At 36.0% G+C, this 144179-nt stretch overlaps 10 protein-coding genes, 1 long non-coding RNA gene and 2 pseudogenes across 18 annotated transcripts; 5 read left to right on the forward strand and 8 right to left on the reverse strand.

The window, feature by feature from the left end:
* Positions 1-8190: 8190 nt before the first annotated feature.
* Positions 8191-29360, reverse strand: LOC148931642 (uncharacterized; annotated as a pseudogene).
* A 10764-nt stretch (positions 29361-40124) lies between these two features.
* LOC125216325 (BTB/POZ and TAZ domain-containing protein 4-like) lies at positions 40125-42537 on the forward strand. The gene is made up of 6 exons (XM_048118021.2): positions 40125-40381; positions 40708-40936; positions 41049-41185; positions 41485-41791; positions 41885-42198; positions 42296-42537. The coding sequence occupies exons 2-6, from the start codon at positions 40715-40717 to the stop codon at positions 42417-42419; spliced, it is 1104 nt and encodes a 367-aa protein (XP_047973978.1). The 5' UTR covers positions 40125-40381; positions 40708-40714; the 3' UTR covers positions 42420-42537.
* Positions 42538-43078: 541 nt separating this feature from the next.
* Positions 43079-47525, reverse strand: LOC125202099 (formin-like protein 6). The gene is made up of 4 exons (XM_048100436.2): positions 45981-47525; positions 45727-45917; positions 44320-44561; positions 43079-44161 (listed from the first exon to the last, which is right to left on the reverse strand). Exons 1-4 carry the CDS (start codon positions 47357-47359, stop codon positions 43382-43384), a joined length of 2592 nt encoding a protein of 863 aa, XP_047956393.1. The 5' UTR covers positions 47360-47525; the 3' UTR covers positions 43079-43381.
* Positions 47526-56578: 9053 nt separating this feature from the next.
* Positions 56579-59816, reverse strand: LOC125191719 (uncharacterized). The gene is made up of 6 exons (XR_016135871.1): positions 59735-59816; positions 59334-59404; positions 59165-59233; positions 58991-59045; positions 58199-58741; positions 56579-58094 (listed from the first exon to the last, which is right to left on the reverse strand). It is a non-coding gene; the product is annotated as an uncharacterized LOC125191719 (long non-coding RNA).
* Positions 56925-58385, forward strand: LOC148931643 (O-Glycosyl hydrolases family 17 protein). The gene is made up of 3 exons (XM_089065843.1): positions 56925-57063; positions 57129-58079; positions 58171-58385. The coding sequence occupies exons 1-3, from the start codon at positions 56925-56927 to the stop codon at positions 58200-58202; spliced, it is 1122 nt and encodes a 373-aa protein (XP_088921969.1). The 3' UTR covers positions 58203-58385.
* A 2887-nt stretch (positions 59817-62703) lies between the features above and the next one.
* Positions 62704-65567, forward strand: LOC125191707 (wall-associated receptor kinase 2-like). Its single transcript, XM_048089118.2, has 3 exons — positions 62704-63643; positions 63941-64120; positions 64202-65567. Exons 1-3 carry the CDS (start codon positions 62719-62721, stop codon positions 65407-65409), a joined length of 2313 nt encoding a protein of 770 aa, XP_047945075.1. The 5' UTR covers positions 62704-62718; the 3' UTR covers positions 65410-65567.
* A 173-nt stretch (positions 65568-65740) lies between these two features.
* On the reverse strand, positions 65741-68127 carry LOC125201740 (uncharacterized). 4 transcript variants are annotated; one of them, XR_016135380.1, is made up of 6 exons: positions 67984-68126; positions 67223-67393; positions 67054-67126; positions 66791-66847; positions 66241-66412; positions 65741-66019 (listed from the first exon to the last, which is right to left on the reverse strand). XR_016135380.1 is itself a non-coding variant. In XM_089064457.1 (5 exons), the coding sequence occupies exons 2-5, from the start codon at positions 67252-67254 to the stop codon at positions 65930-65932; spliced, it is 252 nt and encodes an 83-aa protein (XP_088920583.1). In that variant the 5' UTR covers positions 67255-67283; positions 67984-68127; the 3' UTR covers positions 65741-65929. The 4 variants fall into 4 exon arrangements, 3 of the variants coding, with proteins under 3 accessions (XP_088920583.1, XP_088920582.1, XP_047955936.1); XM_089064457.1 differs by lacking the exon at positions 66241-66412 and having other exon boundaries at positions 67223-67283; positions 67984-68127; XM_089064456.1 differs by lacking the exon at positions 66241-66412 and having other exon boundaries at positions 67984-68120.
* Positions 68128-70059: 1932 nt separating this feature from the next.
* On the forward strand, positions 70060-72154 carry LOC125187631 (uncharacterized). The gene is made up of 4 exons (XM_048084255.2): positions 70060-70319; positions 70408-70824; positions 70968-71332; positions 71424-72154. The coding sequence occupies exons 1-4, from the start codon at positions 70060-70062 to the stop codon at positions 72152-72154; spliced, it is 1773 nt and encodes a 590-aa protein (XP_047940212.2).
* A 10515-nt stretch (positions 72155-82669) lies between these two features.
* Positions 82670-86056, forward strand: LOC125201942 (phototropic-responsive NPH3 family protein NPY4-like). 5 transcript variants are annotated; one of them, XM_048100260.2, is made up of 5 exons: positions 82670-82804; positions 83587-83669; positions 84072-84141; positions 84262-85392; positions 85473-86056. In XM_048100260.2, the coding sequence occupies exons 2-5, from the start codon at positions 83608-83610 to the stop codon at positions 85932-85934; spliced, it is 1725 nt and encodes a 574-aa protein (XP_047956217.1). In that variant the 5' UTR covers positions 82670-82804; positions 83587-83607; the 3' UTR covers positions 85935-86056. The 5 variants fall into 5 exon arrangements, with proteins under 5 accessions (XP_047956217.1, XP_088919765.1, XP_047956199.1 ...); XM_089063639.1 differs by having other exon boundaries at positions 82692-82804; positions 83590-83669; XM_048100242.2 differs by lacking the exon at positions 82670-82804 and adding an exon at positions 82838-82966.
* A 9479-nt stretch (positions 86057-95535) lies between these two features.
* LOC125213945 (putative N-acetyltransferase HLS1) lies at positions 95536-97603 on the reverse strand. The gene is made up of 3 exons (XM_048114757.2): positions 97156-97603; positions 96761-96948; positions 95536-96635 (listed from the first exon to the last, which is right to left on the reverse strand). The coding sequence occupies exons 1-3, from the start codon at positions 97342-97344 to the stop codon at positions 95777-95779; spliced, it is 1236 nt and encodes a 411-aa protein (XP_047970714.1). The 5' UTR covers positions 97345-97603; the 3' UTR covers positions 95536-95776.
* A 6325-nt stretch (positions 97604-103928) lies between these two features.
* Positions 103929-105177, reverse strand: LOC148931644 (uncharacterized; annotated as a pseudogene).
* Positions 105178-128232: 23055 nt separating this feature from the next.
* On the reverse strand, positions 128233-128904 carry LOC148931645 (protein FAR1-RELATED SEQUENCE 9-like). The gene has a single exon (XM_089064849.1). It carries the CDS (start codon positions 128902-128904, stop codon positions 128233-128235), a length of 672 nt encoding a protein of 223 aa, XP_088920975.1.
* Positions 128905-128932: 28 nt separating this feature from the next.
* On the reverse strand, positions 128933-131209 carry LOC148931646 (protein FAR1-RELATED SEQUENCE 5-like). The gene is made up of 4 exons (XM_089064850.1): positions 131137-131209; positions 129989-130174; positions 129442-129772; positions 128933-129311 (listed from the first exon to the last, which is right to left on the reverse strand). The coding sequence occupies exons 1-4, from the start codon at positions 131207-131209 to the stop codon at positions 128933-128935; spliced, it is 969 nt and encodes a 322-aa protein (XP_088920976.1).
* Positions 131210-144179: the final 12970 nt, after the last annotated feature.

A 144179-nucleotide genomic window follows, 5' to 3' on the forward strand; every position in this document is an offset into this window, starting at 1 on the left:
TAAATTTGAAAGATATGGATATAATGACTTGGAATTTTTAAATAGATTTAATATACTGCACATGCACACCTAGGGGTGTGAACAATTGTTAACTTTCTTAAATTGCTAACTTGCTAATTCCTTAATGCGATACATTAAAAATGTCAACACGATGACATTAAAATATCAACCCATACTTTTGTTGAACTTCAATATAATGTGTTGATATTATGTGTTGACATTTTGATGTCATCGTGTTAACATTTTTAATACACTGTATATGTATTGATGAGTTAGCAGAGTTAAGCAACTTAAATAGTTAGCAATATAACGCATCCCCTACACACCTATACATGTATAACTTCACCGACAGTCGATTATTGTTTTGCTAAACTTCTAACTTATTTATTTTAAAAAATAATTACAACTCGAATTTATTCAATCATCTAAACTAATTCAATTTTCTAATTCTATTAGCATATTATGCATGTAGCTCCAACTAACTGAATACGTCCAAGGTAAAGTTTATTTAAAAAAAAAAAGTTTATCTCTCCATAATTCCATTAATAAACTGGTTTGAGGGTAAAATAAACAATAAATAACAAAGGCCACCTAAAAAATTATAATTTGCATTGAGGTATATGCTGAATTAATAGATGGATTACGCTCAAATTAAAATTAAAAATTCACACGGTGCTAACTGCATCACAGGAAAATGAGCGAACCTGTAATAAATATAGTCCATTCATTTTTAGTTGACCAGTTAATCCTACTTAAGAAGCTGAGTTACTCGATTTAGCCAAATAGTTTATGTATTGTCTTATTGATATCCAATGACCAGTCGCTATTTATCCTTCCTTGATAGTACTAATTAATTCACATTCCTTAAAATTACAAAACTTTCTGGAAAGATTATTTTCCAAAAAAAATTAAAGGCTAAAATTGTTACTGAACATATAACCATTTTATGTTTTTGGTCCTAAACATTATCTTTTGGATTTTGTGGTCCTGAACATATGGAAATTTGATCATTTTGGTCCTCCGTCAACATTTCCGTTAAAAACTAACGATCAACGGGTTTAATCCTGATTTTGACCAAATTAAACTTTTAATTTTAAATTTTTACTCCCTAATTAATTTCCTAATTAGTTTTACACTTCAATTTCATCTTCTTCCTTCCTCTCATCTTTATCTTCTTCTTTCCTCTTCCTCTCCCTCAAGACTCACTCTCTTCCTCCAGCAGATACTACCTCCTCCTCTTTCTCCCCCGCCTTAATCCCCTTCTCCCCTCTCCCCTCAATCCGCACCCCCAAATTCCCCCTTCTCTCCACACTCCTAGCTTCTCAAACGCCCCAATTCCGCCTCCACGCCTCAATGATCGAGAAGGAGATCCCCGTCGCCGAGCGCCCCGCCACTTTCCTCCGTGGAATCGAGTCAGGCGCCTCCAATTCCCCCGATTCCGTCCGCGGCAGGTTCGAGAGGATGATCAGGAGGCGCAGGACAGCGTGTGTGCCGTGATCGAGGCTGCGGACGGCGGCGACAGATTCAAGGAGGACGTCTGGTCGAGGCCCGGCGGTGGCGGCGGGATCAGCAGGGTTTTGCAGGACGACGCGGTGTGAGAGAAGGCTGGGGTAAATGTGTCGGTTGTTTACGGGGTTATGCCGCCCGAGGCGTACAGAGCGGTGAATCCTTTGTAGAATGGGGATGTTAATGTTGGGGCTACCGCAACGGAAGACACGGAAAACAAACAGGTCCTTAACGGATCTATTTAGGTGATTATGCATTCGATTCCAATTTCATGCAACAAACATAGATCTATAGAACACACATCAAATATTCACATAAACATGCATATTAGACGTGAATTAAATGTTACCTCATAATCTGACATCGGATTGACGTTGCTTGCTGCACCTCCGGGCGATCCCTAGTTTACCGACCATGTATCTTCCGTACTATTCCCTTGTCCTTGATCATCCATCCGTGTGGGCGGATCTTGAATAATCAACAAATAGCTTTGAAGAGATCTAGGAGAAACACTACACCAAACTATCTATCTCGATTCAATTCTATGGATTAGAATGAACAAGACAAGATCAAACCAAAAACCCTAGCTCCCCTTTTTCTTGGAGGCTCGAAAATCGAGCCAAATGAGGGAGAGAGAGAGCCCACGCTAGTGGCGGCTAGGGTTAGGGTTGAGAGGTGCAACTTTTGGTGTTCTTGGGTTTCCCATACTCCTCACTATTTATAATAGACTTAATGGGCTAGTAAGGGGATCCATGGAATGATTTATGTGTTGGACTCACCCATTAGATAATTAACTAATTAAATCAAATGACCCATGATTTAATATATTATCAATGAAATATTATTTTGTTCCACTAAAGAATAATATTGCACTCCCACCTAAATCACCAAATTACAAATAACTTGGGTCCATTTTATTTTATAATATTTTCCGCGTTTATGATTATCTTGATCCATCAATTTAATTCTTTTGTCTGCTATGTGACTAGAATTAAATTAATTCTCCAAAGAGTTCTTCTAGTTTGAAACTTTATTTATTATTCGTGGAATAAATTCCAACTGTGCAGTTTTCTGATTAATAAATTCCTTTTTCAAACACCTCTTGGGGATCACCCCTTAGGGATTTAATCATACCACACTGGGCACATGAATTCTATGAAATAACATTCCAATACCTTCATGTTATTCAATTACTACCACCCAAGATATCATGCACTTGAGTTAAATACAAACTCTCACATATTGATAAGTAGGGTTGGGGAAAAATACCGAAAAAATGATATATCGCTCATATCGTATTGAAAAATATAGAAAAATTATCGAATTTTCGATATATCGTAATTTTCGATACGATACGATATCGTATCGTAAGTTTTTGATACGATAACGATATGAATTTCCTTATATCGCGATATATCGTTTTATATCGAAAATATGATATATATCGAAAATTTTCGATATATCGATATTTTCGATATATATCGATATATATAGAAAATTTCGATATATATCGATATTTAACGATATATCGAATGTCGACCACAATTATAGATTAAACCCCCTCCCGAGGTGAGAAACCTGTAGATTAAGTGCTAGGATTGAAGTCCCCTTCTAATCCTAAAGCCCCTAACTCCCAAAAGCTCGATTAGGTCAAAGACCTCACTCAAAACCTCAACTCTCCCGAGTTTAATTGCATTAAGGTGTGAACTATTCCTATTTCCAGATTAATTATTTCATCTCCCGATTAATCTAATTAATCCTACACAATCAAGTGGTGATCAAGCAATTGAAAGGAATAAACCCAAGAATAATCAAATAACTACAAGAGCAATGTAAGAACAAAATCAATTGGATAAAAATTATGAAATTAATGCATCTTCACCAAGAATTCTACAAAAGGTGTTTAGCTACTCATGTTCATGGAGAAAACTAAGTTTAACACAAAGAATCCGAACAAAAACATGAAAGATAGATACTAAGAACTCCTGTGGAACGAATCTATGGAGTGAAGTCTTCAATCTTCCGATTTGGAGTCTTCAATCTTCAATTCTCTCTCTAGAAGTGTTCTTGGGGGTGTGTGTGAGTGTTGGAGGCGGTAAGGTAGAATGAATCTCGTCCAATCCAACCCTAGCCTTTTCTTCTCGTTTTTCCACTTTAAAAATCGCGTTTTCAGCTTTCAGACGCGTCAAATTGACGTACCCGGCCAGGTAGAATTTATGAACTGTAAATCCACCCGGTCGGGTGACCATTTCAGACCCCTTTCTGGACTCGTGACGCTGTCTTCAGGATACCCCGTCGGGTGGAATATTTGTGCTGTAAATGCACCCGGCCGGGTGTCGTTTTCCGGCTCCTTCTGGTCCTCAAGTCCTACCCGGCCGGGTAGAATTTATAAGAGTAAAACTCACCCGGCCGGGTGTAGCCATTAAAGGCCTTGCTGCCTCCTATCCCCAATCGGCCGAATTTTTGCCTCTTTTTTATCTACTTATCCTAGAACACTCAACAAACACATGAAACTCCAAAAGATAGGTTAATTGGCTGGAAATAGACAATTCAAGCATCAAAACTCAACATTAAGCACCTCAACATACCAATTAAACCGACTAAAACATGAGTTTATCAACTCCCCCAAACTTGAAACCTTATTTGTCCTCAAATAAGAAGAAGAAGATCACAACAATAAACTCATACAAGAGGTGAAATTAGGCTTTGCTTCAGATATAAATTTAAAAGACATCGGCATGGAAATATGCAAAGATCAATCAAGCATTACCTTGAGTTACTGTCTCGTGTATCACTTGGTTTCAATGCCCTAACAAGTTCATGAAGTGTAAATTTTTTTATGCTTCTCTCACTCTCAAATGTATAGAGGCTCAATATTAATCACTCAAATCAATATACAAGAAGTGTTTACCATAGGCTTGCTCAAAATCAAACATCTCCTCTACTAGAGTATGAAAGTGAATCTAAAATCAGAAAGGACTTTATTAAGGTTGTAATGTGGCTCTTTGGACGGTAGGGAAATTTTAAGCTAAGTGGCTGAAAAGAATACGAAGCACAAGTACCACATATTGAATCTCCCAACAAAAGACCATTTCTCAATACAATTCTCAGATAAGTACGACTTTGTCAAACTTCTTCCTCCCATCCAATTCCCACTTATTTAGAAACTCAACCAAAAACTCCTCTAGACTTCGTCTAGCTTATACCTCCACAATTTATATGCTTTTTTTTTTTTTTTTTTAACTCTAGACTTCGTCTAGCTTATACCTCCATTATTTTTTTACAACGGCCGATATGTGCTTCTAAGTTTTGTAGGCTTGTCACTTTTGAGAGTGATTTAACAATGAATCAACAATCGACACTCTTTTTATAGGCTAGGAGGGTTGACTAAGGATTACGACAATTTACACACTTAAATGATTATGAGCAAGTTCTAGAAACAACAACAAACTTGATAGAATCACACCGAAACAAATGTTAGGCTCAAATCTCACTGGGAATTGGCATTGAATCAAGCAAACAAGCAATTCACTCAAAAGCAATCGTAACCAATTAAGCATATTCCCGCCATTTTCGCAAAGCATTATTTTAGACAACAAAAGAAATCATCATAAGCGCCCAAAAATAAACACCTCACAGTATAGATAATTATACGATCATTACATCCCCATATTCAAGTCCCACAGGAGGGACATACACAAATCAAATAGAAACAAAATAAAGAGAAACAAAACAGTTCACAAAACATCGACCAATCAAGAAGTTCATCATCACCAAAGATAGTGGGGGGAGCATCACCAATCCACGTCAGACCCCCCAAACTTATTCAATACGAAGGATAGAATAAGTTTGAAGAGGAGTGGATGGTGTGGTTACCTCTACTCAGATGGAGGTTGAAACCTCGCATAATAAGCTTGGTAGAAGGCTTGTGCCTCAATCCATCGTGCATCCCCTTGAGCTTGAAGGTGCTCAATCCACGTCTCACAAGCCTCAAGACGGGATTCTTGACGAGCCATCATCAACTGGTTCTTCTGGCGCCATTGTCGCATAAATTCCCATTGGTTGTCTTGGATCATCTGCAGTTGCTGGATCCCTGAAGTAATGTCTGTCATTCGCCTTTCCCTAGAAGGGCGGCCTACTGGGTGACTTCTCTTCGGTCGGCTGCTCCCTTCTGGCTCATGCTCTGTAGCCTCCTCTTCTTCATCTTCGTCCATTTCTTCTTCAGCTCGGGTAGGCAAGGGTTCATCGGGGATCTCTGGGCGTTGGAGTAAATGGGCGCCCACACGCATAGGTCGCTGACCTTCGCCCTGGGGAGGATCACTCTCTATCTTTGCCAAATGGGCATCCGAGTTCATCTTCCAATTATCCTTAAGTCCACCCCCGACAGCAGTAAGTATAGGGTCGGGGAATCGGAAAAATGTCTTCGGGCCTAGGATTAAGTACCCGACGCCCCTACTGTCTACCGTGATCATACCTGACTTCTTCAAAAACTCACAATCAATGGACATTGGCCCCGAATCGGGATCCCGATCCTCCACATCGACCTGAAAATGGAGGGCCAGACGAGTGACCACACCCCCCACAACATAGTTTCCCACTCTTCTTCTTTGCTTGTCTCTCCAGGTGTTTAATCATGTAATATCCGATATTGATCCGCCGGTGGGCTAAGATGCCCCATAGAATGAATAGTACACCAGAAGAGATGTTGCCCAGTTCCTTGTGAGCGAATGAGAAGCAGACTAAGGTCTTGGCCATGTACCTCAGTACCGGATTCCGGATGGAGTTTATCTTTGCGCGGGAGGGAGCATAAATAGGGCCCTGGCTGGACGTGATCTCATCCAGTGTGATGCGGGCCCAGAAATCATTCATGTTATAGTCCTGAGGCTCTTCAATGTAGCCTTTCTTATTGTCGTCGAGCAAATGGAAGATGGAGTTGAACTCCGCCAACGTGAGTGTGTGCTTGACATTGTCCAAGCGGAAGGTGATGGAGGCCAAGGCGCTATTGTTGTAGTTCAATTGGAGCGTGGACATGAACTCCAAAGTTAGGACCTTGTATGATCCATAACGATGTGCAAACAGGAAGTTTAGGTGTCCCGCTTCCAAGAGAGATTCCCATGATGTTTGAATGCCCATGTCCGTGATCAAGTGGTTAACAGGGTACCGGTTAGGCATACTATCCAACGGTACAAGAGCTGCCCATCTGGTCTTCTCTTCCTTGCCCCTTAAGGTGACATTCACGTTCCGGGGATTAGCGATGTTGACCATATTAGATGTACCTGAGATAAACCACAACAAACAACCAACCCCAAACTTTAGTCCATAATCAAAGATTTATGATTGTAGGCAAGATAAGATAAAATTAGGAAGATAGACTCAATTCCTAAAATCAGAAGCACTAACACCAAGCGAGACATATAGGGCAGGCAAGCAAGCAGGATTTTTAGAAAGATAGACTCAATTTCTAAAACCTAGAACCCATAATTCAAATAAATCAGGGAGATAGACTCAATCCCTATGCCCATTCTTCGCACATTAATCAAAAGGGAGATAGACTCAATCCCTATGGCTCACAAAACTATCACATTCCCCCCCCCCCCCCCATTATGTAGCACATACTCAAACAACAATACCACAAGATATTGAATTTCACCCAAAAACATGAATTTCACACCCAATATCAAACATCAACTCAATTTCAAGAACAATGTCACACCAAAATTCATCAATTCATAGTCAAAGCTTCACCTCAAGCAAAAATTCATGAATTAACACCATAACTCTTCACAATTCAACTCATAAGTGCAAATAATTATACCCACTACAAAATTTCACAATACATCCATGGAGAATGAAGATTAGAGGAGGAAATCATACCTTTGGTGTTTAGTAGTAGTGAAATTTTGAAAATTTTCTTCCTCTTTGGATTTTCAAGTAAAATCCCCAAAATAATCGGTGAAACTCTTCTAAATCACAAGTAATAGTGATGGGTGGGGTGGATTTGAGGTGGGTTTTAGTGATTGTGTGTGAATTGGGGGAGGAATTTTGAAATGGGGGGGAGGCGCCGCCAGTCGAGAGGAAAAATGAAGAATTTCGAAAATTTCATACCTTTTATAGTCCTAGGGCTCGCGACACTGGACCCGGCCGGGTAGAATTTATGAACTAATAATCCACCCGGCCGGGTGGCACTTTTAGACCCCCTTCTGGACTCCGAATGCAGCGGTGAAGTGACCCGGCCGAGTATAAATTTTGTGCTGTAAATTCACCCGGCCGGGTGCCATGTTTTGGCCCCTTTCTGAACTTCGGAAGCCATTCTGATCGACCCCGGCCGGGTAGAATTTACACATAGTAAATACACCCGGCCGGGTGGCCTTTTCTGGGCGGTTTCTGTTCATTTTTTTTTTCCTCAATGCCTCTTCCTTGTAGAATTCGAATTTCCTATACAAAAAAATCAACACCATACCCAACATAATACCAATTCTAGCTACTCAAGGAGAGAACTATTCTTAAAAAAAAAATAAAAACTAAGGAGAAACACAATAAAGAAAAACACACAAGCACCAAGAAAGAAGAAAACACGCCAAAAACAAAAATAAAAACCACACAAAAGCAATAAAATTACCTACTAGGGGTTGCCTCCCCTATAGCGCAATTTTTTACCGTCGTATGCTCGACGCTTCAATAAGCTCATTCGGTGCGTTCCAAGGTGAGCACAAACACCTCCTCCTTCTGCTCATAGCTATGGAATTTCTTCATATTTTGGCCATTAGCCGTGAAAGTCCTTCCATCATCTCCTTGAAGCTCTATGGCTCCATTCTTCATCACCGTCTTCACCTTGAACGGCCCTGACCACTTAGATTTTAACTTTCCGGGGAAAAGCTTCATTCGTGCATTAAAGAGTAGCACGGAATCTCCTGGGGCAAACTCCCTCTTCTCTATCATCTTATCATGATAAGTCTTGAGACGCTCCTTGTAGATGGAAGAGTTCTCAAAGGCTTCATTTCTGAATTCATCGAGAAGGTTGAGATGAAGTTGTCTCTCCTTCCCCGCTTTGTAGTAGTCCGCATTGAATTGCTTCACCGCCCAATAGGATTTTATGCTCTAACTCCACCGGAAGATGGCAAGATTTGCCAAACACCAATTGATATGGTGACATGCCAATCGGCGTCTTGTACGCCGTCCTATATGCCCAAAGAGCATCATCAAGCTTCATCGACCAATCCTTCCTATTAGCATTCACCGTCTTCTCAAGTATCCCCTTAATTTCTCTATTAGCCAACTCCGTTTGGCCATTTGCTTGAGGATGATAGGGAGTAGTGATTCGGTGCTTGACACCGAATTTTTGCAACACGAGCTCGAGCCACCTATTCTTGAAATGGGACCCCCCATCACTAATCAGCGCTCTTGGAGCCCCAAACCTTGTGAAGATATTTTTCTGAACGAAGCTAATCACAACCTTGGAGGAGTTGGCGTGAGTGGGGATAGACTCTACCCACCTCGAGACGTAGTCGATCACCAAGAGTATGTATTGATGCCCGGATGAAGGTGGAAAAGGACCCATGTAATCGATCCCCCATACATCAAAAAGCTCCACCTCCACAATAGTAGTCATGGGCATTTCCTTCTTCTTCGAAACTCCCCCGGTCCTTTGGCACTCATTGCAATGGAGTACAATGGTTTGACAATATCCATAGATACTCGGCCAATAAAGGCCGCATTGGAGCACCTTCATCGCCGTTCGGTTGGCTCCAAAATGTCCTCCACTAGGACTTGAGTGGCACTTCCTCATCACATGTTCCCATTCATCAATGGGAACGCATCTTCGTATCACCATGTCGGCACATCGCCTAAACAGGAACGGCTCATTCTAAAAGTAGAACTTGACGTCGTGGAAGAACTTCTTCTGATATGACATGTAATCCTCCGGAATGATCTTTACCACCAAGAAATTCACAATATCTGCAAACCATGGAGATGAGCCTTGAGCATAGAAGAGATGCTCGTCGGGTAATTCTTCATTGATGAGAACCTTCAAATTCTTCCCTTCAAAACAGTGCTCCAATCTCGACAAGTGGTCAGCTACCACGTTCTCACATCCCTTCCTGTCTCGAATCTCTAAATCAAATTCCTGTAGAAACAAGACCCACCATATCAGTCTCGGCTTGGCATCCACCATGGCGAAAAGATGGCGGATGGCGACATGGTCTGTGAACACAATAGTTCTCGCCCCAATGAGATAGGGACGGAACTTGTCGAACGAATACACCACCGCCAACATCTCTTTCTCGGTAGTAGTATAATTTGCCTGCGCCACATCTAGGGTCCGACTTGCATAGTAGATCACCCTGAAAATCTTGTCTCTTTTCTGGCCCAAAGCAGATCCCACGGCCACATCACTGGCATCACACATGATCTCAAACGGCTGTGACCAATCCGGTGAGATGAGCACGGGTGCACTCACAAGCGCCTTCTTCAATGTCTTGAAGGCCTGCAAACATTCAAGAGAGAAATCAAACTTAACATCCTTAGCAAGTAAATGACATAAAGGCCTAGCAATTTTAGAAAAATCCTTAATAAACCGCCTATAGAACCCAGCGTGACCAAGGAAACTCCTCACAGCCTTCTCATTGGATGGTGGTGGCAACTGCTCAATCGCCACTATCTTAGCCCTGTCCACCTCAAGTCCTCCTGCAGATATTTTGTGCCCGAGCACAATGCCATCTCTCACCATAAAATGGCACTTCTCCAAGTTGAACACCAAGTGTGTCTCTTCACATCTCTATAAAACACGAGTTAGATTCCGTAAACAATTATCAAAAGAGCTACCAAAGACGGAGAAGTCATCCATGAAGACTTCCATTATATCTTCCATCATGTCGTGAAAGATGGACCTCATACACCTCTGAAAGGTGGCTGGGGCATTGCAAAGGCCAAATGACATCCTCCTGAAAGCATACACACCATAAGGACAAATAAAAGCATATTTATATTGATCATCTGGGGAAATTAAGATCTGATTATATCCGGAGTAGCCATCTAAAAAGCAATAGTACTCATACCCTGCCAACCTATCTAGCATCTGGTCAATGAATGGAAGGGGAAAATGATCATTCCTGGTTGCAGCATTAAGAGCTCTGTAGTCTATACATACTCTCCATCCGGTTACCAACCTAGTGGCTATCATCTCATCATCTCCCCCTTTTACTACCGTCATCCCACCCTTCTTAGCTACCACTTGGGTGGGACTTACCCAATCACTATCCGAAATAGCATAGACAATCCCGACATCTAACCACTTAAGCACCTCCTTCCTCACCACGTCTTGCATTATCGGGTTAAGTCTCCTTTGGTTTTGAGCTTTGGGTTTAGACCCCTATTCTAGAAGAATTCTATGCATGCAAACCGTAGGACTTATCCCCTTAAGGTCCGAGATGGACCACCCAATTGCACCCCTATGCTTCCTAAGCACTCTAAGCAATTTATCAAGTTCATTAGTAGTGAGTGAAGATGATACAATTACCGGGTAAGTAGCATTCTCCCCGAGAAATGCGTACTTAAGGTGTGACGGCAACGGCTTCAACTCCTCTTTCTTTTTCTCCTTCTTCTCCTCTTCATTCGGATCCCTCAACGGTAAGAATTTATGTCGAAACCTAGGGATCTCCTCTGCTGAATTAAGAGCACCTACAAAATTTAACAAATCAGTATTAGGCTCATTAATATCATTATAATAAGGAGAGAAGATAGATTGCGATAAGCATCGCTCCAATTGGTCCTGTGGTGAGATGGCTTGGGCCACCTCCTTTACACAATCATCGACCACTTCAACCATGTTGCAGTGCTCTACTTGTTGGGACTACCGCAGCGGAAGACACGGAAACCAAACAGGTCCTAGAACGGATCTATTTAGGTGATTATGCATTCAACTCCAATTTCATGCAATATTCATAGATCTATAGATATAACATCAAATAAACACATAATCATGCAATTTGATGTAGATTCGATTGTTACCTCATAATCCATCATTGGATTGATGTGCTAGCTGCACCACCCGGAGATCCTTGGTTTATCGACCACGAATCTTCCGTACTATTCCCTCGTCCTTGGTTCTCCATCCGTGTGGGCGGATCTTAGAAAACCAATTAAATAACTTTGAATGGATCTAGGGAAAACCAATACAAACACCAAATTGTCTAGATCTAATCCTATGAATTAGGATAGATCAAGAACAATAATCAAAACCCTAATTCTCCCACGTGCTAGGCACGAAAATCGAGACCAAGTGAGAGAGAGAGGAGGCGCCAATTTTGGCGGCTAGGGTTAGGGTTTAGTGTGTCTAGGATTGTGTGCTAGGGTTTCCCTTTCATTCATTATTTATAGTGGACCTTATTGGGCTAGTAAGGGGATCCATGGAATGACTTAAGTGTTGGGCTCACCCATTAGATAAATTACTAATTAAATCAAATGACCCATGATTTAATATATTATCAATGGAATATTATTTTATTCCACTAAAGAATAATATTGCACTCCCACTTAAATCACCAAATTACAAATAACTTGGGTCCATTTTATTTTATAATATTTCCCGCGTTTAAGATTATCTTGATCCGTCAATTTAATTCTTTTGTCTGCTATGTGACTAGAATTAAATTAATTCTCCAAAGAGTTTTTCTAGTTTGAAACTTTATTTATTATTCGTGGAATAAATTCCAACTGCGCAGTTTTCTGAATAATAAATTCCTCTTTCAAACACCTCTTGGGGATCACCCCTTAGGGATTTAATCATACCACACTGGGCACGCGAATTCTATGAAATAATATTCCAATACCTTCATGTTATTCAATTACTACCACCCAAGATATCATGAACTTGAGTTACGTACAAACTCTCACATATTGATAAGTCAAAGTGGCGTTTGATTGAATAAACAATATTGATATTAATATCATAGACTAGAAAATACTAAACTTTCTTGAAATATATTCTTTCAGTAGATAGCAATAAAGAATACATTTCGAATTAGATCCTTTCAGTGCTTTACCACACCGGTGTTACTAATCTCATCTTAGGTAAGAGAGAATTATCACAAACACCGCAACCGTTCCAATAGGTAGCCAAAGCCTATCTAGGTTGTGAATACGTTTTTCTTCTTACTAGATCTGGCCAAGTCCCCTACTGGAAAACTCATGAGGAGATTCATCGAATTTCCCTACTTGACCTTCTTAGTAAAAAGCCTTAGACTTGTTTATCATATTTCAATAATAAACCATTTATATTATATTATTTATTCTCATAAATAGGTAAACAAGTGGATGTGGCGTTTCTCGTATACATGCACAAGCTGACTGTACAAAGGCATGTACGCTCGAAGCATCTTTTAGAATACAAACCCCAACAATCTCCCACTTATACTCAAAGGATGCTTTCGAGTATACCAACCGCTTTATTGGCCTTGTGCTACACATTCACAACACATTTTCTCCCACTTATACTCAAAGCAGGCTTTGGCCACTATGTACTCAAAACTATAATTCTTTAAAAGAATCTACCAACATAGTTTTCTAGAGTACATAAAACGAATATATACTTGTAATTTATAACCTTAATTCTTGCTAAGGAGCACGATTATTTGATCAAAATATTTCTAGGCCCTTTGATCCAGTGGAATAATTTTATGTGCCTTTCTCAAGTGCACTTATACATATTCCTCTATCAAAATCCACTATTTTGATCCTTCTGAATTTCTACTAATTAAAGTAGAATACTTATAGCAAATATAAAGTTTTAATCATGTCGAATATGATTCCCAAAACTTTAATTATATAATACCAACTTAACTTGGTATTAACCTTGCTATATAATTTGTGATGTAAATTTATGCATGAACATAATTACCTCATCACAATGACTAATTGGAAATTAGTCCTTATGACAAAATAAAACCGAATGATTGCATTCTTTGTTTTATAGTTATAAATTCCAAGAGTTCATTTATTTAACCATTTGTTGTGATCTTTAGAAATACTTTCTTTGGAAATCCAAAAGTAATTCTAATTTTAATAGCTAACTTGGAAATGTCTTTTAATGTTATTAGAGTCTTAGAAAGTGTGCAATTCATCACTTCTTTCATTCTAGGGTGTGAACCCTTTTAACTCTATCAAACATTACCTTAATTCCATTTATGAATATTCTATGAGACAAAATTTAGCACCCACTTTTAAAAGTACAAAAATACTAGTCTCAATATTCTTTAAGGCTATTAAAACAATTTAAATAGTGCTTGGAGTTAAATTCATCCTAGTTTAATAAAACGAGCTATGAAGCTCTTATTAAACACTTAGAATTTAATCATTCATTAAGAAAAGCTCCCACTATTTTAATTATCACTTTCACAACAAAATAAATAAAACAATAACTAATCAAATAGTCAACTCTAGGCTTGGAACATTAAAATAAATTTAATGTGCACACTATATTTACTATACAAGAATTTCTAGTATTTATAATAAATACTTATCTTGTTTCTAGTCGAATTTATTTTACTTGTCTTGTAATCAATTATTGTGATTATTTTTCTCACACCTTTATTTGAACAAACGCGATCATAAGATCATTTTATTTTGTATTGAATCCATGTCGAACATTAATGTTCTATTGACTCTTCAACAAAATAATGGTTCAAAAGACTTAAGGATTAAAGAAACTTAATAATCAATATTTCTAGAAGAAAAAACTTCATAATAATTGAATCAACAAATTTAATCACAAGTAAACATTTTGATATTAACCATGTTACATTTGATGTCATAAATAATTGGATAATCAAAACTTCATTTATCTAATAATGCAAGCATTATAAAATGACATCGATAATCCAAAAACACAATTGATAAACTAGGAATAAAATTCCATATCAATAATCCATATGATATCAAAAACAAACAATATAAAAAACTCTTAAAATTCAACAATGTAAATAAAGCAAAATAAACTCTTCTGACTTGAACATGATCATCTCAAAAGTTCACCCCTTCTTTTCATCTCCGTTTGAGCACTCACAAGCTTGTTATAAAGCTCCAGAATTGAAAACGTTTTGTCGCTAAACAAAATTTCATCTCTGACTTCATTAAAGCTATCTGGAAGCCCATCAAGGATCATTATCTTCTGGGTTTCTGGGTCAACTTTCCCCCCGATAATAGAAGTTCATGGAAATAGCCATGCATGACTAGGACGTATTTGCCCACATCATGGCCCTCTTCCAATACCTCACTCCTTAAATGCTCCACAGCGCGACCAGCTCTTACTTTAGAGGACTTTTCTTCAAACCACTTGGGCTTGTTGACCAACGGCCTTTTGGGTTTGTCAAACCTCTCAAGGGCATTGCCAACACCGGCTAAAAGGAAGCCCTTGAGATGACATTCCGCGGTATGCCACTGATAACGAAACTCCTTGTCCTCTCCTTGTAGATGGTATGTGGGCGGACGATTCTTGCTGAGAATCAACCTCAAGTCATTGATCAAACGATCAACGTTAAGCTTACTTTTCCATTCCTTAAACAATTCAGAGTCACGCTTCCTTGAACTAAGTATGGCATAGTAAATATCCCAAGTATCAATCATCTTTCGTTCAAGCTGAGAATAAATACCAATAATATAAACATGTAAAATTTCAAGGAATTGCAAATAACCACAAAACAATTCATCAATTTTACATCCACAAAAATCAAGCACAAACGTTCTTCTACGAGGAAGCCGTGTCATATTTATGCAAGAAATCCATTATTTTTACTGTCCACAATGTCGACAGATAGTCCAGAGCCCATAAGAATGGCATGGCTGACTAACAATGCTAAAGCGTATAACCATAAAATTAAGCACTAAGGATTCTTTACTTGTGCGTGAACTCCTCTAAAGAAAGGTCGAACCGGACAAGCACTTCCTCCTATAGCTCCCTCTAAGCATTATTAAAATACAATCCTTATAATTTCGCAGCAATATTGCTCCGGTAAAGACCAGTCGCGATATTACTGAAAAACTAATTTTACGATTTTAATAACCTTTATCTAGAGAAGTCCAAACTTACGAACTGGTAATGTTCCTCCCGTAAAGACAGGCCGGTCACTAATTCGCACTAAGACCAATTTTATGGAGGCCATATACAAACGTGTTGTAATTATCGCTTCATATTTTCTTGTTGGTGGTTTTAATAGTTTAATTATTACTTAAGCAGATAAGGCAGATATCCACATTCAAAGAATAATTAAACATGTACTAGCTATGCATGCAAGGCAATAAGTACATAGGCGATGCACGAGTTAAACTAGATTTTAACAAATAAAATCATAACTCAAATTAAATATCCATCATTCATCAATAAAACATGTAAACACATTAAATAAGGTTCACATAAACATAATGACGAAACTTGATCATTTAATTAAGCATCTAAAATAAATAGATGGAATTAAAATTCCATCTTCACATAAACAAGATTATCTAGACATTAAGTCCAATCTTAAACAATCATACATTATTAGTTAAAATAACGTATCTTGATTATTATAATTACCTTTTAATACTATTAGGATTTACTTAGATAGAATTAATCCATCATTATCCTAAAATTAATGTCTAGGTGTATATCATAAAAGATTAGCTAAGTCTCAATTTAAAATGCCCACTTGGATATATAAATCCGCATTTATCCAATTAAGACTAAATCCATTTAAAACACACCAATTAAATTCGAGAATTAAAATTTCTCTTAGCTTTCATAAAATCACATGACAAGAAGAATCTTATTACACCTTTAATTCAAAGTGATGTTTTCTAGATGAAATAAAATTCACCTTCATCTAAATTAAAGACAAAATTCAACTTAATAAATAATTAAGCATTTTAATAGCAAAATTAATGCTCTATGAATTTTCATACCTTTAAATCACATTTGATGTTATCTAGATGAAACAAATTCACCTTCATCAAAATTAAAGATAAAATTCAAATTAAACTAGGAATTGAATTCCAATTAAAATCCAATTAATCGTTTAACACTTTAATAATTTAGGATTTAAGTAGCATGTTAATGCCAAATGAATTTTTCACTTCTTTAATTAAGCCGATGTTATCTAGATGAAATAAAATTCACCTACATCATATTAAAGACAAAATTCAAACTAGGAATAGGATTCCAAATAAAATCCATCCAATTATTATATATATGTAATTTTCGAAAATTTTAAGGCTTTAAACAATTGAAAAACTTATGTCTTTTCCTTAGGTATATATCTAGGAAATAATTCCATAACACACCAATAAAAATATAGACAATTTTCAATTAAACTATAAAATTAAAACATGAAAGCATATTAGGAGAATATTCTTTAAAATTCCATCCAATTAAGGAAAAGCCAAAAAAATAGATCAATCAAATATTGAATTTTCTTATGTTAATTACCATGATAATATCTAGACGGAAAGAATCCATCAAAATCAACTAATTAACAAATTAAATCAACTTATTTGACCTAATTAATCAATTGGCAATATTTTAAAGAAAGTAATTATTCTCATTTAAATTAGAATCTTGACTTAATGGCAAAATCATTCTAATTCCTACAAGATATTTTAATTATTCTAGGTTTAGGATTTTAAACCACAATTATAAATAGCTTGCGTCTTAAGAAACGAAAATATGAAAAACGAAGAACGAGACGACGCAACCCAAAACCCTAATTAGGGTTTGGGCCGCCACGGGCCTTGTGGCAGCCGCTGCTGCCGCGCCCGACCTCCGCCGCCTCTCGCGACCACCGCCGCTGCTCCCACTGCAGCGGCGCTGCCTCTGCCGCTCCCACTGGAGCAGCCGCCGCCCGCTGACCGCCGCCGTCTCTGCTGCTCCGTTGGCTAGAACACCGCGGCTGCTGCCCTAACCGAAGTCAGGGCCGCCGCTGTCCTTCGAAGCTGCTGTTCGCCGACGATGCAACTGCCTGCTGCTGCCCGAAGACGGCGCCGCTGTTGCTGCTGCGAGCGTCGCCACTGCCCGGAGCAAGGGCTTTTGTCATTGCAGCGTTTCCGCCGCCCTCTGACTGCCTCCCGCCACCGCCCGAAGACGACGACGCCGCTGCTGCTGCCCGCCGTCGCCCGAAGACGACGACGCTGCTGCTGCTGCGTTCTGGAGCTGATTGCCGCTGCCGACACACGGCTGTGCAGCCGCTGCCCGGAGCTGCTGTCCGAAGACGATGCAGCGGCTGCCGGAGCTGCTGCCCGCCGCCGTCGCTGACTCCTCCGACCAGCCGTAGCCACCGCCGTCTTTTCTCACCAGATCTGGATCGGTGATCCCCGATGAAGGCAGCCCGGTTTTTGAACACATCTAGGGTTTAAACCCTTGCATTCATTTATTCGTTTTCAACTTTAATTAACTTGATTTATCGCGGTCGCTTCGCTTGACCGCGATCTTAAATCTTAATTAATCGTTTCTTAATTTGTAACAATTCTTTTATGTTCATCACATATGCATATTTAAACATCTAGCATTTAAGCAATTTAAATTATTCTTGCATATTGAGAACATAAAAACTATAGATCTATGAATACTTGCTAGATCTAGAATATTCTTGTGAAAAACTTGAATAAAATCCAAGATTCATAATATTCTTTCATCGATCCAAGTATTCAATCATGGACCACTTTATTTCTTGATTCAAAAACATATATTCACTTAAACACATACATATATGTAATCAACAAACATATAATCTAGTATATATTACTTAGAATATATAGATCTAATGATGTTCATCATAGATCTAGAATATTTTTGTGAAAAACTTGAATAAAATTCAAGATCCATAATATTCTTTCATCGATCTAGAACATCATATCATAGATCCAAAAGTAAAATCAAGAAAAACATAGATCCAACACATATTGCATTATTTTCGAAAATCCCAAGTTTTAACACTATAATTTTCGAAAAATTCCATTAATCAAATACATAATCAGAGCCTAAAAATTGGCTCTGATACCAGTAGTTGGGACTACCGCAGCGGAGACACGGAAACCAAACAGGTCCTAGAACGGATCTATTTAGGTGATTATGCATTCAACTCCAATTTCATGCAATATTCATAGATCCATAGATATAACATCAAATAAACACATAATCATGCAATTTGATGTAGATTCGATTGTTACCTCATAATCCATCATTGGATTGATGTTGCTAGCTGCACCACCCGGAGATCCTTGGTTTATCGACCACGAATCTTCCGTACTATTCCCTCGTCCTTGGTTCTCCATCCGTGTGGGCGGATCTTAGAAAACCAATTAAATAACTTTGAATGGATCTAGGGAAAACCAATACAAACACCAAATTGTCTAGATCTAATCCTATGAATTAGGATAGATCAAGAACAATAATCAAAACCCTAATTCTCCCACGTGCTAGGCACGAAAATCGAGACCAAGTGAGATAGAGGAGGCGCCAATTTTGGCGGCTAGGGTTAGGGTTTAGTGTGTCTAGGATTGTGTGCTAGGGTTTCCCTTTCATTCATTATTTATAGTGGACCTTATTGGGCTAGTAAGGGGATCCATGGAATGACTTAAGTGTTGGGCTCACCCATTAGATAAATTACTAATTAAATCAAATGACCCATGATTTAATATATTATCAATGGAATATTATTTTATTCCACTAAAGAATAATATTGCACTCCCACTTAAATCACCAAATTACAAATAACTTGGGTCCATTTTATTTTATAATATTTCCCGCGTTTAAGATTATCTTGATCCGTCAATTTAATTCTTTTGTCTGCTATGTGACTAGAATTAAATTAATTCTCCAAAGAGTTTTTCTAGTTTGAAACTTTATTTATTATTCGTGGAATAAATTCCAACTGCGCAGTTTTCTGAATAATAAATTCCTCTTTCAAACACCTCTTGGGGATCACCCCTTAGGGATTTAATCATACCACACTGGGCACGCGAATTCTATGAAATAATATTCCAATACCTTCATGTTATTCAATTATTACCACCCAAGATATCATGAACTTGAGTTACGTACAAACTCTCACATATTGATAAGTCAAAGTGGCGTTTGATTGAATAAACAATATTGATATTAATATCATAGACTAGAAAATACTAAACTTTCTTGAAATATATTCTTTCAGTAGATAGCAATAAAGAATACATTTCGAATTAGATCCTTTCAGTGCTTTACCACACCGGTGTTACTAATCTCATCTTAGGTAAGAGAGAATTATCACAAACACCGCAACCGTTCCAATAGGTAGCCAAAGCCTATCTAGGTTGTGAATACGTTTTTCTTCTTACTAGATCTGGCCAAGTCCCCTACTGGAAAACTCATGAGGAGATTCATCGAATTTCCCTACTTGACCTTCTTAGTAAAAAGCCTTAGACTTGTTTATCATATTTCAATAATAAACCATTTATATTATATTATTTATTCTCATAAATAGGTAAACAAGTGGATGTGGCGTTTCTCGTATACATGCACAAGCTGACTGTACAAAGGCATGTACGCTCGAAGCATCTTTTAGAATACAAACCCCAACAATCTCCCACTTATACTCAAAGGATGCTTTCGAGTATACCAACCGCTTTATTGGCCTTGTGCTACACATTCACAACACATTTTCTCCCACTTATACTCAAAGCAGGCTTTGGCCACTATGTACTCAAAACTATAATTCTTTAAAAGAATCTACCAACATAGTTTTCTAGAGTACATAAAACGAATATATACTTGTAATTTATAACCTTAATTCTTGCTAAGGAGCACGATTATTTGATCAAAATATTTCTAGGCCCTTTGATCCAGTGGAATAATTTTATGTGCCTTTCTCAAGTGCACTTATACATATTCCTCTATCAAAATCCACTATTTTGATCCTTCTGAATTTCTACTAATTAAAGTAGAATACTTATAGCAAATATAAAGTTTTAATCATGTCGAATATGATTCCCAAAACTTTAATTATATAATACCAACTTAACTTGGTATTAACCTTGCTATATAATTTGTGATGTAAATTTATGCATGAACATAATTACCTCATCACAATGACTAATTGGAAATTAGTCCTTATGACAAAATAAAACCGAATGATTGCATTCTTTGTTTTATAGTCATAAATTCCAAGAGTTCATTTATTTAACCATTTGTTGTGATCTTTAGAAATACTTTCTTTGGAAATCCAAAAGTAATTCTAATTTTAATAGCTAACTTGGAAATGTCTTTTAATGTTATTAGAGTCTTAGAAAGTGTGCAATTCATCACTTCTTTCATTCTAGGGTGTGAACCCTTTTAACTCTATCAAACATTACCTTAATTCCATTTATGAATATTCTATGAGACAAAATTTAGCACCCACTTTTAAAAGTACAAAAATACTAGTCTCAATATTCTTTAAGGCTATTAAAACAATTTAAATAGTGCTTGGAGTTAAATTCATCCTAGTTTAATAAAACGAGCTATGAAGCTCTTATTAAACACTTAGAATTTAATCATTCATTAAGAAAAGCTCCCACTATTTTAATTATCACTTTCACAACAAAATAAATAAAACAATAACTAATCAAATAGTCAACTCTAGGCTTGGAACATTAAAATAAATTTAATGTGCACACTATATTTACTATACAAGAATTTCTAGTATTTATAATAAATACTTATCTTGTTTCTAGTCGAATTTATTTTACTTGTCTTGTAATCAATTATTGTGATTATTTTTCTCACACCTTTATTTGAACAAACGCGATCATAAGATCATTTTATTTTGTATTGAATCCATGTCGAACATTAATGTTCTATTGACTCTTCAACAAAATAATGGTTCAAAAGACTTAAGGATTAAAGAAACTTAATAATCAATATTTCTAGAAGAAAAAACTTCATAATAATTGAATCAACAAATTTAATCACAAGTAAACATTTTGATATTAACCATGTTACATTTGATGTCATAAATAATTGGATAATCAAAACTTCATTTATCTAATAATGCAAGCATTATAAAATGACATCGATAATCCAAAAACACAATTGATAAACTAGGAATAAAATTCCATATCAATAATCCATATGATATCAAAAACAAACAATATAAAAAACTCTTAAAATTCAACAATGTAAATAAAGCAAAATAAACTCTTCTGACTTGAACATGATCATCTCAAAAGTTCACCCCTTCTTTTCATCTCCGTTTGAGCACTCACAAGCTTGTTATAAAGCTCCAGAATTGAAAACGTTTTGTCGCTAAACAAAATTTCATCTCTGACTTCATTAAAGCTATCTGGAAGCCCATCAAGGATCATTATCTTCTGGGTTTCTGGGTCAACTTTCCCCCCGATAATAGAAGTTCATGGAAATAGCCATGCATGACTAGGACGTATTTGCCCACATCATGGCCCTCTTCCAATACCTCACTCCTTAAATGCTCCACAGCGCGACCAGCTCTTACTTTAGAGGACTTTTCTTCAAACCACTTGGGCTTGTTGACCAACGGCCTTTTGGGTTTGTCAAACCTCTCAAGGGCATTGCCAACACCGGCTAAAAGGAAGCCCTTGAGATGACATTCCGCGGTATGCCACTGATAACGAAACTCCTTGTCCTCTCCTTGTAGATGGTATGTGGGCGGACGATTCTTGCTGAGAATCAACCTCAAGTCATTGATCAAACGATCAACGTTAAGCTTACTTTTCCATTCCTTAAACAATTCAGAGTCACGCTTCCTTGAACTAAGTATGGCATAGTAAATATCCCAAGTATCAATCATCTTTCGTTCAAGCTGAGAATAAATACCAATAATATAAACATGTAAAATTTCAAGGAATTGCAAATAACCACAAAACAATTCATCAATTTTACATCCACAAAAATCAAGCACAAACGTTCTTCTACGAGGAAGCCGTGTCATATTTATGCAAGAAATCCATTATTTTTACTGTCCACAATGTCGACAGATAGTCCAGAGCCCATAAGAATGGCATGGCTGACTAACAATGCTAAAGCGTATAACCATAAAATTAAGCACTAAGGATTCTTTACTTGTGCGTGAACTCCTCTAAAGAAAGGTCGAACCGGACAAGCACTTCCTCCTATAGCTCCCTCTAAGCATTATTAAAATACAATCCTTATAATTTCGCAGCAATATTGCTCCGGTAAAGACCAGTCGCGATATTACTGAAAAACTAATTTTACGATTTTAATAACCTTTATCTAGAGAAGTCCAAACTTACGAACTGGTAATGTTCCTCCCGTAAAGACAGGCCGGTCACTAATTCGCACTAAGACCAATTTTATGGAGGCCATATACAAACGTGTTGTAATTATCGCTTCATATTTTCTTGTTGGTGGTTTTAATAGTTTAATTATTACTTAAGCAGATAAGGCAGATATCCACATTCAAAGAATAATTAAACATGTACTAGCTATGCATGCAAGGCAATAAGTACATAGGCGATGCACGAGTTAAACTAGATTTTAACAAATAAAATCATAACTCAAATTAAATATCCATCATTCATCAATAAAACATGTAAACACATTAAATAAGGTTCACATAAACATAATGACGAAACTTGATCATTTAATTAAGCATCTAAAATAAATAGATGGAATTAAAATTCCATCTTCACATAAACAAGATTATCTAGACATTAAGTCCAATCTTAAACAATCATACATTATTAGTTAAAATAACGTATCTTGATTATTATAATTACCTTTTAATACTATTAGGATTTACTTAGATAGAATTAATCCATCATTATCCTAAAATTAATGTCTAGGTGTATATCATAAAAGATTAGCTAAGTCTCAATTTAAAATGCCCACTTGGATATATAAATCCGCATTTATCCAATTAAGACTAAATCCATTTAAAACACACCAATTAAATTCGAGAATTAAAATTTCTCTTAGCTTTCATAAAATCACATGACAAGAAGAATCTTATTACACCTTTAATTCAAAGTGATGTTTTCTAGATGAAATAAAATTCACCTTCATCTAAATTAAAGACAAAATTCAACTTAATAAATAATTAAGCATTTTAATAGCAAAATTAATGCTCTATGAATTTTCATACCTTTAAATCACATTTGATGTTATCTAGATGAAACAAATTCACCTTCATCAAAATTAAAGATAAAATTCAAATTAAACTAGGAATTGAATTCCAATTAAAATCCAATTAATCGTTTAACACTTTAATAATTTAGGATTTAAGTAGCATGTTAATGCCAAATGAATTTTTCACTTCTTTAATTAAGCCGATGTTATCTAGATGAAATAAAATTCACCTACATCATATTAAAGACAAAATTCAAACTAGGAATAGGATTCCAAATAAAATCCATCCAATTATTATATATATGTAATTTTCGAAAATTTTAAGGCTTTAAACAATTGAAAAACTTATGTCTTTTCCTTAGGTATATATCTAGGAAATAATTCCATAACACACCAATAAAAATATAGACAATTTTCAATTAAACTATAAAATTAAAACATGAAAGCATATTAGGAGAATATTCTTTAAAATTCCATCCAATTAAGGAAAAGCCAAAAAAATAGATCAATCAAATATTGAATTTTCTTATGTTAATTACCATGATAATATCTAGACGGAAAGAATCCATCAAAATCAACTAATTAACAAATTAAATCAACTTATTTGACCTAATTAATCAATTGGCAATATTTTAAAGAAAGTAATTATTCTCATTTAAATTAGAATCTTGACTTAATGGCAAAATCATTCTAATTCCTACAAGATATTTTAATTATTCTAGGTTTAGGATTTTAAACCACAATTATAAATAGCTTGCGTCTTAAGAAACGAAAATATGAAAAACGAAGAACGAGACGACGCAACCCAAAACCCTAATTAGGGTTTGGGCCGCCACGGGCCTTGTGGCAGCCGCTGCTGCCGCGCCCGACCTCCGCCGCCTCTCGCGACCACCGCCGCTGCTCCCACTGCAGCGGCGCTGCCTCTGCCGCTCCCACTGGAGCAGCCGCCGCCCGCTGACCGCCGCCGTCTCTGCTGCTCCGTTGGCTAGAACACCGCGGCTGCTGCCCTAACCGAAGTCAGGGCCGCCGCTGTCCTTCGAAGCTGCTGTTCGCCGACGATGCAACTGCCTGCTGCTGCCCGAAGACGGCGCCGCTGTTGCTGCTGCGAGCGTCGCCACTGCCCGGAGCAAGGGCTTTTGTCATTGCAGCGTTTCCGCCGCCCTCTGACTGCCTCCCGCCACCGCCCGAAGACGACGACGCCGCTGCTGCTGCCCGCCGTCGCCCGAAGACGACGACGCTGCTGCTGCTGCGTTCTGGAGCTGATTGCCGCTGCCGACACACGGCTGTGCAGCCGCTGCCCGGAGCTGCTGTCCGAAGACGATGCAGCGGCTGCCGGAGCTGCTGCCCGCCGCCGTCGCTGACTCCTCCGACCAGCCGTAGCCACCGCCGTCTTTTCTCACCAGATCTGGATCGGTGATCCCCGATGAAGGCAGCCCGGTTTTTGAACACATCTAGGGTTTAAACCCTTGCATTCATTTATTCGTTTTCAACTTTAATTAACTTGATTTATCGCGGTCGCTTCGCTTGACCGCGATCTTAAATCTTAATTAATCGTTTCTTAATTTGTAACAATTCTTTTATGTTCATCACATATGCATATTTAAACATCTAGCATTTAAGCAATTTAAATTATTCTTGCATATTGAGAACATAAAAACTATAGATCTATGAATACTTGCTAGATCTAGAATATTCTTGTGAAAAACTTGAATAAAATCCAAGATTCATAATATTCTTTCATCGATCCAAGTATTCAATCATGGACCACTTTATTTCTTGATTCAAAAACATATATTCACTTAAACACATACATATATGTAATCAACAAACATATAATCTAGTATATATTACTTAGAATATATAGATCTAATGATGTTCATCATAGATCTAGAATATTTTTGTGAAAAACTTGAATAAAATTCAAGATCCATAATATTCTTTCATCGATCTAGAACATCATATCATAGATCCAAAAGTAAAATCAAGAAAAACATAGATCCAACACATATTGCATTATTTTCGAAAATCCCAAGTTTTAACACTATAATTTTCGAAAAATTCCATTAATCAAATACATAATCAGAGCCTAAAAATTGGCTCTGATACCAGTTGTTGGGACTACCGCAGCGGAGACACGGAAACCAAACAGGTCCTAGAACGGATCTATTTAGGTGATTATGCATTCAACTCCAATTTCATGCAATATTCATAGATCCATAGATATAACATCAAATAAACACATAATCATGCAATTTGATGTAGATTCGATTGTTACCTCATAATCCATCATTGGATTGATGTTGCTAGCTGCACCACCCGGAGATCCTTGGTTTATCGACCACGAATCTTCCGTACTATTCCCTCGTCCTTGGTTCTCCATCCGTGTGGGCGGATCTTAGAAAACCAATTAAATAACTTTGAATGGATCTAGGGAAAACCAATACAAACACCAAATTGTCTAGATCTAATCCTATGAATTAGGATAGATCAAGAACAATAATCAAAACCCTAATTCTCCCACGTGCTAGGCACGAAAATCGAGACCAAGTGAGAGAGAGAGGAGGCGCCGATTTTGGCGGCTAGGGTTAGGGTTTAGTGTGTCTAGGATTGTGTGCTAGGGTTTCCCTTTCATTCATTATTTATAGTGTACCTTATTGGGCTAGTAAGGGGATCCATGGAATGACTTAAGTGTTGGGCTCACCCATTAGATAAATTACTAATTAAATCAAATGACCCATGATTTAATATATTATCAATGGAATATTATTTTATTCCACTAAAGAATAATATTGCACTCCCACTTAAATCACCAAATTACAAATAACTTGGGTCCATTTTATTTTATAATATTTCCCGCGTTTAAGATTATCTTGATCCGTCAATTTAATTCTTTTGTCTGCTATGTGACTAGAATTAAATTAATTCTCCAAAGAGTTTTTCTAGTTTGAAACTTTATTTATTATTCGTGGAATAAATTCCAACTGCGCAGTTTTCTGAATAATAAATTCCTCTTTCAAACACCTCTTGGGGATCACCCCTTAGGGATTTAATCATACCACACTGGGCACGCGAATTCTATGAAATAATATTCCAATACCTTCATGTTATTCAATTACTACCACCCAAGATATCATGAACTTGAGTTACGTACAAACTCTCACATATTGATAAGTCAAAGTGGCGTTTGATTGAATAAACAATATTGATATTAATATCATAGACTAGAAAATACTAAACTTTCTTGAAATATATTCTTTCAGTAGATAGCAATAAAGAATACATTTCGGATTAGATCCTTTCAGTGCTTTACCACACCGATGTTACTAATCTCATCTTAGGTAAGAGAGAATTATCACAAACACCGCAACCGTTCCAATAGGTAGCCAAAGCCTATCTAGGTTGTGAATACGTTTTTCTTCTTACTAGATCTGGCCAAGTCCCCTACTGGAAAACTCATGAGGAGATTCATCGAATTTCCCTACTTGACCTTCTTAGTAAAAAGTCTTAGACTTGTTTATCATATTTCAATAATAAACCATTTATATTATATTATTTATTCTCATAAATAGGTAGACAAGTGGATGTGGCGTTTCTCGTATACATGCACAAGCTGACTGTACAAAGGCATGTACGCTCGAAGCATCTTTTAGTTTACAAACCCCAACACTACTCTCCTTGCATCTTCATCATCGTGCCTCTGCATTGCATTGTAGATAGAAAATGTGACGCTCTCATAATTAAGTCGGAGTGTGAGCTCTCCCTTCTGCACGTCGATCATTGTCTTCCCTGTAGCTAGGAAATGTCTTCCCAGTATAAGAGGAACATTCCGGTCTTCCTCCATATCAAGCACCACAAAATCCACAGGGAAGATGGAAGTCATTGACTTTGACGAGTATATCTTCAACAATCCCCCTTGGATACGACACAGATCGGTCGGCCATCTGGAGTGTGATGGTGGTGGGCCTCAGTGTCCCAATCTTCAGCTTCTTAAAGAATGAGAACGGCATAAGATTATTGCTCGCTCCCAAGTCACACAGTGCCTTTCCAACTTGGCTATCCCCCACTATGCACGATATAGTGAAGCTTCCAGGATCTTTCATCTTAGCGGGAGTTTCTTCTGGATAATGGCACTACAACTCTCCGTCAAGTTGACGGTCTCGTGCTCCACCCATCTCCTCTTCTTGGAGATAACATCTTTAAGAAATTTGGCGTAGCTAGGCATTTGCTGCAACGCCTCTACCAACGGAATGTTGATGTGTACCTTTCTGAAAATGTCAAGAAATCTAGAGAACTGATCATCTAGCTTCTTCTTCTGCACCCGCTGTGGGAATGAAATTTTAACTTCGACTGGGGGTGCATGTATCACAGTGTTTGCCTTGGGAGGCGGTGCTTCCTCCACTAGCTCTTCCTCTTCTTCCACTACATCTTCTACAACCACCTCTTCTTGTGAGATCTTCTCCTTCTCTGCAGGCATGGTTGGACCTTCATAGCTTTTGTCATTCCTCAGATTGATGGCTTTGCAATCCTTGCAGTCCTTGGGATTGACAATGGTATGTGAGGGAAACTGGCCCGGCTGATGTTGAATACCCACAACCTGTGAAATCTGGCTCATCTGAGTATCGATGCTCTTCATGTGAATGCCCAGGCTCTGCACGTCTGTCTCTACCTGCTTCAGTCTCTTATCAGAATTAGCCATTATTTCCCCTGTCTGCTTCATAAACGTCATCAAGACGTCTCCAAGCTCATTCTTCTTTGGCTCAATGACTTGTCCGTTCGACACTTGAAACCCCATAGGTGGCTGCAGGGCGTTGTGAGGATTCCCGTAAGACAAATTGGGATGTGCCTTATTCCCAAAGCTGTTGAAGTTACCACCCCCTTGATTGTGGCGGTAGTTGTTGTTGAAATTCCGATTGTTGCCGCCTTGGTGCACGTAATTCACCTCTTCACTTTCAAGCCCGGTTGGCTCTGTTTCCATACTGCTGAACTTACTAGTCAAGAAATCCAGCTGCTTGGACATCATGTCCATCTTGTCAACATCCGATGCGGACGCCACCCTGTAGGTTTTGCTTCTCTCATTTTTCCACCCATCATCGTTGGATGTCACCCTCTCAATCACCTCTAATGCCTCGTTTTCTCCCAACTTAAGGAGTGACCCCCCTGCGCTCATATTCAACTCGTGTATTGTCTCCGAAGTGGCTCCCCTATGGAAAGTTACGATCTGTTGCCCCGGGCTTAACCCGTGGTTGGGGCATCTCTTCATCAGGTGTTTGAATCTCTTCCATGCCTTGTGAATATTCTCTTGAGGATGCATTACATAAGAGATGACTTCAGCTTGGCGCTTTAGTGCCTCGCTCGGTGGATAGTACTTATCCAAGAAGAGCTCAACCATTGCATCCCAAGTCTCGACCGAGTTGGGATCCATGCTATCATACCAATCCCTAGCGTCATCCTTCAAAGAAAAAGGGAACAATCTGAGGCGAATCTGATCATCGGAGACCCCATTAGACTTCGCCGTGTTGCTGATTTGTATGAACTTGGTCAAGTGTTTGTTGGCATCTTCTGAACCTATTCCACCAAATGCATGTGCTTCTGCCCTGTTTATCAATCCCGACTTTAACTCAAAGATGTTGGCCGCAATCCCAGCATTATTGATTGGTGGGTTGGCAACCCGTCTATATGCATACAGATTCTGCACGGGCTGAATTGGTGGTCTCGTATTCTGCTCATCCAACTGCCTCTGCATGTTGGCCATCTGCTCATGGAGCTGACGAATAACGGGATTCTCATTGTTGTTATTCTCCTCGTTGTCTTCAAAATTGTTGTTCTCCTCGTCCGCCATTAGGATTGGAGATCGCGGCTCGTACTGTATGGGTGACGGAAGTGGAGATGGACTAGGTACTGGAGTTCTCTGGATAGGGGAAGGTAGACGCCTATGTCCGGGTGAAGATACTCGAATCCTTTGGTTCAACTTCCTCTGTGCGTTCCTCTTCCTGTTGGATGCTTCAATCTCAAGATCGATTGGCTCTAAAGGTGGACCTTTAGAACGCGTGTGCATACAACCTGCCAAAGGAAACACAAAGATTAGAGAACTCAAAAATAAAAATAAAAATAAAGCAAATAAAATCTAGATTAGTAATCTCAATTATTTACACGATATTAAGCTATAATGACACAAAATTGTCCCCGGCAACGGCGCCAAAAACTTGACTCAGTTTATTTTAACACAAATGATACCCGCAAGTGTACGGGGCTAGTGTAGCAATCAGCAAGCAAGAGTATCGTATCCCACAGAGACAAATTCGTATCAACTTAACTACCACGAACAAATGTTGACTACTATCTAGAGAATCAGGAAATGTTTGGCTTTGTTCTAACACTATGAAAAGCATATAATGAACAAAGAGATAAATAAAAACAAATAAACACGGAGTGAAAAGATAATATGGCGAAAATTGTAGAACTCAAGGATCCGATGCACAATTCCAAGCTCTTATCCAATCAAATTGTCTTACCTTTTGGTGTCTCTAGAATTACTAAGTCGACCACAATTATAGATTAAACCCCCTCCCGAGGTGAGAAACCTGTAGATTAAATGCTACGATTGAAGTCCCCTTCTAATCCTAAAACCCCTAACTCCCAAAAGCTCGATTAGGTCAAAGACCTCACTCAAAACCTCAACTCTCCCGAGTTTTATTGCATTAAGGTGTGAACTATTCCTATTTCCAGATTAATTATTTCATCTCCCGATTAATATAATTAATCCTACACAATCAAGTGGTGATCAAGTAATTGAAAGGAATAAACCCAAGAATAATCAAATAACTACAAGAGCAAGGTAAGAACAAAATCAATTGGATAAAAACTATGAAATTAATGCATCTTCACCAAGAATTCTACAAAAGGTGTTTAGCTACTCATGTTCATGGAGAAAACTAAGTTTAACACAAAGAATCCGAACAAAAACATGAAATATAGATACTAAGAACTCCTGTGGAACGAATCTATGGAGTGAAGTCTTCAATCTTCCGATTTGGAGTCTTCAATCTTCAATTCTCTCTCTAGAAGTGTTCTTGGGTGTGTGTGTGAGTGTTGGAGGCGGTAAGGTAGAATGAATCTCGTCCAATCAAACCCTAGCCTTTTCTTCTCGTTTTTCCACTTCAAAAATCGCGTTTTCTGCTTTCAGACGCGTCAAATTGACGTACCCGGCCGGGTAGAATTTATGAACTGTAAATCCACCCGGCCGGGTGACCATTTCAGACCCCTTTCTGGACTCGTGACGCTGTCTTCAGGATACCCGGCCGGGTGTCGTTTTCCGGCTCCTTCTGGTCCTCAAGTCCTACCCGGCCGGGTAGAATTTATAAGAGTAAAACTCACCCGGCCGGGTGTAGCCTTTAAAGGCCCTGCTGCCTCCTATCCCCAATCGGCTGAATTTTTGCCTCTTTTTTATCTACTTATCCTAGAACACTCAACAAACACATGAAACTCCAAAAGATAGGTTAATTGGTTGGAAATAGACAATCCAAGCATCAAAACTCAACATTAAGCACCTCAACATACCAATTAAACCGACTAAAACATGAGTTTATCAAATACCAACCTAACTTGGTATTATCCTTGCTATATAATTTGTGATGTAAATTTATGTATGAACATAATTACCTCATCACAATGACTAATTGGAAATTAGTCCTTATGAAAAAATAAAACTGAATTATTGCATTCTTTGTTTTATAGTCATAAATTCCTAGAGTTCATTTATTTAACCATTTGTTGTGATCTTTAGAAATCCAAAAGCAATTCTAATTTTAATAGCTAACTTGGAAATGTCTTTTAATGTTATTAGAGTCTTAGAAAGTGTGCAATTCATCACTTCTTTCATTCTAGGGTGTGAACCCTTTTAACTCTATCAAACATTACCTTAATTCCATTTATGAATATTCTATGAGACAAAATTTAGCTCCCACGTTTAAAAGTAAAAAAATACCAGTCTCAATATTCTTTAAAGCTATTAAAACAATTTAAACAGTGTCTGGAGTTAAATTCACTCTAGTTTAATAAAACGAGTCATGACGCTCTTATTAAACACTTAGAATTTAATTATTCATTAAGAAAAAGCTCCCACTATTTTAATTATCACTTTCACAACAAAATAAATAAAACAATAACTAATCAAATAGTCAACTCTAGGCTTGGAACATTAAAACAAATTTAATGTGCATACTATTTTACTATACAAGAACTTCTAGTATTTATAACAAATACTTATCATGTTTCTAGTTGAATTTATTTTACTTGTCTTGCAATCAATCATTGTGATTATTTTTCTTACACCTTTATTTGAACAAACGCGATAATAAGATCATTTTATTTTGTATTGAATCCATGTCGAACATTAATGTTCTATTGACTCATCAACAAAATAATGGTTCAAAAGACTTAAGGATTAAAGAAACTTAATAATCAATATTTCTAGAAGAAAACTTTATAATAATTGAATCAACAATTTTAATCACAAGTAAACAATTTTGATATTAACCATGTTACATGTGATGTCATAATTAATTGGATGATCAAAACTTCATTTATCTAATAATGAAAACATTATAAAATGAATTGATAATCCAAAAACATAATTGATAAACTAGGAATAAAATTCCACATCAAAAATCCATATGATAGCAAAGCCAAACAATATAAAAAACTCTTAAAATTCAACAATGTAAACATAAAAGCAAAAATAAACTCTTCTGACTTGAACATGGTCATCTCAAAAGTCCACCCCTTCTTTTCATCTTTGGTTGAGCAGTCACAAGCTTGTTATAAACTCCAAAAACAAAAACATTCTGTCGTTAAACAAAATTTCATTTCTGACTTCATTAAAGCTATCTGGAAGCCCATCAAGGATCATTATCTGTTGGGTTTCTGGGTCAACTTTCCCCCCCGACAAGTGAAGTTCATTGAAGTAGCCAAGCATGACTAGGGCATATACCCCCACGTCTTGGCCCTCTTCAAATACACCATGCCTTAAATGCTTCACAGCGATACCAGATCTTGCCTTAGAGGACTTTTCTTCAAACCACGTGGGCTTGTTGACCAACGGCCTTATGGGTTTGTCAAACCTCTCAAGGGCATTGCCAACATTGGCTAAAACGAAGCCCTTGAGATGACATTCCGCAGTATGCCACTGATCACTAAACTCCTTGTCCTCTCCTTGTAGATGGTATGTGGGCGGACGATTCTTGCTGACAATCAATCTCAAGTCATTGATCAAACGATCAACATCAAGCTTACTTTCCATTCCTTAAACAATTCAGAGTCACGTTTCCCTGAACTAAGTATGGCATAGTAAATATCCCAAGTATCAATCATCTTTCATTCAAGCTGTGAACAAACACCAATAATATAAACATGTAAAATTTCAAGGAATTGCAAATAACCACAAAACAATTTATCAATTTACATCCACAAAAAATCAAGCACAAACGTTCTTCTACTAGGAAGCCGTGTCATATTTATGCAAGAAATCCATTATTTTTACTGTCCACAATGTCGACAGATAGTCCAGAGCCCATAAGAATGGCATGGCTGACTAACAATGCTAAGCGTATAACCATAAAATTAAGCACTAAGGATTCTTTACTTGTGCGTGAACTCCTCTAAAGAAAGGTCGAACCGGACAAGCACCTCCTCCTATAGCTCCCTCTAAGCATTATTAAAATACAATCCTTATAATTTCGCAGCAATATTGCTCCGGTAAAGACCAGTCGCGATAATACTGAAAAACATATTTTACGATTTTAATAACCTTTATCTAGAGAAGTCCAAACTTACGAACTGGTAATGTTCCTCCCGTAAAGACAAGCCGGTCACTACTTCGCACTAAGACCAATTTTATGGAGGCCACGTACAAACGTGTTGTAATTATCGCTTCATATTTTCTTGTTGGTGGTTTTAATAGTTTAATTATCACTTAAGCAGATAAGACATGTATCCACATTCAAAGAATAATTAAACATGTACTAGCTATGCATGCAAGGCAATAAGTACATAGGCGATGCATGAGTTAAACTAGATTTTAACAAATAAAATCATAACTCAAATTAAATATCCATCATTCATCAATAAAACATGTCAACACATTTACACAAGGTTCACATAACCATAATGACGAAACTTGATCATTTAATTAAGCATATAAAATAAATAGATAGAATTAAAATTCTATCTTCACATAAACAAGATTATCTAGACATTAAGTCCAATCTTAAACAATCATACATTATTAGTTAAAATAACGTATCTTGATTATTAGAATTACCATTTAATACTATTAGGATTTAATTAGATAGAATTAATCCATCCTTATCCTAAAATTAATGTCTAGGTGTATATCATAAAAGATTAGCTAAGTCTCAATTTAAAATGCCCACTTTGATATATAAATCCGTATTTATCCAATTAAGACTAAATCCATTTAAAACACACCAATTAAATTTGAGAACTAAATTTCTCATAGCTTTCATAACATCACATGACAAGAAGAATCTTATTATATCTTTAATTCAAAATGATGTTTTCTAGATGAAATAAAATTCGCCTTAATCAAAATTAAAGACAAAATTCAACTTAAATAAATAATTAAGGATTTTAATAGCAAAATTAATGCTCTATGAATTTTCATACCTTTGAATCACATTTGATGTTATCTAGATGAAAAAAATTCACCTTCATCAAAATTAAAAATATAATTCAAATTAAACTAGGAATTGAATTCCAATTAAAACCCAATTAACTATTTCAAACTTTAATAATTTAGAATTTAAGTAGCATGTTAATGCCAAATGAAATTTTCACTTCTTTAATTAAACTGATGTTATCTAGATGAAATAAAATTCACCTACATCATATTAAAGACAAAATTCAAACTAGGAATTAGATTCCAATTAAAATCCATCCAATTATTATACATGTAATTTTCGAAATTTTAAGGTATATAAAACAATTGAAAACTTATGTCTTTTCCTTAGGTATATTTCTAGGAAATAATTCCATAACACACCAATTAAGAATATATAGATCTAATGATGTTCACCATAGATCTCGAATATTTTTGTGAAAAACTTGAATAAAATTCAAGATTCATAATATTCTTCATCGATCTAGAACATCATATCATGGATCTAAAAATAAAATCAAGAAAAACATAGATCCAACACATATTATAAACATATAACATGTATTGCATTATTTTCGAAAATCCCAAGTTTTTACACTACAATTTTTGAAAAATTCAATTAATCAAATACATAATCAGAGCCTAAAAATTGGCTCTGATACCAATTGTTGGGGCTACCGCAGTGAAAGACACGGAAAACAAACAGGTCCTTAACGGATCTATTTAGGTGATTATGCATTCGATTCCAATTTCATGCAACAAACATAGATCTATAGAACACACATCAAATATTCACATAAACATGCATATTAGACGTGAATTAAATGTTACCTCATAATCTGACATCGGATTGACGTTGCTTGCTGCACCTCCAGGCGATCCCTAGTTTACCGACCATGTATCTTCCGTACTATTCCCTTGTCCTTGATCATCCATCCGTGTGGGCGGATCTTGAATAATCAACAAATAGCTTTGAAGAGATCTAGGAGAAACACTACACCAAACTATCTATCTCGATTCAATTCTATGGATTAGAATGAACAAGACAAGATCAAACCAAAAACCCTAGCTCCCCTTTTTCTTGGAGGCTCGAAAATCGAGCCAAATGAGGGAGAGAGCCCAAGCTAGTGGCGGCTAGGGTTAGGGTTGAGAGGTGCAACTTTTGGTGTTCTTGGGTTTCCCATACTCCTCACTATTTATAATAGACTTAATGGGCTAGTAAGGGGATCCATGGAATGATTTAGGTGTTGGACTCACCCATTAGATAATTAACTAATTAAATCAAATGACCCATGATTTAATATATTATCAATGAAATATTATTTTTTTCCACTAAAGAATAATATTGCACTCCCACCTAAATCACCAAATTACAAATAACTTGGGTCCATTTTATTTTATAATATTTTCCGCGTTTAAGATTATCTTGATCCATCAATTTAATTCTTTTGTCTGCTATGTGACTAGAATTAAATTAATTCTCCAAAGAGTTCTTCTAGTTTGAAACTTTATTTATTATTCGTGGAATAAATTCCAATTGCGCAGTTTTCTGAATAATAAATTCCTTTTTCAAACACCTCTTGGGGATCACCCCTTTGGGATTTAATCATACCACACTGGGCACGCAAATTCTATGAAATAATATTCCAATACCTTCATGTTATTCAATTACTACCACCCAATATATCATGCACTTGAGTTAAATACAAACTCTCACATATTGATAAGTAGGGCTGAGGAAAAATACCGAAAAAATGATATATCGCTCGTATCGTATTGAAAAATATAGAAAAATTATCGAATTTTCGATACGATACGATATCGTATCGTAAGTATTCGATACGATAACGATATGAATTTCCTTATATCGCGATATATCGTTTTATATCGAAAATATCGATATATATATATCGAAAATTTTCGATATATCGATATTTTCGATATATATCGAAAATTTTCGATATATCGATATTTTCGATATATATCGAAAATTTCGATATATATCGATATTTAACGATATATCGAATTTCGGTACGATATATCGAAATATCGATACAATAACGATATGAAATTCTTTCATATCGATATTTTCGATACGATACACGATACAACGTTTTCGATACGATATATCGTATCGACCCACCCCTAGATAAGTCAAAGTGGCGTATGACTGAATAAACAATATTGATATTAATTCCATAGACTAGAAAATACTAAAATTTCTGAAATATATATTCTTAAAGTAGATAGCAATAAAGAATACATTTCATATTAGATCCTTTTAGTGCTTTACCACACCAGTGTTACTAATCTCGTCTTAGGTAAGAGAGAATTATCACAAACACCGCAACCGTACCAATAGGTAGCCAAAGCCTATCTAGGTTGTGAATACGTTTTTCTTCTTATTAGATCTGGCCAATCCCCTACTGGAAAACTCATGAGGAGATTCATCGAATTTCCCTACTTGACCTTCTTAGTAAAAAGCCTTAGACTTGTTTATCATATTTCAATAATAAACCATTATATTATATTATTTATTCTCATAATTAGGTAAACAAGTGGACGTGGCGTTTCTCGTATACATGCACAAGCTGACTGTACAAAGGCATGTACGCTCGAAGCATCTTTTAGTATACAAACCCCAACAGTTAAGCCAGGTCATGTTCCGTTCTTCGCTGCTGGAATCAGCTCTGTAATTTCTTTTCATACCTAATTTTGCGATTAGATTTGTGATTTGATTTTGTAAATGTGTTTAATTGTATTTTCTCTTCTTCTTCAATAGGTTCTTCATCCGAAGAATCCTTTTGCTCCGACTTTGCAATTTAATTACCGCTATTTTGAGGGGAGAGGGGAGAAGGGGATTAGGGCGGGGGAGAAGGAGGAGGAGGTAGTATCTGCCGGAAGAAGAGAGTGAGTCTTGAGGGAGGGGAAAAGGAAAGAAGAAGATGAAATTGAAGTGTAAAAATAATTAGGAAATTAATTAGGAAGTAAAAATTCAGAATTAAAAGTTTAATTTGGTCAAAATCGAGACTAAACCCATTAACCCTTAGTTTTTAACGGAAAAGTTGACGGAGGACCAAAATGATCAAATTTCCATATGTTCAGGATAACAAAATCCAAAAGATAATGTTTAGGACCAAAAACGTAAAATGACCATATGTTCAGGACCAATTTTGGCCTTTACTCTCCAAAAAATTAATTCAGATGCTGTTTTTGTTTGTGTTAGAGCATCCACTATAATCGGCGAGCGACCGGCTAACCGATTCCCGGCGCTAGCCGGCTTGCTCGCCGAACCATTGCAACCGGCGAGCGCTCGCCGATTATCGGGCGCTGGCCGATCCGCTCGCCGCCATTGTAGGCTGGCGATCGGCCAGCGCAATTTTTTATTTTTATTTTTTTAATTAAATTTTCAAAGCACTATATATACGCGATTTTCACGTCATTTTCATTCGCACCACTTGTTTTAACAAGTTTTCTCTCTCTCTTAATTTCTGTACAAGAGCAATAACGCGAAATGGATCACAACAACGAGTCTACTCTAGCGACGAGCGGGATGGGGGCAGATGGGCGCGGGTACTACAACATGTACCCTTGGCAGCAGATGATACCACAGGGCGGTGGGCAGGGGGTACCGGACATGCAACTCGGTATGCAGATGATGCCCGGTTGGGGAGCCGGGATGCAGAAGATGCTACAGATGATGCTGGGGTGGCAAGCGGGGGTGCAGCCCGTGACGCCCGGGGGGGACAATGTCTATCACCCCACTCTTGATTTTTTTACTGTGTCTTCCCACACATCGACCCCATTGGAGACTCAATTCACTGGAGATGACACTTTCTCCATAGAGGATTTGTTACCAGGCGTTCGATTCAGAGACACTCCCATTCAGACAGAGGGAGTAGGTCAAGGGTCGGGGCAGGGTCGGGGCGCACCAAAGAAGAAGAAGAAGGGCAAAAAGTGGTAGGCGAGTCGTCGCAGCCGGCTGATGACGACAGTGTACGGAGGAAGTGGATGGATGATGAGAACGTTGCGTTGTCTAAGGCTTGGGTGTCTGTTTGTGATGATCCCCTCGTTTCGAACAATCAGAGGATCGTCAACATGTGGGCTAAAATTGCAGCAGCCTACAAGAGGAATTGCCCGCATAGGAAGACATACACCGGGGAGGAGTGCTGGAAGGGGTGGGAGCGAATCAGGGCTGCAGTCTCCCGATTTGCGGGCTTGTACACCAACATCCTCCGCATGAAGACCAGTGGCCAGACTGACGAGGATTGCAGGAGGATAGCGGAGAAAGCCTTCCCCGTGTCGGGCCTGTATATGGAATTCACCTACTGGAACTACTATCTGGTGCTGATGGATTCCGAGAAGTTCCGAGCGGGTGTCGATGCTGGCTGGCCGAAGAAGCAGCGGCTAAACTATGCCGGTGATTACAGCGGCAGCAGCGGCGGTTCCCACGAACTCCCCGAGGATGTTCCAGAGGAGCCGTCCCCTCCATCCTTCGCTCGCCGCACTCGCCCGATTGGTCAGAGGAGAGTGCAATGGGCAGCGAGGGGAGTCGCCCAGAGGTCCCAGGAGGTCCAGTTGGCATCCCCCATGTTGGCAAGTCGGCAGCCGAGCTCGCCTTCTATGTACGTCAACAAACGCGCAAACAGATGCACAAGATCTTGGCCGAATGGAGGGAGGCAACTGATCCCGTGGAGAAGAGGTTTCTTCACTCAATGCTCGAGAGTATGCGGGTCGATTTGGATACCTTCGCGGCACAGTTGGGGGATCAGACGCGGGCTCAGATGTCGGGGGTGCAGCTGGTGGCGGTGGCGGTGAGGACGGCGGCGACGGCGACGAGGAGTAGAGTGGGGCGGGGGCTCGTGTGTGGAAGCCTGCATTTTTTTTTATTATGTAATTTTTTTATTTTTAGTTAATGTAATTTTTTTTTATTTAAATAAAATTAACGAATTTTTCCGTATATGTGTCTTAAATTTAATTCCGTATTTTGTGTTTAATTTCGTAAATATAGTTGTTTTTTTTAATAGTGCTGATGATGTTGCTAGCCTGCGGCTAGCCTATTGCATGTCCAGTTGCTTGTCCTGATGATGTGGCAGAAAGAATTTTAATGTTGGATGATGTTACAGGAGGAGAAATAGACTAGTCTATGACTGGCCTATTTTCCATTATAAAAATATACCGTACATTATGATTGTACTATAAAATACAGTTTATAGTACATGTCTTGATAGATGCCAACATTATACTGGACATCTGTTATCTGACGTGGCAGCCATAACTCAGAAGTTTTATCTTTATTTCCTTTCACTCGATTAAACACATTAAAAAAATAAAACTTTAAATTGAGAAGAAATAAAAAATGGTGGACGTAAAATTGCACAACAGATTGATTTCTACCACATCGTTTCAAACGAAAATTTACAGTATTAGTACTCCATTTCTTTTCATTTCTTTTTGAATTATCGTTTCTCTTTATTGTGGATATATACTACCAGAAATTTGAATAAAACATTAATACTAATAATCCAAACATTAAAGCGTCCAATTTATAATTGCCAACTTGTTGGTTTGTATGCAACTTCAATTAGTCTCATTAAAAAATTCCCAAAAAGGAATCAAATGGGTCGCGAAATGATAACTAACCGCAAATATGAATGTCTTTTTGTAATGAGTGTGATTAAAATACAAATTGTAGATTTTGAAACCACACGATTTTGCAAGGTGAAAAACACCTGTGTTGGAGCTGACAAATTGCCACATCATTTCCACATCTTTTATAATTATCCATATGCTCATACACACCTTCACCCTATATATATATTCACAATTTTTAAGCTTTGCAACTCACTACATTTTCGTCTCTCTATTTCTTTCAACAAGTAGCCAATTTATCCATTTGCTGCAAGGATACACTGATAATAACTCTAAATTGATGCTTCAAAGATTGGCTCGTGAATATTAATCATCTCGTTATTTGATTTTTACAAATATTGTACAAGAACAGCGATTTTTAGGCAAGGTTATTTGATCCACCATCAACTACAAGATTTCTCATTTTGACAGTATATACATTTTCTCCTCTGCAAGGATTAAGAGAGGTAATGCTGGAATTTCCTTTTTTTTGTATCATCCATACCTCCGCATCTACTAAGAACAACTTCAAATAATTCGTGATTTTATAATTAATGCACTTTTTTTGTGTGAAAAACGGATTATTGGGATCGTGAAGATCCAGAGATTTTATTTAATTTTGGTTAGGGTTCTGATTGCGTCATTGGATTAAATGATTCGGATAGGGTTGAAAAGTGAGATTTATGTGTGTATGAGTTGTTATTGCAAGCTGAAATTGATTTATTTTTGTAGTAGTTCATAAGTGCTGAATTTCTTCATAATTTGAAGTTAGTTGTGTTATTCTCTTTTGCAGAAGTGAAATGAATTGCAAAAATCAAGAATGTTCATTGCCCCTTCCACCTCCATTCCCCTCTCAAAGAATAGGGTTGTTAACAAGTGGATTGACGAAGAGGGAGAATTGCTTCTGTGCTCACAATGCTGTAAACACTTCGTTGGATCGTCTCTTCGATGAGGCCTACCGAGCTGATATCTCCGTTTCGACTGAAGATGGTGGCATCATCTATGCACACGCCAGTATTCTTGTGAGTTTTTCAAGATACACACACATAAATTTATATATATGCACTGATTAAATGGTTGTGTTATGTGAAAGTTAAATGGATCAAGTTTGTTAAGTTGATTTGGTGAATGCAGGGCATGGCTTCTCCAGTCTTCAAGGCTATGCTGACCAAATTGAAAGGCCGAGGTCAGAGGAAACGGCCATCAATCCTAATTCCCGGGGTTCCATCCGAAGCAGTTCGTGTTTTCATCCGATTCTTGTATTCATCATGGTATATAACACCGAATTGATTCATCATTTCTGTTCAATCATAGTTGCTTCAACCGTTGTAGTGCAAATATGAAGTCACTTTTTGTTAGATAGTTTCATCATTTCTAATTATTCAGAGTATTTCTTTGTTAGAGTATTCCTCGTTTACAGTTTATGTGCCATCCATCTGCGTATGGACGACAACATAAACATACATGTGATTCGTATTAATGATACTGGAACGAGAAAATAGGTCTAACAAGAAAAATCAGCGTAGTTATGTGCATACATCTTGCTCACCAATCTGTTTTACTGTTGTAGCTACGAAGAAGAAAAGATGAGGGAATTCGCAATGCATTTGTTGGTGCTGTCACATGCATATGCCGTTGGTCAGCTAAAACGTCTATGTGAGCATTGGCTGGAGACGAAGCTGATCAACAGTGAGAATGTGGTTGATATCTTTCAACTTGCTTTGCTGTGTGATGCTCCTCGCCTGAGCATCATGTGCCATCGCTTCATTGTAACGAACATCAAGGCAGTTCAAGCCACGGATGGGTGGCAGGACATGAGAACGAGCCATCCAGTCCTAGAGAAGGAACTGATGGAGTCTTTGGCTGATGAAGACGCTGTAAGTAACAGAAATATTCACAAAGTGAATGATATCTTCTGTTTCATGTGTGCTAACTAACTAACTACCAAGGAACATTCAAAACTTGTTCAGATACAAAAGGACAGGAAGAGGAAGCAGGACGAGAAGAAGATGTACATGCAGCTGTACGAAGCAATGGAGGCGTTAGTTCACATATGCAGAGATGGCTGCCAGACTATTGGGCCACACGACAAGGCTCTATGCAATGATCAAGGCCCTTGTGAATACTCAGCTTGTAAGGGCCTTGAAGCACTCGTTCGCCACTTTGCTGGATGCAAAACGAGAGGCACCGGTGGATGCAGCCAATGCAAGCGAATGTGGCGAATCTTGGAACTGCACTCGCGTCTTTGCCCCAGTCCGGACGATTGCAGAGTGCCATTGTGCAGGTAATTTCTTGTTTCACCTTTAGATTTTGTTGGATGATGTTACTAACTATTGTTCTTATTGGATGCATCTCCTAATATTCGAGTTCTGGAATTGCAGAAAGTTTAGGCAGAGAAGAAAACAGAACAAAAAAGAAGATGTTAGATGGAGAATTTTGGTGAAGAAAATAGTGAGATCAAAGAGTATAACTGGAGCCCCTTTCCTCTCTTTGGATTCAACATAAAACAGGGAATGGAAGATGATATAATTGATACTATCCCTTCTCTTGTATTAGCTCACTTTTAGCTCAATTCATATTTGTAATTGTATATATCCTTGATAATATATCCCTTTTGTCAATAGATATACCTATATATTTTTTCATTATTGAAAAGACGAATATAGCTTCAGCATAGCATTATTTCGTCTCGCGAGTTCAATATAATAGAAGGGGCATATATTTGTTCAATTGAAACAAAGCACTTGGACGTTCTAATCCATCTAGTGTCCTTCATGGTTACAACTTTTATATAACGAAACCAGAAGCAAGTAATAAAAATTAGATAGGAAATAAAATACCTAAGAAGGATGTTAGGCTGAAAAATGAGTATAAAATGCAAGTACATGGAAGTTGGATTTAATTTTCAAATCACCTTATGATATTATGTTCGTCTAAATATATGCACAATTTTAGTAAGATTTTGGTCAAAAACATTCACATCATGCTGCTATTCACCAGTCTGCATCGGATTTGAGTGCAATTCCAACTGCGGCGTTTCATCATACACCTTCAGGTCATACGTCTTTGCCTTCTCTACAAATTACATTACTCTATGTTTTGATTTTTGCTTCCGATTGATTGAACTGATAAATTGCATGGCAGTAAATTTTCTATGCATCTGGTTTCCAGATCAATATTTATGTATATAATGAAATGAAATGAAGCCTTAGATAACAAATTAACGAAGCCTCTGTTTGCTATAGTTTCGCTAGATATTGCACTTATATATCGTTCAAAAATTCTGCTGCTCGTTGAGTTCTTTCGGCCTATAGATTCTGTAAATTTCGACCTATTTTTTGCAGTTTCATGGTCTACCAAGCTAGTTGGGCTGTGGTATGTACATGTTGCTTGTTCCGGCACTCATTTTACTCCATAAGCATCCCTTGATCAAGTGTCCATCGATGGATCGATTAACAGGTGCTAAGTTACATGCTATCCTCCCACGGACTCGTGTCTGGACGCATGTGGTATCTATTGAGTACTGGCAACGATGCAGTTGCTGGCATCCGGAATGATCTCCCGGCCCCAACTGTTGCTCTATCATGCATCTTCCCAACATCTTTGCACACATTATCCAGTATAGACAGAAAGTCTCGCACGACCATGAAAATCCTGAAAGGATGAGCCTCCTCTTTCGCAGCATTTCCATGAAAATACTCTGTTACCTCTTTCACCAGCGACAGGGCTTTCCTTTCTTCGTCCTTAATTCTTGTGATTTCCTCAGTAGCCTCTTTAAGAAACTCTTTCATTGAATCAAAGAATTTTCCTTGAGTGCTTTGCCTCTCGTATTGCATGACTAATCTGACCTTTTGGAGTCCCATTTCAAGCTTAGAGACATAGCTGCTCAGTACGTCCGAGTCCATTCCTGCTGCCTTTTTGACACTGCCGATCTCTTTGCTTAGCCCGGACACAATGTGCAATCCTTGCTTCTTGAACTCCTCTTCCTTGGACTTGATATTCATTTTAGTTTCACTTGCTGGATCTGAATCTGTGCCTTCTGACCTGATTATCTCTTGGACAACAAAGTGAAGTAAGGTCGTCTTTCCATCTGTTCCTTTTACGTCTACTAGCTTAAGCAATGTATCCAATTTGAAGGCTCTCGCATCACCGCGATTTGTGCCATCGTTCATGCGGTTCCCTGTCCGTAGAACAGCTTCAAGCAGCTTTAGGAACATGCGGCTATTCTTCAATTCTTTACTTGCTTCCTGCATAATGAAATGAGCCATGTGTTGAAAGATTTTACATCTATTGTCCGCATTCATTTAAAATTTCTAGATTGATGACTACTGTCAATACATATAGTTGATTGATTTACTAATTCAATAACTTGTGACTGCAATAACCAAATAGAATATTCTCTTACCTCTAGTGTTTGAAAAGACTTTCTCAAGTATGTTAGTTCTGTGTGGAAGTTGGCTCTATAAAGCATGGCTTCCACTCTTTTAAAGGCAAATGGAATATCAAGAATTGCCTTGAGGAATCGCTCTGCTGACCCCAATTTCGAGCATTCACCCTTGTAGTCTTTAAGTTTTATCTCTTCCTCCTTGGTTGGTGCCATCTTTACCAAAGTCTCCAAGAGCTCAGGACCCAATCCCTCTGGATTTCCTGCAGCACCAAAATAACAGTTACTGGTGTATAATGATGAAATATAAAGTTTCTTTAGCTATGCTGTATGCTCACTATTCTACTACAAAAATACAAGTAGCACACCACGGTGTCCCAAATATCAACAATTTGCCAGTACGCCAGTTTAATTGCTAAAATCTTTACTATATTAAAGATGTTTGAAGTAGATGGGTTGAACTTCGACTCCAAGAAAGATGCATACTTGTTATTTATCAAAGTGTTTGTGTCTTTGATGCCATATGGTCTCCCAGATTACATTCAGAGGGAGTGACATTATTAACCCTTCTCCCCAGCTGCTTAGGTTTTTTTTGTTTTGTTTCAAATCTCCTATAGAAATTCAGTTTCTTCTGTTGGACTTCAATTTTAGTATACAATGTTAACAGAGAATCATAAATACTCACATTTATAGTATTTTAGTTATCTAGCTATATTAGTTCACTTTGATTTCTCTTACAATATTTTATGTCAGGAAGAGGTCGAGGAACAAGAGAGTGAATAATTATCTGTAAAGCATCAGGTGTCATATATATATTTGATGAGGCCTTTATATTTTCTAGTGAGTGGTGATGAAGGTTCCATGAGAACGACTAAGATCTGCTCGCATGAAACTCTTAGGTGGATGAATGAATGAATGAACATGGTGTAGCTAATAAATTGGATGATAGAAAGAGTCACTAGTCATGCATGCTATTCACTATAGGAGTTTTTACTTAAAGTGAGAGGATTAATTGATAAAACATAGGATTGCTCTTTGAAGGATAAGATAGTATAAACAAGCTCAAAATTACTTAATCCATCAAATTAAGCAGTGGATTAGCTTGGATTGTTTTTATTAATCTTCCTATCAGGCTTTCACTCAAAGTAAAGACCCCCCCCCCCCTAAAAATACTATGAATTTTCTGGCAATAATGAGGGGGCTAGTTTTTCTTCTTAATATCAGTATTCTATGACTGGATATGCATTCAATTTTAAAATGAGAATGCTCTCTTTCAGATGCAAATATCCTCAACTCTGTCTTTCTTTACTAGTACTACATGAAATTTTATTCCTCACCTAACCATATCACTTCTTATCGAGATAACTATTTTATCGAATCCACTTATAGAACACTATAACTTCAGAAAGGCGAAAGAGTGTAGCATACCATCTTGAAGTGATTCAGCAACCTCTTCTTTTGTGACATTCAATGCACGTAATAGGATCGCGATGTTCTGGGACTTCTTCGGATCCAACACTCTGATCTCCTGCTCCGTAGCTGACTTTTTAGTTGCATCTTTTGCGACTGAATTTGCAGAATTGAATCCGAAAAGCGACTCCATGGCATCCTCATTCAACCTGCAGTACACAATCCACATGAGTATCGTTCTACACATACAAGAAAAGCATATATCCACTTACTGGAAGGAGCTGGAGTTCAACTGGTCCCAAACTGTGGCTCGGTCTGAGCTGGCTCGTACTTTGTCCCAATGCAGAGGCTTCAGTTTTGGTTTAGATCCACTCTTGTCCTCTATATCTACTTCCTCTGTCAAACTAACACCTTTAGTAGGACTCTGGTTTGATTTGGGGCTAGTATTCTTTGACTGTAGTTTTATCACTTTATTGGAAAATGGTGGTGGTGTATATTGTTGTACATCTCCAAATTTTTTCGGGATAGATGACAGCTGTGGTGGCAGCGATGGAGGACGAGGAGGGGGCGGCGGCGGTGGGGGTGGGGGTGGAGCTGGAGCTGGGATTACAGATGTCTGTTGATCATCATCACTTATTGCTTGGAGCCGTGCCATATCTGGTGGTGGTGGAGGTCGTGCAAATTTGGTCCTTTTGGGAGTGAATGATATTGATTTGCTGGGCTGCAATGAAGAATTTGGCGGCGGTGGTGGCGGAGAAGGCGGCACCGACTGCTTGATGGAGGGGATTATCACTGGCTTTTTATCCGGAGATGACGCTGAGAGGCGAGATTTAGGTGAAGTTCTCTTGGAATGAGCAACTCGATTAGTGTGGCTAATGCTGTTAGTCCAGTAGCTGTGGCGGGAGCTAGGCGACTCGTTGCTCATCGATGACCCTTGTGGAGTGTAGAAGTTGGTGTCGTGGCTCTCGTCGTCGGAAGACGACATCGGTGGCGGCGAATTGATGCTCGGAGGCTGCGGCAGCGGAGGCTTCGTCAGTGGCGGCAGCGGCTGCAGGTCTGGACTCGGCCGATAACGACTAGATCGCTTCCCCGAGTTCAGTTTCCGGTAGGGCGAGGCAGCCACGTCGTTCGCCTCGTTGGCTATGCTCGTGGCAGACGGTTCCACCGTGCCAATGTACAGGAAATTCGATGGCGGCATTCTCGATTCCTCATTCATCCTTTGCGAATTCCCTCCAACAAGCTTCTGCGACTCATCCATACGCTTGATGCGGCACTTGTAGAGAAGGAACACCACTGCCGACAGCATCGCCAGCGACAGCATCGCAGACGAGACTGCGATGGCGAGTTTCTTGATCGAATTGGTCTGCCGGGGGACGGGTGGGGTTGCCGCGGCAGTGCTGCTGCTGCTGGTGGATGGCGTTTGCTGGCCCTGATCCACCAGGGGTCCATTCGGAAGCTCGTGGAAGAAGGGATGGTCTTGGTCCGGAGCTGCAGGCGGAGACGGAGGAGGCGGAGGCGGCGGAGATGAAGTGTATGGAAAGAGTGGTTGATGCAGAATCCTTCTGTTGTTTTTCTCCTCTTCACCAATGAATTTGGAGTCTGCAACAAATGATAGGGTCAAGAAAATGCTAATGATACAATTAGCCTTCATCGTGTGATCTCTCTTATGTTGTTTTCTCTCACCTTATTCATCTCTAGTCTTTGTTCCTAAATTCACAGAGAGAGAGAGAGAGAAGTGTATACTGTAAAGGGTAGCTTGGGAGTGCTGCAAGATCTAGATGCTGTTTAGTCAGCACTTTTCCGTATAAATATTCCGAGTATTTAACAGTTTTACGACTGAAAGGTGTAATTCGTTATTGACAAGTAGAATAATTTTGTTAGTAAAGTTGAGTTATAATACTCCTTCCTTCCCCCGTAAGAATATGTATTACTACTCCTCAATTGGGTGAGTCTTATTCTTTTAATATTCCAATTATATTAAATCATTTTTTACATATAAAATAAAACATCTAAACACTATTGCACTTTATTCCAGCACCTAATTTACGTGGACGCATAAATTATTAATGATAGGGGCTTAACCATTTTTTTATTACTTAAAGTGATACTGCATTTTATTCCCTCCCTCCTACAATAAAAGACATTTTTGTCATTTCGGTCCGTCCCACAAAAAGAGTCACATTTCACTTTTACGTAAATAGGTCCTACATTTCACTAACTCACTTCACTCAGATTCATTAATATAGACTCTATCGTTCACTAATATTATTTTAACTACTTTTATTTTTGCTAATTTTGTTTTAAAGCTCGTGTCATTTTCAAGTAGTCTATTTTTATAAGATGGAGGTATTAGATATAGTATTCATGAAAATGATATATAATGGAGGTATTAGATATATGGTATTCATGAAAATGATACTATATATTAATGGAGAAAATCAGATGGGGGTATGGATGGAATGATCCCTTTTTATTTTATGTGCTTTTGGAAATAAATGGAGGATGATGACTGCGTAGTGCTTGGGCTAAAGGACCACGTTCCTCTCCCTCTTTTTTGTCTAAAATATCTTTTCTTCCCATTTTGATGCTTTTCGTGCTTGCCGAGGCCGACACTTTTTTCCTTGTTGATGCCGTTTTTATCACATTTCATTTTCCTCTTTTCTCTTTATATTATTTTAAATATTCTCCTACTTTTTCATTGATTTTCACATCCTATCTCCAGCTCATCTACACGTAAAAAAATTTAAAGTATGAATGTTTTTTTCTTAAATGTCCGGTATATTTCATAATGACGGATTAATATTTTATTTTAATGTTTTAAATTTTTTATACATATGATGGACCTATTTCATCTAAGACAATGGTCAATGGACACTATTGGAAACCAATAGGTTAAATGATATTTTGATCACACATTGTCAAAAATATGTCGCTGTATATGACATTGCAATCAGACTGATGGTGACATGTGGCGAAATGTATTATCTTTATCAATTCCTGTAATTTCTCAGTTGTATGATTAATTTCTCATTTCAATCTTGACAACAACATTTTTACGTTTTTATTGGGAACTGACTACAAAAATATCATCTCGCTTAGCAATAGTAGTATAAATTTTTAACACGATGGAAACAATTTCTGTTGTACAACAAGTAGGATAGGAAAGTCAGGTTTACTCGAGCAAAATACTACATTTGTCCAAAATTAAATGCCTTATTTTTCTTTTTTTTCAATCACATCCCACTAATTTTTTCTATTAATTTTTTTTACAAAGTCAAACAATTTCTTAAAACCCGAACCGATAAAAAATGGGACATCTACTGATGGAAGAGAAAGTAAAAAATCAGAAATGATGGATGTGTTCAGACAGGATTACTGTAGTCTATATACCCTTAACGAAGATGTTTTAATTCTAAGTAAGATTTACTCCTTCTGTCCCACAATAAGAATCACATTTTACCATTTCAGTCCGTCCCACAATAAGAATCACATTTAACTTTTACCAAAAATGGTAAGTAGGTCTCACATTCCACTAACTTATTTCACTTACATTTTATTATAAAAGCAGTATAAAAAAGTTAAACCCATATTCAACTAACTTTTCAACACACTATTCTTTACATTTCTTAAAACTCATGCTCACACATAATGTGAGTCTTATTGTGGGACAAATGGAGTATTTTTTAACTTCGAAATTGGAAAGGAAAGTGTGAGATCTTAACTCTAGGCCTATTGCGTGTAGACTAAAAAATTCAACATCTAAATAAAGGGGCATAGTCAATAACGGAGTTAGGATTTCATTATTGAAGTGTCAGTGTAATATTATTGTCGTTAAAAGTAGCGTCAAAGTCGTGTCGATCAATGAAACGTACTTATGACACATTAAATTTGGTCATGCTAACCTAAGAAGGATTCAAGAGATGAACGATTTAAAAATAGATCCTATCAATACATGGGAATCCTATTTGGAAGGCAAAATGATCAAAAGATCCTTCAATGTCACATGGAATAAGCCATAGGGTCAAGAAAGTACCAGAGAACATTCATATAATTTATGCAGTCCAATGTCAACTCAAACTAGAGATGATAAAATGTAATTGATCACCTTCATAGATTGCACTAAATACGTATATGTTTGTTTGATGTGTCACAAGTCATCATTTCAGAAATTCAAGGAATTCAGGGTACTTGTGATGAACATTCATGGTAAGACTATCAAGTACTCTCTCGATCCGCGAATAGGAATCCCGTTTTTTCATTTTTGGTCCGTCAACGAATATGAGTCTCAGTTCATAATAACTATAAATGGTAAAGAGGCTCCCACATTCCACTAACTCATTTCACTCACATATAATTTAAAATTAATAGTATATACAACTGAGACTCATATTCCACTAACTTTCTTCCACCCACTTTTCTTAACTTGTTTTTAAAACCCGTGCCGGATAGGAATGTGACTCCTATTCGCGGACGGAGAAAGTATCTATGATTTGATCAAAGGGGATAATATTTTAGTGATGAGTTTTTGAACTATTTGTCAGTAACAAGAATCTAAACCCAAGATTGCACCAATACGCCTCAACATAAAGGCGTATCCAAGAGAAAAAATTGAAAACTTTAGAAATAGTTAGATCTATAATGAGTTTTACGAGTATCGGGTATCTATTACCCGTGTGGGTGGTCGGGTTGGATCGGGTATTCTTGATACCTATTTGACACCCCTAAATTATGATAGTATAAATAGCATATATATAGTTTATTCAACATAGTATAAGAGCAGAGTTTGTTTAAAAAATTGATAAAGGTTAAAGGGGAGAGAGAATAAAGTAGAAAAATAAAATAAAGCATGAGAGAGAATGTTAGAGTAAAATAGAAGAGGATAAAGTATTTTGTTAAAAAAACAAAACGATTGAACTACATTTGGACGTCCCGAAAAAATATGACTCAACTACTTTGGAATGAGTGAAACATTAAATATTTGGACCATATCTGCAACTAGTCTTTTACTTCCTCCATGCGCCATTAATTGTTCCAATTTGTCATTTTCGTCCGTCAATGAATAATTGTCCCATTTAATTTTTTTTACTATTTTTAATAATAAAACTTATATTTCAATGACTTTTTCTACTATTTTTTATTATTACATTTCTTCAAATATGAAAATGATCTTAGGTTTATAGAAGGAGAAAGTATTTAATCTACCAACTAGTCAAACACAATAACACATGTCACAACACTCACACTACTTCAAGGACGTAAATTAAAATAAACTAGAAAGAATATCTTGTCTTTAGCATTAATTCCAAATAGTTGATATTCATTATGCATTAATGGCATCCGCAATGGGGCGGACGATGCGACGGACGATGTATAGTCAAACACAATAACACGTGTCACGGCACTCACACTACTTCAAGGACGTAAATTAAAATAAACTAGAAAGAATATATTGTCTTTAGCATTAATTCCAAATAGTCGATATTCATTATGCATTAAGGGCATCCATAATGGGGCAGACGATGCGACGGACGACATCGTCCGTCGCATCGTCCGCCACTGCAGCATCGTGGACGATGGGTAACCCATCGTCCGCGCCCGATACATCGTCAGCGGACGATGCGCGGAGGATACCCATCGTCCGTCGCATCGTCCGCCACTGTGGACGAGGCGGACGATGGGTCACGGACGATGCGACGCGGTTTTTTTTTTTATTTTATTAAATTTTCAAAACCTATATATTCCTCTTTCACTTCATTTTTCTCACTTCACTCTCATCAAATTCACTACATTTTCAAGCAAAATGGATTCCGGAGATTATCCGAATAGTCCGATGTTCGGTGGTGCACGATGGCCGGGTACAGAACCCGATGAATACCGGCCATTCGACAACAACGCCGAGTACGATCCCGACTTTTCCACCCACTCATACGGGCTGTCCGACATGGAACTGTCTCCACACCGTCCCTCCGCTTCTGGGTCCGCCTCCAAGAAGAAGCGGACCAAGGCACGAGCCCAGAAGTTGCCTACAACGGAGGTATGTGAAGAGTTCGCCCCGGGAAGGACGAACTACTCCGACCCCGAATCCATCGTCTTGACGAGATGTTAGATTGATGTTTCAGAGGATCCGGTGTACGCCAACAACCAGAGGGTGGCTGCGTATTGGGAGCGCATCGCCGAGAAATACAACGCGGCCAAGCCGGCGAACGCGTACAAGCGCCACAGGGAGCAGCTCCGCAAGCACTGGGATCAAATAAAGAAGCAGGTAAATTTGTTCGCGGCAGAGTACGAGAAGTGCGAGAGGGAGCAGGCCAGTGGCGAAAGTCTCGTGGATGTGCGGGACAAAGCGATGCAGTCGTACATTTCATTGTATGGCGATTTCAAGCACTACCAGTCCTGGGCGCTCTTGAGGGACAAGCAAAAGTTCGTTGGTGGTGTGATTCCCCAATCGACGGCGGCGAGGAGGAGGGCGTCGAAGCGCACCTTCAATGATTATACAAGTAGCGATAGCGGCACGTCTCCGATGGACCTCAACAGTCCGGTGTTCGAGGATGAGAGTTCCGGCACACCGATGTCCTCCCGGCGTCCCCCTGGCGTCAAGGCTGCCAAGGGCTAGGGCAAGGCCACATCCTCCTCCGTCGCGTCGCCTGAGCAAGCCCCGTCGCCGACCCCGAGTTCGACGCCGTCCGCGACTTCGACCGCGGCCCATGCGTACGCGGATTTGGCGGCCTCCTCCGACTACCGGGCGTTGTTGGCCGCGCACGCCCTCATGCAGGCGACCAACCCGGCTCAAATCGAGGGCATCCAGCGGATGATCGATGGCCTCAGCCGCAAGTTGGGACTTCTCTAGACTAGCCTCCTTTTTTTGTATTTAGTAGGCCTGCTTATTCGGCCGGTACCGGTTCTAATCGGACCGGTTGACCGGTTAACCGGTTTTAAATTTTCATAAATTTAAGAACCGGAACCGGAACCGGAACCGATCGGTTCCGGTTTGGAACCGGCCGGTTAAGAACAGGTCGATTCCGGTTCCGAACCGGAACCGATGTGTAATTTTAATCCGAATTTATTTATAATTTTAAATAGTTTAATACTAAAAAAATAATAATCCAACATCTATAATTATAACAAATAATACCTAAAAATTAAAATAAATACACAAAATACAAACCAACAATACAATAATATTCATATATGGATAAGAGTGATGCCAAGTGTAGTAGGTTGGGTCGGACTAGTTTATGTTAGCAATTTTTTACTAATACAAAAATAGGAGTTCTAAACTTTAGCAATTTTTTAAAAACAAATGAGTTTTAAAATTGAATTTCATTTTCCCTTTTTTGGCTAAACATAGTATTCATTGGAATTTTCAATACTAATTGATATTGTTGTGACTATTTGGTTTATACCGGAACACTTAATAAATTATTCACAAATATGTTAAAATCGTATGTTAAATGAATTGTTACATAAATTTGTAATAAATGTATCATATGAAATGATATTGTATTTGTATAAGTTCTTTTGAAAACTAAAAACAAACTTATGATGTTCTACTCATTATAGTTAGTTCATAAAAAATGGATTAGGGAAATAATTATAGATTCAAAGTATCACAGATTAAACATTTAAATCTAAAAATCACTCAATGTTTCAAACTATTTTACTTTAATTCAAAATTAATTCAATAAATTAGATTTTTTAGTATATTAGATTATAAAAAAATAAAATTGAATTATAATCCGGTTCCCGGTTAGGAACCGGTGTTATTTAAAAAGTTGGAACCGGAACCGGATTTTCCGGTTCCGGTTCCTCAATTAACCGGTCGGTTCCGGTTCCGATTCCGGTTAACCAAGAACCGGAGAACCGTTTAAGCACCCCTAGTATTTAGTGCTTTTTTTTATTTCTTATTTTATAACTGTTTTTTAATTAAGTAAAATTAGAATTTCTCTTTAATTGTGTTGTTTTTATTTATTTATTATTTGTATTTACATTTGCAAACATAATAAAAATATAAATACAAAATAGTGAAATGCTTAGGACGGGCTATAGTCCGTCCCACTGCAGGTGGAATAGAAGGAGGATAAAATGATAACGTGGTGGTGCATAGGGTGTCGCTTAGGACGTCCCATCGTGGATGCCCTAAGCAAGTTAAGCACCCAACTTTAACTTTCCTATGTATCCTTCATAACTCATAACTGTAAAATGTTTATCCTTAACAATAATATATTAAATAAAAGTGCAAAATAAGGAGTATAAAATAATCATAGGTCCAAATTATAGTGCAAATTAAAATAGAGATTTTGTTCCGATTCTTAAACTCGCAATTACAAATTTACAATCACATTATTGGGTTGGACAACAAGATTTGCTTGTTAGATACGTACCATTAGATAAGAATTATAAAGGGTCATAATTCACAATTCTATACGTAATTCCTACTCTATACATAATTATGTGCTAAAACATTATATGTTGACCACATCACACCCCAAAACTAAAAGAAGTGAACATTCGACAATAATCCTAATTCACTTCTATTACAGGTGAAGTATCGCTCACGACAATACTTTATATACAGTGAAATAAAAGAATAGAAAAGCGAAATTTATGTTGTTCGAAATGTCCTCAAAAAATTTTGTGCTAAAATCATAAACTAAATTTTAAGGTTATTCCACCGACACTCTTTCCCTTCCTTTTCCTTTAGTCTTTTCTTTTAAATTTTATTTAAAATTACATACTACTATGATTGATGATTATGGCTACATTGAATCTAAGAGGCACACGTTCGAAGCCTTGATGACATGATTCCTTATAAAGTTCAATTTGGAAATTGGCGAAGCCATAACTTAGAGCATCTCCAATGGCACCCTTCCTGTCGGACATCGGAGAGGCTTCGTGGAAGGGCGCACGGGAAGTCCGCTATTGGGGCGGCGAGGGGCGGACGCGGACGTCCCTTGAGGACACGGGAGGGGCGTGCTGACGTCCGCCGCGAAGGGCGCCATTGTGGCGAGTCGCGGACGTCCGGCGCGGACTTCCCATTTTTTATTTAAAAAAAAAAAAACTCTATATATACGGCTCGAAAATTTAATTCCGTAACGTAAATTGCATATTTGTGAATTTATGAATTTTTTTATTGCGGGAAGTTTGCGCGGGAAGGGCAATTGGAAGTCCGGATTGTGCGGTGGGAAGTCCTTATGACGTGGCAAGAGGGTGGAAGTCCTTATGACGTGACATGAGGTGTTTTTGGGAAGTCCGACGGGAAGGGCGATGGGAAGTTCGTAGCACTGAAGATGCTCTTAGAGTCCAATTTGAATTTATAAAGAAACAGTTTTTATGGGGGAGCTCAAGCATACCCAGCATCACTCCGAAGTCGGACACTTTCTCTTTCAACAATTTGCATCCAATATTAATTAGACTAGTATTCGAATCTTTCGTGTGGAACTCCTTAACTAGGCCTAGGTACTCATGCATGTGCACATCCTTGCACATTTCACAGGTTCCACAGACTTGCGTGAGGTCCTCCCCCGCTTGCGCTAGTTCCTCTCTCATGCATGCTTCTATGCTTATACACTCCTCAACTCATTTGTTTTTCGCAGTCACTTCAATATTTTTATGTGTTCATATTGTAAAGCGTTTTTGCTGATCACTTTTATAATGTTGCGTACCTCTGCATGTGTTGTCCCGAACAAATGTTGATCACAAAAGTAATGTTGCATTTCTACTTACACGACTTATGTAGTCTCGACAACTGCCTCTTTGGACCTAAACCTATATTTGTAGTTATTCGGTTCTTTGGATCCGATGACCAACAAACATTCAGAACTCGAGATCTTCAGACATTTGGACCCTGCAAATCTTCAAACATGTACAAACTTTGGACATTCGAATGTGCATATCTTCAAACCTATACTTCTTTCGGAATATTATGTCGTGTGTATCATATCTAACACATTAAAAAAAATAAAGCCAACTTCTTTGTAAAATGTAGCTATAAAACAAAGTGTTTTGTCTCACATTAGAAAAATAGATAAAAACAGAGTAAATATAAAATCATCAAACACATTTTTCAAACGAATTACTCTCTCCGTCCCAGTTTAAGAGTCACATTTTGCCATAAAATTCCGTCCCAGTTTAGGAGTCACATTTAGAATCTTTCATATTTGGATATAAAATTTTACCCCATTATTCATCAAAATTACACCCAAATGTCATTATCTACATAAAAATAAACCAAAAAGTCAAACCATCTTACACTCCACCATCTCACTTCATTTATTACACACTCCACCAATTTCTTAAAACTCGTGCCATAACTAATTCTGACTCCTAAAACGGAGTTTTAAATAATAGTAAAATAATGTACTCCCTCCGTCCCATAAAAGTTGAGACAAAACTTTTGGGCACGGAGATTAAGAATTTATATTAAATAAATAGGAGAGATGAAAAAAGTAGGAAAGATAAGAGAGAGTAAAGTAAATGATGGAATAAAATAAGAGTGATTAGATGTTATGTTTTTTGTTAAAAAAGGAAATGATTCAACTTTGTTGGGACGGACTAAAAAGAAATACGACTCAACTTTTATGGGACGGATGGAGTATATTTTTTAAATAGCTTTGTGGCCGCATAACCTTGCAATGCAGCCGTGGTGACGACCACTTAGGGGCACGGCATTCCGCCCTGTGGGGGTGGATCGCCGGAGCACTGCTTTGTCTGATGTGGAGTTGTGGACCGTGGACAACCTAATGCACTTTTCCAGTCAGGACAGATGGCTATCACTTGTGCAATGCTATGCTCCTAAGTCCCCCCTAATACACATATTCCAAGCTCAAAAAATTTGTCGAGACATATTATTGTTACAATGATGAAAGGCAGGTACAATTTGAATGTTGAGATATTATAGAAATAGCGGTAAACAACATCTTATTTTTTTACACCATATTTGTGTTATGTTTTGGGCTGTGTGGCATGGGCCCTGGGCTTTATACACGGTTCCCAAATATGTCTTTCCCTCTACAGTTCCCCAAATCCCTTTGCATTCTTACACTACTTTAATTCCTTTTCTACTGAATCGTCTCGTCTCACTCTCTTTTTACCGCCCCTTCACTTTTTTCGTTGTCCCTTTACTTTATGCATGCAGTAACTAATTGAAATATCCAACTTTTTACCATTTCAAATTTACTTTTCACCCCTTGGTACCTGCAAATAAAGGACAGCGTTGAATGTCAGACCCTCTCAGACACACCAATACACAGAGAGAGGGAGTGTTTCCTCAAGCTGTTCTCCACTCTCCGGCAGCCCAGGAAATGAACATGGCTGTCTCGCTCCCTCTCTTCTTCTTCTTCCTCCTATGCTTCACCGGTAAGAATCTTCTTCACATTGTCTCTTCATTCTCCTCAAACTAACTCATATTCCCTTCTCTGCAGCTAACTCTCAATCCGCCGCCGTCCACGTGGAAGCCCAGCACCTCAAGAACGTCTCGGCCAGCGTCCTCGCCGCTGAAAACTGGCTGCGAACCCACGTTCTTCCCCACTACCCTTCCACCAACATAACCACCATCGTTGTCGGCTGCAATGTGCTATGCCGCGGAGACCAGCACCACAACTTCGGTTTGCTTCTTCCAGCTGTCAAGAACCTCCACCACTCCCTCACTAGATGGGCTCTTCACCACCAAATCAAAGCCGCCGCCGCCTTCTCCTCCGACTGCCTGGATCCACTCTCCGAATCTTACCGAGATGACGTGGCACAGAGTTACATCAAACCCTTGCTTACCTTCTTGGAAGGAGTCAAGTCCCCTTATGTTGTGTATCCTCCACAGCCAGCTCTGGAGAAATCCCACTCCAACGCCATGAAAAATCTTGGGGTTTCTATGATTATGAGCAATGTTATAAGGAGACAGCTCACTCACAAGGTGAAGAATCCGAATCCATTCCCACCGCAGCCGTCTCCTTCGATCCCGACATTCGCTCTGCCTCCGTTGGTGGGAACCATCCCGCTGCAGCCGCAGCCGAACTACCACGTGCCGGCTCCGTACATTGCGAGCCCTCCGTATGGGCCGCATTTGCCGCCGTGCGAACCGTCTCGCTCAGTGGGGGTGGCTCCGGCGCCACTACCACCGCACGCTCACCACGTGCACGGGACATGGTGCGTGGCGAAGCCTAGTGTGCCGGCGGAGACACTGCAGGAGGCGCTGGATTACGCGTGCGGGGAAGGGGATGTCGACTGTGATGCCATTAAGGAAGACGGGAATTGCTATTACCCCGACTCGGTGGTGGCTCACGCCTCGTATGCCTTCAATAGCTACTGGCAGAAGACAAAGGCCAATGGTGGTACTTGTGGCTTCGGCGGCACAGCCATGATCATCACCTCTGATCCGAGTAACCATCTCAATCCTGTTTGAGCACATAAACGAATTAATAAAGTATAAAGATTCACTCTAATTACTTGCTAATGATTCTGTTATTGCAGGTTATGGTCACTGCAGATTCGCCCTTACCTAGTGAAGTGGAGATAGAGCTGTCGGTTTTTCCTGTCTTGGAGCACTTTTGGTGACAACTTTTGCAGTATTTAGTTGAATCAATTATCAGTAATCATAGAGCTTAGATTGCTTTGATATTCTGTGTGACATCTATGTATAATCTTGTTCTGTACTTGGTTATTTCTTATGTGCTTCATTTTGCTTCTGTTCAGCTTCAAGTAGTTTTGAATTTTATGAGCAACATAGTTTAGTACCTTACAATCATGCATTGCATTATTACTAATGAAGTAGGGAGCAAAGCTGAAAAAAGCAAAAGCAAGTTCAAATTATTGTCTTGTTAGTTGTTAGAAAAGTGATAAAGCACACAGCCTTAAAAATGGAATAGAGATTGCTCACTTTTAAATGCAAAGAAACAAGCTTATAAACTCAGTTAAGCTGACACTACATTGAAGGAGTTGAGCATATCAAGGAGGTTCATGATTGTTCTTCCTTGCTAGCAACAACCAATGCTCCAGCTTCAATAGGTTCTTCGTTCTCGTTCTCTTTCACATCGGCACTCTTCTGCAGAAAGCCCATTTTGCGAGTTAAGTGAGAAGTTCAAATGAGTAGCATGAATTAACAATAGTGCCATGAAGAGCTATTCTCAATATGCAAGTAGAGCATTTGTATTCAATTCAATTATCCATATACCGTATCTAAACCTATTAAGCTAGAAAACCTTTGTAGCATATGCAAGTAGAGCATTTGAACTTAACATATTCTCAATAATCCTTTACTTGACAGAATGTTTAGAGAAGGAAGTAGGGACACATTTATCGTTCTGCCATAGTTCATCTGCTGAATGTTCCCCTCAAATACTTTCAAACTGCAATCATATCATTCTGATTTAGGTTCTTGAATATAAATCAAGAAGGTGCTTAATGGGAGAATGCATAATCTTAGCGAGCATGATACCAAAATCACTAGAGATATCAACTGGCATACAATTTGCGTAGTTCATGAGACATCGACCTGTATGCTTCCATCAAAAGCTCCTTTTGCTTCTCCAAATGCCTGCCAATTGTTAAGCAACCAAATAAGGGTAAGTTTTTTAGCATAGCAAGAAGAAGTTAGGTGAAACAGAATGGTTGATCAGGCAAAGAAGATATACTACTTGAGAACGTTTCCTGAGTGCTTAGGATCCATGTTGATGTAGAGATTTAAAACACTAGCTCCTGAAGAAAACTACCATTGCATCAGCAATTACAGTTATTAGTGGTGTCCGAGCAAAAATCCCCATTTATCTAAGTTTACTTATTTATATTTACAGAGGGAAAAAGGTGGAACTGAAAAAAAAAATACTTATAGTATGAAGTATGAGAAGTTATAATCGAAGAAGACACTAAATTTTCACATAAATTTGAGCAATAGCCAGTTCGAGCAGTCGAGGCTCCGTGTGAAATGGTGGAGAGGAATTAGGGCGAGTGGTTCTGATTTATGAAATTTGGGGGTTAGGGAGTCTGAATTATGTAATGTAAAAGTATATATCACAACAAAATACAAAACACAAACAACCTTACACGCAGAGCCGCCGTCGCCGTTCAGTAGTCTGCCGGCGCCACCGTTGCGAATTGTTGGTTGTAACGGTTGCGATTCAATTATTCCTCTTTTGATTTAATATAGAAATAGTTAAATACTCCACCGTTAGAGCTAGGGCTGGGGAATTATACCGAAATACCGGAATACCGGACTTACCGTACTGGAAAAATACCGAAAATACCGTTTTTTCGGTATACCGTAGTTTTCAGTACAGTATCATACCGTACCGAAAGAGATCGGTACGATAACGATATTAGATTTCCCATACTGCGGTATACCGAAGATTCGGTATATACCCGTGGTATACCGGTATACCGATTGATATATATATAATATATAAATATATATTTATAGGGGAGTGTTATATTGCTAACTCAATGATTAATTGTTAACTACAACTCAATAATAGCCATTAGATATTCAAATTAAAGGCCTAGATCATTAACCACAAAATGTCAATACGATCAACAAAAAACGTCAATAAGGCTATAGGATTAATTCCAATAAAAATCAATAGGGGTATTAATGTCAAGTTAGTTATAACTAACTTTTAAAAGAAATCCCAAAACTTTAAATTCATATAACATATATCAAATTAAAGATAATTTTATAAGGATTCCAACGATATACTACATGCATATGTTCCGACGTCAAAATTTGAAAAAAAAAATCTAGAATTTTCGTATTTTTCATATACAAGCTAATGTCAATACAGCTAAGATAATATGTCAATATAAAGCATATACAATGTCAATCCTAAAATTGTGTTGACATTCTCAAAGCATTGTGTTAATATTTTCGAAACACTATATTGACATTTTCATCCAAAACCCTAATTTGGCATTTTTTTAAAAATTTTTTTCGATTTAATGAATAAAAACGAAAATTACACATGACAAATTGTAGATCACACGTTTTTTAAAATCATGTGGCCTTAAATTAGTTGTAGTTAGCAATTAAATGATGAGTTAGCAATTGATCACTCCCCTGTATTTATATATGTTATATTTAAACTAAGTTTTAAAAAATAAGAATTTTTATTATACAAAAACAAAAGAATAAAAATTGGGAATCCTATTTTTTGAAGTAGTTGAAAACAAGATTTTTTTTTAATATTTTGGATATAATAGATTTTTTCACGATATAATGGTATAACGGTATGCCGTACCGCAAAACACGGTATAACGGTATATCGGAATGCCATATCGCAGTTCGGTATACCGTAAAAGTACGGTATACCGAAATGCGGTACGGTATACCGCTAACACGGTATGGTAACGGTATGGAAAACTGCCATATTGAATTTCCGGTATACCGAACTCCGGTATACCGAAACTTATGGTACGGTATCGGTATGGTTTTTGTCATACCGTAACTTTCGGTACGGTATACCGTACCGAAACCACCACTTTAAGTGAAGCATCAATAATCATACCACCTCTCCACTAGACCATTGATCCTCGCAGATTCCAGTATCTCTCTCAGTTTCCAATTGGGTTGAGCCTTATTTTGAATTCCGTTTTTCGTTCATACATTACATTGTATTGTACTCCTAAATTTCTATTGTTAATACAACTTTATAAATTATAAAATGCATGAAGAATTTATTTATTTATGGATTTGATCGAATTTGATTAAATTTTCTTGATTTCATGCTGCTTAAGAATATTGACGTTTATGATTGGATCTTGTTTTCTACTGGGCTAGATTGGTTATCATGAGTTATCTTGTTAGGTAATTGTATACGGATTTTATATTTGAGCTTTGTTTGAGGAAAATAATTATTCTCCTCAATTGCAATTCACCCTATTTACTGGACTTTTTGAATTCGAAATCTATGAGCCTGAAAATATTCCTTTTTAGATGGATGAAGGGTTACTGCTCAATCAATTAGTTATGAAATTTAATTTTGATATTTCACCAATTTCTCCTAACTCAATCTTATAGAGTCTCTGTCATGTGATATAAATTGAAGCAATTACAACAGCAGGTGTGTGAGAAATGGAGCATGGCCCCTTTATTCTTTCTCCATTATTGCACCCATCGTCACCGTATTCTAACTTCCTAATATCTTTGTTCTATATTTCTCCCAATTTCAACACTGGAACAATTAAATTAATTAAATTCGGGCTTGCCAAATTGAAAAGTTAAGAAACAACTAAGAATTAATTTGTTGCAGGGATTGAATACAAATTAATTTGGTTGATTAAAATTCAAACCTTTTTGTTTTATAATTAAAAATTTTAAATTGGACGCATTCCTTGATAATTTGAGTTGACAAATTCTTGTTTCCGCATTAACTTCAAAAGTTTATATTGTTGCTACCCATTTTAGGTCTTTAAGCTCGATCACCCTTGATCATAGCGAAAGACTACATAAACTTTTATTGTATAGTCAATTTTCAGAATTGAGTATTTTGGCCAAATTAAATCCTATACAGCATGTCTCATGACAATTTTAAATAATACATAGATGACATGACAAAATTAGTGTTGAAATGAAAAATCAACACATCAAAACAATGTTGTTTTGATGATTAATTAGGTAGATTTCTTATGTATTTTTGACCAGACGATGTCGTTTTAGATATTGCGACATGCACATTGGATTCAATTTCTAGGAAATTTATATTTTGGGAATTTGATTGCAGCCTAAAAGACATACAATGTTGGCGGTTATAATGTATTTTTTGACTATTATATTAGCCCTTTTTTTGTTTTATAAATGTGTTCACATAAATGATTGTCATAATTCTATTTCAACTTTGATGACCCATTCCATATTTTTTTTATAATTTTAAAATAGAAAGTAAAAGTGATAGTACAACAAATGGATGCATACGTTAGTTATGTTTAAAAAATAAACTCTAGGTGAGAATATTATTGAAGACTCAGACGGCCATTGACTTGCTCAATAATTATGTCCACATTTTCTACCTACACATATAGTATAATACAAGCATGACGATGGTTGAGATATTCATCAATATGCAGACATCAAATCTGATGAAGATCATCTTCATATTAGCCTTCTCCTCACCAACGCTACTAGCATTTTCATCTCCTCATTACAATTTCCCAATAGCTAAGCCTAATCCCAACTGCAACGATACTTGCGGAGACATACAAATACCCTTCCCTTTCGGCACCACAGAAGAATGCTACGTCACTATACAATTCCGAGTCACTTGCAGCCACACAGCTTCCGATCGTCCAAAGCTATTCTGGGGGGATGAATCGACAATCGAAATCACAGATATAAACCTAGATGGCCAGATGAGATTGATGCAGTACATAGCCAGTGATTGCTACTATAGAAACGGCACAAGCTCCTTTCGCAACACTCCGTGGATAAATCTAGGCAGGTTTTTCACAGTGAATAACACTGCAAACAAGTTCACAATCGTGGGGTGTGATGCAGTCGCCTTGGTTTCGGGAACTAGGCTGCGACGCAACTTCACCACGGGCTGCACCGCCATGTGCAGCTCCCGGGCTGATCTGACGGAAGGGTCGTGCAACGGAGTGGGGTGCTGCCAGACTCCCATCCCCCAGAATGTGTCGAGGGTGGAAGTTGAGGTCAATAGCTATTCCAACTATACCGATGTTTGGGGCTTCAACAGATGCGGCTATGCTTTCGTTGTTGAGGAGTCTGCCTTCAAGTTTTCAAGGGATAATCTCACTAACTTGTCAAGGGTTACAAGCCTTCCTGTGGTGGTCGATTGGGCCATCGGTAACGCCACATGCGAGGACGCCCAGAGCAACGCCACCACCTATGCTTGCGTCAGTGCAAACTCTGAGTGCTACAAGCCCACAAACGGCTATGGCTATCGTTGTCGTTGCAAGGACGGATTTGAAGGAAACCCTTACCTACATGTAGGATGTATAGGTATTATTCTCACTATCCCCCTATATCGGTCTCACTTTGATCTAAACGGGTTTAAAAAAATGTAGAGAAAATTATGTGAAAAAAATTAGTGGAATGCGAATAATATTAGTTTTATAATAAAATGTGAATATAGTGAGTTTGTAGGGTCCATTACTAAAAACATTAAATGTGAAGTGAGACAATTAATAATGTGCGTTTGGAAATGGAAAACTGGGACACATGGAGTACTTATTACATGTGTTTACTGTATACTATTTGATCATGACTAGTGAACTACATACATGCTCTTGTTTACAGATATTGATGAATGTGCGGATACGAATCGAAATAATTGCACCATGAAGGAGTACTGCAAGAATGAAGAAGGGACTTATACATGTTCCTGTCCAGATAAACACGATGGTGATGGAAGAGGTGAAGATGGATGCATTCTTTCCCAAAAGAAGCACAATATGAAGATTGCCTACGTCTTGATTGGTAATTATACATTAACACACTTTTATTTTTGGATTCTTGAAACATACACTCAAATTTTTGCTTCTTTAAACAAACAAACAGGGGTTGCATGTGGGATCATTACTCTGCTACTTGGCATCATCCTCCTCTACTTGGAACTCAAGCGGAGATCACATAATAAAACCAAGCATAAATTCTTTCTCCAAAACGGCGGACATATGTTGCAACAGAAACTTGCAAGGAGAGAAGCTTCACCGGAGATGGTCACCATTTTCAGTTCGTATGAGCTAGAAAAGGCGACAAACAACTTCCACGACAGTATGATCATTGGCCGAGGTGGCTTTGGCACTGTGTACAAAGGCATGCTAGCAGACCAAAGAACAGTTGCGATCAAGAGGTCTATAAGAGTTGATCCCACACAAATCGAGCAGTTCATCAACGAGGTTGTTGTCCTATCTCAGATAAACCATAGGAATGTAGTTAGGTTGCTTGGTTGTTGCTTGGAGACCGATGTTCCCCTTCTAATTTACGAGTTCATTAACAATGGCACCCTTTCTTCACACTTGCACAATAAGGCTAAGGCGCGCTCTCTTGATTGGAACACGCGTCTTAGGATCGCTACAGAAACTGCTGAGGTTCTCTCATATCTTCACTCTTCAGCTTCTACTCCCATCATACATAGGGATGTCAAGCCGGACAACATCCTTTTAGACCATACTTTCACAGCAAAGGTGTCGGATTTTGGAGCTTCCAGGTTGGTTCCCGTTGATCTCGCAGAACTATCAACAATGGTGCAAGGGACTTTCGGATACCTTGATCCTGAATACATGCAAACAAACCAATTGACAGAGAAAAGCGATGTTTATAGTTTTGGAGTTGTTCTGTTGGAGCTAGTTACAGGGCGAAGAGCATTGAGTTTTGATAGGCCGATAGAGGAGAAGAGTCTTGCCAACTATTTCCTTTCCGTACTCAAACAAGACCTCTTGTTTGAAATTCTTGATAAAAATATCGTGGGGTTGGAAAATATGGAGCAAATAGCTGTTGTTTCTACGCTCGCGAAAGAGTGTTTGAACGTGAGAGGCGAAGATAGGCCTAGCATGAAGGAGGTAGCGATGGAGCTCGAAGGGCTAATACTCGGAGGAAAACACTCTTGGGCACGAATTAATGTACAAGATGAAGAAGAGATGGAGTCTTTAATTCAAATTGATGATGGAATGAGTCACCTTGGTAATGGGGATGTGAGCTCAAGTGTGGGATATGACAGCATCTCCAGGGATCATATTCTTTTGCCAATGCATGGAGGAAGATGAAACTATTTGAATAGATAGGAATTAAGTATGTATATTCATTTATTGTGAATAAGTAAGTTGTTTATTTCCATTCGATGCAATTTAGTGCTCCTATACTTGGTCAAATGTAGGTTCGAACAAAAATGATGCCAGAATATAAACGCAATTACAAATATCAATTTAGGTGGCCCACTTAATTGTTTTGATATTTTTGAGCCATTAATTGTGAAAATTTATTTGTTGCACGTAATTTGGCATTACTTTTGTCATTTTTGTCGCAATAATATAGGGACTATGATGTGAAGTCTCAACAAGTAATATTATTGTCATAATTTCATTTGAGAAGGTCAACTTGACTTTTCAAGTAATTCGTTCATGAATAGTCATTATTCTCTATAAAATATAAATATAATATTTATTAAATTGGATCCATCTATTATAATCTGTTACATCATAATACTCTGTTGTTTTCATTATATATGCAGCACAAGTAATACTGCTTTACGATTGAGAAGAGTCATTCTTGATTAAACCATAAGGCTCATGATTGTTCTTCCTTGCTAGCAACAACCAATGCTCCAGCTTCACTAGGTTCTTCGTTCTCGTTCTCTTTCACATCGGCACTAGTTTTCTGCAGAAAGCCCATTTTTCCAGTTAGCTATGAAGTTAAAATGAGTAGCATGAGTTAACAACAGCACTATTAGGAGATACTCTCAACTTCCAGCAATGAAATTATGGAGTTTTGTGTACTAGCTGAGATATGATATATTCATACCAATGCAGACACCATCTTTCCCTAATGTAAACATAAATGAGCAGTTATTGTCCTGGTAAATTCAAATATTGATATACCATTTCTAAACCTGCTCGAGCTAAACAAGTTTGTAGCCATATGCAAGTGTAGAGCCTTTGAACCTAATATACTCTCAAGAATCCTTTACTTGGCCGAATGTTTAGAGAATGGAGTAGGGGCACATTATCGTTCTGCCAAAGTTCATTCTGATTGTTGCCCTCATATATCAAACTGCAACCATATCATTCTGATTTAGATTCTTGAATAAATTAAGATGGTGCTTCATGGGAGAATGGATAATCTTAACAAGCATGATACCAAAATTATTAGAGAAATCAACTGCCATACAATTTGACTCATATGGTCATACCATGGATAATATATGCAAGAAAGAACAAAAGATGCAACACATATACTTTCTTTCACTCCAAGATCATCACCACACAAGATATTCTAAGTCAAATTCAGTGTAATATGTAATAAAAGCAATCCGAAACCTAAGTACATAATGCAGAACTTACCAGAACATCTAACTAAACCAAGGCACAAAGATCCTTGCGAATCAATAATGTTCACAAAATAGTAATGCGAGGGAAGAAAGAATCATACCTTCTCTTGAGCAGTCATAAACTCATAATACTTGCGCATTAACATTTCTTCCTCTACCTACATATATTTACAAATTAAGTCAGCACCTCCTCTTTACCATGTATAATTGTATATATACCACTCTACAATTAATAGCATTAAAGCCTACATTATGCAACAAATAATTTCATTCATCACATGCAAATTAGTGACAATTTTGTAATACTATTTGAATACAATGACTTCAGAGAGGCAAAGTTTGAAATCAAGATGAAAGGGAGTACCTGCATTCCACGAAGTTCATGAGACATCGACCTGTATGCTTCCATCAAGAGTTCCTTTTGCTTCTCCAGATGCCTGGCAATTATTAGCAACCAAATAAGAGCAGTTTTTTTAGCATATCAATAAGAAATTAGGTGAAACAAAATGGTTAATCAGGCAAAGAAAGTATACTTGAGAACGTTTCCCGAGTGCTTAGGATCCATGTTGATGTAGAGATTCAAAACACTAGCACCTGAAGAGAACTCCCATTGCATCAGCAATTACAGTTATTAGTGGTGTCCGTGCCAAAATCCCCACTTATCTAAGTTTTACTTGTTCATATACCGAGGGAAATAGGTGGAACTGAAAAAAAAAACTTGTAGGATGAAGTGTGCCAAGTTATAATCGAAGAAGACAAACTGCAGCCAGATAGGGAATAAGTAATATTCCAAGTATGTATTGATTAGATGATCAACCTAAATAGAAGAATTGATTGAAAAGTACAAATGAAAAACCAAGGTTAATATGAAACCCAAATGATGAAAAAATGAGCACAACATGATTAGGTGATTTAGGGCGAGCATACAATTAGTTCAATCAAAAAACGATTCCAAACAAAAAAAACAAAGAAATTTCTGAAATTTCATAACAAACCGAGCTACTAGTATTCATCTTCATGTTTGGAATTGAGAATTGTTTAAGCACACTGAAGTGTCACTGTGCATTTAAGCTTATGATGCTGAAGCATGAAATTCTCACATAAATTTGAATTAATTTGTGTCCAACTCCATTTCTAACAATAAATAATCCAGCTTCACAAACAAACTATGGAGGATCAGATAAGGCGTAATCATTAAAAATTTAGCAATTTAGCTTAAACGGATTGCATGTGTAAATACAATTACTATATGGAGTAACAAGAGAAATTTGGAAAAGGGGATGTCTGTACCAACCAGCAAATTCGACGAGCGCTGGCAATTCGGAAGCAATAGGCAGGTTGAGCAGCAGCGATGGAGAGAGCAGCGAGGGTGGAGAGGAATTAGGCCGCGTGATTTGATTTCTGAATTTGGGGGTTCTCTTTTATACCTTCGCAACCTTTTAAATGTTGATTCTCATAATATGCCAGTCTCAATATTTTTTCACTTTTAAAAGTTACTCCAATAATTACTCCTATTTTTCAAATGAACTTGAAAATATATTTTGATTTATTATTTGAATATTATACTATTATATTTCTACAATTATCATAAAAAAGTATATATTCCTCCGTAAAAAGAAAAATAGTCGCATTGATGGACAACATGAGTTTTAATGAGAAATTAGTAAAGTAAGAGACAAGTAGAAAAAGTAGGTAAAATAAGATAAAAGTGGAATAAAAGTGTAGGAAAAGTAAGTAAAATATGGGAAATAAAAAAAAAGTAGATAAAGTATTGATGCACTTTTTATTAGCACTAAATAAATATGCAAGTATACAGAGTATATATAGTATAGCTAAAGGTCAGTACCGGATATCGAACACGGGGAAGACAAACACAAAGTGTCAATCATCTACTAGAACTCAATTACTATCTGGAAGAACGGAAGATTTTGAAAACTAAAAACAATAGAAAGCAAATAACAACTAAATGCAAATAAAACACGGAGATAAACGATAGATATAAGGGAATCCCAGGATGTGTCATACCTCAACCCTTTTGACGTATGCACTTACTATATATAAATTCAAAATTTTCATTTCCGCCGATCTTCATTCTTCATAATTTTCAGATTTGGTAGGTTCGTTCTCTGCGATTGGGGTAAATATCTGTGCTATCTAGAACCCCCTGAGGTTGGGGATTATGTTGTAGGGATTTGGGTTTCTGTTTGTCGGAATTTTGCTATGGCGGAGGTGGTCGGGGTCGCGTTGGCGGACGGAGATGGAGGCGGCGGTGTAGGGTTTCGTCGAGAGGGAGAGAGAGAGCTAGCATAAAGGAAAAGATTTATTTTATTAGGTCAAATTTTATGTTTATTTAAATTTCAATTATCTATTAAGATTAATTAATTTAACTATTAACATTAATTGATATTGATAACAGAGTTTATATTAATTTTAGTGGTAAAATTTTTGGGCCTTTTTATTTGTTTTGGGCTTTTCTCTATTAATAATTGGGCTGTAATTTAATTTAGTTGGGTTGTGTTGTTTGTGTTATTTGTGTCTAATAATTAAATTGGGTTGTAGAGTTATATTTATCGGGCTACTTAGTTTTATTATTTGCGGTTATTTGTTATCCTATATTAACTAAATATTAGTATACGAGAACTAAATATTCATATGTTTGATTGGGATAAAGATTTTTGAAATTATCAGGATTAAAATTGTAAAATTATTTTTTCAATATTTTAACATTTATTTACGAATCTTTGACAATTATTGAATGGTATTATTTGTTATCTACATGGTTCTATATTTTAGTTGTCTTATTATTTTTGTGGAAATTAGTCTTTTTCTTTATTTTTTTTAATATTATGTTAGTTTAGTCCATCATAAATTTAATTATTTACACTACGTTGTTATAACGTAGCTATTCACGGGTCATTTGCTTTCATTATTTGTAGCCAATGTTGGTGAATCTATTCAAAGTTCTATAGCTATGAGTGGTATTGAGGTTGATCAAGCTTCTTTGCTCACGGGATCTGAAAGTATCATTTGTTCGTCTGTTGTAAATCATGACGGAGTAAATTTGTAACGCCTGAATTTTTTTTAAATATTTATCGTTGATGGTTTATTTTTTAAAATTATTTTTAAATTCTCTTTAGTTCTAATTTTTAATATATTTCTATTTTATTAAAAGAATATTTTTTATTTTGTAGAATATTGGGACATTGGTGATGGTGTATTTAATTGTTCACATTGTGGTGCTTTTTTTTGGTTTGAGGAACGTATTGGCAAACCAAGTAATGTGCATAATCCAAGATATTCAGGTTGTTGTATGAATGGGAAAATCAAGATTCCTAATATGTTACCTCCGCCTCAAGCGTTGTCTCTTTTGATGTTCTCTAATAACTCGAAGAGTGCTCACTATTTGAAAAATATTCGGTCATACAATTCTATGTTTGGATTTACGTCATTGGGTGGTAAGGTTGATAATAGCGTGAATACTGGTAATTCTCCACCTATATTTCGTTTGCATGGGCAAAATTACCATTTAATGGGTAGTTTATTGCCAGAAGTTGGCTGCGACCCGAAGTTTGCTCAGCTGTACATTTATGATACGGAAAATGAGATAAACAATAGAATAAAATTTGTGAGGTATTGTTATTTTTTTGGGACCTAATTTGTATAGATTATATTGTTTAAATTTTTTACAATTTTTTTTTATTCGAATATAATTTTTCAGGGGGCATAGTGAGATCAATAATCTTCATACGGAAATAGTGTTTGATCTGCAAAAAATGTTGGATGAAGAAAATGTTTTAGTCAAAACGTTCCGAATGGTAAAGGAAAAAATTAATCAAGAAAATCTCCCGAATGTGAGTTTAAGGTTGCTTGGCAAGAGAGGTAGGGATGGTAGGACTTATAACCTACCTACTATTTCTGAGATTGATGTTCTTGTGGTTGGTGATTTTGATGAAGCCTTGGGTGATAGGGATATTATTGTTGAAAATAGATCTGGTCGATTGCAGCGTATTGATGAATTGCATCCTTCTTATCTGGCACTGCAGTATCCTTTGCTTTTTGCTTACGGCGAGGATCAATATAGTGAAAAAAGATTGGTTTATCAGGATCTGGCACTTCTTCGGGCAATAGAAAGAGAGTTAGCCCAAAAGAGTTTTTTTCATACCGATTGCATGATAGGCTGGATGAGTGTTCTGTTATTTTGTATGGTCGGCGATTATTCCAACAATTTGTTGTTGATGCTTATACCATGGTTGAGACTGGACGTTTATTGTTTGTCAGAACGCAGCAGAAAAAATTGTGTGCTGAAATGTATAGTGGTTTGGCAGAGGCTGTACTTCGAGGTGATACAGATGGTTCTATGCATGGCAAACGAATCATTTTGCCATCCAGTTTTGTAGGTGGTGCAAGATATATGATCCAGAATTACCAAGATGCTATGGCCATATGTAGATGGGTTGGTTACCCATCTTTGTTTATCACCTTTACGTGTAATCCAAAGTGGCCAAAGATTGTTAGATTTCTTTCAGCCAGGGGCTTAAAATCAGATGATCGTCCTGATATTGTATGTAGGATTTTTAAAGTAAAGTTGGATAGTTTTGTAAGAGATCTTAAAACCAAAAAAAATTTCGGAGCTGTGAAAGCAGGTTTGATAACATTTATTGAATATTTTTTATATTAATATTTTAAGTTTATAGTTTAGTATTTTGATAAATGTTTTGTGTAAAATTTTTGCAGTGGTGTATACAATTGAGTTTCAGAAGCGTGGTTTGCATCATTCACACATTTTGCTTTTTTTAAGCAATAAGGATAAACAACCTCGGCCTCAACGTATTGATGAGATTATTTCTGCTGAGATTCCTGATCCAGTATCTGATCCGGGATATTTTAAGAATGTGCAAGAGTATATGGTGCATGGTCCATGTGGTGTTGTTCGAAAATCTTCTCCTTGCATGCGGAATGGAAGATGTTCAAAATACTTTCCGAAAAAATTTGTGGTTGCCACAACGTTTGATGATGAAGGTTATCCTGTTTACCGACGTAGAGACAGTGGTTGTGTTATTATGAAAGATGGGGTGCCCTTGGATAATAGATACATTGTTCCACACAATCGTGCACTACTTATGAAATATGGTGGCCACGTAAATGTCGAGTGGTGCAATCAATCGCGATCCATCAAGTATTTGTTTAAGTACATAAATAAAGGCCACGATCGCGTGACTACATCTTTTTTCCAGTCTGGCCCAAATGGTTCTGATCAAGTACAGGATGAAATTAGTTTGTACTATGATTGCAGATATATTTCGTCCTGTGAAGCTGCTTGGAGAATTTTGGGGTTTGAGGTTCAGTATAAGGATCCGTCTGTTGAAAGACTAAGTTTTCACCTTCCTAATGAGCAGAGCGTTATATTTGATGAGAGAGACCGATTGGATAATGTTTTGAACCGGAATACTTTTCAATCAGAGTAAGTTTTTGGGTTGGATGGATGCAAATAAGATTTATTCCGAGGGTCGTAATCTCATATATGGTGAATTTCCTACCAAATTTGTCTGGAAAACAGATCATTGGCAACCTAGAAAGCAACGTTTCTCCATTGGGAGGTTGTTTTATGTTCCTCCTGGTTCTGGTGATATCTATTATTTGAGATGTTTGTTGAACATTGTTAGAGGAGCTACATCGTATGAAGACATTAGGCGTGTGAATGGTGTTCAGTATGATACATTCCGAGATGCCTGTTTTGCTTTAGGATTGTTGGATGATGATAAGGAATATGTTGATGGCATTATTGAGGCATCATTTTGGTCCTCTGTCCATTCCATAAGATTGCTATTTGTTAGTTTGTTGACTTCAGATTCTATTTCTAGACCGGATTTTGTTTGGCGAAGTTGTTGGAAATATTTATCTGAAGATGTTTTGTATAATCAAAGAAAATTGAGAAGTCTTCCAGGTATTTTTTATATAAGTTATTTCACTTTTTGTAATTTATTCTATTTTAAATAATATTTGTTAGTATAATAATAAATTACTCCCTCCGTCCCGCTTAAGATGACACGTTTTCCTTTTTAGTTTGTCCTAACTAAGATGACACATTTCCTTTTTTGGTAACTTTCTCTCTCCAATTAATACACTCAACCACTTTTTCTCACTCCTATTAAAATATCCATCTATCTTTATCTCTCTACTTTAATACTTACACACACCTTCTCTCTCTCCAATTAAACACTTTAACCAATAACTCCTAAAATCCCGTGCCGGCTAAGCAATGTGTCATCTTAGCCGGGACGGAGGGAGTACTATTTATTGTAGGGTTGTTGCTGAGCGACGAGGATGTCCAAAATTTTGCTTTGGCGGAGATTGAGAAGTTGTTGTTAAATGTTGGAAAAAGTTTGCGTGATTTCCAGGGTATGCCTTATCCGAAATCTGAGTTTTTTGAAACGTTTGAAAATAGATTGATTTGCGATGAGTTGTGTTATGATCGTGAAGCTTTGGGAAGAGAACATTTGGACTTACTTCATGTTCATGATACTATTATGTCATTCGTTGACTCAAATGCTGGGGGAATGTTTTTTGTCTATGGTTATGGAGGTACTGGTAAAACTTTCATATGGAGGTCTTTGTCAGCCGGGATTCGTTCGAGGGGTGATATTGTTTTAAATGTGGCATCCAGTGGCATAGCTTCTTTATTGTTGCCTGGAGGTAGAACAGCTCATTCTCGCTTTAAGATTCCCATCATTGTTGATGAAGATTCCATGTGCAGCATAAAACCTGGGAGCGCGCTTGCTGAACTCATTGTTAGAGCTAAGCTTATCATATGGGATGAAGCTCCGATGGTTCATAAACATTCGATTGAAGCTGTCGACAGGACCTTTAGAGATATCATGCGTGTATGTGATGAGGGTAGTATGCAGAAACCATTTGGTGGAAAAACTATTGTTTTTGGTGGTGACTTTAGGCAAATCTTGCCTGTTGTTCCAAAGGGTAGTAGGCAAGATGTTGTGAATGCTGTTATCAACTCTTCTTACCTTTGGAAGTATTGTACGGTTTTGAGGCTTACGAAAAATATGAGACTGTTGAGTGCTGCATCATGTGATGAAGCGGAACGTTTGAAGGAATTTTCTTCTTGGGTTGCTTCGATAGGGGATGGTGTTCTTGGTGGTCCAAATGACGGTGAAGTGTCTATTGGTCTTCCTTCTGACATTGTTTTGTCTGATTCTGGTGATCCGTTGAAAACAATTGTTTCCAAGATATATCCATCTTATATGAATCATGAAGAGTTGAGCGGTTGTTTGCGTGATCGTGCTATACTTGCTCCTACGTTGGAGATTGTTGACGAGGTTAATCAATTCATGATGTCGTTGGATCAGTCTGAAGGTCGTACTTATTTGAGCTCCGATAGTATTGCTTACTCAGATTCGACATCGGGTGGTTTAGCTGCGCTACATTCAGTTGAGTTTTTGAACAACTTGAAGTGTTCAGGTACACCTAATCATGAATTGTTGCTGCTCCTAAAGAATATAGATCACTCGAACGGATTATGTAATGGCACAAGATTACTGATTACACGATTAGGTGATTATGTTCTGGAGGCTCAAGTGTTGGCTGGGCATAATGTTGGGCATAAAGTTTTGATCCCTCGAATGTCTTTAATTCCTTCTGATCCAAAGTTGCCGTTCAAATTACGACGACGGCAATTCCCTGTGGCTGTGTCGTATGCAATGACCATTAACAAAAGTCAAGGTCAATCTTTGGCTCATGTTGGGTTATTCCTACGAAAACCAGTATTCAGTCATGGACAGTTGTATGTTGCTATATCTTGAGTCACGAGTCGTGCAGGTCTGAAGATTTTGGTCTGTAAAGACGAGGATGTTGATAGTAGGGGTGATTCGACTGTTAATGTTGTTTACAAAGAGGTTTTCCAAAATTTATGAACTATTACTGTTTTGTATATAATATTTTGTTGAGTTTTTTGTCTTTTTCTATTTAGCCTGTTATTATTTTTTTTGCCTTTTTTTGCATATTGTTTATATTCTTATCTGTTTTATATATTTATTTTTACTTATAATCTTTTTTTTCATCGGACGTCACACAATTTTATCTTTATTTACACATATTTTAAAAATCTTATGTCCCGTGCATAGCACGGGTGTTGACACTAGTTCTCATAATATGCCAGTCTCATTATTTTTTCACTTTTAAAAGTTACTCCAATAATTACTCCTATTTTTTAAATGAACTTGAAAATATATTTTGATTTATTATTTGAATATTATACTATTATATTTCTACAATTATCATAAAAAAGTATATATTCCTCCGTAAAAAAAAATAGTCGCATTGATGGACAACATGAGTTTTAATGAGAAATTAGTAAAGTAAGAGACAAGTAGAAAAAGTAGGTAAAATAAGATAAAAGTGGAGGAAAAGTAAGTAAAATATGGGAAATAGGAAAAAAGTAGATAAAGTATTGATGCACTTTTTATTAGCACTAAATAAATATGGAAGTATACAGAGTATATATAGTATAGCTAAAGGTCAGTACCGGATATCGAACACGGGGAAGACAAACACAAAGTGTCTATCATCTACTAGAACTCAATTACTATCTGGAAGAACGGAAGATTTTGAAAACTATTTTGAAAACTAAAAACAATAGAAAGCAAATAACAACTAAATGCAAATAAAACACGGAGATAAACGATAGAGATAAGGGAATCCCAGGGATGTGTCACACCTCAACCCTTTTGACGTATGCACTTACTATATATAAATTCAAAATTTTAAAAAGAAAATAATTCACACGTCTACTTCGAAAACACATATATTGTATAATTTCAGAATCCAACATTTATCAAGTACATATTGCAAAATATTTTAAACCGTAGTGGGACCCTCTCACCACTCTATATACCACACGTTTATCTACATGCAAAAATGATGAAGAGGAGAAGGTTGCCAAAACGCGTCAGCCGCCGAACCTGATGATACGTGCAGTTCCTATGACTCACGTCAACCAAAAGCTTTACTGATATCTTATTTCTGAAAAATAATAGTGGTTTATATGAGCCACAACTCAGTGTATATAAATCTTACCTTTAATTTCACACACCAGTATCAAACACATTCTTTCACCAAAATATATCACCAAAAGTAATAAATATCATGAACAATTTAATATTCATATGCATATGTCTCGATGATCCTTTTTAATATTCTGTGACTGAGCAAGCCTGGTATCTGCCCGAGATTTCCATTGTATACGACCTGCAGGTTCCTTTTTAATTATTTGACCTTTCCACGAAGGCCCCTCTCTGCATATTTTCTTTGACCCGTAGGTCCATTATCATTGTATATGACCCGTAGGTCTTTTGCCATTGTATATCAGATCCAGAGCAAGATTGTCACATATCTTCTTTAATCCAATGATGCAAATAATTCTAATGCTATATAAAAATATATCCTTAGCAGCACTCACATATTCAATATTCCACCATCAATATCAAATAACACATAACCATTTCAAGCTCACATCATATAATTCAAATATTCACTCTAATTTAACACATAGCAATCAATCACATAAAATATGTAAAATTAAAAGTGTGATTTATACCCACCTGATGACAACAAGTAATCAAACATCCAAATTTCCTTTCTTATCTGAAACTTTGTATAGCCGGAGTGGTCAGAAACTATTTTCATTCTTTTTTTTTTCCCTCAATTTTATTTCTTCCTAACTCCTCTGTTCTCTCCCTCTCCTTTTTTGTTTCACTATACAAATATATATGTAAACGGGCTCTCAAAGTCGGTTAAGCCGATAATGGTTACATTTTCTATTTTATATACTATTGATATAATTTGAGATCCTTATAAAGTATTTTAATGTTTGGGTTATTTATTAATAATGACATGTCCTACATGCAACATATAAGAAAAATGATTTTACACGTATAATACATATCCCCAAAAATGCCATCACTTTTCTACTTTTAATAATAACTTAGGTGTATACATATATATTTTTCTTCACAAAAATACTCTCAAGCGTACACACTTTATTACACATACATATACTAAGACACGTACACATAAATATATTTTAAAATAATAATTTCATGCACACACACATTCGCATTATTTTATATGTATACACTTAAATTAATTAACTATTTAATACTTAAAGTAATATATATTGAGATAATATTTATTATGCAAATAACACTATATAAAACTGCAATGGTAAATAAAAATATTTTAATATGCAAAATGATGCATCATTTTGGGTCATGGATGTCACAGGATGTGCGTTCACAGTTATGGTTATATAAATTCCAAACTAAAATACCTCATTTTGGTTATACATCATTTTGGTTATACATCATTTTGCACAGTTTATTACTTTGATAGAACGAGTCGCCTAGCTTATGCTCATGCGATGCAAACGTTGAATACAAGATTATGGTTGTCAATCCTAACACGTAACTCCAAATAGCTCCTTAGACCCTTGAAAAATCCTCACTCTCATTTAACATTGTCGTTTTAAGGGAAGCTAACTGTAGCGTCTACTAAGTGGATCTAACTCGCTAGAACTCTCTCACAGTTATGAAGCAAGTTATATTAAATCATACACGATTGTGTCACTCAATCATGCAACATCAAAATTACTTAGGGAAGAAACAAAGTAAAAACAAAACGGATATTAAATAGAAAAAGGAATTGTATAACCAAAGTCGTTACTAATACATCCCTAGAATCCTATGAGTTTAGTTACACATAATGAAATAAGCTAAACACATAGATTGAAGGGAAGACAATTTGAACATAAAACTAAAGCAAATAAAACCCGTAGGTTGAATCCTTGTCATTCTTGATGTTCTTGAAATCCTTCTCCAGCTCCTTGCACAAGTGAAGTACTCTAGCTTTTGATCTCTATGAATTATTTTGCAAGTAGAAGCTCTCTCTTTTTGATGAAGTTTGATGTCTTATTTATAGGGGAAAACCATTCCATGTTGTAGAAGGAAAAGATCTTCAAAATATGGTAAATCTTGGAGCAAATCTAGGGCATCTCGGATTCGCCGTCTTTCTCCGGCGGGTTGCCGCACCTTTGCCGGCGGTCGCCGCGTTGGAGTCCAGAGAGTATGTTTCTCCGGCGGCGGACCGCCGCATGGCTTCCGGCGGTCGCCGGACGAGACTTCTCTTCCAAGCATATTTTTCCGAGGCGGACCGCTGCATTGCTCTGCCCGCCGGGCGCCGGCGGTCACCGGTCGCCGTCTGACTCCAGATTTCCAGACTTTGCGTTTTGGCTCCCTTTTTCGGCTCAATTATGCACATTTCTCACAAAACACGTCAAAATACCAAAATAGATAAAATATGCAAATAATGGACGTGTAGAGTGACTTTGACATAAAAACGGACCAAATAGTGGCCTTAAAATAGTGCAAAATCCGAGCGTATCAAGTATGAGAGATAAACTTTCCATTTTTGGAATGAGACTATTTTTTACGGACATTCTAAAATGAAAAATACGACTGTTTTTCGTGGACAAAGAGAATAACAATTAAAAAATGATATACTCTTGTACTTATTTTCACTTCTTTATGAACATATTAGTTTCAACTTTCAAGCTGAAATAACACTCATTTGTAATAGAGGGAACATCTTTTATGGTACACGGACTTTGTCAAAGTATCATTTTAGGTCCGTGAATTTTGAAAATATTATTTGAGGTCCGTCAACTATAAGTTAATATCAATCGAAGTACTTTTTTACTATTTCCAAGTTTTATCAGGTCGAAAATACCCTCAATACCTTTAAGAGTACATATTTTTAATAAACTTATCACATACTCATATTTTTAATAAATATCTTTATTATATATTTTTGACTAATTTTCTAAATTTAATTTGACCTTCAATATTATCACTTAATTTTGTGACATGCAAGAAAAGTTCCTTCTTCAACTTTTTATAATAAAGAATTTTAAAATATTTTTGAGGTATGGATACTTGTAAAAATTAATGTCACGGTTAATAGACGATACTTGAATATTGATATACACCGAGGTATTGCAGGTCATTTCAAATCTCGAAGAACATAATGGGATACGATGAGATAGAAACAAAGACAAGGAACATGTTCCCTACTCTTAACGGTTTTCCGTTTTTCATAATTGTATAGAATTTTTGTATTCATCTTTCATATTTATGAATCGTTCATTAGAATCAACATTCTTTATATAAATCTGGCGGGATCAAGAAGTTATCAAAAATTTTGTTTAAAACTTTTAGTTCTTATCAGTATTTAAGTATCGTCTATTAGCCGTGACATTAATTTTTGAGTATCCATACCTCAAAAATATCTTTATAATTCTTTATTATAAAAAATTGAAGAATGAACTTTTCTTGAATGTCACAAAATTAAGTGATAATATTGAAAGTCAAATTATATTTAGAAAATTCGTCAAAAATATATAGTAAGGGTATTTGTAAAAAATATGAGTATGCGATAAGTTTATTAAAAATATGTACCCTATTGAGGGTATTTTCGTCCATAAAAAACTTGGAAATAGTAAAAAAAAGTATTTCGATCGATATTAACTCAAATGATATTTTCGAAGTTTACGGACCTAAAATGATACTTTGACAAAGTTCGTGGACTAAAAAAGATGTTCCTTCTTTGTGATATTTGTTTATTATGGACATAAAATTATCATTAAATATAGTTATTAAAAAAATATAACGTTTATTGGGCCAATCTATTAGCCCAATCGATTAGAACATAACTTGATACTAAAATTTAGGGTTCAGAGTTAAAAATTTATAACCCGTACCCTGCATAGCCCAACATAAATCTAATCACGCCCTATAATTCCTCTTGATGGAATGCATTCATTTGAGCTGGATCCTTGTGGATTGAAAGTGAAACTAGACTAGATCTATGCTATTTTCCTAATAATATCCATAAATTGCCTTGGAGTTCACTTAACAACTACCTAGTCCAGAGTTACCCACGCAGCCACGCTACTAATTATATTGTGTGTTTTCTATCTTTACTTTTTTTCTCTTCGCTCATATAGTTAGAGTGCGATATGCTACTCATTTCACAAATAAGAGATGTTATTATAGAAAAATTGCAAAATTTGAAAAGGAATCTAAATTTAGTGGGGAACATATTAGTATGTTGGTGCATCTTTGCACGTGCAGTCACGCTTCGATTGCTCAAATGAGGAGCATCTTTTGGCTATTCTTATTTCTTTCAGACAATCTAAATTCTCAAACGACATTTTCTGCTCAAATATTCGCTTCTTATCTCTCCAAATTAAAAAAGTATTATCATCGACCGATTATTTAACCATCGTGTAGATTTTTGTCTAGATCAAATTTCAGTTCTATGTCAGATCATATATTATTGTTATATTGCTTTCGATTTGAATAAATCTCGAATAAAAACATTTGAAGTCCCAAATGTTTTAAGTTTGTCTTTTCTTGATTATAATAAGTTCAAATCTATATTGATATGCTTCAAAATTGTGTAGGAATCAGCAAAATGTGTATTGTAGGTTGATTCTTTTTCCTGGACTGACATTGTTTGAGGTGGTCGGAACTCTCGTACATACAAAACATTCGAACGATGTGCGTTATTCCTTGAATGTCTAGATTCAGTTGCAAGTAAAAATAATTACTACCACAATCCACAAAAGCCTACCCTCAACTATTGCCCAAGCATCTTAGCATAATTCTGTGATTTTATAATTTGATGGTTTTGTATCAATTTAAAATTTAAATGAAACAGTTCATATATATTAGTAATATGTATGAACTGAAAATTGATAACGTTTAACATTTTAAAAAGGAAATACTATACTATCTCTAATCTCTTTTAGATTTAAAAAAAGAACGTTTCAAATTGTGGCCATTTATTTAGATCATATAAAACCCAACCCGAAAACAATTCACAAATATATAGTGAATGGAGTACTATTTAGTAGAAGTAAAAAGAAGAAAACTACGTCGAATTAAATGGCGAGGCATGATTTCAATAAGCTATATAAATAAAGAGTGAACTACATAAATGGTACATGATCTTTCACTTTCGCACATAAATGGTACCTGATCTTTATTTTATATCGTTTTTGGTACCCAGTGACAAAAATAACCCTAGGTACCAAATATGTAATTTTTTTTTCATGGAGGATATTTTTAGAAATTTTCATTAAATAGTACCAAATAGTATGTGATTATTTTTTCTTCCTTTCTTATTTCTCTTTTTCTTCTTTAGTTTCTTCTTCTTTCTTTTTTCTTCATTTTCTTCTTTCTTTTTAGTATTTTATCTTCCTTTCTTTTATCTTTTTTCTCCTTAGTTTATGTTTCTTCTTCCTTCTTTTTTCTTCTTTCTTTTTAGTGGTTTATACATACATCTAATTGCATTCATAATATAAACAAAAAATAAAATACTTAATTAAATTAATTATTTAAGTAATTAAATCAATTGAATATTTTTTATTAAATTATTTTATACTCATTTTAAGGTTGAAACACCTAACTAAAAATATTCAACTTTTTATATCATTATGAATACAATTCACAATGTTAAATTTTTATTAAGGTTATATTGAGTAGTTACTAATTTAATGTAAAATAATAATAATTATTATTACATAATATTATGTGATTCATAATTTATATAATTATACTACAATTATTTATTAATTACTATCAGTTTTTAGTATTATAACGATAATAATCTATATTGATTAGTTACTAATTTAATGTAAAATAATAATAATATTTATTACATAATATCATGTGATTCATAATTTATATAATTATACTACAATTATTTATTAATTACTATCAATTTTTAGTATTATAACAATAATAATTAGATATAATTATAACTATAATTATATTTAAGTATAATATTAACAATGAATATTAATATCAATATTGATTAATAATAATAGTATAAAGAGTTAGGAGAATGAGAGAAGATACTATAATATCACTTTTAGTACTAATTTTATGTTTGCCCAAAATACCTTTTATGACATAAATGGAAACATATATTTGTTTAAAGGGCAATTTGGGAAGAAAATTGCATCAGGTACCAAAAATGTGATTTATAGGTACCAAAAACGATATAAAATAAAGATCAGGTACCATTTACGTGCGAAAGTAAAAGATTAGGTACCATTTATGTAATTCACTCATAAATAAAAAGGATTCTTAAATTATGGACAAAATTTTAAAAATTCCCATTTATGTAATTCACTCATAAATAAAAAGGATTCTTAAATTATGGACAAAATTTTAAAAATCCGAAAATTGATGAGTTGGGTTCTGTTTAAATTACGAGTTAGGCAAGAGCTTTCCCACGTGACCTCCTTCACGATCCTTCCACATTTAAAATGATATAGTGGAGTAGTATATTCTAGGGATAAAACATTGTAGCAGCAAATTTATTTTAATGTAATCAATTAAATTACTACTCCGTGGCCTTTTCACTTGTGACCTGCTACAAAGGATATTTTAGGGGTAAAAAGTTAATCAACTTTAGTTAAATTTTATCGCTTACACTAAAAAATACTCCATATAGCCAAATCACTAGTATGCAAATTATAAAAGGAACATATCATAATCATATTTCTATTCACATAAAAAAAACTTGGATGAAATATTGAAATTGGATTCCACCATTTGACGATGTTATCTGATCTGATTTCTTCGCTTACATGTGCATTTAACTATTTTGAATTACTAATTATTTTGAGTCGAGTTACTATTTCTATTCATATAAAGCATATGAGTATTAAAGTACGAGAGATAAAAGATGGCTGGTCGTTTTCTATATCACAAAATATACTAGGAGTAGTAAAAAACATTTGACTAAACTCCAACAAATGTGAAAATAGAAAAGTATAAAAGCATGAATGTGATGAATGGGGCAACAAGAGTGTCAGTTTGGCGTGCCTAACACTGTGCACTTTATATATGTTTCTTTATTCATCGAAAAAGATTATATAAATACATACGGAGTAGTAATTTTCATCTTTGGAATTCAAGCAATTTAAACAATCTTGGAAGAAATGGGAAGTGACCTAAAGTGATGCTGATTTTTCCAAGGTAAAAATAATTTATATAGTTTAGCATTGCATAAATACGAGGGAAAGGAGAATAAAAAGTGGGGAGGAGAGAAAGAGGCAGCAGTGGTGCTGATTCTCAAGGGATACATGAGTGTGGGAACATTCTGAGCTTGGCTTTTTGCGATAACATTATGTTGCCATGGTGCCTGCCAAACATCATCTTCTTTTATTTTCTTCATTTGTTTTTCTGCTCTCTCTTTCCTTGTTTTCTGTTCCTCTAAATTCTTTACATTTTCCTACCAATTGAGCGTTGCTTCAGACATTCTTGATTAGGTGAGTATGTATTCAAGTTTCTGATTCAACTTTGTTGTGCTATTTTGTAATGTTAAAAATGTGATCTTGATTTTGAGTATTCTCATTGGCTGTGATGCGTTTTTGATTTGGGGAATTGAAGTTTTTTATGTAGCAAGGTGAACAAACAAGTATGTTGGTTGGTGTGATTTAGGTAGGTTGTCTGAGATTTTGGTGGTGCTCCACACTCATACCAAGATTTGTGTTGGCTTTGACTGGTGCTTCAAACTTGATTGATTGTAGCAAATCTTTGTTTGGGGAATGTGGATTTTCGAGGGTTTTGACTTCTTATTGAATTTGGTACTATTAAGCTATAAGTTTGAGATATGAGTGAGAGAAGAAGCAATTAGGCATTCTCTGTTACTGAGAGCTAGATTTGGGAGAGCTTTATCTTCTTCCACACCTTTCTCTTTGCTACTTCCTTCTGAGTTGAGGAATGATAAATAGCTTTTGGTTTTAACAAACCTGCAGCAGGAGATATATATCGAAACGATGAAGTTTATGAAGCTAGGATCCAAACCTGATCAGTTTCAGAATGATGGGGACAATATCAGGTTAACCATATTAACTATTTTTCATCTGTTTTAGTTAAAGTTCCACCTGCATTATTTCATTACATAGTATATGTTGTTTCATATGTGTATTGAAATGGATAGATTAGTCTAATAGTTTTGATGTTTCTCCAAAGTTAATAAAATTGTCATTCTATCTTCCTTTGGTGGAGTGACTTGTCATGTATTTTTAGTTCGATTATCCCACGTTTTCTCCTCCTATCGATTGCTTTGGTAACACAAAAGCCATTTGTTTAGTAGCATGTCTCTCTATGTTAGAAGATGAGATGATATGCTTGCTGGTTTTCTCATAGAGTTTTTCTCCTTTTCTGTACCAATGTTTATCGTATAAATTTGCAGATATAAGAGTTACTAAAAATGGAGTGTTCCAAATTTTTCTTTCAGATATGTAGCTACAGAGTTGGCCACTGATCTCATCATAAATGTTGGTGATATCAAATTTTATCTTCACAAGGTATACACATTTTGTTGCTCAACATATTCCTAATACAATTGTTTAAAAACTCAAAATCCATCAATGTTTATTGTTATGCTTCTATGTTAGAAAGTGGTTAAGTATATCTTCTTGTTGCAGTTTCCTCTTCTCTCCAAGAGTTCTCACCTTCAGAGGCTCGTTGGTAGCGTAAACGAAGAAAAGGATGAGATACGCATAGACGACATTCCGGGAGGACCTACTGCGCTCGAAATATGTGCCAAGTTCTGCTATGGCATGGTTGCCACGCTCAACGCTTACAACGTGGTGGCAGCGCGTTGTGCAGCAGAGTATCTAGAAATGTACGAGACCTTCGAGAAGGGAAATCTCATATACAAGATCGACGTCTTCCTCAGCTCCAGCATCTTCCGAAGCTGGAAAGATTCCATAATTGTTCTTCAGACCACAAGGTCTCATCTCCCCTGGTCCGAGGAGCTGAAGATCGTCAGCCACTGCCTCGATTCCATCGCTTCCAAAGCTTCTACCGACCCTTCCAGAGTTGATTGGTCGTATACCTATAACCGGAAGAAGCTTCTGTCCGAGAACGATCCTCTCTGGAACGGTGTGATGAAGCAGCAAACCGTGCCTCAAGACTGGTGGGTGGAGGAGCTTTGCGAGCTTCATATTGCTCTATACAGACGGGTGATTTCAACGATACGAGCTAAAGGGAGAGTTTCTGCTGATGTGATCGGAGAGGCGTTGCAAGCTTATATCACGAGAAGGCTCCCCGGCTTCAGCAAAGGCACTATACGAGGCGGGGATACACTCAAGTACCGATACTTGGTTGAAACCATCACGGAGTTGCTGCCAATGGAGATAAGCTCTGTGCCGTGTAGTTTCCTGCTCAAATTACTGCAAGCATCGCTTGTATTGGGATGTGGAGAGCCGGGAAGAAGGGAGCTGATGCAGAAAATCGCACAGCAGCTCGGGGAGGCAACCGTAGCTGATTTTCTGATCCGTTCGTCTAATGGTGAGACGGCCCTTTATAACATAGACATAGTGTATGACTTGGTTGAGCAGTTTGTGATGCAAGAGCATACCGACTGCTCTCTCGGTCCCGAGTTCTATGCTGCCAAGGCCAATGTGGCCACGTTGGTCGATAGTTATCTGGCTGAAGCTGCTCGAGACTCCTCGTTGCATATGTCCAGATTTCTCGACCTAGCAACTATGGTCTCGAGCTTTCCAAGACAGACGCATGACAGAATCTACCGTGCCATCGACATGTACCTAAAGGTCCGTCTCTATTCATACACCGTGTTGGTCATCTATTCGTTTTCGTTGTTTCTAAAACGAGCTGTGCTCGATTGCTGCAGGAGCATCTGGAGTTGAGTAAGAGCGAGAAGAAGAAGATGTGCCGGTTGATGGATTGCAGGAAGCTATCGGGTGAGGCGTGGGCGCACGCTGTGCAAAACGAGAGGCTCCCTCTGCGAGTTGTTATGCAGGTACTCTTCTTCGAGCATAGCCGGGCAGCAGCTGGAGGGGGCGGTGATCACACAATGCCGGACCTGCCCAGGTCTATTAGGGCTTTACTTCCGGGAGGGTCGTATGGGAGCTCGAGATCTGCTACTACGAACACAGACGATGACTGGGATGGCGATCGGACATCGGAGGAGCTGAAGTCGCTGAAGGTGGAGCTGGCTTCTCTGAGGCTGAAAGGCGGGGCACAGAAGGCCGGAGCGAAGAAGATGTGGTCGAACGAGAACAGCAGTTCGGACACGTCGGGGAGCTTCGAGGAGAGTAGATGTACACCTTCAAGAAGTAGGAGACGCCCCTAGTCATAGAATTGTTATTAAACTTGTAAGATTATCTTTGGCTTGTTATAGAATTCTAAAGCCAGATATCCGGAAATTTTGGAAGACTTGGAAGATTGGATAAAATATGTTTCTGTTTTGCTGTATGGTTTCAGTTTTGCCTTTGGAGTTTCAAAGATGGAAAATCAGTTAGTGAGAGTGTGCAGTAGTCTTGTTATATTCTTCAAATTTATTATAAGTGTGAGGTAGAAATAAAATTTAAAAATGTTTATTACATCTAACATTTTTGTTAAAGGAAAAAAATACCCCTACAAAATAGAGTAAATTTGTACTCCTAGGCCTCGACGATTGTTTTGGGTCGAAAATGGATATGTGTGGGCTAGGCAGACCTCAACTTGGCCTACAATAGAGCTAAGCCCACTAATAAATCTTAGTACTAGTATTTGATTAGTGGGCTTACAATATGACTACAAAGCAAACAATGTTAAATAAATATGTTATTTGATTATTTGTTATATCGAGCCTTAAAATTCACTTATATGATTATAGATTGGCTAATATTTTTCAGCTGGTTACTTTTAATCCCCTTATTTGGACTAGACTTCTCCTCAATGGTTGAGACTTGAGGGTCAATTTTTATCATGGATTTGTGTTAAGATCTTGATAGTAACAACATGAAATTTAAAGTAATTGAAACGGTTCTTGAACACTAATTTGATAATAAAGCTTGAAATCTGTAATTTGACAGTGAAGATTTGGTGATAATGACAAACTTCTATGCATCCGTAATCTAGGTTCGATTTTTCTCTGTTTGGTTTGTGGAACTATGAGCTTTGATCAATCATAAATTATGGAGCATGTACTTTTTTTTATATATATAAACACGAGATCGTGATCAATTGAGATTATTTGGGCTAATTGAGAAATGAGATGCAATATCAGCCACTCATTTTTATTAAATGAGTGGTCCAGATTTTGCCACACAATAAATAATTTTAGATTAATTTATTATGAAAGGGTATAATGGTAATTTTATTCTCTTCTAAGGATGTCATCCGCCACTACGCTAACGCCTCACCTCTTTCTCCTCCACAAAACCAACAATTTTTTCCATCGCCGCCGCCGCAGCGGCAACAGGCGGCCGATTGTCAAGCAATCGAGACTTCATCTCGTGAAATCCTCATCAAGCCTGCAGGAGGAGATCAAGGTTCCTCAAATTGTATCAATCCCCAAATTCGCGCCGGCGGTGCAAATCCCCAAATTTGGTGACGGAGCGGCGGAGACTTTTGAGGCGGTGCTGAGGGGGAATCTGAGGTTTCCGTCAAAGATTTTCCGTTCTGTGTCGCCGGAGGCTAAGGATCTGTTGAGGAAGATGATCTATCGAGATCCTTCTAGAAGGCTCTCCGCCGAGCAAGTTTTGAGTCAGTATTCTTCTCTCTCTACATTCCTGTATATAATTTCGCATAATTTATGACTGATTTTCATTTTGATTGCTAATTCCAGTGCATCCATGGATCGTAAATGGAGGAGAGATGTGAGATTTGAGTTGTACAGAGAGACAGTGGTCGCAGAAACAGATGAATAATATAGTAGATGAATCCCTCACCCTTTTTCTTTAGATGAAAATGACAGAGCACCTCTTTGTTTTGGAGGAGTCGTGGCTTTCGATCATCTTTTGTGTTTTGGTGAGAGATTTGTGCCAAATTATGAATAAAGTTTGCACATATATCTGATTTAGGTGTTGAGTGTATTGTTTTTTTTAATCTGAAAGAGGTAATGTTCAATACTCATGGATAGGGGAATCAAGCTTAATCATAATACACTGTAGGTGTTTGGTGATATTCCCCAGTTAGGAATTAGTTGCTAGAGTTAGATTCAAGAATTAGCTATTTCCATTTTTGCATGTCAACTACGCGCACATATAATGTCAACTACATATATAATCTATGTCAACTGTACACATATAATGTCAACAACATATACAATTCATGTCAACTACACACATATAATGTCAACTATGTGTAATATTCATGTCAACTAAACACATATAATGTCAACTACATATATAATTCATGTCAACTATACACATATAATGTCAACTATAAGTTGTTGACATTAGATATTCGGTATTGATATGTGAATTATAAGTGTTATTTGTTAGTTGTTGACATTCGATATTCTCAGTATTGATATGTGAATTGTAAGTGTTATTTGTTAGTTGTTGACATTTTAATACGAGTTGTTGACATTCGATATTCTCGGTATTGATATGTGAATTGTAAGTGTTATTTGTTAGTTGTTGACATTTTAATACGAGTTGTTGACATTCGATATTCTCGGTATTGATATGTGAATTGTAAATGTTATTTGTTGACATTTTAATACGAGTTGTTGACATTCGATATTCTCGGTATTGATATGTGAATTATAAGTGTTATTTGTTAGTTGTTGACATTTTAATACGAGTTGTTGACATTCGATATTCTCGATATTGACATGTGAATAGTAAGTGTTATTTGTTAGTTGTTGACATTTTAATACGAGTTGTTGACATTTGATATTCTCGGTATTGATATGTGAATTGTAAGTGTTATTTTTTAGTTGTTGACATTTTAATACGTGTTGTTGACATTCGATATTCTCGGTATTGATATGTGAATTGTAAGTGTTATTTGTTAGTTGTTGACATTTTAATACGAGTTGTTGACATTCGATATTCTCGGTATTGATATGTGAATTATAAGTGTTATTTTATTGAATGTTGAAGATTTGAATGTTGAAGGTTTGAAGATTTGAATATTTGAATGTTGAAGATTTGAAGATTTGAATGTTGGAGATTTGAAGATTTGAAGATTTGAATGTTGAAGATTTGAAGATTTGAATGTTGAAGAGATTTGAAGATTCGAAGATTTGAACATTTGAATGTTGAAGATTTGAAGATATGAATGTTGAAGATTTGAAGATTTGAATGTTGAAGAATTGATGATTTGAATGTTGAAGATTTGAAGATTTGAATGTTGAAGAGATTTGAAGATTCGAAGATCTGAACATTTGAATGTTGAAGATTTGAAGATATGAATGTTGAAGATTTGAATGTTGAAGCTAGAGTTTTAGAGAAGATTTTAGAAAATGATTTCAAACACAATTTAATGAAAAGACAATTATACCCCCTTGTTGACGTAATGTGATATTTGTTGACATTTTGTTAATCTTGTGGATTAGTGGCCCATATTGCATCTCATTTTTCAATTTAGCTAAATAATCTCAACCTAACAAGACCCTATAAACACGTGTGTGTATTTATCTGGTTCAAAATAATTTTGTTATTTGGGCAATTATTAGGACTTAGGAGTATTTAAATAAGATCATATCGTAATGTTTTAGCCGTATACTAAGGAAAGGGAAAAATAAGTAATCATAAAAAAAAAGACTCGATAATAAGTGTTTCATTATTTTTTTTGTAGATATTCATAATAAGTGCATCGGCTAAAAGACGCTATTTTTGGACAAGTTTTGCATCATTTTCACATCACAATAAATGTATATCGATTTAAGACTGAAGAGCAAGGTTGATTTAAAATACTAGATCAAATAAGAACACAATAATGTACTGTATTTTGATTAGTTTAATTCATTTATATTAATTTTCATTGAGAACCCCTTCATTAATGTAGTCTGTAAGATTTGCAAAGCATGTAGTGCATAAAATATATTAATACCAAAAAGTATTGAAAATGATTGTGGGTTTATTTTGCCTGCCACTTCATAATGATGTTTGGATGAAAGTAAATAAATTATTAGTCGGAGATATTTTAATTGAATAGCAAAACTCCTCATTCATTCGACGGAAAGTTACACTTGATTACGATAATATTTTAAAGTGAAGTTAGCTCACTTTTTCGTTAACAAAAAAAAATAAATAAAATCCCACGCAGTTTTAATTAAGAAGTCTAATTAATTTACGATTTAGGTCGGCATTTGCACCTAAAGGAATGGACTTTTGAACGTGTTATGGAACACACACAAGCAAAAGGGACTATACTTTTGACTTTAATAGTGTTGCAATTTTCGAATAATTTCCTCGTAACCTAAACCACCTACTTAGCTAGCTAATTATAGTCCCAAATTAACATATTAGAAAATAACTTTTTGGTGGCCCTATCTTTCCGACCACATTATTAACAATCTTAATCGTTTGTCTTTAATCTTGTTATTATAGTACTGATTTATAATTTTTCTTATTGAGGTTTATCATGCTTATATTAGAAACATTATAATGGAATTTGGAAGACCATATCATACTACATTCATCCACGAAATAGTCTCATTTTTCCAATTTAGTCTTCCACCAAAATAAGTTTATATCTACTTTTACTGAGTTTTTCCCTCTAATAAGATCTGTTAATTTCTATGACTATTTTTTATGAACGGAGATATTATGAACTACATTACTCTCATGGATACTATCATTGATTTGATTAGCTTGAGTTAGGTTAAGATTTGGGACGTGTTATTATAGCAATTAGCAGTCAAAATATGCCTAACCCACTCTAAAATAAGAAATGGGTAAAATACAAAACCACAATGAAAGAAATAGTCTTATCAAGTTAAGATGAATAATTTATGTTAAAATATTTGTTGATGATGCAGTGTATTTGCAGAATTAGCGTAAAAAGGCGTGACTAATCTAATTGCGGTGCTCAATTAGGCAAAAATTAAGACTCCAAGCACTTTAATTAATCGAATCACTTTGCTCGATGCATATATTATCCAATTCCAAGATAATTTTTTTACACATGAATAAACACAATAGGCCTTGCTGTTATTTTAAGGCTTTTGCATGCATCAAAACCATTACTGTGTGTTTTTTAGTTGAAGAAATAAATGACGAAATAAATTTGAACATTATCGATTTTTGGACTATTAGTAGAGCTAGCTAGTTTGTCGCTATACTACAAAGTTGATGCTAGGTGGAGCCATTTTTCTGTTTAAAACACACGCACACACACTTGATAACGATAGAGTGAACTCAATAAGACAAATGATTTTTAATGCAACTATGCCATGATAATTATTATGTATATGTAGTATTTAATTTGTCTTTGTTACGATGGTTGTCATTTGTGATGTAGCAACACCACATAGAAGAAATATGGATTAATTATGCACAAATAGTGGTAATGTGATTAATGAATGTCTGAACTCAAAGATTTCTGCTTCGAGTCTATTATGACATGATCCTTAAAATTTATAATAATAAAAAAAAATTGTGGCTCTATTATTTTGTACTCCATCCGTCCAAGAGTATGCACTTTTTTTTTTTTTTAAAACTCTTTTATCTCTAACGAGGTGTGACTGTTCCACTAACAACACTTTAATTACTTTTTCTTTCCATCGCACTCTTACTTTACCAATTGTATATTAAAATTTGTATCCAATATAAAATGTATACTCTTGCTAGATGAAGGGAGTAGCATTAATAATATTATGAATTTAAAAATTTCTCAACTTCGATAAATCCAAAATACTCCATAACTCATAAGCGATAATTAAGGATAACACAAGTAGACATTGCTAAATAATAGTTCGCCAGTCCTTAACAGTTTTGGTCCCAAACCTAATTAGATAAATTAATAATAATAATTATAATAATAATAAAATTTATTCTTATTATTTATTATTATTATTATAAATAATTTTATTATTATTATTATTATTTTGAGAGGTCGGAGATGGAGATGGAGAGGGAGGGATATGAAAAGTTGATCAGACAAACCAATAATAAGGCGCATATTTGGAGTGTTGAGACAACATTATTTTATCACTAAATTTGTGCAATGTAGGCCACTTACCTCAACTTACTCTTGTCGCCATAACTCGTCCACCACCATCTTTATTTTACTGTTTCAGTACTTCCTAGAATTACATTTTATCTTTAAATACTCCACACTTATTGATTTGGTTTCTCATTTCAAATTATAATGCTAATCTAATTTTATCATACATGCATGATTCTTGCGATTGGCTCTTCGTTGTAAAAAAAATGTGTCATGTAATGTAAAATAGCGCAAAGAATTTAACGAAAAGTGTTGTTATTTTACAATTTAAATTATGAGTGTGTGTAATTTGGCCTCACTATACAATTAGTTAGAAGGTTCTACGATTTCATGATTATATAACCCACAAATATTGAAACATTTTGCGTGTGCTGATCCATATCTCAGCCATGTTAACTGAAGTACATGACTAACGTTTCCACTTCGATTTTCACATCATCATAGTACCTTTGAATTTCACCATGCTCGTGCAAACATACTTCGCCATGATATAAGTGCTTCGCTCTGAGCCTCTGACTATGTTCATCAGCAACCATTCAATCCAACCTAATCATCTACTTTAATATTTAATTAATTTCTCTTTCTTCCATATCCTCAATATTTTTTCAACCCAACCATATATATATTTTTGGTCATTTATCAATGACCACTCAACCATCCAATTATAATATATATATATAGGGGTGCGTTAAAATGACAACACTCTTAAAATGACACTATGACACCACGCTAGACTACAATATTATAAACGCTAGACTGCAATATCCAATACGCTGGACTGCAATCTAGATTGCAGTCCAGCGTATTGGATATTGCAGACGAGAAAAATTGCAGTCTAGCGTATTGGATATTGCAGTCCGCGAAAATTTACCATTGAGCAATTTTTATGATTGCCACATGGCAGCTGATTATTCGTCCATGTGTAAAAATGATTGGCTAGGATTGGTGGTATGGTGTTACCTTAAGAGGTGTTGTCATTTTAACACAAACCTATATATATATATATATATATATATATATATATATAGTTGTGATCATTGTCGAACCAATTTTAAAGACCGAACTAGAGACCAAATCTGGGCCATTAGATCTAGTTTTTTTGATGAGATGTGCTGCTGTGAAAATTTTTTCGGCTCCATTACAAGCCCATATTACTTCATTATATAGGTTTATTACTTCATTCTGTACTTCAAATGCTTCTACACATACTTCATTCCAATAATTTATTACATTATTCCATGTGTTTATTAAACCAATATTAGCGCCATGGCGGTGGTGATAGATATTGTAGAGAGAAAGAACGACACGCGACGGTGAAACCACATTTACGTACTGGAATGAAGTAAAAACCTACTGGAATGAAGTAAAAACCTACTAGAGTCTCATTATCCACAAATCTACTCTTAAAGACCGAACCACTGAACCCTACCAAATTAGGGCTTTTAGATCTAGTTTTTTATGGATAAGATACAGAAATTTATAAATTATTTTCGCCTTCATCACGAGTCTATTTTAATTCATTCGAAGGTAAATAAGTCATACTAACATGCTACGAAGATTTATCTTCGTTCCAGAATATATTACTTCATTCTAGTAGGTTTTTACTTCATTCCAGTACGTAAATGTGGTTTCGCCGTCGCGTGTCGTTCTTTCTCTCTACAATATCTATCACCACCGCCATAGCGCTAATATGGTTTAATAATCACATGGAATAATGTAATAAATTATTGGAATGAAGTATGTGTAGAAGCATTTGAAGTCCTACTGGAATGAAGTAAAAATCTTATCCGATGAAGTAATAATGTTTCTGAATGAAGTAATAAACTCACTTGAATAAATTGCATTTTTAAATGTTAATCAAGCAAAAACCCACGTCAATGAATTTGAATGAAGCATATGTTGAATCATTTCAAAGCCTACTAGAAGCAAATAAAAACATGTTGTAGTTTCAAGGTATTACAAACAGAATGAAGTAATAAACCTATACAATGAAGTAAAATGGGCTTGTAATGAAGCCGAAAAAATTTTCACAGCAGCACATCTCATCAAAAAAACTAGATCTAATGGCCCAGATTTGGTCTCTAGTTCGGTCTTTAAAATTGGTTCGACATTGATCACAACTCTCTCTATATATATATATCTTTTAATAATAATAATAATAATAATAATAATAATAATAATAATAATAATAATAATAATAATATTTAATAATAATTTATAATTATTGAAAATTTTACCCCAAAAATGACAAACTTAAAATATAAATCAAATAAATTGAAAACATAAATCGAAACAATTAAAATATAAAACTGAAGATACATAATTGGTGCTCAAATTAAATGCCACACATTAGATATTTAGAAAATGTAGATTAGACAAAGAATTACGTGGAGAAAAATAGAAATTTTTTTAATAGAACTATAGCAGATGTAATCTCTATTTATAAAGGATGAAAAATTATGAGTTTTTTGAGGTTGAAAAATTATGAGTTTTTGTATAATGTAAATATTTTTTAAAATTTATTATATTAATATTATTTAAATATTACACAGTATTTATTCAATGAAGTTGTGACTAATTGCACAACCTCATTGGTCAATGAAATGAATTAAGGGAGAGACCACCGGGTTCAAATTATATACTCTCCTCGTCCCATAGAAATAGGCTAATTGAGAATGAAAAAAAGTGGTTGAAATAATGTAGTGGATGGTGGGAGCCGTAATTGATAAAGTAAAATAGGAGAAAAATGTTTCATAAATGTATATGGACTATTTCTACGAAAAAGAAATTCGGTCTATTTTTATAGGACACTGGGAGTACTTAAATTTCTTTAAAAGCTTTTACTCAATAAAAATGACAATGATTGTACTAACATTTTACGATTTAGTAGGTTCGCAAATGCGATGATTTCATTTAAAATTGAGGCTTACAAAATTGAGGATATTGCAAAGTTGCAGTCTGACTTGAAGCTAGAGATGCCCACGTACGGTTCCGGTTTTGGAAATTGCTGAACCGGAATCGAACCGCGAGGGTGTTTCGCGCTTATGGTTTCGGTTCCAAAACGCCGGTTTCAGTCCGAACCGACGTTTTTTTTACGGTTTTTTTGCAGTTTCGGCTTGGTTTCACAGTTTTTCGGCAGTTTTTCGCGGTTTCGGCACGGTTTCGGTCTGAAAATTTTTTATCCTGAACCAAACCACGGTTCAAAAATCGACGGTTTCAATTCGGATAAATTCTCATAGTTTCGGTTCGCAAATCATAACCGCCGGTTTGATAAACGTTAGACAAGTCTACTTGAAGCCAACCATACCGCAAAAAACAATGATGGGGATATGATATTTTTGATCATATTGACTACGAAGTGTTTCAAAATATATGTAAATAGAGCAACTCTGAATTGCTTAAGTATACTTATATATCGTGCATTTTGACAGAAAGAATGTAATTAAGCAAAATATTTTTACTTATAAAATTGTTATGCTTTTCTTAAACCATTTTATAAAAGAATACAAGCACAGCCCGCATTACTTCATCCCAGTTGCTAGATATTACTATGTGCATGATCTAAATTGATATTGCCAATCCAAATGCCTGTTGCATAGTATAATTGAAAGAAACCCCAAATTGTGCCATGTGTGATTGTGGGCTTGAATATTTCTTACGTCGCTAACAAAGACACCTTTTAAGTTTTAAGGGCTAGATTGATAGATATTGTCCAAATTCACCTACACCTGTACATGATATGTCACCTTTCGAATAGATTATCAAAAAGATTGCCATATCCCACGACGTCACAAAAATACTCAAGATTTAAAAGTTACTACTACTAAAAATCAAAAACTACATTCATTTACAAAAAGATAGGGATATTCCCTTTTGCAACAACAGCAACTAGACAATAAAAGGCTTCATCCATATCTCCTATCCCATCTCCTCCACCACTAACCACTATCCCACCATAATCTTATCAAAAATTGCAAAATTAGATGCATCAACATTTAGTCATAATAATACTTTATTATAATTAAGAAGTCAGAACTCCCTTGGATCAACAAAAATGGACATGCCAGGTGGCGACTTTGTCCAGTCACCGACAGAGCCATCACTATAGTCTTCCCCTAACCGTTTAATACACCACAAATCCTCGGCGCACGATAAGCTTTCCCAATGCGGGATTCCTAACCTGAGCGGCTCGCTATCCGCCACCTCCGTCGCCACCACCCCACAACCCCCCTCCTTGGCTAAATTATGGGCCCATCCGCATAAGGCCCGAATCATTTTAACCGCATTTGGGCCTTCCCCGCCCAGCCCGTACAAAAAATGAAACCCAAAGGGCCTGAACACCTGCGGCACGGACGGGAGGCGCAGCCACGGAAAGGCCCGGTCCAGGGCCCGGGTGGCTTTGACCAAGGCCCGCCTCACGCGCGACGCGCCGCGGACCTCGAGCTTGTAGACGTCCTGGCAGTTCCACGCGCTGAGCACCGCCCACGACTCGGGCGGGCTGGCGAGGAACTCCGCGGCGCCACCTGCAGGCCAGGTGGCGCCGCAGGGGAGGGCGAGGAAGGTGCCGAGGCTGAGGCGGTTGCGGAGGACGGCGTCGATGTCGCGCGGGAAGAACTCGGTGGAGGAGAAGCGGCGGCGGTAGAGGGCTTCGGCGTCGGCGGGGGAGAGGCGGAGGATGGTGAGGCGGGGGTCGGGGCGGAGGCGGTGGGCGAAGACGGGGTGGACGAGGATGGAAGGGGTGCGGAATTTGGAGTAGCCGCATTTTTGAGTGAAGAGGTTGACGGATGCATGGTTGTCGCTCTCCGTCGCCATGTACGCATACTCGGCGCCGTTTTCGCCGAACCATTCCTCTATTTGGCGCACTAGTTTCAATCCAATCCCCATTCGCCTGCATTATTAATTAATTAATTAATATTCATTAAAAATGTGCCACCACTATACAAGTGGAATTCCTATTATTCTATTTTTTGGAAAGTGTTTAAAGTGAACAATATCATACGAATAATATCGTACCGGTGAGAAGGGGAGACGCGAAGGCCTGAGATGTAGGCGAGTTTAGTGAAGATGAGGAGGGGTTTGTTGTTGGCGTTTCGGGAGAGCTTAGTGCCGCAAGTGACAGTTTTGATGCAGCCCCTAATGGCGCCAATGATCTCACGGCGCTCCTTGTCTGGCCCACTGCCGACCACTACCAGTTCAGCAACCTGGAATAATGTAAGATAGAGAATAAAGTTTTTGAAAGAAAATGAAAAATAAAACATTTAGCTCAATTGAGACCATCCAGAAAAGAATACGACTTAATTATTTAAGAATAGACTAAGTTTATAGTAGCAATAGAAAGAGGGGAGAGAGATTAGTTGACCGAGGAAATAGAAAGAGAGGAGAGAGATGATTAGTTAGTTACAACTTACAAGCATGAGATAAGCAGGGGAGTTGCGGACCCGGCAGATGGGGTCGCCCAAGAGGTCGGTGTAGAGAGAGAGCTTGCCGCTGGGCCCCACCTCGCACCGATTCTCCATTTCCTCCACCGCTCCGCAATCCTTCTTCTCGTCGTACTCTCGCACCACAACCACCGCCACCACCTCTCCTTCCGCCACCATTTCTTTCCCTCTATCTCACACTCTATGTATATATAATGATGACGATGATAAATATAGCTAGGTTTTTATAGGATCGATAACGTGTATGTGAAGTTAGGAGTGGAAGATCTTACTCAAACAGAGCAAAATCTGTGTGATTTTCAGCTTGAAATGATAGAAAGAGAAGTCGGAGGTTTATCCAATACAATTTCACACCATTTTCTCACTTCTACGGGGAAAGTGTTTCATTTGGTGCGCCTTTTATACTGGAATTTTGGGAATTTTAAAATCAAATATAAACAAAGGACAGAGAGTGGGGATATACATATGCATCAATTTAATTATAATTGCATATACATCCACAGAAAGTGAAATGTGTTTTTTGGTTGGGGAGATTTTCGCATAAAAATCGAATTTCTTCTTTTAACCTTACTTTAATTACTCGATTTTATTTTAGCCAAATTCTTTGTGGCAGGTCTCTTTCTATTCTTTTCCGCTTGTCACTTCCTCTCTCTCTCTCTCTATATGCAATAAATTATTACTTATATTGATCATGATTATAGAGTGTGGTGCAAAGATACGGCGGCGGTGGCTGCGCAGCGCCACCTCTGCCCCTCCCTCTCTTCACTCTCTTATTTTTGTCTAAACTTGAGATTAGGGTTACCATCACGGTTGATGAAGGACCCCATTTGCAATGATTGGCACTCTTGTTCGTGTGAATAAAATTTCCATATATACATACATAAATCAATGATGATTATATTATGTAACGGCAATGTCATATGATTTTCACTATTCTTCGAATTTTCAAATTGGGCTGTGGACCCTCGTCTCATATACTTGTTCGACGTGTCCCCATATACATTTCCACTAAATCTCATTCACATAAATTATACTCCCTCCGTCCCAGATAATTCGGGACATTTTGACCCGACACTAGTTTTAAGAAATATAATGAAAAGTGAGTTGAAAAAGTTTGTGGAATGTGGGTCCTACTTTTAAAGTATTAGTTTTATAATAAAATGTGAATAAGAATGAGTTAGTGGAATATGAGGTCCATTGCCAAAAATGGTAAAAGTGAAGTGGGACAAATTATGTGAGACGGCCCGAAATGGAATACTGGATCAAATTATCTGGGACGGAGGGAGTACTATTTCCATTTCTTTTTTTTAATACTTATATTTAACTGATTTCACTTTATAATGATGGGAAACTTAAGAAAGTTGCTAGTACTATTTCACAATAAATTTCCAAGGCCAACTAAAGTTGATCAATAAATTTCAAAGGCGAATTCGAGATTATAATAACTCGATTATCCATTCTCTTAATACTCCGTTGTTAAAAGTGTCCTCGTGTACGGAATCAGGCTTGCATCTGATTCTTATGATAGCATATCTCTTTTATTCGATATAAATTAAACTTAATCACCTTTAATTTACTGCGGAGGTAAAATTAATGGGATTGTTGGAATTTCAAATAAATGTACATTAAGGATTTTTTAGGCAAATTCAGGACAGCACTTGATCGTCAATTATATGTGAGTATATTTATAATATTAAAAAAAAATTATATATGTATGCACGCGATGACGAGAATATAGGACTGACCTGAAGCTAATTATACAATTCATTTATATATCTTCTAGCATAATATTTTTTCATTTCCATTTTAAAAATATTGATTTGCTCTATTTGAAAAGATTCAGGTGGAGAGTAGGGAATCAATCAACGGGAATAACGACAAACTTTATGCAAATATGCTCTCTTTTTCTATTATCAATTACTATTGATGAAGATATATGATCAGAGTTTTCGCAACCCAATATTAATTACCCTGCAATGTAGAATTTCAATGGATAATAAGTACTATATATTTATGGAGTTCGGCGTTAATAATTTGAAATCATAATAATGTACTTAATTAATCTACTGGATTGATTAAATATTGAAGGTGTGATAACTGATAACAAAAGGAAAAGGTCTGTTATCGTATATATATTTTGCTTTAGACATTACAATTCTTTAAAAATTCTCACTTTGGAAATAATTTTGTCAGTTACTTATAATTCATCATACAATTTATTATTTCGATCAAAATCAATTACTATATCACACGACAAACAATTAAATTTCATTCGATTCCAAGCGTCTCCTCACACTACTATAAAATCAATCACATAATAAAATCAGTTAGATATGATTCAAGAACATATATGGAAGAGTGTAATTACAAAACTTGCTTAGGAGACTTTGCAACTACCGTCACACATGCATGGGTACGAACAACTGATCCAAATTTGAATATCGTGTAAGTAAGTTATCAAATCATAAATTCATGAAGAAGAAAAGAATCAAATGTTGCTTAAATAAAATAAAAAATTAAAATGCCCCCGACTCATGCTCCTAGCGCGTCGCGCTATATATCCATGTGCTGCCCTCGCGTTGAGTGCGTGAAACGTGGCATGCTTAGCAATGTGCACCCCGTGCGTAAATGGGGAGTGTTGCTGATGATGCTCTCAATTAGCTGGCTGTACGTAGTGGACAGAGGCCAGCTTTCATCTCTACGTTCTTCAATTCATTCATTTTGAAAATCTGAATTCGATTCTCTTCCAAATTATACTCCATTTCTTTTGGAATTATTAGAATTACAGCTTTTGCAGTAAAGATAAAATAAAAGGCGGCCAATGTCGGGTTCAAACTGCAGTGAGACTTTTCTACAATTCTTTTATTTAAATACGATAATATTTAATTTATTGATTATATCTCTTTAATATAGATGTAGATAAACGTAACATATCTCTTAATTTCAATCTCGTAGAGGTTTTGTTTATATTATATGTTAAATTAGCTAGATCAATATAATTATATAAACAAATTTTTATCCAGAGATAGTTGTAAAGAAAATCAATAGTTTTGACACGATTTTTGTTTTACAATCGCTTTAATTATTTCAAAAATAACGTTAGCATAATAGACTAGAAAAGGAAAAAAAAATGACTATGAAATTCCAATAACACAAATTGTAAGTGTGTCAAATTTTAAAAAAATCGGATAAATTATAGTGAATTTATTGTACACCCCTATATTTGTTGCAACTCCATTTTTTTTATAGAAAAACAGAAAATATAGAGAAAAGAAAATTAAGAAACATATTCTGGATAATCACTCAATAAGAATTGGGCCCCTCGATCGGTTGTTCATAAATATAAAATTATTAATAAATATTTAATTGTTTATAAATATTAAATGGGACCCTCGATCGGTTATTTATAAATACTGCTCCTTGTTTATAAATTGTGAGTATGTTTGATCTGGGGCTCTCACTCGATCCACTATTTTTAATTCTAAATTATATACTAGTAATTAAGTACTACTCCACTATATAACAAGAGCTTACTTAAACTTGTCGCCCCTTCATATTAGTATCAAATTGTCATCCTAATTAAATTATTCACTTAATAATTGTTCTAAAAAATTCCATCCCCATCCTAGTTTTAAAATGTCGACTTATTTAATTTGACATGATTATTATTGTTTTCACAATTAGACCACGCCACGACAGCGGTTGAAACAAGTTGCTGATTTAAATTATGGATATTAAATTTGTCAATCTAATATATGTATGCACAAAGTTAACTATATGGATGGATAGATTTTAATGTGTAGAATAAATTGCATTTGCATGACGTTAGCATCAAAGTTGCCCCACTAAGAAGAGGGAACTATCACATAATTAGATGAGAAATTCAACAATAACAACAAAATAAATATAAGAATATCTACTCGCACAATAATTTGTCGAACTGCGAATCCCACCACTATCAAAAATCATTTTTTATATTGAAGCCAAAATCAATTTGACGTGACCGTATAATTTTGGGCCTTTGGCCACTGGAAATCATTTTTCCATCTCAAAATCAATTGATAATAGGATAATTGATTCAATAACTAAGAATTTATTTAATACTATTATGAGAAAACTAAAAGATTTCATATGTACAGGAATGAATACCTTTCAGAAATATGGAAACATCCATATTCATAAACTATTAAGATTATTTTATTTTTATCGATTAGTTCAAGATACAATAAACCAAAAGCTTTCCTTTAATTTGATAGATAATTCAAGTAGTCCAAATTAGAGCAGTACAGACAAAAAGTTTGTTACTAGATTGCGATCGACAATTCCAGATATTTTGCAACATCGTTTCAATATTATAGTACATTTTTTACAATCCAATCATCCATCAATCAATAATTGCAACTCGTTTTTTTTATCAAACCATATTATTAAATTAATCAAGTAAACTGCTATTTTTTCATATTATTATATTATAAATAACCTTTCAACTTCAGTGAAGGACTACATAAATTTCAATTGTAATCGTACAATTATTAATTTTAACTGAGTCGTCGACATAGAATTAAAATACATAATTAACAACAGTTAATATACTATAGTCCCCACTGACCAGTCACTGGTGAGTGTGCAACTGAACCAAGTAATGAAAAAGAAATGCTAATAAATTGTGAATTTTACAAGTAGGGATTTAATTAGTAGAGTATTTAGTTTAATGACGATGTGGACACTTCTTAAATTGCCCAATCATCGTAAAAAACTGTTCAATGATGTGCCTTTAGTTTTTTAAAAAATGAGATGTTTATATGTGTGATCGTTATAGTGTACACTATTTAGAAATAATCAATAAAAAATTATTTATCAGATTTATTATAGTAGTAAGTATAGAGGAAATATCTTACTCCCTCCGTCCGCCGTTAGGAGTCCCGGTCACTTTTGTGCATTCGTTTTGTAAAAATGATAGTAATAAATAGTCAAAGTGGAGAAATAATAAAGTAAGAGAGAGAATAACATAGATAGGACTCTTCTCAACTTTATTCAATATCATACTTTACTATTTCTCCTTTTTAACTATTTATTATCATTTTTATAAAGTGAGTGCGAAAAATGATTGAGACTCTTAATGGCGGACGGAGGGAGTAATAGTTAAGCGGCATTTTCCTTATAGATTATAATGTGCTTGTCCATCTCATTATATCTGTTACTCCCTCCGTCCAGCAATAGAAGTCCCGTTTTTCCGTTTTTGTCTGTCCGGCAATAGGAGTCCCGGTTCTACTTACTATATTTGGACAATTTAATTACCCTCCCCATTCTCAATAATTTACTACATTGCCATTAAAAAACACCACCTCCCCCAAAATTAACTCATCTCTCTCACTCTATCTATCCCTAAAATCACCAATACTCACTCTCTCGCTCACCAAAATTCTCACTCTCTCGCTCACTAACATCAACACAACTCTCCCTCTCTCTCTCGCTCACCAAAATTCGCTCTGTTGAAACCCTAATTCGACGCCGCCTCCTCTTCCTCCTCCCAATCGCCGCCTCCTCCTCTTCCCCACTCTAGCCTAAATGGATTATGTACCCTCTGAAACCCTATCCCCCATCTATGGGCTAGATTCGGCCGATTCGATGTCCACCGTAGTTCCTGAAACGCCGATGGTGGAAGTCCCTCCGTGGACCGATTCTCAGCCCTCTATGTTCCTTGAAACCCCAGATCTGGAAGCTATACTCGATTCAGAGCTTATCGTCCCTGATACGCCGGAGACCATGCTCGATTCGGAGCTTATCGTCCCTGATACACCGGGTTATGAGAGTCCTGACTCCACTGTGGTACCTGAAACTCCGCGGGTGAAGAAGCGGCGGCGTCCTGTTGAGGAAGAGGAGTGGTTCAAGGAGTTCCTCCTGATTCTCTTGCCCGACATGAAAGATCTTCTCTAATATTGTGAGTTTTGTAAGAATCACCCCCTATCTAGGGTTCGGAGATTCTGACTTGGTTTGTATTTAGGGTTACAGTATTTTTTTGTGTTGATTTAGCCACCCCCTTTTGGGTTAGGAGGCTTAATCTTGCCCTATATGCTGGAATTAGTAATGTTTGACTGATGGTCGCTCTGGAATTTGTTGTTGGTTGCTGGAATTTGTGCATTCTACTGCTATATGCTGAAATTTCTGATGTTGGGCTGATTAATCCAATTGTGGTGCTTATTTGTATGCTGAATGTCTCTGAGGGATGTTTATGATGGTTTATTGTTGCTATACTTGCTGCAATTTGTTGTTGGGTGGTGCTGTGGTGATTGTGGTGCTTATATTGTGTGAAAAGCCACCCCTTGATTAGGTTTGGAGGCTTTTATTGGTTCCCTATGCTGAAAATTCTCTGAGGGATGTTTATGATGGTTTATTGTTGCTATACTTGCTGCAATTTGTTGTTGGGTAGTGCTGTGGTGAATTGTGGTGCTTATATTGTGTGAAAAGCCACCCCTTGATTAGGTTTGGAGGCTTGTTTCCATTCCCTATGATGAAATTTTTCTGAGGGTCTTATAGCATCATCCTGCATATGTGCATCACATTAGGTTTGCACTATATCTATACACCAAAAAAATAAAAACATCAGACCCTAACCCAAAAAATAATAGGGGCTGACCAACACACCAAAAAAATCAGACTACCCTATTCCATAAACACTATGGCCTGACCAACACACCAAAAAGATCAGTCCACCCTATTTCATAACCATCACTTTGGCTTACTTAGAAGCCAAATGCATTTGACAGAGGGCCAATATCATACATTGACCCATCATTGTTCTCTGGCATTTGTAAGTAATGCAACACCTCTCTCACAAGATCCTCCTCCACTTCCAGCACTTTAGGCAATCCAACAGTTCTTTGTAGCCTATCCTTGTTGATGTGAGGAACTTTGTAGCCATTTCCACCCCTGCACTGTAGGATTTCAGTGAGGCAAGCCTGCAAGCTTAGGAAAACTTTATTGAGAGTTTGTGGTGAAAGCTCTGCAAAAGAGCTACACACATTCCCCACAAGTTCATCCACAGTGCTGCATGGTTTCTCATACTGCAGTGACTGAATTGCTCTAAAAAATCCCAAGTTTAAGATGTTAGTGTCAGGGGAATTAGGTGGTTGACAAATCAGTTGGATTTTAAATCCATCTGAGTTGGCAACAGCCTGAAATTCTGGATCCATAGCTGTTATGTGTGGGGTTGCATTATCTTGCTGAATGTAGATGTCTTTGCTTGCCCAAATTGGTCACTTGGCCTTAATTGCAGGTATAATCTGGCATGAATAACAATAACATAGCTAAATGATGATCTTTGTTGAGTTTTTAAGATCTGATAGAATGGAAAAAGTTGCATACCTTGTTGATAAGGCAGTCTCTCATCACTTCCTTTGTGACTGAATGTATTGGCTTGGTTTCCATGGTCCCTCTGGGCCTGTTCTTTGACTTCCTCTGTGCTGGCAGTACTTCAGTGAAGGGAAATATTCCCACCTTACCATCATAAGTTGCCTGCCCATCCATACCAAAATGTGGTCTACTGACAGCACACATAAACATAACTTTGGTGATGAATCTCTTGGATTTGCATGATCTATATGGCTCATCCTCATCTGGCAAGAGGTAGTACCTGTCTGATGCCTTGGTCATATAGAACCATTTTTCATCTATATGCACTACATTGTGCATGCTCTGATATTGAACTCTACCTTGAGTAATTTGTGGCTGAAGTTGACTAAGACTCCATCTAACTCTTGCTAGCTTATTCATATTGGTGAGGGCAGGTTTGATTGCATTTGTATGTGGCCTTAATTTACCTTGCTTCACCCATACACCTACTGTGCTCTTGCTAACATTCAATTTGACAGCCATTTTTCTCAATGAAGCTCTCTCAAGAATAGATAAGTTTCTAACCTTTTCTTCATCAAGTTGTAATATGTCAGCATGTGTGTATCCTTTAATCTTTCCTTCCATGCTTGCAGGTTCTCCCCTTTGCATCTGCTCCTTGGCTGCCTTCCATAGCCTGTACACGGTCTTCCTACTGACCTCAAATGTCTCTGCTGCCTCCATTACAGCCCCTCTTGCAAGCACTCCATCATGGCTGTGCTTGAGTAGAAACTGCACCACATTGTTCTTGATGTTGCTGTTCAAGTGTTTGGTTTGCCTCTGCCCATTATCCATCCCTATGATGAAATTTCTCTGAGGGATTTAAATTTACATAAACTAAGGGATTTTTTTTGGAGTTTCTCAGATTTTAGGGTTGGTAAGAGTGTCTTAAATGAGTGTAGGTGGTGTATTTATAGCTGATGTTTGGAGTTGTACCTTTTGGAATTCAAATTTCCCTCAAACTTTTAGTAGAGGGAAATTTGAACTTTTCAGTTCCTTCCTTGTATTTTTAGCACTTTTGGAAGTGTATTTTGAACAGATTTGAAATGAATGTGATGAATTAGCATTTGAAAGCATTTTGTTAATGTTTGTGTAATTTTTAAATTCAGTTTTTCTTTCTTTCTTTATGTCCGTGAAAATCAAGACATAAAAACTCAAAAAAAAAAAAAAATTTGGCAGCTTCTTTAGTTTTGGTAGAATAAGCCAAATTTGCCACCTTCATCTCATACCAATAAAACTTCCAACATGTAAGAAAATATTTTAACATAATTGAGGTGGGTCCCAAATTCCACTATCACACACCATTTATTACACACTCCAAAACTTTCTTAAAACCCGTGCCTTAGAGAAATGGGACTACTATTGCTGGACGGAGGGAGTATGAAGTTTCCTAATGGGACGTCACTCATTACTCCACACACTTTATATTTTTGTACTTTTTTCTATTTATATTAAAAAGGTGAAAAACCAAGGAAGTAGCAATTTGAATTTCATTATCCTTTTAAATAGATATATTGGTCCCTGAAATTATATATTTTGACCTAATTATGTCATTTCTCATAACTTCAAAATTTGTTTGAAATATTATAAACTTTAACCACAAAACGTTTATGATGGTTTAGACCATTTTTAAAGTTTATGGCAAGTAAGATAAAAAGCCATACATGTAGAAAGCTACATTGAGTTAGCTGTGCTAAGTATGATAAAAAGCCACACAAATTAGTCGAATATAGTAATTGAACCACTATGGAAAATATCACCAAATGTAAAATTTGTGATATTTTAGCCTAATATAAAAATTAATAAGAAATATCATAATTAGACGAAAGGTCATAATTTTAAGGATCAATATCCATTTTAAATAAGATTATTCAAACAAAATTGAGTCCAACTGGGACGATACTCATTACTCCAAGAGCTTTGATTCTTACTAAGATACAAGGGGACTTATCGAACAAAGGCATCTCATAGAATGATTTTTAAAATTCTGACTATATTATATTTATCTTTTTCACCCACCCATAAGTGATATTAATGATTCGATTCATGGAGTAATATTTTTTCGCTAGTTTTTTAGTAATTTTAAATCAGAGAATTCTATGACGACAATGTAAAATTGTAGTAAATAATAATGAAATGAATTTTTTTTTTTTTGCTAATTAGAATGATATTTAACTCACTAATGTGTTCAAAACACTGTTGACCGTCAATTTTTTGAAAAAGTCGTTAAACATGAACCAAAACATATTTACGACTTGAAAAAGCTATCACACTTATTGTGTAGTACAAAAAAGTGTTTTCAGACAAATATAAGAACCGATTTTGAGTAACATATATAATAAAAGTTTAGATCTCATTAATGACCTTAAATCTTCTAAGATGATCTATTTAACAAGCCAATAAATTTCATGATTAGAAATAATCATGTGGACACTAGAAGCATCTCCCATTCTCATATGGTAGTGAACACAATTCACAAGTAGTAGTACTAATTAGCTAGATTAGTGGCCGCACTAATTAGAGGTATAACTTCTATTCGACAAGATTAATAAATCTTCAAAATAATCCATAACCAAAATAGACTAATGAAATTTCCATCAATTTTCCATCCCACTTTCTCCAATGTGCTATATTGCATTTCCTAGTAATTATTCAATAAATACAGGACACCTTCGTGTTACATTGAATTAAAAGAAACGAAAGCGGCCATATGAGATGTTAAAGAATGCAACAAATACAAAAATCGACCACCATTAATCTTTTAAGTTCTTGATAATGATTGCAACTTCATTAATGATGAGGTTAATATCATCGTGTTGGTGGATTTCACTTGTCCACACCCAAAAGCTTCTTCATTATCATGATTTTGTCTCAAAAACTTTTTAATACTCTTTGAATTTGTACTACTTACATTGTTTTATTCATAAAAGTGAACTTCTACTTTGGTGCATTAAGTGTGTGTGGAGGGAGGATGTATGTTCGATTCATCATTAGAGCGATTATAATTGAAGTGGGGGGAAAAATGATTCCCAAAAAAGCTTGATATGATCACCAAGCAACTTTTAATATATTCAATTTATATTAAGCTAGCTATTTTTTCATTATTATAATTAGAGATGTGGCTTATTCTATCGGGTTTTAGGCTATACGATTTAATTTTTCTTTTCTTTTTTTCAATATAAATTTGCGATTCTAACCCTAAACGTTTGGGTTTAAGGTTTATCCGTCGAGCCAATTGGGCTAAAATACTTTGTACATATTTTTAACTAGTATATTTATATTGATAATATTATATTTATAATAAATGAAACGCATACAAATGATTTTTATTCTGACTCAATATTAATATGTAACCTGTAGAGAGTTATACATTTTTTTTCATAAACAATTATTTAATTTTAATTTATATTTATACTTTTTATGATAAATGAAAAGTAAAATAAAAATAAAATAATTATTATTACTTTCATATAATGAATCAAAATATATTTTCATCATATATTTGAAAATTTATGACACATTTAAAGTTTGAAACCATAATAAAGATTGAAAATTAAACAATCATATATATGGGACTCATGTTATTTTTATTTATTTTTTTGGTTTGACCATAGGTGTTCCGAACCCGCCTTCGACAGAATCGGATTAATCCTGATTGAACGGGCTTGCAGATTAAGACCGAAAATCTCCCAGCGGATGATGGGGTTTGAACTCAAGGTCACCATTGCTCCGCGCGGCCAACTTGCTACAACCCGCTGGTAGACTCAGGTTAATTTTGAGTCAACTCGGTGGGATATATGATTTATAGTCATTTAAGTTGTGATTTTGGCCATATATTTTCCAAACTAAGCACGCGTCAACTTACTTTGGGCAGCCGCTAATTAAGCCAATGCGAATGCTCTCACTTCGAAGCAATTGCATCAATCTTATAAATTTTAGTACAATGATGACGACAAAAGTTATATATGTAGTACAAATTTATTTGTATCCACGCACCAAAATAATAAAGTTTTGACTTAGTTCTTCAATAAAGGTAACGATGTTTATACAAACGTAACAAAAAGTTGGAATGATCTGTTTAGAATAATATCAATCCTAATTATGTGATAGGTTCCTGATTATTTATGGGGATGGTCGAAGTGTGAAACTACCAGAAGAGTTTATCACACGGAGTAGAAAAAATGATGGGAAAATAATATGATTGAGTGACTATATAGGTGGGGGACCATATAAAAATTAGTAAAGATGAAACATAGTATGAAATATAGTACAGAGGACTAGGGACAAAACCCTCGGTTTGATAATGTATCCAGGGATCGTGTCCCTTACCTTTTGATTTCAAAACACTCACTTCAACTAAGGTAGAGATACATTTTGCATATAAATCGACACAATTATATCAATAAATAAAAATAGAAAATTATCCACTAATAATACTTCAATCACTTTTTTCCCCTCCTACTTTACCAATTTTGCATTAAAACTTCTGTCATTTCGAAAATTACCTTTTTATATACTACTCCCTCCGTCCCAGGTAATTCATCCCAGTTTTCCATTTCAGTCCGTCCCACATAATTTGTCCCACTTCACTTTTACCATTTTTGGTAGTGGACCCCATATTTCACTAACTCATTCCTACTCATATTTTATTATAAAACTAATATATAAAGGTAGGACCCACATTCCACTAACTTTTTCAACTCACTTTTCATTACAATTCTTAAAACTCATGCCCGGTCAAAGTGACCCGAATTATCCGGGACGGAGGGAGTATATTTTATTTAATTAGACATTATACTCCAATGGTTAAAAACAAATTGTTGGAACATGGCCGTTGTCATTTACATACATGCAAATTCAAAAACATATCACTATTTTCGGCATTATATAACTTAAACTTATGTCATCGTATACATTAAACTAATGCATTATAGCACTGAAATAAAGATATCATTATATTTCCGATTACAAATTATATTTTCTCGCACATATTTATTTGTGAAAAAATGATATAAGTTGTCGACTATATGCCAAAAAACTTTAACTAATCCAATTTCTTTCTGCGAACATATGCAAAATTTTATGAGTTTTTAAAATTTATGTGTTTTCTCTAGTTCATTCTTGTGACACATTTACATTATGTGGTAATGAAAGCTCAGACCATGGCTCCAGTCAAAAGGTTAATTCCTCGATAGTGGCCGGCGCGTTTGTTCATGATCATTAATAAGACGTTTATTAAGGTAGACAAGAATTTAGAATCAAATAATTCTTGTTTAGTTAAGAAAAGGATCTTGTCTATGATTAAAACGTTGGTAAGGGCAAAAGATGGACAAGAATTTAGCAGGAATCAAGGTTTTGTTTAAGAAAAGGATTTTGTGTCAAGGCGTTGGAAAGCAAGGTTTAAACAAGTTGACCCCAAATGTTGAAGGGGGTGTGGCTCGATGAATGATGCGTGATATCATTACAGTTAGTTAAGTTTGGGATGTGGGAATTAAGTAACAATAATTAATCGACATAGCTTTGATTGTATTAGTTAATTCCTAGTGCTTTGAGAAATTATTACAAAACTCTATGTTACTGGAATTTGGTCGATTCTACACCAGCCATTTTGGTTGGTTGTCAGGAATATCAATATTTTGACCGGAAAATACTGAACCAAATCTGGAATATTGTAGAATTGACTTATCAAGAACAAGACCTTTGTTTTTTTACTTAATTATTTTTACCGTATCATTTTTAATTTATTGTTGGGGTTATTTCTTGACAGTAGTACATGCAGTTTTGTTTTCAATATTTTATGAGCCTTAGTAAAATAAATCAAAATAAAAATCATAGTACCAGATCTGTGTAAGTCACTGCTAGTTGGAGTCCGTGGCAAATTGAGATAACAAAATTATACTCCCTCCGTCCCGCTTAAGATGACACGTTTTCCTTTTAAGTTTGTCCCAACTAAGATGACACATTTCCTTTTTTGGTAACTTTCTCTCTCCAATTAATATACTCAACCATTTTTTCTCACTCATATTAAAATATCCATCTTTCTTTATCTCTCTACTTTAATACTTACATCCACCTTCTCTCTCCAATTAAACACTTTAACCAATAACTCCTAAAATCTCGTGCCGGCTAAGCAATGTGTCATCTTAGCCGGGACGGAGGGAGTAGTAGTAGTAGTTTTTTGGCAAATTGATAAAAAAAAATTTGAAATTTGATTCGAAGCACTTCAACTTTAGTTCCTAAACGATTGAGCACAAATTTTACACGTTTTTAGGAGTTAGACTTAACTAGAAGCGCCATTCGACCTAGAAAACATGGGTAGAATTCAGACTCTTGGAAAGCACACCACTACTAGACAGGCAAGGTAAGTCACAATTGACTACTAAATTATGGTGGTTAGTCGAATTTGAGAGTATCTTTGATGAATTAAGTTGGACGTTTCCTTGTATTGTGATATTTGTCGCCCATCTACTTCTACTTCATAGAGAATATAGACATAGCTAGGAAGATAGGTTATTTAATTGTTTGTCCAATTCCTATGAGGGTCGGACACTTATATATTAATCAAGTGATTAGACTGCTAAGCACGATTAGACTGTCTGTCACATGCATGCACAAGAAACCCAACAACGCAATCAACTTGCTCTCGAATTTGCTTAATATCCCAAATCATCAATGCCAACTTGAAACTACATTAATTATTTCTATATAGTAAACACTTCTAATTAGTCGCCATGTTCGTATTCCCAGACGAATATACAGCTTCGCATGCTGTTCACACAGGGTGAAAGAAAAAACAAGTAAAAATAACAGTTACAAAAATAATGTAGTCATTGGAGCTGTCAATCATTTCTGGATACATACATAGTTGACTCAACTTATTTTAACACAAGTAGTACCAGCAAGTGTACGGGGACAGTGTAGCAATTAGCAAGCAAGAGTATCGTATCCCACAGAGACAAATCTGTATCAACTTAACTACCACGAACAAATGTTGACTACTATCTAGAGAATCATGAAAGGTTTGACTGTTTTCTAACACTACGAAAAGCATATAATGAACAAATAAATAAATAAAAGCAAGTAAACACGGAGTAAAAAGATAATATGGAGAAAATTGTAGAACTCAAGGATCCGATGCACAATTCCAAGCTATTATCCAATCAAATTGCCTTACCTTTTGATGTCTCTAGAGTTACTAAGTCGACCACAATTATAGATTAAATCCCCTCCCGAGGTGAGAAACCTGTAGATTAGGTGCTAAGATTGAAGTCCCCTTCTAATCCTAAAACCCCTAACTCCCAAAAGCTCGATTAGGTCAAAGACCTCACTCAAAACCTCAACTCTCCCGAGTTTTATTGCATTAAGGTGTGAATTATTCTTATTTCCAGATTAATTATTTCATCTCCCTATTAATCTAATTAATCCTACACAATCAAGTGGTGATCAAGCAATTGAAAGGAATAAGCCCAAGAATAATCAAATAACTACAAGAGCAAGGTAAGAACAAAATTAATTGGATAAAAACTATGAAATCAATGCATCATCACCAAGAATTCTACATAATAGGGTTTAACTACTCATGTTCTTCATAAAAACCATGTTCAAAACAAAAGATTCTATGAAATACATGGAGAAAAGATTAAGATACTCCTGTGAGAATGAATCTATGGAATGGCAACTTCAATCTTCCGATGAAGTCTTTAATCTTCAATTCCCTCTCTCAAAGGTGTTCTTGGGGGGGGTGTGTGAGTGTTGGAGGCGGTAGATGTTGAATCCTCTTTAACCCTAGGCGTTTTCCCTTTAATCTCCCATTAAAAATCGCGTTTTTGGCAAAAGAATACGCCAAAATAGCATACCCGTCCGGGTGGAATTATAAAGAGCAAAATTCACCCGGCCGGGTGGTCATTTTCGACCCTTTCTGGCCATTTCCGCGCAGAATTACAGTACCCGGCCGGGTGAATTTACAGTGTAATAATTCACCCGGCCGTGTGTAAGCTTCTGGATAGCGCAGTGCTCTTGTAACGGCCATAACTTCTTCTACCGAACTCCGATTAAGGCGTGCAAGATACTCACGCGAAGCTCTTTCAAAGACGAAGAGAATGATATGCATTATGGGCTGATTGGACTTCAAATCTCTAGTAAATATTGTCTCAAAGCAAGGCTGCTGCACATCCACATATTTTGTACCTTTTTCTACACATTCTTAACAAAATGGTCAACATACCAACATAATAGAGAAGTAGATATAAACATGTCCAATAATAGACAAAATATGATCAAATTCATACATAACCACCCTCTAAAACCATGTAAAATCCAAGTATGTCAATAGTATAGATATATTTATCTATTTTTCTTTCCAACATTAGAGAGCAAGCCTTTCAGTCGAATCCCCACTATTATGCTCCGTGTCTCCTTCTTCAGAAATGACATTTCATACTCAGGTTTATTTTCTTGTCACGTTAGATTCATTATTCAATATACGTGTTGCACTAAACATGTTCTACCACTTCTCTTGTATCCATAATACTTCCATATTGCACTCGGGTCCTTCTGTATTGTGAGGGTTCGTAGATGCACACTCAAACTCCACATTAGTATATTATTATCCGTTTTAGGACAAACCCTCACAATATTGTTTTTGGGTTACTTTCCAAAAGGCCGCGTACTAATGGAGTTGGGGTAGCACTTATATATTGCTTGGAACTTTTCGAAATACGGAGTAACGTGTATCATGTGCCAAAGAGGGCATTTAGGGTTCTACAAACCCTAAGAATCAGACATGGTTCCCTGTGAATCTATGATAAACTATGAATGAGATTAAGGGGGAGACAAGGGAGCATTCTGTTCATGTTTTAATGTTTAAATATATGTGCCATGTGTCCATGTTTTGTTCAATTACGCTGTTAATTAACAAAACTAGTTAGTAGTATAAGTTTGTAATTATTTTTCTTGGGGGTTGGAGTCGTCCAAGTTCTCTTCTGCGTTTTCAATTGTATGCGAAAACGTAACATGGTGAAACCTTTGATATCCATGTTGTCTTAGGTGATTTACAATTTTCTTGGAGTTATTGCATTTTATATATGTTGTAATTATTAATTACATAATAGGCAATGTAGATTTTCTATAAAAGATGGTGACATTTGGTTCGTCCTACACTTTTAAAAAACTGAATTAAAAATCAAATAGTTTGATATTTTCTCAATTATCTCATCCCTCTAATTTCCGGCGCCGGTTTTACACATGGTACCCACAACATAAACATGTACTGCGTATCACCGATGAGAGTGATAACATTCCTAATATAGACATAATATTTCAGTGTGTTTAAAATCGATGCCACGTCATTAACAACATAAACATGTACTGCGTATCACCGATGAGAGTGATAACATTCCTAATATAGACATAATATTTCAGTGTGTTTAAAATCGATGCCACGTCATTATGCAATATCACCCTATAGAAGACTCATTAGCGGAAAAAATTTCCACTAGTAAATTCTAAAATTCCACTTTGGGGAGTGAGACGACTGCAAGTATGCAAGTACTCCCTCTGTTCCATATTAATAAATGAATTTCATTTTCTACAATTGTTTGGAAAAATAATTAAAATGAGGAAAAAAATAAAATAAGAGAGTAAATAATATAGAGAAAAGAAAATGAAACTATCGGGTTAATGTGCGATAAGATTCGCCGGAATAAACTCAGTCCATAATAATTTAATGCTCTCGGCGGAATTATCCACCACTAATACTAGCGGATTCGTTCCAATTGATAAATTTATTAACTTTTTTCGGCATTAGTGGTGGAATAAATTCCACCGGTAATATTTTGATGTACGGCCACTGTTTTATGAATATTATGATTCTTTTTGTTTGTGTATTTATCCATTTATGATAATCTATTTTCAGTGAATCAACAAATTGATATTTTCGTACTAAAAAAATCATAGATAACAATTCAATATTTTTTGCTTATTTTACTCAAATAATTATATATAAAATTTTATATTAATGAAATGTTACTATAATAAGGATGATTTTGTATATTCATTATTAGTATGGAGTAAAAATTTAAGGGTTTTTGGCTTTTTAAACCAAAACCTTTTGCCGAATTCCGGTTTTTCCCATGAATTATGAGATTTGTTTTTAAAACCACGAACATTCATTTTGTTAGGATTTTCCCCCGGCGGGTCAACGACGAAACCCGGGTTGTCTACATGTCAATTTTAATCCTATTTGTCACTAAATTGATTACTTGGATCCTATTTGGCACAATAATACATACAGTAACAATTATTACATAACATTTTGAATTATGCTATTCTGGTCGGAAATGTGCTATTCGGGTCGGGTTGGGAAAATCCTAACGAAATGAAAGTTCGTGGTTTTAAAAAATAAATCTCATAGTTTATTGGAAAACCGGAATTCGGGAAAAGTTTTTGGTTTAAAAAGCCAAAAATCCAAAATTTAATGATCCGTATATATTATCACGTGGAACAAGGATGATAGTAATTTATGTAATTATGATTCGTTGGACACATCATATGTCAATAAATCTGATGGATTGTGGGTGTTATTTTGAAAGTAGTAAGAAATTGAGTGAAAGGAATGGATTTCAGAAATGAATTGTGGATGATATGATATTCTTGCGACTGGATATTAGGGTTTAACTTATTTCTATAAATAGACTTCAAATGTAATCATGGAAATTAAACACTATTCTATTTTATCTCACTCAAAATATCTCTCACTCTCTCATTTGTTAATATAAATTTAAAGATAGCACCGAGACATTGTATCTCTCTACCGCTAACTCAGCAGTGAGTGTTTTCTTTCATATGCATATGGTATATAATACTAGCTAGTTTTGGAGAGGAGTAAGTGGTGTCAAAATCATTACATATCACAATATTAGTGTATTGGAAGAAGACAAAAATGGTTTGATTCAAAGAAAAAGCATGGGATCGGATCATCGGAGTTGTCCCTTGTGGATAAGAACAAATTGTTTAAATCCCATATATCTTACTTTTGGCCATCTCCACATCCACATCCACCTCATTCATAATTCTCTACGTACATAACCAAATTATGTAAGGAAGATGACTTTTTTCTCAAAAGCCTCATTATAGAATGCTTATAAGTAATACTTTTCACTTAGTTCCGAAAGTGACAAAATACAAATAATATTTGGTCCTTTTATTTATTTACAAGTTTTTATTCGATCCTTTATATTTGTAGTTTTTTTTTTTGATGAATCGAAAAAGGCTCAAGCCGGCAAGCAGCGAGCAAAGGTTCAAGACAAGCGGCACAATGTAAGCCGCAAAAACCGAAAACAGAAGAGTACAACAACATCTCATATGATATGTAGTTATTCATACGTGTAGTTATTTATATTTGTAGTTATTCATACTTGGAGGATCTATTTTTGGTCTTTTTCGTAGTTATTTCTCATATGATTTTAGGTTCAAACAATTATTAATTAGTAACACAAGGACCTAGTTGTAACCTAATCAAGATGATAAAAATACTTAAGCATAGAAATGAAAAAGTACATGGATTCAGAATTTACACAATTTTAAAATAATACTATATGCATACACTTTTAATTTGAACAAGTAAAAATAAGCAAGGGAACCCAATATTCAAAAGGTTTGAAATTATAATGACCTAAAAATTTATATTTTTCTTACAATATATGTACATATTACACTCTCAATTTTTATACATACTATATAGGTATATAAATATAAGAAGATATAGCTAGATTGAATATAACCCCGCGTAATCTGAATCTAGGCTAAACAACTCACATAAATACAGATTTGTTTTCATGTGGTATGTGTGAATTAGTATATAGATGTGTATATGTAGATATTTGATTTGATAGAGTGTTGGGGGGGGGGGGGGGGGGGAAGCATGTCAAGTGATATATCTCTTTCAACCATCTCCATTTTCAACGCTCTCACTCATCTAATGAAAATTAATGAAAAAGAGCAAATCAGTGTGTACCAGAGAAATTAATGAAAATTAAATATGAATGAAGATAATATTGAAAAAGAGCAAATCAGTGTGTACCAGCAAAATAAATTGAGAAAGAGAAAGTCATAGTATAAATAATTTATGAGAAAAGAACAGAGGGGGTCGAGCCCAGGACTCCGTGAGATTAAAGTGCAATTCGAGTCTAACGTTGGCATAATTCTTTTTCTAAGATATATTTATAGAATATAATAACATTAACTAGCATAGATCAATTAATAAATTTGAATGGTTACATGTTGCTCAAAATTTGTAGTATGTTAATAGAATGTTGTCATGTTTCTCATCATCCAAATGTATTGTTTAAAATGTACAACAATTATATAATTTATATGTTGATCGATTAATAAATGAATAATATAATTTGTATATTGGTAGAATTGATACAATTTGTATAATGATTATTATAATGGATATAGTTTTTTACAATAAATAAAAATATTGGTCAAATATATTATGAATAGATAAGAATAAATGACTAATGAATAATATATTTTGTATATTAATAGATTAATGCATTTTGAATGATAATAGATTAATAAGATTTCTGTACACTACCTGTACACTACAATGTACAAAACACAGATGTTTTCGGACACTAGATGTGCTCGGAATTGTGAAAGAGTGCTCGCAAAACACAATATACCGAGCACAAGATGTGCTCTGCAAAAGGCTCTTCGGAAAGTGCTCGGAATGATGCGGGATTTAGCGAGCACAACCGGTGCTCGGAAAATAAATAAATATGTTTATATTTGAAGTGATAATAGTTATTGTCTTAATGGATATGTTTATTAGTTAAATATAGGTGTTTCGCATAAGCACATATATAATAAAATAATGATATAAATAAATAAATTAAATGAATAATATGATTTGTATATTGATAGATTATTATTTGTATAATAGTTATTGTTCTAATGAATACAATTAATGAACAAAAAGAATTATATTGACAGATTAATACTCCATCCGTCCAGAAAAAATAGAGCAGTTTGTGTATGGCACGGGTTTTAATGTAGAATTGGTAAAGTAAGAGAGAAGGGAAAAAAGTAAGACAGAAGGAGAAAAAATAAGTGAAAAGTAGTATTAGTGGAATGATGTGCAAGGTTATTATTTGTTGAAACTTTCTATAAATGAATGTGCTATATATTTTGTAGACGACCAAAAATGGTAATTGTGCTCTATTTTTTGTGGAAGGAGGGACTATGATTTATATAACAAATATTCTCTTAATGTGTATAAATTATACTACAATAAATATATGTATTAATTGAATACACAAATTTATACATATAATATGAATTGATAATAAAAAAAATATAATAAATAATATGTAATTATAATTGTTATAAAAGTATCAGAATAAAAAATATAGTATTCGTACGGACAAAGAATGATGGATAGATCTAGCATGTAGCTATAAATAATTGACTTTTATCCCAGATTAAAAGAAAGAGCGACTCATTCGAGGATATGTAATAATAAAAGAAAATCATCTAATACATTTTCTTTTAATCCAAAGGTCCAAGCCAACATAAGTGTAACATTATAAAAATTTAAAGGTACCTTTAGCCCTTCCCAAACTGGTGTCGTTGAAGAGTAAAATACCAAAACTTAGAGAAGACTCCACTTTATGAAATGGTTTTATAATTTAATAATATTATATTAGCATCTAAAAATGTGCCTATTCTTTGTAGTGCATGTATTAATTTCTTCTCAAAATGAAATTTTTATTTGGGGAATATACACAAAAATTCTAAATTGTTAACTAATCAATAATTTCAATAAAGTATCGACTCATTCAATAAATGATTTAATAATTGATTTTTTTCCTATTTAATTTAAGATTTATGGTGATGAGATTAGAGATTTTTTATTGAACTTTGAGTTTAGTTATAACTTGTGCATAAGTAATTCATCTATATTAGAGCTAGCTTATATAAAATAACTTAAAATGTATTTTATCATGCTTTGTCTTAATACATACTCCATAATGATTCATTAGAATAGTTGTGTATAAAATATTTATAAATCTGTATGGCTATTGTATTTGCAATTTTTTGTTTGTTACTATTAGTTTTTATATATTGACCCTAAAATATAGTACCAATCATAATCAATGGTTTTATTTTTAAATTTTGGGTTGTCTGAAAATGACTGCCTTATATTTTTGTTAAATTTCTATTTTTAACTAAGCAGGACTTAACTATTTCTTTTATTTTATTTTATTTTTATTGTACTACTTTTCTTTAAAACTCATAATGGTCATTACTAAAGTCACTGGTAGCGACAAATGTATAATGGAACCCCAACTACTAATATTTTTCTGCGTCCACCCCTGCCTTCATCCGTTAATAAATTTTTCATTTTACACTTGCTAAAGTTTAATAAATTGTTTGACTTTGTAAAATAAAATTATAAAAAAAAAAATTAGTGAAATGAAAGTCTTACTTTTACATATTAATTTTATAGTAATATGTGAGTAGAGTGAAATGAAAGTCTTACTTTTATATATTAATTTTATAGTAAAATGTGAGTAGAGTGAGTTAGTTGAATGAAGGGATAGAAAAACAAGTAAAAGTATATATTGGTGTTTGGACAATTAAAAAAGAAAATTGAGCATTTAATGGTGGATAGACAAAAAAGAAAAAAATAAACATTTAATGGCGGACGGAGAAAATGCAAATCAATTAATTGATATCAAAATATGCAGATATAATAATATTTGTCAACTTAGGTATTTACCTTGAATCTTGTTTCTTAGCAGTATGTTTAATAATTATGCTCTTCAAAACTTGGATGTATACGCCACGACTTCAAAAAAATGATAAAGAGTGTAGCATGGGGAGCATATTGTCCGTACATTTGTTAATTTTAGGTAGTTACATGCATGCATACGTTGTGACATCCCTAACCCAAAATCATGCATTATTTTGCATATTAGCATATTATATTGTCATTTTTCCTGTAGTATATTAAGTGTTTCATAAAAGATATATTTAGTGTTACGATCAATCAGTATAATCGAATAAATAGATAGTTTCAATTCACGAGAATCTTTATAATAATGTACATAATATATAATAAGTATGGATTATTTTGTTTATATTAAAATTAATATAAATGTGTATGCATGTGTTGTAACGTGTGCATATGTAAATTGGAATAATAGTACTATTCATGTATGTAATTTACATATATATATATATATATATATATAGGATTGTGTTAAAATGACAACACCTCTTAAAGTAACACCATACCATCATTCCTAGCCAATCATTTGTACATGTGGACGAATAATAAGCTACCATGTGGTAATCATAAAAATTGCTCAAGGGTAAATTTTCACGGACTGCAATATCCAATACACTAGACTGCAATTTTTCCCGACTGCAATATCCAATACGCTAGACTGCAATCTATAGATTGCTGTCTAGCGTTTATACTATTGCAGTCTAGCATATAAAATATTGCAGTCTAGCGTGGTGTCACAGTGTCATTTTAAGAGTGTTGTCATTTTAACGCACCCCTATATATATATATATATATATATATATATATATATATAGGTTTGTGTTAAAATGACAAAGCCCTCTTAAAATGACACCGTGACACCGCTTATACAACAATATTATAAACGCTACACAGCAATATTACAAACACTACACAGCAATCTATAGATTGCTATATAGTGTGTCGGATATTGCTGGACAAGAAATATTGCTGGTTAAAGACCAACATATTGCTGACCGTCTTTTTCCAGAATTTTTTTTTGCCACGTGGCAGCTTATTATTCGTCCACGTGTACAAATGATTGGTTAGGAATGGTGGTATGGTGTTATTTTAAGGGGTGGTGGCACCCTAACATGCCCATATATATATATAGGTTTTAATCTACCAAAGTAAGCCCCTAAGTAAAGAAATAAAGACCATATATGGTCCGTTAGATTCTGGAGATGAAAGGCCACGATGTGGATTGGTTTTTAATTTCCGCGGGTCATAATAGCATCGTTCTGTGTCATGCAAGGGTAAAACAGGAACTGAAGATAAAATGAAACGCCCGTCCGTTTTCCTAGAGCGGATTTATTGGGATAATAATTACTCCCCATAAGATTAAGTTGATTCTTTGGTTCCCGCGCCATTCAATTCCCTCTCTCTCTCGCCCAAAATCAAGACGAAAACCCACAATCCCTAACAATTCCCCCCACGATTTATCACCTAAATCGACTCAGAAGCGAAATCACCTAACCCTACAAAACACTAGGCACATTATCGGCGAAGAAGGTCACGGCTGGGCAACGAAATCGACTTCAAATCTCAACTTGTGAAGCGCGATTTTTGTACCGTCTTCTCCAACCATGGTGGAAACGAGATCTTCAGGAAACTCGCCTCCAGACGGAAAAGGTTGGTATGTTTTTTTTTACAATATGAGCGAAACTCGACTCAAATCTGACCAAAAATCAAATTCATTATTTTGATGTAACGTAGTCTATGGACGAAATACTGGGAAGCAGAAGGCACCCCCAAAACCTAAGGAACGGAAAGGTATGACGAATTCATTTTACTGGATTATTATTTGAAGGAACGAAGTTTTAATTATTTTTGTGAGATCTGATTTGGTATACAGGTTTAACATATATGTGTTTACATTATGTACCTCTGTTTTGAGTAGAGTGAATGCTGCAAAAGGTTATACATTTACATTTGTTTGTTACACACTTTGAAAATTACTTACATGTGATACAAATAAGTGTGAACATGTCATAGTATCTTGAGGCTGTAATCATTCTAACAAGGTTAAAGTTAGATCTACTTACCTTATTGACCTGCCCTTTTTGAGAAACTATTTTGTTGATTTTTCAAATGCAGTACCACCTCCAAATGTCATTGCTGAAGTAGAAAAGATTACAGGGACGGGTGTAACTACTACCATTCCTGGAAAAGGTTATAACTTTTAACCCAAATCATAACTTGATATGACTGCGATGATATGTCTTTTACTCAAATGTTGTTTTATGACGGTTACGTATTAATATTAGCATCATTGAATTGCACAGATGCGTTGATAGGGGATTCAAACACAACTACAAAAGGGAAAGAAGTGGAAGCAAACGTACTGAATGCGGCAAAAGGTTATACATTTACATTTGTTTGTTACACACTTTGAAAATTAACTTAAATGTGATACAAATAAGTGTGAACATGTCATAGTATCTTGAGGCTGTAATCATTCTAACAAGGTTAAAGTTAGATCTACTTACCTTATTGACCTGCCCTTTTTGAGAAACTATTTTGTTGATTTTTCAAATGCAGTACCACCTCCAAATGTCATTGCTGAAGTAGAAAAGATTACAGGGACGGGTGTAACTGCTACCATTCCTGGAAAAGGTTATAACTTTTAACCCAAATCATAACTTGATATGACTGCGATGATATGTCTTTTACTCAAATGTTGTTTTATGACGGTTACGTATTAATATTAGCATCATTGAATTGCACAGATGCGTTGATAGGGGATTCAAACACAACTAAAAAAGGGAAAGAAGTGGAAGCAAACGTAATGAATGCTGCAAAAGGTTATACATTTACATTTGTTTGTTACACACTTTGAAAATTAACTTACATGAGATACAAATAAGTTGGAACATGTCATAGTATGTTACCTCTGATATCATATTTAGGCACTACGCACCATTATGTTGATTTAGTTTGCTCCTTATACTAAGGGAATATGTGTAAAAAATTAAGCAACATGAGGAAAAACAAGTTGCAATGGAAATATATTCAGGTGGAACATGTCATAGATTGTCCACTTGGTCTTTGTGATGTGGTAATATAAATGGCATGTGTGTGTAATGTATGTGTATACAACATATTTTAATCATGTAATAACTTTTTAAAATGACTTACTTCTATCTAAGAATGAAGTCATACAGTGACACTGAATAAGAAACTGAAATGTTCAGCCCTTTTGTTTCCTATTTGTCTGCGTTACTGTATTTTTAGGTTTGAATTCATCATAGCAGAAGTGGCAAATATAATGAAACCTATGTGAAATTATTATATCATTGGAAAAATAATTGATTTTGCCTATATCTGTGTAGGTGTAGGCAGGATTGGTCTGTCCTTAAACAAGGCCAATGAACTTATCTTAAGAAAAAGAGCGAGGGCTAAGGAGAGCCTTAAAATTATGCAAATGGAAACAACCAAAAGAGATAAGGCAGATACATCGAAGGCACAAGCGATTAGCGATGTAACTGAATCGCCTAACATGCATAAAGGTATTACTCTATTATATAACAACTAATACTATGAGGTATAAATATTATTTGATTTGATTTTATTTTTGCAGGCTCAAAGCGCCTTCGCGAATCTGTTATGGAAACAAGTGATCCAGGGGTGGACACGGTTGACGTCATACAACAAGAAGAATTACCAAAAAAGGGTCCAGGGAAGGAGAGTAAAGGTAAGGAAAAGGTCGAGGAGGTTGTTGGAACAACAGAGACAGGTGAAGAGATAATAAGGCACGAAACGCTTAAGCTCAAAGCCAGCCCGCGAAAAATCATAGAGCTTTTACAAGCTCTAAACGAAGAGCAGATGAATGAAGTGGTAGAGATTGGATTTGGAGAGTTGAGGCATTTTGGCATCGCTGAGGTCCCTGGAAAAATGGCTTATGACCTGGTCAGAGGTTTCCGCGAAATAGACTGCACAATATAGCTGGACACCGGACGACTGCCTATTTACCCTGAAGATGTCTACATGACTTTGGGGCTTCCTATGGGGTGGACGTTGATCAACCGCGTCGAAAGGCAGAAAAAAAAACCATTCTTTGAGGAGGTTGCTCGAAGAATAGGAAAAAGCTCTGGTCGTATTCTCTCAGAAGACCTTATTAAACAGGTTTTGAAGTATAAGTCTGGAGGTGAATGGTTTCGAAAGATCTTCGTTCTTATCTTAGACACAGTGCTGATAAATCCATGTGGGGATGGCAAGTGCAGAACTCATATAGACTATTTATTCAGAGACATGTCAGTTGTGAAAGAATACAACTGGTGTGCTTATGTCCTTGAGACACTAGCAGTTGCAACAAAGAACTGGAGGATAACCAACAACGCCCCCTTCACAGGACCAATTGCATTCTTGGTGGTATGATCTTTATTACACTTTGTTTATATACAGTTTCCAAATAACATTCCATTTACTAAATCTGCATTCTGTATATAATTTAAATTCTTGAAGCATGAGTTGTAACTTGTTAAATCTTACACTTCAACTGCAGGCCTTTTATGTGGATCACGTTTTCCACAAAAAACTGCTAGTGTCATGCGTTTTCCCTACCGTTTATGGTTGGACAAGCGAAAAGCTCAGGCAGAGGGAGAAGATGGAGCTTGAGTCCAGTGATACTATCGGGAGCGGAAGTGTGGTAGAAAGAGGTGACCCTGAAAAGCTGCCTCGGCCATCAATGCTAGTTGTCTTTGAAGCAGAAGAGGAGGAGCCAAAGGAGCAGTTGGAAACCGTGATGGAGGCGTTCGCAGATGCAAGTGACGATGCAGTGCGGGAACTGGAGAATTTGGTGAGAAGTATGGATGATTTAACTGATATAATCAAGAACTTTGAAGTGATGAAGATTGCTGCTTCAACTGCCTGCAATATGGTGGGGATAATTCCTGAAGTGGAGGTGGGTGAGGAGGAAACGGTTGCGTCCATGAAGATAGCTTTGGCAAAGGACAAGTTGAATGCACCAGAGCTTATAGAGGCTGTGCAACGCATGATCAAAATTACAGCACAGCTGAACAAGCTTGCAGACCAAGGGCCATCTTTTGAACTCCATCCATCTTTTGTAGCAGATAATGTAAGTTGAAGACTATCCCGAACACAAATGTAATTTTTGATGAAAACTCAAGCTGCCCGTACTAACTATTTGAATACTGGTGTATCAGTAGTATGTAATTTGTAATGGTGCAATGACTGTGTTTGACCCAAGAACCGCTTGCTATGACACAATCATTACTTATTTTGTCCATGCCCCGGACATGCGTTTAGTATGACCCAAACTTTGATACGCGTTTAGTATGACTCAGATGCTCGTTTAGTATGACCAAAACTCGGATTTGCGTTTAGTATGACCCAAACTCGGTTCTTCGTTTAGTATGACTCAGATATGCGCTTAGTATGATGTTTGTGGATATTGTTAGAGTATTCTTCGTGCGTATAATTTTTTTAAATCCATGACAAGCTTATCTGATATATGTGATATACCTGCTCTTTTAGTCTGATGCATGATACTCTTTTCCAAAGAATTCTGTTACACAAACATAGTGAATCGCAGGGTGGTATCGCCAGAAGAATCGCCATGAAAGAAAGAAATAGAACTAACATAAATGAATTTCAGAGTTTTTTTGGTACACCATATGTTGGAGTCAACAAGGTATATCTTGTACAATGGCTTCATTGTACGATATCTAGACTACATTTGATTGCATATGAATGTCATATTTAAACCTTCATTCATATTAGTGTTTTATTTAGTCTGTTTCACAGATAAGTAGTTTCACAGCTATAGGAAGAAATCAATGCTCGGACACAGAGAAATCTGTTATGAGTGTTGGTTCTGGAGCAGCACGTTTATGTGCATCGAAGGTAAATGATTATGTTATAATGTAATTCAAAAACTATATGTATTGAAATGTTTGTTGAGTTAGTGTATAGTACTTATTATCTATGTCTGTTGCAGAGTGAGCACCAGGAGCGCAACCCAAATACTGGTACATCATTACACAGTGGTGGAAGTGGATCACATATGACGGGTTCATAAAAGGTACATACGCGTTGATAAATATCGTTGTTTGCTTCTATTGTGACCCAAAGGATCATACAGATTGACATTAGTCAAAGATAATTTCACAGCTTATTCTGAACTGTCTTATAAATAGGGAGGAGCTATTAATGTGGATGAGATTATAAAATCCGCCATGGCTGACTACATGGAAGGCGGTGGTAATGATGCTGCAGACGATTTTTTCTTGGAAGCGTCAGGAACAAAATTAATAACAAATTTGGATCATAAGCTTGGTAGCATTGATGAAACTAAGGTATTTGTGTATCCTTAGTTCCATTATTAAAGAACAACTCCAATGTTGTATGCCCGTCTCTTGTAAAGTATGTTAAATTTAACATGTAGGTTAAGGAACACGATGTTGAAGGAATTATAAAGTCGGCAGTGGAAGCGTACATGGAATGTGATGAAGATGATGAGGATTTTTTCATGCCTTTCTCTAAAAAGTCAAAAACAAAAATGGGCAAAGATGTGGTCATCTATGAAAACCAACAAGTAAGTTTTGTTGTACTGATCTATTTGGTTCCAGGTAGAAGGGGCATATACTGCCTAAACTGAAGTTAGAGAGTATTTATACATCATATCCAAATGACCTGTAATATCTACTTGTAGTTAAGTGACAACCATCAAAACTTGAAGATGAACGTTCGCTCTAAGGCAGAAATGAGATTTTCTAATGCATTGCGTTCGCCATATCTTGAGAGAGCAGTAACCGTGTCATGCAAGCTTACTCCGGAGGAACGGGTTATATATTACTGGATGATGACCACTTACCACGGAAATGAGTAAGTATTATGAAATAAACCGACGTAATAAATCTTTGGACTAATAACTAATAAATAATTTGTTGAAATGTCAGAGAAAAAATTATTTACATTGATCGAGTTGTTGAAGTCACACTTTTGGAATTCTGTTCGCTATTGCCACATCAAGAGGTTTCTACTGGAATAATTAGTGCCTACTGCTCGGTACTTAACCAAATGGAAGATTTGAAATCGGTCACTTCACCCAAAAGGCTGTTTTTCACAACCTACCCTGCGGTGAGTATACCTAACCAGCCTATCATGACACCAATATCTAGTTATCATGACATGTTTTTTTTATGATTAAAAGTTATGACCTAACTCTGCTGCTATAACTTGTGCAGCTGTACACGGTTGTGGAGGCAAATGGAAAAACTGATGATGCAGACAAACTAAATGAATTTGCAACTAACATTGACAAAGAGGTCAGCGAAATACCACACTTCAGATGGGGAGATATAGATATGGTATGTTGATGCTGCAACCATGATACAAATTCAAAATTTTAAGAGCAAAGTCCAATCATTTTTGACAAAAAGACTAACATGTTACAAAATATAGGTTTTCTTTGCATTCTGCCTTTCAAAAAGGTACTACACTGTGTGCTTCTGTTTCCATCGCAAAGCAGTGGTAATAATAGACTCTTCTAAAGATAGAGAAGAGCATGACTTCCGGTATACCTACGGTTTTGTTCCAGAGATGTTGGTATGTGTGACACATTAGTCCTCGCAGCAATACTTAAATGTTATTTATACTGACGCGTTGCATGTTTTGCAGAGGACGTTCTTCTGTAAGTATTTAAGCATGATTGGTTGCCACAATCAATGCAAGACAGTGATCGACGCACCTATTCAGAGGTTGAAGATGAGTTGGAGAACGACGGATAATATTGCGGACAGTGGTGTTTATTTGCTAAGACACCTTGAAGTCTACATGGGTGAAAGAGAGGGTCAACTAAAAACAGAGGTGTGCTTTAGTATCTAAGAGCTTAATAAAATCGTGTGTTGTTGTTAGCAAGAAATAACCATTGCACATTACTGAATAAAGAGGAGGCATCCAAACACTATGCGAAGGAGAGCAAGAAAACAAAGATCAACGTAGAAAAGATGATAGCAAACTACGGATCCTGATCACTACTTTTGTCATAACTAAAACTAGTGAAAATTATTGTCCATTTCTTTATAGAGTACCACTATTTGAAATAAATGATGTTTAGACATTGTAATTCTTGTTTTGAGGACCAGGGTTTATATAAGACAACTTGCTGTTTTTGTTACTATATATTATTTCATAATAAGTGAATATATGAAAAACTGTGTGACAGTATGACCCAATCCGATATGTCATAATAAGTGAATATATGAGTCATACCATCTTATGGTCAACTAGTGTCATAATAAACCAACATATGATGCATGACATCGCATTACTGAGTACCCTTAGGTCTTATACCATTCCGATCGAAATGTTCATATCATACAAACTTAAGCAAAAATACACAATTAATATCATTGGGTCATAATAAATGAATATTTGAGTCATGGAAACGTATGGGTTAATTGGGTAATAATAATCCACTATTCGAGTCATGACAAAAAAACTATTGAATAGCAGAATGCCGCATACAAAACAGACCGAACTAAGAAATTTCAAAAAATCTGAAGCTTGAATTGATCTTACTTCAAGAAAATAAAATAAAATTACATGCAATCAAACTTCAGAAATTCTTCTTGAGCGCCGTTTTTCTTTCTCTTTGAATTTTTCGCAATTCCTTGAATCGTGGTGACCCCAGTCCTTACATTTCTTGCATTGACGCAAAGGTTTGCTCTTAATCTTCAAAGCCTTCTCCACTCTTGACGGGAGTCTACTACTAGATCCCTTCGTGCTGACGACATCAGGTGGTTGAACATCTACTTCCTGGGGTGTCTCTGCCCCATAAAATTCTTCAATTAGCTTCTTCTTCTGTGATGTAGATGTTACTACTCCGCCGGCGAAAATTTGTTGTCTTGTGCATTTTTCTTCTCATCAACAAAAACATGCGTTGCTACATCTTCGAATCGGACAGCATGCACAGCCTTAACTAGAGGTGATTTCAACCACCGACCTCCAATCAGATTCTCCGGAATCAAGCGCACCTTTTTGTTCTTCAACACATGAAAGATGTGGCAGCATACAAGACCGATCCTAGAAAACATCTTACATCCACATTGGAACAAAGAATCCTCCACGGATAATGTTACATCCCATGTGTTTGAATAATGATCTAATACCTTGTAAAGCTCAGGACTTGATTCATTTGATATAGATATAAGGCTGCAATGGTTATACGCCTCCAGAATCTGTTCCTGAATTTCCTTGAATGCATAGTCTGTGAATATTGTTGATGCATGCTTCTCAACAGACCACTCTGTTTTTATCTTTGCGGTAGTATTCACGTCCATATAATCCAGCTTTGCGGACTGGTTGCGTTGGGCATCAACAGCATTGTTGAAGTTCATTAAAAACATAACAAGGTTAGCCCTACACTGAGTATACCTCTTAAAAAAACTGTTCTGAGATTCAGAAACAGAAACAGATGTCGTCTTTATCAGAGAACTGTTAGGGAAGTCCCTAAAGTATGCCGGAACCCAGAACTCTCTAGATTCGAACATAGAAACAAACCATTCAGCGTCTTCAAGTTCATGTCTCCATCACAGTCTTCCACTTGTCTTCAAACTCGGTGGGTTCAATCAACTCCGACCAAACACATGAATTCAAATCCTTTTTAAAATCAGAATTACCAAGAAGTGATTTAGGTACCTTTTCAGCGACTTTAGCCATGATGTGCCACATGCACCATCTATGACGTGTATTCACAAGAACATTTTCAACAGCTACTTTCATTCCCAAGTCTTGATCAGTAATTATCAACTTAGGAGCTAGTCCCATGCACTTGATAAATTGTTTGAAAAGCCATGAAAAAGAGTCTCCACTCTCACTACAAAGCAAACCAGCTCCAAAGGACACCGCACGCCCATGGTTGTCTTTCCCGGTGAACGGAGCAAATATCATAGAGTACCTGCACAGCAAAACAACAAAGGATTAAATCATGAACAAGTAGATCTCGATGTAGTATGATAATATGTCATAAAAACTGAAATCATATCACAACAGAAAAAAGGTAGCAATTTTAATTGGTCAACATTTACCTATTCGTTGAGTACGTAGTGTCAAACGAGACAATGTCACCAAATTGCATGAAATTCTTCTTAGCAATAGGATCGCACCAGAATAAATGCGTCAGTCGACTACGAGAATCAACCTCATACTCGTACGTGAAGGCGTCACAACTTTCATTCTTCTTCTTCTTCTTCATCTCGTCTATTATCATTTGGGTATCATATCCTTCAGCGTATCTTCTGATATCCCGTGTGTAGTTACGGATGTCCAACACTGTACACCCAACGGAATCATATCCGCCCATCAATTCAGTCAACAGCTTGAAAGTGAGTGAAGGACCAATATTAACACCAGCACAATCTGTAATAAATTTTTGGTGTACTGGACCAAGTTGACCATTTAATCTTATGAACTTCTGGTGTTGTACCAAAACCATTGGGTGGTTGTGTTCTTCGTTCAAGTGTTGAATGACATAACCACGGTCAAAATCGAATTTGAATGCAACCCGAGCATTACATCCATATTTTTTTGATTTACGTCGTCGTTTGGGTTGTTCATCGATAAATTTCTGCTCACCTTCTCTGTTACACACCATGTAAAACCATATGGTGAGATTATCAACCTTCTTTGAACCGTTCTTCCTTGTGTCAAAACCGACACGGCGCCCATAGTTCTCGTAGAACTCAATGGCATTGTCCAATGTGGGGAAGCTACGGCCAACAAAAGGTTTAAGCTCTATAGGGCATTCTGGTGTATATAAATCTGTAAAAATTCATAATCAGAACACACCTACAAACTAACGATGAAGTAAAGACAAGTTTCGGTCAACTGGATTTAGAATGATAATAGGTCATAATAGGATGGAATCGTGGCATACAACAAGTTGAATTGTCTTATACGGAAATGGGTCATACTAAACACAAAACGAAGCATAGCGGAAAAATCGATCAAATAATAGAGGTGAAAAGATTCATTTTGACAGAAGACACTGAAAGACACAGACACAAATATAAGAAATGGAGCAAAACAAATAAATGAAAAATACAACAAAAGGTTTAAGCTCTATAGGGCATTCTGGTGTATTTAAATCTGTAAAAATTCATAATCAGAACGCACCTACAAACTAACGATGAAGTAAAGACAAGTTTCGGTCAACTGGATTTAGAATGATAATAGGTCATAATAGGATGGAATTGTGGCATACAACAAGTTGAATTGTCTTATACGGAAATGGGTCATACTAAACACAAAATGAAGCATAGCGGAAAAATCGATCAAATAATAGAAGTGAAAAGATTCATTTTGACAGAAGACACTGAAAGACACTGAAAGACACAGACACAAATATAAGAAATGGAGCAAAACAAATAAATGAAAAATACAACAAAAGGTTTAAGCTCTATAGGGCATTCTGGTGTATTTAAATCTGTAAAAATTCATAATCAGAACGCACCTACAAACTAACGATGAAGTAAAGACAAGTTTCGATCAACTGGATTTAGAATGATAATATGTCATAATAGGATGAAATCGCGGCATACAAAAAGTTCAATTGTCTTACACGGAAATGGGTCATACTAAACACAAAACGAAGCATAGCGGAAAAATCGGTCAAATAATATAGGTGAAAAGATTCATTTTGACAGAAGACACTGAAAGACACAGATACAAATATATGAAATGGAGCATAACAAATAAATGAAAAATAGAACAATAACCATAACCTGTATTCTCAACAACGTCATCGGAGTATGATTGATTATCTACGTGCGGAGTAGAATTTGTGTCGGATTCCATTCTTGGTGTTAGGATCTGCCAACGACTATGATCTAGAATTGAAAATAGAACAGATTAATATGGAACACGATTGGAGTTGGGATCTCCAACGACGATGATATAGAATTGAAAATGGAACAAATATATCTGGAACAAGTATAATGGAAGTTTGACGGTACTGTGGCTGAAGAAGATGAAGATACGAAGGAGATGAAATGAGGAATGTTAAATCATAATTCACGCATATGATTTGTTAGTGGAAAGAGACATTGCAAAATTATAGGAGTTGCCAAAACAACCGATGATTAGCTAATTACTTTAGTAACCTTTTTGCATTTTTAATGAATAAAATAATAAGATTTAGTTAATAAAGTGAGCCATCAGATGTTTTCATCGCAAGATGATCTCGCAAGATCCTAAGGCTGGAAGTTGGCCTTGATTTCTTTATTTAAACCAATTCTTGTTTTGATCAAAATCCTATATATATATATATATATATAGGGATGTATTCAGGTCAGAACGGTAAGTATAAGTAAAACTCAAAACACTTGCAGTCCATTGGATCTTATGATCTAACGGTTAGATTAATGCCACGTGTCATCTAATGATGTAAAATTTTAGACTAATAATGTAGCTCGGATAATAATGTAGCATTTTAGTTTAATAATGTACAGTTTTAGTCTTACAATGTACATTTCTAGTCTAATAATGTACCTCGGCTAATAATGTAGATTTTTAGTATGATAATGTAACTAATCACAACCATCCAATCTAATGATCCAAGGGCTGTGATTAGTGATGTGTTTTACACTAAGATGCTGTAAGGACCCTAACACACCCCTATATATATATATATATATATATATAAAGTTGTGATCAATGTCGAACCAATTTTAAAGACCGAACTAGAGATCAAATCTGGGCCATTAGATCTAGTTTTTTTGATGAGATGTGCTGCTGTTAAAATTTTTTCGGCTTCATTATAAGCCCATTTTACTTCATTATATAGGTTTATTACTTCATTCTGGACTTCAAATGCTTCTACACATACTTTATTCCAATAATTTATTACATTGTTCCATGTGTTTATTAAACCAATATTAGCGCCATGGCGGTGGTGATAGATATTGTAGAGAGAAAGAACGGCACGCGATGGCGAAACCACATTTACGTACTGGAATGAAGTAAAAACCTACTAGAATGAAGTAATATATTCTGGAACGAAGTTAAATATTCGTAACATGTTAGTATGACTTATTTACCTTCGGATGAATTAAAATAGGCTCGTGATGAAGGTGAAAATAATTTATAAATTTCTGTATCTTATCCATAAAAAACTAGATCTAAAAGCACTAATTTGGTAGGGTTCGGTGGTTCAGTCTTTAAGAGTGGATTTGTGGATAATGGGACTCTATATATATATATAGGGAGATGATCAAAACAAGTATGTGTTTAAATCCAGAAATGCAGCCCAAATCTTGGCCCTAGGATTAGATGATCTAATGGTCAATAATTAATCCAAAATACGGAAGGTCATAATTAAGTAGTTTTAGGTCATATTATAATATTTGGGTTTATGTCATATTAAGATCATTTTAGGTCATGCTTTGTTAGCATGACCTAAAAATAAACTAACTATGACCTAAAAATGCCCTACGTATGATATGGTTCTGCGTTTCTGTATTTAAATCTGGTCTTCATAGATCAAAACCCTATATATATATATATATATATATATATATATATATATATATATATATATATAGGGGTGCATTATGGTGCCACCATAGATAGGATAACACCATACCACCAATATAGTCCGTTAGATCTCATTTATGGACGCCTAGGATTAAGTTTCGTGAAAAAACACGGGTTTGCAGTCTATTGTATTAGATATTGCAGTCGTGGTAAACTGCAATATTGTGGTAAGACTGCAATATTCAATGAACAACACTGCAATCTGGTAACGTAAAATTAGAAATTTCCTATTTTACCCCTCCGTGTTTTTACACGTGGCAGCATGACAAGCACACGATTTTCAGATCCAATGGCCTAAAATGGTGGTATGGTGTTACAATAAAGAGTGTTGTCATCTTAATACATCCCTATATATATATATATAGGGATGTATTCAGGTCAGAACGCTAAGTATAAGTAAAACTCAAAACACTTGCAGTTCATTGGATCCTATGATCTAACGGTTAGATTAATGCGACGTGTCATCTAATAATGTAGAATTTTAGACTAATAATGTAGTTCAGATAATAATGTAGCATTTTAGTTTAATAATGTACAGTTTCAGTCTTACGATGTACATTTTTGGTCTAATAATGTACCTCTGCAAATAATGTAGATTTTTAGTATGATAATGTAACTAATCACAACCATCCAATCTAATGATCCAAGGGCTGTGATTTGTGCTGTGTTTTACACTAAGATATTGTAAGGACCCTAACACACACCTATATATATATAAATATATATATATATATATATGGGTGCACTATGGTCCATAAGTGAAATCCTGTCAAATATCAAAGTGAATCTCTGCCCTTGGATCCCTAGATTGGATGATTGTGATATATATATATATATATATATATATATATATATTAAAATATATATATATTAAAATGACAACACTCTTAAAATGACACTGTGACACCACGCTAGACTGCAATATTATATATGCTAGACTGTAATAGTATAAACGCTAGACTGCAATCTATAGATTGCAGTCTAGCGTATTGGATATTGCAGTCGGGAAAAATTGAGGTCTAGTGTATTGGATATTGCAGTCCGTGAAAATTTACCCTTGAGCAATTTTTATGATTGCCACATGGCAGCTTATTATTCGTCCACAAGTACAAATGATTGGCTAGGAATGGTGGTATGTTGTTATTTTAAGAGGTGTTGTCATTTTAACACAATCCTATATATATATATATATATATATATATATATATATATATATATATATATATATATATATATATATATATATATATAGGGAGATGATCAAAACAAGTATGTGTTTAAATCGAGAAATGCAGCCCAAATCTTGGCCCTAGGATTAGATGATCTAATGGTCAATAATTAACCCAAAACACGGAAGGTCATAATTAAGTAGTTTTAGGTCATATTATAAGATTTGGGTTTATGTCATGTTAAGATCATTTTAGGTCATGCTTTGTTAGCATGACCTAAAAATAAACTAACTATGACCTAAAAATATCTTACGTATGACCGTGTTCTGCATTTCTGTATTTAAATCTGGTCTTCATAGATCAAAACCCTATATATATATATATATATATATATATATATATATATAGGGGAGCACTAGGGCGCATCCTTAATTAGAGTGCTAACGTACATCCAACCACGTGCTGCCACGTGGCACGAAAAATGCAATATTGTATATATAAAAATGCAATACACATTTGTGAAGTTGTTCATGCATTTCCGCAGATTGCATTTTAGTTATAGAAAAATTGCATTTTTTATTGTTAAGTTTTGCATTTTCACATAATTGCATTTTATATTGTTAGGTTTTGCATTTTCACATATATAAATGCAATCCGTATGGATAAAAAATGCAAATTAAACAGTCAATATCGAAAATGCAAAACTCAACTACAAAAAATGCAATCTGCATATAACAAAAATGCAATCTGTCGAAATTCAATTATAACTTTTACAAATGCATATTGCATTTTTCTATATACAATATTGCATTTTTCGTGCCACGTGGCAGCACGTGGTTGGATGTACGTTAGCACTTTAAAATTAGTTAGCATATTAGTACATCCCTATATATATATATATATATATAGGGAGATGATCAAAATAAGTAAGTGCTTAAATCAAGAAATGTAGACCAAATCTTGGCTCTAGGATTAGATGATCTAATGGTCAATAATTAACCAAAAACACGGAAGGTCATAATTAAGCAGTTTTAGGTCATATTATAAGATTTGTGTTTAATGTCATGTTAAGATCATTTTAGGTCATGCTTTATTAGCATGACCGAAAAATAAAGTAGCTATGACCTAAAAATGCTCTACGTATGACTTTGTTCTGCGTTTCTGTATTTAAATCTAGTTTTCATAGATCAAAACCCTATATATATATATATATGTATATATATATATAGGGATGTGTTAAGATGACAACACTTATTATAATGACATCATACCACCATTCTCTGCCCCTGGATCTGGAAATCGGGCGATTGTAAAGCTGCCATGTGGCAGCAGATTTTATTTAATTTTAATCATGAAAAATTGCCTAGGGGTAAATTTGGAACTCTCCTTCCCAGATCATTTACACGACAACAACAATCACACAATTTTTCATTCCAGAATCACCAAATCAAACTCCAATTTTCATCCAATTATGGGAAATTTTACGCGATTCAATTGCGCATTTCATCTCCAATTTAACTCAATCCATTCCATATGAATCTGCTCCAATTTCACTCCATACGAATCTGCTCCAATTTCTCTCCACACGAATCTGCTCCAATTTCACTCTATAAAAATTTGCCCAATCCATTCCATACGAATCTGCTCAATCCGTTCCAATTCCACTCAATTTTTGATTTACTGAATCTCGTTCATCTAATATGGCCGACGACTCTATTCTCAATTTTATCTGTAATTTTGTGCATAATTTTGGAGCATATTGTTAATTGAAATCGTTGAATTTTGTGAATTTCGTTCTGCAAGTCGTGATCTGTAATTGAACTCCATGAGTTTTGATGTGTAATTGAACTCCGTGAATTTTCTAAGTAATTGAACTCTCCGATTTGTAGTAGTTTACTTCCTATATTCTCCTTTGGTTTCTGTGAATCTCTTCTTGTTTCTTTCTTTTTTGCTGCTGATTTCATAAATTTTGTTGTTAATTTTGCTGCTGGTTTCAGTTTTGGTCACAAATTTTTTCCAGTGTTATTGAATATTGCAGTGTTACCATGGTGATATTGCAGTTTACATGTTCTGTTAATAATTTTTGTTCATGTTGTAGTTTAAAGAAACAATTGCAGATTAATTATTAATTTTTATATTATTGTTCTCAGGTTGCATTCCATTTTAGTAATTGGTGTTTGCTGACGAGAATAATTTTACTTGTGTCGAGATTGCAGTGCATCCAATAATTAAAGGTTCGACAAAGTGATTCTAAAAGCCGTTTGGTGTCCGCGAAGGAGAAGGCTATAAAGTTGAACAACAAACCATTGCGTCGTTGTAAAAATTGTGGAGAATTAGGTTACCGTGACTCTAGGAACTACGACCGACCAAAGGGAAAATAAAATTATTAGTTTATTTTTTTCATACCCATATTGCAGTCTTATATATTGTATATTGCAGTATTAGTACCACCATATTGCAGTCTTATATGTTGTATATTGCAGTATTAGTTTCGCCATATTGCAGTCTTATATGTTGTGTATTGTAGTATTAGTATCGCTATATTGTTGTCTTATATTATACATTGTATATTGCAGTATTACTTTCGCTATATTGCAGTCTTATACGTTGTATATTGCAGTATTAGTATCGCCATATTGCAGTCTTAATGTAACGATTGTCGACTACACTATTTGCTTCAATCTATTATTTCCAGAAGGATTAATTATTAATTTTATACTATTTGTTTTCAGGTTGCATTCATTTCAGTAATAAGTGTAACTTCAATCCTTTTTAATTACAAATTATTACATTATCATATTGCTGTGTTGTTCAATGAATGTTGCACTGTTACCAAGACAATACTGCAATTTACATATTATTGATGAGAACAACTTAGTTTGTGTTGAGATTGCAGCACGCGACTATATGAGTTGCAATGCACTTAATAACAATATGATGTATAATGTTGAGACGTATTCTTTACCTATATTTAATATCAAGCATGAAACATTTTATAAGTAACTGACATCAAAACAACTACGCAAAAAAAGTCAAATCAAATTAAAACTGCAAAATTACATGTTTCAGTACTAAGTTCATTCACACAGCCAAGATTTCATTCATGTTCAGAAAAGCCAAGAGTTAATTTATTGTTCGTGGTTTCTTGTACTCCGCAACCATCTTCTCAACATCTATCGGTCATCTCTTTTTTACCTCCTCGAACTGATGTAAGGCAATTCTCAACACACAGCCAAGGGCCTATTCTTGTTGCAGGGCCTTTAATCTGAACAGCAAGACATTTTTTACCCCCTTGTTTAGCTTTACCAGAACTACAAAAAAAGAAGATTGTTTCAATACTGCATTATTCTAAATGATGCACTGTAATATATAACAAGCAATACAGTAATATAACATGCAAAACTGTAAGATGATGCATTATCCTTAATGGCCCACTGCAATATATAAATAACAAGACAACATTATTCTAAATGTTGCACTGCAATATATAACAAGCAATATAACAAGACAATATATAACAAGCAATACAACAAGATGATGATGCATTATTCTAAATGGCCCACTGCATTATTCCTAATGACCCATTGCAATATATAACAACCAAGAATGCATTATCCTAAATGTTGCACTGTAATATATAACAAGCAATACAACAATATAACTTGCAAATCTGCAAGATGATGATGCATTATTCTAAATGACCCACTGCAATATATAACAAACAAGACTACATTATTCCAAATGATGCACTGCAATATATAACAAGCAATACTGCAAGATGTATCACAATACCTTCACCTCCTGGTCCTCTTAGTTCTTCATCGATATTCATTCTATTGCTTGTTTCACCTTCCACTTCTTCCTCATTCATATTCTGATGATAAGTTCTGGTTTCAGCTTCACGTATATCCCTTCTAGACTCTTCCTCTTCTGCCTATGATCTTGTTCTTTTTCGTGCCATTTTAATTTATCTTGCACTGCATTAAACCAATAATATCAATCAAATATCGTCCACCAATCAAGCAACATCCAAAAAATGAACCATATACAATAAAGCAACATACAAAATGAAGTAGATACAACAAAATCATCCACAAAATGAATCATGCAATAACATAATTAACACCGCTTTTATACATTAATACAACCAAATCAACAATTGACCCATATCATACAGTAACATAATTAACCCCACTATTATAATTAACACCACTTTTTTACATTAATACAACCAAATCATCACCACAAAATGAATCATACAGTAACATAATGAATCATACAACCAATCAGAAACTAACAACCACAGAAGCATAAAATTGACCTAAATTCCATATACTAGGAGCAAATCAGCAATTCAACAATTCAGATTTCAAATGCAGACACAACTTGAGCTAGAGAACTTGCAGACAAGCTATTTAAAGAAGAAATTCAAGGAATTTTGAGCTGTAGATTGCACAGGGTGTAAACTATTTATTTTCAATTCACTTCGGGTACAACAACACTTAATCCAATAGAAAAAAATCACAATAGTCGATCACAATGTGTCAAAAAACCTTTATATCACCACTGCATGGAGCAAATCATCATACAATTGCAAAAATCACCAATAGATAGAGCAAATAGCTACACAATTGAGAAAATCACCAAAAACACCCATTAAAACTGAACTCGCGACTATAAAAAACTTTCATATCACCATTGCATCTCTGAAAATCGATATGCAGAAAAAAAAACCATACCGCCGTCCGAAATCGAGTTTTCCATCGGAAACGTTGCTTCAGTTCGCCGTCGAAGTGAGTCTTAATCATCATCGAAGTGAGGATTAATCGCCGTCGAAGTGAGGGTTAATCGCTGACTCACGGTGCAGAGGCGCAGGCGGCGTGAACTTGTGAATTTAGGGTTTCTCGTAGTGAATCAGCGGTAGAGAGGGGGGGGGGAGAAGAGAGAGAGAGACAGATTTAGAGGTAGAGGCGGAGGCGGCGGGATTTGGAGGCGGTGGGATTCAGAGTAATCGCTATCGGAGAGTCAGGGAGAGAGAGAGACGGATTTGGAGAGTGATGTTATTTTTGGGGGATATCCCCAATATGATTCTATATGAAATGACTAAACCGCCCCCGACTGCAATTTCGTATACACTAGACAGCAATCCTAATTCTGTTAGCGAAATTCAATCTTGAGCGTTGGATTTTCGGATCTAAGGGTGTATATTGGTGGTATAGTGTTATTTTATTTATGGTGGCACCATAGTGCACCCCTATATATATATAATGTTAGTTTGTGGATAGACTAAGATTACATACACAAAATAAATAAATGTGTGTACGGTCGCATATCAAATGCATTTTTATGTATTATTTGGTAGTCAAAATTTTTATAAAGATACACGTCTTTGAATTATCCTTTATACATGTTTTTAGTATAAATATACTACTCCCTCCGTCCCACAAAAGATGTCACACTTGTGGGACGGCACGAGATTTTAGGAGGTTTTGTTTTATGTGTTAAATGGAGAGAGAAAATATAATTTTTATATTCATGTGAGAGAGAACTTTTTTCAAAAAGGAAAATATGACATCTTTTGTGGGACAAACTAAAACTAAAAGTGTGACATCTTTTGTGGGACGGAAGGAGTATAATATACTAAGTGACTCACCTAGTTTTGCAACTTACACGTATTAGGATTATATAGTATATTCTTTTTTCATGAGAATGACAAAGAGGTGATTGGAGGAAGCTACAGTATACTATGTTTTAGAAAGGGACGAAAGTTAGGAAAAAAAACAAGAGAGAGAAGAACAGCAGAAGTAGAAAATAAAAAGAAGAAGAATAATATCTAGGATTTAGGAGTAACAACTATATATAATCTGAGAGTGGTAAACGAAGAGAAGGATCGAGCTTTTGAGTTGTTTATCCATCGTGATCAGGTGTGCATAAATCACGCTTTTAATTTTACATATTTTATGTGATTGATTGTTATGTGTTAGAGTGGAGTGAATATTCGGATTATATGATATGAATTTGATATAGTTGTGTTATTTGGAATTATTTTGTGAAATGTGATATGGATATGTGATTGGTGCAATGAATATGTGAGTGGTGCAATTAATATGTTTTTATATGGCATTAGAATATCTTGAATCGTTGGATTAAAGAGGATATGTGACAGTCTTGCCCTGGGTTCTACGGGTCAAAGAAAATATGTAAAGAGGGGCCTTCGTGGAAAGGTCAAAATGCAAAGAGGGCCCTTCGTGGAAAGGTCAATACAAAGAGGGGCCTTCGTGGAAAGGTCATATAAATATAAGGGACCTACGGGTTGTATACAATGGAAATCCCGGCAGATACCAGGATTGACCAGTCACATAATAAAAAGAACGGAGAGACATATGCATATAAATATTAAATTGTTTATGATATTTATTACTTCCGGTGATGTATGTTGGTGAATGAATGTGTTTGATATTTGTATGTGGAATTAAAGGTAAGGTTTATATACATTGAGTTGTGGCTCATATAAACCACTAACATTTTTCAGGAATATGATATCAGTGAAATTATTCGTTGACGTGGGTTGTAGAAACTCCACATGTTATCAGGGTCGGCGGCTGACGCATTTTGGCAACCTTCTCCTCCTCATCATTTTTGCATGTAAATCAGTGTATAGTATATAGAGTGGCAAGAGGGTTCCACTACAACTCAGAATGTTTTTAGAAATATGTATTTGATAAATAGTGGTTTTTGAAATTATATAATACGTGTGGATTATTTATTTTAAATATTGAATTTATTTATAGTAAGTATATAAGTCATAAGGGGGTTGAGGTGTGATATACGTCGACTTCAAAACTTGCATATATACGTCGACTTGAAGAAATGAAAAAGAGGGTAGCAAAGGGGTTAATATTGTCCGCCTTATTTCCCTATTGATGGCCTTTAATTAGAGTTGTTAATTGGGTAGGGCCATTAATCCGACCCAACTCGTCTCAAATTCAGTGTACACTGTGCACATTTGTTGAACTGAACTCCAACTGGGCCATTTTTGTAAACCTAGGCCAGCACCAAGACCAGCCCATCAGAGGTCCAAGTTGAACTTGATTTTTTTAAGTAAACTTGAATTTTCTTCTTAAAAAATTGAAAAAATATGTTTTAAAAAGTAATCAGCAAACTATCAGTTTACGATCCGGAACCGCCAAAACTGGTGGTTTTGACCCAGACTCGGATCCGCGAATTCTGAGCTAAAAATCAGAACTGACTAATACATTGTCGTGTCAATTACTATTCCAGCATTACGGAAATCGAAACCTACATTTTTTTAACAACAGGCTTCTCTAATTTCGGCCACTAAGTCATTGATGAGTTTCACTAAAATAGGTGTCAATGTACACTCCCTCTATTTACCAATAAATTTCTCTTTTGTTTGTTGCTAAAGTTTTAGAAAAAATTGTTCGAATTTATAAAAGAAAGTGATAAAAAGTTAGTGGAATGTAAGTCTTACTCTTATATATTGGTTTTGTAATAAAATATAAGTGCAGTGAGTTAGTTGGATGTGAGGTTCACTTGAAAAAAATAGTAAAGTAAAATTAGACATTTATTGGTAGACGAACAAAAAAAAAATAAAAAAATGAGACATTTAATGACGCACGGAGAAAGAGCACAAGTTTGGTAAGGCTATTTCTTATTTCACTTAGAAAATCAATTAATTTAGATATTTACCTTGAATCTTGTTTCTCAGGGAGTATGTTTAGGAGATGAAGTTGTTGAAGGAGATGCGGAGAAGGTCTACCTAATTTCTGGCTGAAATCAATGAAACACTTGCTGAAGTGATTTATAAGCGTTATGAGAAGGCTCTTAAGTTTCTCAAAGAAATTATGCTAATCAGTTCAGAAAACCCGAAGTGCTTCAAGCTCGAGTTTGATTTTGGCACTGCTAATCCGTTTTTCAAGAATGTTGTTTTAACAAAAACATACAACGTGATTAATAAAGATGAACCTGTCCTGATCAATGCAATTGAGATGGAGATTTAGTAGCTTCCATGAAATTGTTTGACACAAAAGATTCTTAAAAGGAAACCAAAGAAAGGGTCCAATAATACAAAGCCAATCACTTAGACTGAATAATGTGAAAGTTTCTTTAACTTCTTCAGTTCTCAACTGGTTCCTGATGTTAATTATGATTTTTATGATGTTGAATTTCTCAAAAATCAGATGGAATTTGATTTGACCTTGGGTTTGCTATTTGTGATAACAATCTTCCTCATGCTTCTTGATACTGAAAAAAAATTATCCAAATTTCCGACACTCTTGATACACTTTATCCAATATAGTGGAAATGTGGATTCAATTTTAAATATTTTGCTTTGGTGTGATAATTTTGTAGGAAAACATGGAACATGTGGGAAATTTGAAAAGACTAGACCTTTGGCCTTTCATCTTTTGGTAACCTTCAAATGCATTATGGTATGCATTAATTTTAAGACCTTTGAGGTAGTCTCCCATATCCTATAAATAGATTGGGAGAGGAGAACACACCATCAATCATTCTCTCTTCTCTCTAAGATCTCAAGCATTCTAGTTCGCATATAGGAGCATTGCATAGCTCGGTTCTCGCCTCCAATTCAAGTTCGTCAGACCCTACGAGTTTGAGGTGCTTCAACTCGGTAGGAGGAAAGTCGTTTCATCTTTGGGGACGTTGCGCCAATCCGTGAGCACTAGCCGGGCGTATCTCGTCTTGCGGAGAGAGGGATACCTCGACTCGACTTGAAGAAGACAATAATTTGCATCTTGTTCTTTTATTGTATTTCTTTTGTTTTATTTACCTTCTAGTTTTTGGTTCTTTTGTAATAGCAAGAGTTTGTCCGTGTAAAGGCTACACTATTTCCAACAATCGCAAGACGAGACAGTGTACTCTTGCTGAAATCATATCGACCGAAGCTGGAGGGAACGAAAACAACTTCATTGGATCATCTTCTACTGCAACTGGCTCCTCAACGATGACACCTGTTTCGACCTCAAGGGTCATGGCTCAAGCTGATAAGCCTGAAAAATTCAAGGGCTTGGATTTCCAGCGTTGGCAACAAAAGATGTTGTTTTACCTAATTACGTTGGGTGTTGCTAATTTCCTCAAGGAGGATGCTCCAACTTTATCGGAGGAGGAGATGGACTTTAATGTCCGGGCTGCCTATGATGTTTGGCATCAAGGAGATTTCTTGTGCAAGAACTATATCTTGAACGGCTTGGGGGATATTCTCTATTCCATCTTTGCCAAGGCTAAGACCTCCAACGTTTTGTGGGAGGCTCTTGACAAGAAGTATCGCGTCGAGGACGCCGGTACAAAGAAATTTGTAGTCGCAAAATTTCTGGACTACATGATGGTGGACTCTCGCTCAGTGGTATAGCAAGCTGAAGAATTGCAAATCATTATCCATGATGTCCACGCTGAAGGGATGGCCTTGCCAGACTAGTTTGTTGTTGCATCAATGATTGAGAAGCTTCCTCCATGTTGGACAGATTTCAAGAACTATCTAAAGCACAAGAGAAAGGAGATGAAGCCGGAAAACCTGATTGTCCGTCTTCGTGTAGAAGAGGATAATAGGCGTTACCATCAGAAGTCAGGAGGGCCTGAACATGCCAAGACAAATCTGATGGAGAAGGGGGGAACTTCCAAGCGTCCCCGTCCGAGGAAAAATGACGGGGGTAAAGGGAAGGTAGCTGGTGTCCGAAAGTTTGAAGGCAACTGCTTTAACTGTGATAAGCCGGGCCACATGGCGAAGGACTGCCGAAAGCCTAAAAGGATGAAATTCAAGAAGAGTGCTAACATGGTCGAGAGAGACTTCAACGATGATGACTTGGCTGTTGTGGTTTCTGAAGTGAACCATGTTGACAATCCGAAGGCTTGGTTTGTTTACACCGGAGCTACTGTGCATGTGTGCTCTGATCGTAGCCAATTTTCTACCTACAAGCAAGTCAAAGGGAAGAAGCTCCACATGGGAAACCAAAACTCGTCCGAAGTCGTTGGCATGGGAGAAGTGAAGCTCTTAATGACATCTGGTCGTGAGCTGAAGCTGAAGG

This window comes from Salvia hispanica, chromosome 2 (genome assembly GCF_029641045.1).
Source record: "Salvia hispanica isolate PSC_SH4W2 chromosome 2, Shi_PSC_v1, whole genome shotgun sequence".
Taxonomy (NCBI): domain Eukaryota; kingdom Viridiplantae; phylum Streptophyta; class Magnoliopsida; order Lamiales; family Lamiaceae; genus Salvia; species Salvia hispanica.

Bases quoted from the DNA above. Each gene is read 5' to 3' on its own strand.
- LOC125216325 (XM_048118021.2), top strand. From the start codon at position 40,715: ATGAATTGCAAAAATCAAGAATGTTCATTGCCCCTTCCACCTCCATTC. The intron at 41,186-41,484 runs GTATATAACACC...TTACTGTTGTAG, and splicing joins CGATTCTTGTATTCATCATG to CTACGAAGAAGAAAAGATGA. The intron at 42,199-42,295 runs GTAATTTCTTGT...CTGGAATTGCAG, and splicing joins TGCAGAGTGCCATTGTGCAG to AAAGTTTAGGCAGAGAAGAA.
- LOC125202099 (XM_048100436.2), bottom strand. From the start codon at position 47,359: ATGAAGGCTAATTGTATCATTAGCATTTTCTTGACCCTATCATTTGTT. The intron at 45,918-45,980 runs GTAAGTGGATAT...TGTGTACTGCAG, and splicing joins TTGAACTCCAGCTCCTTCCA to GTTGAATGAGGATGCCATGG. The intron at 44,162-44,319 runs GTAAGAGAATAT...TTCATTATGCAG, and splicing joins AGTCTTTTCAAACACTAGAG to GAAGCAAGTAAAGAATTGAA.
- LOC148931643 (XM_089065843.1), top strand. From the start codon at position 56,925: ATGTCAGACCCTCTCAGACACACCAATACACAGAGAGAGGGAGTGTTT. The intron at 57,064-57,128 runs GTAAGAATCTTC...CCTTCTCTGCAG, and splicing joins CTTCCTCCTATGCTTCACCG to CTAACTCTCAATCCGCCGCC. The intron at 58,080-58,170 runs GTAACCATCTCA...CTGTTATTGCAG, and splicing joins GATCATCACCTCTGATCCGA to GTTATGGTCACTGCAGATTC.
- LOC125191707 (XM_048089118.2), top strand. From the start codon at position 62,719: ATGACGATGGTTGAGATATTCATCAATATGCAGACATCAAATCTGATG. The intron at 63,644-63,940 runs GTATTATTCTCA...TCTTGTTTACAG, and splicing joins CCTACATGTAGGATGTATAG to ATATTGATGAATGTGCGGAT. The intron at 64,121-64,201 runs GTAATTATACAT...ACAAACAAACAG, and splicing joins GATTGCCTACGTCTTGATTG to GGGTTGCATGTGGGATCATT.
- LOC125201740 (XM_089064456.1), bottom strand. From the start codon at position 67,305: ATGCAATGGGAGTTCTCTTCAGGTGCTAGTGTTTTGAATCTCTACATC. The intron at 67,127-67,222 runs GTATACTTTCTT...AATAATTGCCAG, and splicing joins CACTCGGGAAACGTTCTCAA to GCATCTGGAGAAGCAAAAGG. The intron at 66,020-66,790 runs GTATGATTCTTT...GGCTTTCTGCAG, and splicing joins TTATGACTGCTCAAGAGAAG to AAAACTAGTGCCGATGTGAA.
- LOC125187631 (XM_048084255.2), top strand. From the start codon at position 70,060: ATGTTCTCTAATAACTCGAAGAGTGCTCACTATTTGAAAAATATTCGG. The intron at 70,320-70,407 runs GTATTGTTATTT...ATAATTTTTCAG, and splicing joins AATAGAATAAAATTTGTGAG to GGGGCATAGTGAGATCAATA. The intron at 71,333-71,423 runs GTTTGATAACAT...AAATTTTTGCAG, and splicing joins TTTCGGAGCTGTGAAAGCAG to TGGTGTATACAATTGAGTTT.
- LOC125201942 (XM_048100242.2), top strand. The intron at 84,142-84,261 runs GTATACACATTT...TTCTTGTTGCAG, and splicing joins TCAAATTTTATCTTCACAAG to TTTCCTCTTCTCTCCAAGAG. The intron at 85,393-85,472 runs GTCCGTCTCTAT...CGATTGCTGCAG, and splicing joins CCATCGACATGTACCTAAAG to GAGCATCTGGAGTTGAGTAA.
- LOC125213945 (XM_048114757.2), bottom strand. From the start codon at position 97,344: ATGGTGGCGGAAGGAGAGGTGGTGGCGGTGGTTGTGGTGCGAGAGTAC. The intron at 96,949-97,155 runs GTAAGTTGTAAC...ACATTATTCCAG, and splicing joins CCCCTGCTTATCTCATGCTT to GTTGCTGAACTGGTAGTGGT. The intron at 96,636-96,760 runs GTACGATATTAT...TTAATAATGCAG, and splicing joins CGCGTCTCCCCTTCTCACCG to GCGAATGGGGATTGGATTGA.
- LOC148931645 (XM_089064849.1), bottom strand. From the start codon at position 128,904: ATGTTCGAATCTAGAGAGTTCTGGGTTCCGGCATACTTTAGGGACTTC.
- LOC148931646 (XM_089064850.1), bottom strand. From the start codon at position 131,209: ATGGAATCCGACACAAATTCTACTCCGCACGTAGATAATCAATCATAC. The intron at 130,175-131,136 runs GTTATGGTTATT...GAATTTTTACAG, and splicing joins TGACGTTGTTGAGAATACAG to ATTTATATACACCAGAATGC. The intron at 129,773-129,988 runs GTGAGCAGAAAT...AATTTATTACAG, and splicing joins CATGGTGTGTAACAGAGAAG to ATTGTGCTGGTGTTAATATT.